The following is a 144,179-nucleotide window of genomic DNA, read 5'->3' on the forward strand; positions in this document are numbered from 1 at the left end:
TAGAGAACAGGCCCTTTCGGCTCTTCAAGCCCTGCCACCCAACAGCCCACCTACTTAACCCTAGCCTAATCATGGGCCAATTTACAATGGCTAATTAACCTACTAACTAGTACATCTTTGGACTGCAGGAGGAAAGCAGAGCACCCATGGGCACACAGGAAGGAACATACAAACTTGCTTACAGAGGATGCCGGATCTGAACTCTGAACTCTTGACACCAAGCTGTTATGGTGTTGTGCTAACCACTACTGTGATGCCCCACACTTACTTACTTTGGCAACTTATCACAATGTACCATATTTGCCATTGCTCACATTATTGCATTGCAAATTCATTTTGAATTTCAGATACGTGGGAGGACATTTCTCTCTGGTTGTTTTGGTTATTGAGACTCTACAAGATGGGATCTCCAGGTACTTTGCCAGTTTAGCCCAATTCTGGCAAAGAAACACAAAGAACGCTGAGCCAAGTGTGACTCAGTCTTCAACTTCAGATTTAGGAGATCATTTTGAAAGTTCTCATGTGCTGGACAAAGGATCCATTAGGATGACCAACCTTTGGAGTTAATCCTTTTAAATTTTCCCTCACAAAAATCACAATTCAAAAGCTCCAAGATTCCATCCTATTATCCAGGAAAAAAATACAAAGAAAACAGTCGCAAATAACCTGCCATTCACCCTGGGCAACAACCATTGTCCAGTCCAATGTTTTAATGTACTGCAAGCCCAGTGACTGAGATTTTGTCTGTCTGAGGTGCCCTCAAGAGCTTGTAGGCTGGGAAATGACCACCTCACACTGCATCAGGCTGATAAGCAACAAGAGATAATGATGGGTTGGCTCTGATGGGAGTAGAAATGCTGCTATTGAATGATACTCATCGAAGCCCTTGGGTTCTTTCATTCTGATTCCCGTGGTGGCATCTCAGGATCCAGCCAAATAATATGCTGGAGTCTGGCACTAGCCACTGATGAGAGCAACACATGAGATACTGCAGAAAGTCAGCAGCTGAGTAATTTGAAACCCATTGAAATCTGTCATCTGGACTGTTTGTCGATGATGCTACAAAACCCTGCAGATCTCAAAGCCATGATGCCTTTTCCCTAATAGTATTTAAATTACTGGAAGCAATGGCCTCGGCTGTTCTGACTTTGGGTTCTACAGGCAAGTGGATTATTTCCTTCATCTATGATCTAGAAACTTTCAAACAACCTGTCTGAACATTTGGTTTGCTAAACAGTGCAGCCTCTTGGATTTGGCCCAGTGGGACTCAATTATAATAAAAGACTTAGCCTTCTCTAAGTCATTGCCAAATACTGTCTGTTCAGTGTCTCTAAAAGGATCCCTCTTTTAGCAGAATTTCTACATTAGATGTGGTACTAGTGGTTGAGTCAATGCCTGGGACCTCCTTGGTCTCTTCTGTTCCCTCCTTACATTCCTCAGGGATGCCAGTGGCTCTTCTCTGCGTGGAGAGCTAGGAAAGATAGCAACCATGAAGGAATAGCCAGATATAAGTGAGGCCACATACTTTAAGATAAGCTTTCCCCTGCTCTTTCTGTGGCCATATTTTCAGCCACTCACTTCCCAATTCCCAGTAGTATTGCCCATCAAGATAAGCAATTTCATTTAGACGTGTTTTCCTTATCCCTGCAAGCTCATGCTACCATTTGTCATATTCTATCTTATTATGGAAAAGGCGTGATGATTGTGTCTAAATAGGTGATTTTGAGTGTGTATGTGTGCTGCTTCAGGAAACTGGGCAGCTGTATGACTAGTGCATCGAAATGGGCTGTACAACATGGTGCAGAGTTTCTGTGGCATGATATTTTAACTTGACCGCACCACGCAAGTTATTTGATTTTTCCAGCGCTGTGCCCAAGTGCTTGGGGACATTCTGCTCAGCAATTTCTTCCATAGCCACCACTTTCACTGCTTCTGTGCACAAAGCACAGCCCCTCCCAAATACCTTGATTATCGCTGAATTCTGTCTTCGTCCACCAGACCCACATCAAAGAACACATGAGCTTTATCTGTCAGTCCCTGAGTTCCCCAGTCAGGCTTCACACCTTCTGTGCAGATGATATACACAGACTCGTGCATTTTACTTTTACATAGCATTTTTGTATCAATGTTCTGGTTGCCAGTTTAGCACCTCAAGGCATGTTTAAATTATAGTAATCAGCAATTAGCCTCAAAATTACAGACTGAAACAGACTTCCAAATAAGAATGTCTCAGTGCCTGCTTTGTCCCTTTCCCCAAAATAACCCTGTGTTTTTTATATATTTGTTCAATTGCTGTTTGTTTTCATAAAATGATAGTTAAGCCATGTGTTTGCATGACACATAGAACCAAAATGTTCTTCAGCATGTAGTCTCCAACTGGGTTGTGGCCAAAGACCAAAAGATGTAGCTGTTTTCACTTCTGGGACTCTCTTGTACCTTTAAGTAATGTACACAGAGGCTTTGTGATGCTGTAGTGGTATTACACTGATTTCCTTCAATCAAAGCAACAGGTTTCTGCTTTAGGGTGGACTCTTCCCTGCCTACTCACTCATAGAACATAGAAAATTTATAAAGCATTACAGGCCCTTCGGCCCACAATTTTGTGCTGACCATGTAACCTACTTTAGAGACTGCCTAGAATTTCCCTAGCACATAACCCTCTAATTTCCTAAGCACCATGTACCTATCTAAGAGTCTCTTAAAAGACCCTATTGTATCAGCCCCTACCACCGTTGCTGGCAGTGCATTCCACACACCCACCACTCTCTGGAAAAAACTTACCTCTGATATCCCCCTTGTACCTACTTCCAAGCACCTTAAAACTTCCATCTGTGATCATGTTCAGGTGGTGTGAGGGAATTGGGAGGAACTCTGCCTCTCTAGATGGAAGACTACCTGGCCTACATGTTTGCAGGTTCAAATAATGAGTTGTGAGGGATATGCAGACTCTTATTAAATGCTGGATCGATATAAATGATATTGAGCTGGTTTTATTAATTTTTAAGGTACCAGCAGTTTGGCAAAAAAAGGACTGTAATTTATTTTCTAGTTGAGTGCAGCATTATCACAAGGCAGCAAATTATATTGTGAAGGAATAGTTCATATGTTAATCTGTTTTGTTCAGTGATTGATAGATAATACTAGCATGTTGAATACATTTAATTTCAAGATTATTGGCATAGATTGAATCACTTCCCAAATCCCTCTGTTTAGCCATCAGTCTATATTTATTCCAGTACAACAGTGTGGAGATATTTCCTGTCAATATTCTTTGTTTTGTTTCTTAAAATAAAGGGCATGGGTTATTTTACAGAAGGAAATCCTTGTTTGGCGGCTCATGTTATGCCACTGTTCGGGAGCCTTTAGGGGGAAGAGCTCTGTAGGCCATTACAAACCCTTAAGAGAATCGGCACAGGTGTCAGACCAGGATTCTTATTATCAGTGATTTTTTTTTTCTTTTGCTGCTTTATCCCCTGAGGAAGTAGCATACTCTTCCTGTAAGCACTTTTTACCAAATAGACTGCATATCAAGATCTGCAGGCTCACAATTTCCCAAGGGATTTTCCCTGTAAGCGGTGATCTCTGCCAAGAATCATGATTCGGAAATAAGCCCTCATGAGACCTTCCTGTTTATTTACCAATTGAGTCATAGCAACAGCTGCTATTTTTTTGTTTTAATTTAAATGGTTTCATCATTTAATAATTTGTTCTTTAAGAATACCGTACCTTGATTTTTCCTGTTGTGTCCAGTTTTCTGTCCTGGACTTGATATTTTACATCTTTCAGGGGTGATGCTGTTGAGATTTGGCATGTCTTCGGAGACCACTCTGACTTGTTGCATCACTGCCTGGTGTTGGGGCTGCATTGCACCCGACTGAAAGAGGTGGCAGAGGGTGGTAGAGAGCTGCATCATGGGTGCAAGCCTTCCCAGCATCAAGGACATCTTTAAAGGTTCAAAGTTCAAAGTTCATCATCAAAATATATACACGTCAACATTTCACTTTCTTGGGGGCATTCCCATTGAATACAAAGAAACATAATAATAATAATAATAATAATGATAGTTAGATAAATAATGATGCACCATCAATAACTCACACTGAGACGTAAGGCGAGATATCGGCTTTTATTGACTGGAAGAAGGAACCAGGAGTGAGTGTCTATCATACAAGGTCCTGGAGACTGAGGCCGAGCGTCAGGCCGCAGATCTCCTTTATACAGGGGCCTGTGGGAGGAGCCACAGGAGCGGTCAGCAGGGGCGTGTCCCGACAGGCACATAGTTCACCACAAATAAATAATAATGAGAACATGAATTGTAGAGCCCTTAAAAGTGAGTCTGTAGGTGGAATCAATTCAGTGTTGGAGTGAGTGACATTATCCACTCTTGTTCAGAAGCTTGGTGGTTGAGGGGTAATAACTGTTCCTGAACCTGGTGGTGGGGCATCTAAGGCTCCTGTACCTCCTTCCTGATGGCAGCAGTGAGAAAAGACCCAGATGGTGGGTGTCCTTGATGATGCATGCTATGCTACTTTCCTGTAACAGCACTCCTTGCCAATGTGCCCAATGGTAGGGAGGGTGTTGCCTCCAGAAAGCAGCGTCTATCATTAAAGGCTCTCCTTATCCAGCACTTGCCTTCTTCGCATTACCACCATCAGGGAGGAGTTACAGGAGCCTGAAGATCCATATTCAATGTTTTATGAACAGCTTCTTCCCCTCTGCTAATAGCTTTCTGTATGGTCAATATAGCCATGAACACTTCCTCATTGATTTTAAATTGTAACCTATGATAACTTTTTATAATTTGCACTGTATCTTTGCCACAAAAGAACATATTTCATGACATATGCCAGTGATGATAAACCTGATTCTAATTCTGATTAAGTTTCACATGCCTATTGTTTAGCACCTGAGAGGTTAGGAGTCCCCCATGATAGAGAAAGGTTACTATTTTGAGATAACGTACGTTCAGAGAGTAAGTTCCAAGTTTTATTATCACTCTGCAATGATGATCTTGCCCTAACAAGTATGTTTGCCTCATTTTATTATTTTCCCCTTGCACCAAGGTGCAATTTGTTTTGTTTGCTTTACTTAAACCACTCTGGTTATCTTCCATTTGTTATTCTAGTGTTAATATTAGAATTATTCCCCTCAGACTGATCATTTCTGGCTGGCGCTTCCTGTAAATACATGCATGTAGGGAATCCCGTTAGGAGAGCCATAATTACTGCTGAATTGCCAGCAGGGACTCTGGGCCACAGGCAGGAAGTCGCTCCTACCGTTGCCAAGCAAGAGTTGAGCTCCTTCTTCTGAGGAGACCGAGCCCTGCATTCGCAGAGTGCACAAGAATTCAAAATAACCTGCTGCTCTGCTTCTTTTTGTTTCCAAGCAGTGGTGTCAAGGGCACAGCAACAGTTATGAAGAAATAGAAACAGGAACCGGTCACATGGTCTCTTGAGTCTGTTCTGTCATTCAACAAAATCATGTTGGATCCTGTATTTCAAGTCAGTTCCCTGAGTCAATATTTATTTTTTTAATTTACTTAGAATCCCAAAATACTCATTGATAAGGCACCTGTACTCTCTAGAATCTAGGAATTCTCTGAGTTAAGGAGTTTCATAAGTCTAAAATACTCCTCGGAATCTCCAGATTAATGCTGTGAATGCAAGGGTTAATTTACGAGGAGCATTTGATGGCCCTGGGCCTGTACTCACTGGAGAATGAGAGAGGATCTCATTGAAACCTATTCAATATTGAGAAGCCTTGATGGAGTAGATGTGGAGAGGGTGTTCCCTTTAGTGGAGGTGTTTAGGGCCAGAGGGCACAGCCTCAGGATAGAAGGATGTAGATTTAGAACAGAGATTAGGAGGAACTTCTTTAGCCAGGAGGTGGAGAATCTGTAGAATTCATTGCCACTGGTGGCTGAAGAAGCTTGGTCACTGGGTGTATTTAAGGCATAGCTTGATAGTTTCTTGATTAGTCAGGGCATCAGAAGTTACAGAGAGGGCAGAAGAATGGCCTAATGCTGCACTTATGTCTTATGGTCTGCTGGTAAATTGATAAATTAGTTTATTACTATCATGTGTACTGAGATACGGTAGGAAAACTTGTCTTGCATACCATTCCTACAGATCAATTCATTACAACAGTGCATTGAGTTAGAACAAGCAGTAACTGTGCAGAATAAAGTGTTACAGTTACAATTACCCTGGTCAGACCACCACCCCATTCTTCTAGCCTCCAGTGAGTATAGGCCAAAAGCTGCCAAACACTCCTCATATGTTAACAACTTCATTCCAGGAATCATCCTTATGACCCTTGTGGGGTGTGTTGTGGATCATGTGGAGGGCTGTCAGTGGTTACAGTGGGACATCGATAGGATGCAGAACTGGGCTGAGAAGTGGCAGATGGAGTTCAACCCAGAGAAGTGTGAGGTGGTTCATTCTGGTAGGTAAATATGATGGCAGAATATAGTATTAATGGTAAGACTCTTGGCAATGTGGACGATCAGAGGGATCTTGGGGTCTGAGTCCATAGGACACTCAAAGCTGCTGTGCAGGTTGTCTCTGTGGTTAAGAAGGCATTCATGAATTATGGATTGAGTTTAGGAGCTGAGTTTTAATGTTGCAGCTATAAAGGACCTTGGTCAGACCCCACTTGGAGTACTGTGCTCAGTTCTGGCCACCTCACTACAAGAAGGATGTGGAAGCTATAGAAAGGGTGCAGAGGAGATTTACAAAAATGTTGCCTGTATTTTGGGAGCATGCCTTATGAGAGTAGGTTGAGTGAGCTTGGCCTTTTCTCCTTGGAGCGACGGAGGATGAGAGGTGACCTGATAGAGGTGTATAAGATGATGAGAGGCATTGATCGTGTGGATAGTCAGAGGCTTTTTCCCAGTGCTGAAGTGGCTAACATGAGAGGCACTGTTTTAAGGTGCTTGGAAGTAGGTACAGAGGAGATGTCAGTTTTTTTACGCAGAGTGGTGAGTGCGTGGAATGGGCTGCTGGCAACGGTAGCGGAGTCGGAATCAACAGGGTCTTTTAAGAGACTCTTGGATAGATACATTGAGCTTAGAAAAATAGAGGCCTATGGGTAACCCTATGTAATTTCTAAATTAAGTACATGTTCAGCACAGCATTGTGGGCAAACCACCTGTATTGTGCTGTAGGTTTTCTATGTTTCTATGTTTCAATTAAGTGCAGTGCAAGTAGAAAGTAAGATGCAAATTCATAAAGAAATAGATTGTAAATTCAAGAGCCTATCTTATTGTATCGGGGAACAATTCAATAGTCTTATAACTGCATGGTAGAAGCTGTCCTTGAACCTGCTGTGTGTGCTTTCAGGTTTCTGTCTGATGGAGGGGGTAGAAAAGAGAATGTCTAGGGATGGAGGGATCGTTGATTATGCCTTTTGCTCACTAAGGCAGTGAGAAGTATAGGCAGAGTCCATGGAGAAAAGACTAGATTCTGTTATGTGCTGATCTGTGTTCGTAACTCCCAGCAGTGTCTTGCAGTGTAGGGAAGGACAGGTGCCATACAAGCTGTGATGCATCTGGATGGAATGCTTTCTATGGGGCTCTGATAAAAACTGGTGAGGGTCAAAGCGGATATGTCACATTTCTGTTGCTGCCTGAGGAAGTCAAGGCAATGGTGAGTTTTCTTTGTCACGGCATCAAAATAGTTGGATCAGGACAAGCTAATGGCATTGTTTACATCTAGGAGCTCATAGTTCTCAACCCTTACAAACTCAGCACTATTCATGAAGACAGGAGGATGTACAACACCCTCCTTCCTGAAATCAATGAGCAGTTCTTTGTTTTTTTCTGACATTGAGGAGAAGTTTGTTCTCCTGACATCATGGCACTAGTTCTCAATCTCTTTCCTGTACTGGACTGATCACTATTTGAGATATGGCCCCACTACACTGCAAACTTGTTATGTGGGGTTAGAGCAGAATCTGGCCAGACAGTTGTGTGTGCATTGGCAGTAAAATACAGGGCTGAGGAGGCAGTCAGGAAGTTGAAGATCCAGTTGAAGAGGGAGTCATTGACTCCCAGAATGAGGAGACTAGAGATGTTTGTTTAGAATTATCCCATTGAAGACTGAGTTGTAGTAAATAAACAATTGTCTTTATTGTACAGATGCTCCAAAGATGAGTATAGGGCCAGGGAAACGGCATCCACCATCAATTGGATGGTACCCCTGTCTAGACCCCAGTTGTCTAGACTCCTGGATTTAATGTGTGCCATAAACAACATCTTGAGACACCTCACGATGGTAAGTGTCAGAGACATTAAGGCATGTTACCTTGGTTTACTTAGGTATTGGAATGAGGGAACCACAGCTTGAAACAGTGAGAGATTAAAAAGATCCCCAAGTCCCCCATCATCTGTTCCATACAGGATCGAATGACGTGGCCAGGAACACTACCCAAGTAGGTACTTTCTGGAAGACTGAGCTTACACCCACAATGGTGACTACGAGTTCAGATGCATGGAGGCCATTGGAGTGAGTGATGATTGTCTAATCCCCTGTTGTTCAAAATGTGCATAGAATGTGTTAACGTCACTAGGAAGGGATACAATGATTTCAGTGAACCTGCCTGACTTTGTTTTGTAACTCCCTGTAACACTGAAGTCCAGACATATCTCACAATGGATATTGTCTCTTGGTGTCCCTGATAGCTTCATGAATGATGGATCTTGATTATTTGAGTGCCACAGTGCTAGATACATCCATAGTTTCTGGTTTGGAAACACAAGTTATCCACTTTGGTACATGTCATCAACACAGTTGCTAACAAAGTCTGTGAGGTGGTGACATGCTCGTCGAGAGTAGCTATGTCATGGTCCGGTCCGTTATATCCATGTTCCGGTTCACAGTCCGGTCCATGGACTCTGTACTCCAGGTCTTCTGGCTGTCCCTTCTTTCAGCTGGGCTTAATCATAGGCACTTGATGCTCATCTTAGGGCTGAGAATATAAGTGGCCCTAGGTTGGCATGTGCTGGTTTGTCTTGTCTGTATCCCATCCTTGCCTTTATGGGTTAAGTCAGGCTGGCTTTGCTGTTACCCTGAGGCTGAACTGTTCCCTTCCCCTCCCTTTCTTTCTGTGGCCCTTGGCTGGAGCCTTGCCTGCTACCTCCTGCCTGGAACCTCGCCTGCTACATGTTCTACTGCTGGAGCAAGAGCGGAGCCTTGCCTGCTACCTCCTGCCTGGAACCTCGCCTGCTACATGTTCTACTGCTGGAGCAAGAGCGGAGCCTTACCTGCTACCTCCTGCCTGGAGCCTCGCCTGCTACATGTTCTACTGCTGGAGCAAGAGCGGAGCCTTGCCTGCTACCTCCTGCCTGGAACCTCGCCTGCTACATGTTCTACTGCTGGAGCAAGAGCGGAGCCTTGCTGTGTCCAGATAAGGAACAGTCTGTTGGTGTTTGGAACTGTCTTTTAGTGTCCTTGCCTTTGCTAGGTAGGTCTAGCCCTTTGCCACTACCTAGTTTTGGGAACTGTCTTATTGTGTTCAGCTTTCTGTGTATGAGTCCTGGCCCTACGTCCTGTTCCCAAGGAGGGGTCCTGGCTCTGTGTTCTGCGTTCCTGTCTCCCAAGACCAAGGCTCTGTGTTCCAGTCTCCCTCATCCAAGTTTGAGCTTCATGTCCTCATCCAGCCCAGGAATCCTGCGTCCTGCCCCCACATCCAGTCCTGTTGCCTTGTCATGTCTTGTCCTCACCTAGATCTGAAGTCCAAGCCTGAGTCAAGACCCAGGTTCTGGGTCCTTGTCCAGGTTCCAACTTCCTTGTCCAGGTCCTGCTTTCTCAGTCTTGTCCTAGGCCAGGTCCTATCTCCTAGTCTTGTCCAGGGCTTGTGTCTTGCCCAGTGTCATTTCTTCCCAATTCCCTTGCTTTCTTGACACACCTAGTCCAGTCCCTAGTACTTCAGTGTCTGTCTTTCTTTTGGGTCTCCTCTGAATGCCCACCTTATGACAGGCAATTCAGTCTTTGAACATGGACCAATCTACCTACTCAAAGCAGTTGCATTGATGCTCATCCATTTCCTCAAACGGTGACTGTACAACTTTCTGGACTGAATTACTCACATTTCAACTTCTGTTTGTATGCAGAGAGAAGGAGCACAGCCGGATGCTCAGATTAACTAAAGTATGGGTAGATATGGCTTGGTAGGCATCTTTGAGGATTGTGTCATCAGGGTGTTTCTCCACTGGTGGTTCAGTAGACCTGTTGGTTTTATTTTGGTAACACATTCAGGAAGTTTGCCTGGTTGAAGCCCACAGCAATGAAGAAGTCCCCTGGGTGTTCTGCATTGGGCAGTTAACTCTGCAGTAAAGTTCCTTGAGTGCAGGCTTCATGGTCTGTCTGGGTTGGGATGTGGACTGCTAGCAGGATGGATGGAATTAACTCCCATGGTGGAGATTATGGCCCTAGTTGTAGAGTCTCCAGCCAAAGGAAGCATCTCCACTTTCCTGCCTAGCACTCAAAATGTTGCTGGTCTCAAGAAGACTATCATTTCATTCTTCTAAATACAGCTGTTATTACACCAAATCCCACTCTCCCTCCTTATTGGACAGGCCATTCATCCCAGGAATCAATACAATGAATCTACATTGGAGTGCCATCTATGCCTTAAGTATTTTCTTGTATTATGGAGACCAGAACTGGTTACTTTAAATCATCATAGATATTATGAATACAGACCTCCCTGGAAAGAGTTCAAGAGCTGGCTTGAACTGCTGGAGGAGCAGGTCAAGTGGCATTTATGGAGGAAAATGGTTGATTGATATTTCAGGTCAAAACCCTGCATTTGGACTTTGACCTGACATCTGGTCTTGGCCTGAAGTATCAGCTCCCTATTTCCCTCCACAGATACTTCCTGACCTGCTGAGATCCTCCCACACTTGGTCTGTTGCTCCAAATTCCAGCATCTGCAGTCTCATGTACCTCCTGGATTGACTTGGGGCTATCCTTCCTCTGCCTGCCTACATCTTGATTTCCCTGCCAGATCAATAACATATGTTCTCTAGGGCCACTGAGAAAGAAGTCAAGGAATATTTTAGCTTTTACTTAAAAAAAAAAAAGTAAATTGCCAAATGTCTGCAATGTTCCTGAGATTGTCCCAATCTCCAGCCCAAGCCTGCTGAGCGGAAGCAGGGCACCAGCATGCCACCAATTAACTTTTTTAAAAAAATAAACAAAATAAAAAATAAAAATGGCCAAAGACAAATTTGTTTTGCATCAAACCAGACATCTGCCTTGACAACACATCAGCTTGTTCAGAAATCAATTTACAGACAAGACTAGGGGACATAGTTCACAGAAAAATTCAATGTTCAGGTCATTGTGTTCTCCTGCAATGTTGGTATCTAGAAAGTCATATTGACATTGTATAATACTTGGGTCACACTTAAAGTATTGTGTGCATTTAATAATCCCATTACAGGATGTGAAAGCTTTGGAAAGCACACAGACACTTACCAAGATGCTGTCTGGATTGAAGAAATGAGCTATGAGAAGAGATTGGATAAAGTTGAGTTGTTTACTCTGGGGCACGTAGATTGAAGGATAAACTGATAGAATTTTATACAATTATGAGAGGCATAGATAGGGTAGACAGGCAACATCTTTCTCCAGGGATGGAAATGTCAATAGGTGGCATGCATTAACGTTGAGATTTGGTAAGTTTACAGGAATGTGTGAGGAAAGTTTTTTTACACAGTGACTGGTAGGTAGCTGGAATAGTCTGCTGGGGTAATGGTGGAAGCAGGTTCACTGGTGTCATTTAAGAGGCTTTTAGATAGACACATGGGCAAGAGAGAATGGAGAGATGGATCATGTATAGCAGAAGAGATTTATTTTTGGCATCATGTTCAACACATACATTGTGGAAATCAAGATTTCCAGTACTTGAAAAATCTCTTGTGTTTGTGAACTCTAGGGCTTGCTTTGTTCTAAGTTCATATTAAGAGCTACAACTGTCTCCAAAAATCCATGCCATCATGTAACCTTGTGCTCAAACTTCAATAAAGCGAGCCTGTCAGTATACACCCGCAGAAGAAAATGAGAAAGTGAATTTCATCAACAGATACCACAGAGCATTTGGAAATAGATGGTTGTTTATTTTGCTTATGGTCAGACATTAATTATCTAGTTTCCCCTAAGCTTGCTCTGCAGTGGGAGCACAGTAGACATGCTCGTTGACAGAATAACAACCTAGGACATTAGTCCCTCAACGCCTCAAATAGATAAATATGGATATGTACAAGTCACATGGTAAACCATCAGATATGAGCAAGTATACTCAAGCATTGTAGAAATGTATTTGATTTCAATTCACTTTGCCATCTTTCATTCTACTATTGTGCCAGGAAACTACACAGGGGAGGGCAGGTGATGGCCAAGCAGAGAAACGATCACTGTCTACACCAACTACCCATTAATTGTGGTGAATCTGTGTAGGCATTTATGGTGGTTGCCAAATTTAAATTGCAACACACATCCCTGAAAGGAGTTACTGTCATTCTGTACTTGCATAGTAGAAATGGTCTGCAGTGGGTGTTTTGGTCCTGCTGTGCTGTAGTGGAAGGTGTGCAACAAGCCCTGATAAGGCGGGGTTTGTTCCTGCTGACGATGGCTATTCCTGCTGAGGCTTCTGCAAACATCCTGCTGATGCTTTGCAAAGTATAAGAAGGCGGCTACAGAGATTATAATCCATGCAAGCTATCTCAACATGTCCAGGATTCGGGAAAATAAACTATTTCCTGACTGGGAAGTTGATCATTATTCCTTTGCTCTTGTTGGATCGGGATCCTGCTTGGAATCCCTATAGAGGTATACAGCTTGGTAACAGTTCCTTTGGCCAACTCATATGTGCTAACCAGATCCCTGAGCAGGATCTGTTTGCCTTTGTTTGGTTCATATCCCTTAAACCATTCCCATTAATGTAATTGTCCAAATGCCCTCTAAATATTGCAATTGTACCTACCAGTACCACTTTCTCTGGCAATTCATTCTGTATACTCACCACACAATATGTTTTAATAGCCCTTTGAAATGGACAATAAATCCCTTCCTTGCCAATGGGATCCACACTTCATAAATGAATAAATTAAAAAATATATATTGCACCAATTACGGAACTAACAGGGAGTCCAACAACAGTAATTCTCCGTGGCATAAAAAGGAGAGCAACGATCAATTTGATGATACTGCACAGCATTAAAAGTATAAAGTTTGAGTTAACTTCTGTTGGATTTGCAATCAAATGTAACAAGCCTAAAGAGCACGAACCAGGCAGAATCATCATGGTTGCTCCAGATCTCTATACATGCTTCTATCAAGGTGGTTAAATTCTGTGAAATGGTGATAAAGGCTACAACATCAATAATGCAAACAGCTGCAATCACAAAATCATAGAGCGGCTCTATGCATAGACCGGTACCCTGCTGCACCCAAGCTTGCTCTTTGAAGGAACCATCCAATTAGTCCTACCCCCTGTGCCTTCACCACAGCCCTGCACATTTTCCAATTTAAGTCCTTGTTCCTTAATCTGCTTTTGCAACTGTTTTAGTGTCAGCTGTAGCTTAGTAAGTAATTATATTTGCTCCTGAATCACTATGTTATGACTTCAGGTTCCACTCAGAGAAAAACAGGGGGATAAATCTAGGTTGGCAGTCCCATAGTACACTTTTAATGAGACATTAATCTGAGGTTCTGCCTGACCCTTAAAGAGTGCATGCAAGATCAAAAATGACTATTTCAAAGAAGTCAATAGTAGTATTTATCCAGACTAATATCTAAACTCAATCAACTTCTCCGAACAAGGTTGTAGCTATTCGTACTGATTATGACATGATCTACATTGCAATAAAAAACAAAGATAAAAATGCTTTTGCTATACCCACATTAACGTATTCTTTTGGCATGATATCTTAGTCCAAAACTGAGCTGAAAAATTTACAAGGGAAAATAAGAACTGAAATGGCTAATTTTAGAAAACACAATATGCACTCGAACACACTTAAATTAACACTATCTAGACATAAGAAGAATATCAGACATTATAAATTTACACAACATTTAGATAAAACTTCTAAGAATATACTGCCATCAATAAAAACAGCATTCAGTACTCCACATGAGCATGTGCAATTCTGGTAAGAAATACACACCAGTAAAGTTAAATGAAGGCACAGCCCAGAAGATGTATCACTACAAAAGAGGAAGTTAACCACTGGAAGAGCATGACCTTCCATGGGCAGACAAGATGTTGACAAGGAAGTGCAAATGTCTGGCTCAGAGTTGGAGAACGCTTCTCAGAAAAAGAGGGGTTCCTTGTGGCAATACAGGGCCATGTGGTTAACACAAAAAAAAATCAAAATACCTAATGAAGAGCAGCAAAATTCAAGATGATAAATGTAAAAGATGCCAAGAGAATCCAGAGATAATCCAACACCTTACAATACCCTGCAGCAGTTTAACTCGATCTGATTACTTGCTGTACACAGGCATACTCAATTGGCAAACATCATTCACCAAAATTTGCTTTAAAATACAAACTCATGAAACTCATACCTTACTATAAATACAAGCCTGATCCAGTTTAAGAGTAAGAGTCCTACAAATTATAGTACAACTGATTCATTATTACATATAGGACAATCCATAACAACCACCCAGATATAATATCACTGGATAAACAAGCAAGAACAGCATACATAATAGATATCACCATTCCAAACGCACAAAACATACAGAAATCAATAAGTAAAAAACACCAGAAATATGCTGAATTAAAAGAGGAAACGGAAAGACTTTGGAACATAAACAGTGTATACATTATCTCAATAGTAATAACTACAACTGGTATCATCCCAAAGGCACTACACAATAGCTTTTAACAATTAAGCCTACACAACAATATTCATGTAAATCTCCAGAAATCCACAATACTAAACACCACTAGAATAGTCCGAAATTTCCTAGTAACTGACAAATGAGCATGTTTGGCTATGTTCGTACCTCAGGTTTTATACCAGCTTGAGCTGAAAAATAATTTGCAACAATAATAGCTTATTTACAGAGCACTTTGCATATAAACAATGTAAATCTAAGTGCTTTACAATGCACTACAAAGTAAACATAAAAATAAAAGGCAAAATTATGTTAGTTAGAAGCAAATCTAAATAAATTGGTTTTGAGCTGATATTTAAATGAGTTTACATCCCTTATAGTTTTAGACATTGAATTCCACCGTTTAGGAACATAACTTAAAACACCTGATCTGCAAATTTTCTTTTGAGGGAAGCTGTTTAAATTTAAGAAACCAGTAGAAGACCTGAGAGCTCCAGCAAGGTTATAGAACAAGAACAATTCAGTAACATACCCTGGTCCCAGAACATCACAAGCTTTAAAAACAACAGAATTCTAGGACATACAGGAAGGCAACGCAGAGTAGTTAGGATGGGAGTGAAATGCTCACTCAACCTGGTTTTAGTTCAATATCTAGCAGCAGCATTCAGAATGAGTTAAAGTTTGTCAATAGATTGCAATATTTCTTCTGCAACCTTTGCAATATTTCTTAGGTGCAGAAATACTGCTTTGGTCCTTTATGTGGGATTTAAAATTCAAATCTGAATCAAGGATAACATCCAGGCTTGTTACTTCCGACTAAACAAGAAAAGCCAAGTTCCCAAGTTTATCAAGAAGTTTATCTCTTTAGGACCGACCAAAAGTATTTCAGCTTTATCTTCATTTAGTTTTAGGAAATTATTGCTCACCCATTTGTTGATGTCAGCGCTGAGCCTGAGGTCACTAACGATTGTTAGCTGTTCTCATTCACAAAGCTGTTGAATTGGTTGACAATCATTTTTTCAGAAGTTTTCCCAGGAAGGGAAGATTTGATATAGGCCTGTAGTTAGCTAGTACCTCACCGTCAAGATTTGATGTAAGACACAAGATCATAGAGATAATACACTAACTCCCTATACATGTTCCTAAGCTCAGGATTGAACCTGGATCTCTCTGAAGGTGAGGCAGCAGTTCTACTCAGCAGAGGGCCAAGATTAGGATGATGGCGCCTGACGGTGACTTCTTTGCTTGCATCTTCAGAAACAGCTCTTCGTCTCTCTTACTTTTTCTTTTTCAAGTTTCTTTTGAAGACCCTGACCTGGAGTTACACAACGACTTTAGTTCTTTGCGGAAATGGGACTCGCTGTTGGCCTCGTGCCAGGCCACTTTTCGATATGCCGAGGACAGCCCTGAAAAGGAGTTCTTTTGGGCACAGAGCTCAGAAAAAGTGATGAAACAGACTTTCAGCATCATAAATCAGTGAGTTGTTTTATGTCCCTCCTCTTGCTGTGAAATGAGAACTCCTCTTTTTCCCTTATTGGGGAGAGAGCGAGCCTATGCTATTTCGAATACTGGGTGAACGAGTAGTCTTTGGGGTACTGCGTCTGTGTCCTTATTGATGCTTTGATGCACAATGAGTGCTTGGTGAGGGGCGCAGATGCTTTCTTTGCTGGTGGGGGAGGACAGGGGTCATTGCATTGCTGTTGCTTGTGCGTGGGAGGGGGAGCTGGGGCGGAACTTTAGGGTTCTAACAATTAACATCATTCAATCTTCGGGGCACTCTTCTGCTTTCATGGATGTTTGCAAAGAAAAAGAATTTCAGGATGCACATTTCTCTGACATTATATGTCCCTATTAAAACCATTCTGCTGTCCAGTGACCATTATTACTTGCGTCTCTGCGGTTGATCTTGTCCCTAGAACCTTTTCACCCAGAAGTACGGGTGTCACATACTGAGCCACAGCAGCCACTTGCACAGATTAACATGTAACAGATCCACTGAGGGCATCCCCTAATATATCCTCATGCCCAGAAATGGTGGCACTCTCACTTGGAAAAGCAATTATTGAGTGCAGAGGCTTCCTTCATAGAAGAAACTGAGAAAAAGAATTCAATGACGCTAATGAGATATGCCAAATAGTTACTTGATAATGATCATCTTGGATTCGTCACTGAAACACGGAAACAAAATGTTAAAATTGTTTCCAAAAGTTAATTACTTGTTAAGTGGGTTATTGTGCATGATTGTATCTTTGAAAAGGTTAATTAATGTCATCTTCTAAAGTTTTCATGAGAAATTTGGATCATTAACCTTATTAATCGTTTTCTAGAAGTCAAATGCATCGCAGAAGAAATCAAACATATTTACCTTAAAATATTTTGTATAGAGAGAAAGCTTAGCCAATTTACATCTGCGTTCTGTGTTTCCTTCACCAAAACTCCACAATCGTGTAGTTTCCGTGCCGAGATTTTAAGAGAGAGATGCACAGATTTAATTCCCACCCACCAATCATTACACATGAATCCACAGCCTCTTCCCCACCATCAGCTACCAACCCCAACACAGGAAGACCACAGCCAACAGAATTCTCTACACTATTGCCTTGACTAAACTAGCAAACTCGGCAGACAAAGGGGATCACATTTGTGGAAAGACCATTCAATATTTAGAAACACAGCAAATAATTAGGCAGGAAAATGTTGGACTTTATGGCGGATGGATGCTGAACAGATATAAGGATGTATTGCAACTGAGTGTTGGTAACACCACACCTAGAATACTGAGAACAATTCTGCACTCCTTATTAAGCAAAGTATAAATTTGTCTTGGACATAGTGTAGGACTTCTCTAACTTGAATCCTTGGAAAGAAGGTGAAGAATTTGGTCGAATTACAGGAGATCTTAGATCTCTGTGATTCTCAGACGTTTTGACAGAGTGGATGGTGTGAAGATGCTTCCCAAATAGGACTATCTATATTTGAGAAGCACACTCTCAAGATGAAGTACATTTATATGTAGATGAAAATGAGGAAGAATTTGTTTTCACAGAGCGTTACAAGTCCTTGAATTTCTTTATCCCATTGAGTTGTGGATGCTGAGTATATTTAAGGATGACGTAGACATATGTACTGAATATGCATGAGTCATGGGCTATAGACCAAAGAACAATAATCAGATCTGGCATAATATTATCAGATCAGAGAGACAGCTCAAAGAGGTCATATGATCTTCTCTGCTCCATTTCTCTTGAATATAGCAATTGTGATTGTCATGGTGAAATAATAGTCCACTTAGCCATTTTTTCCATGACCCTGGCAGCCTCTTAATAGCACCATAATTTTTTTTTCATGATAATATTTGCTTGTGTCCTTATAACTATATTATGTGACACATAAAATTGACTGAAACATACAAAAATATTCAGAAACGTGTGTTACTTCGAAGAAGAGATAATGTATCAAAATATTGCATATATCTAACATTATTTCACTCAAAAACTTCTCTGGAATCCTTCACACATTTCAAGACATTGCCTCTGGTGGTGAAAATTGAGGGTTTTTTTTTGTTGTTTTCCAGTTTACTCATTCGGATTTTACTGAAACATTGACATGCACTGCTCCCTGCTGCCTATTGCTGGTATTGCAGCCCAGCGGAAAGATCTTGCAGTAACAGCTAGACTAAAACTCCAATGGCATTTAGTGCTTTGCAGACCTAGTTGCAAAAGCCTAGATAGAAAGAGTAGAATGAATAAATCCACTCCCAGGTGATGAGATTTCACAGGCTAATAAAATCAGGTTAAATAGATTGACTTGGTTAGGTTTGGAACATTTGAAGCAAAAGTAACTGAGATGTGCAAAAATTATGAAAAGCCAAGATAGAGTGAACAGGCATGAAAAAACTTTATTGGCTTAGATATCAATTAGTGAGAGTCACAGATTTAATTAGAAAAAAGTAGGTCCGTTAGGGTCTAGAACTCATATCTTAAAAGGCATCATCATATTTTAAAAGTAACCACTTTGAAACTTGCACTACGGACAGAGAGCTGAGAAATAAGCCTCCCTAACCAGCTAGTTTTGACTAACATACAGTACAATTATTATGGTTACCATAGAAATGCTAATTTTGTAATGATGTTTTAGTGTGCAGCTCAGGGCCAGTTCATTACTGGAGTCATAGAACATAGAAAACCTACAGCACAATACAAGCCCTTCAGCCCACAAAGCTGTGCCGAGCACATCCCTACCTTAGAAATTACTAGGCTTACCCATATCCCTCTATTTTTCTAAGCTCCGTGTACCTATCCAAGAGTCTCTTAAAAGACCCTATCATACGCCTCCACCACCGTCGCTGGCAGCCCATTCTACACACTTACCACTCTCTGAGTAAAAAACTTACCCCTGACATCTCCTCTGCACCTACCCCCTAGCACCTTAAACCTGTGTCCTCTTGTGGCAACCATTTCAGCCCTGGGAAAAAGCCTCTGGCTATCCAGACGATCAATGCCTCTCATCATCTTATACACCTCTATCAGGTCACCTCTCATCCTCCATCACTCCAAGGTGGAAAGGCCAAGTTCACTCAACCTATTCTCATAAGGCATGCTTCCCAATCCAGGCAACATCCTTGTAAATCTCCTCTGCATCCTTTCTATGGCTTCCACATCCTTCCTGTAGTGAGGTGACCAGAACTGAGCACAGTACTCCAAGTGGGGTCGGACCAGGGTCCCATATAGCAGCAACATTACCTCTCGGCTCCTAAACTCAATTCCACAAATGATGGAGGCCAATACGTCATACGCCTTCTTAACCACAGAGTCAACCTGCGCAGCTGCTTTGAGCGTCCTATGAACTCGAACCCCAAGATCCTTCTGATCCTCCACACTGCCAAGAGTCTTACCATTAATACTATATTCTGACATCACATTTGACCTACCAAAATGAACCACTTCACACTTATCTGGGTTGAACTCCATCTGCCACTTCTCAGCATTCTGTCAATGTCCCGCTGTAACCTCTGACAGCTCTCCACTCTATCCACAACACCTCCAACTTTTGTGTCATCGCAAACTTAGTCACCCATCCATTCGCTTCCTCATTCAGATCATTTATAAAAATCACGAAGAGTAAGGGTCCCAGAACAGATCCCTGAGGCTCTCCACTAGTGACCGACCTCCATGCAGAATATGATCCGTCTACAACCACCCTTTGCCTTCTGTGGGCAAGCCAGTTCTAGATCCACAAAGCAATGTTCCCTTGGATCCCATGCCTCCTTACTTTCTCAATAAGCCTTATATGGGGTACCTTATCAAATGCCTTGCTGAAATCCATATACATTACATCTACTGCTCTTCCTTCATCAATGTGTTTAGTCACATCCTCAAAAAATTCAATCAGGCTCATAAGGCACGACCTGCCCTTTACAAAGCCATGCTGACTACTCCTAATCATATTATACCTCTCCAGATGTTCATAAATCCTGCCTCTCAGGATCTTCTCCATCAACTTACCAACCACTGAGGTAAGACTCACTGGTCTATAATTTCCTGGGCTATCTCTACTCCCTTTCTTGAATAAAGGAACAACATCCGCAACTCTCCAGTCCTCGGGAACCTCTCCCGTCCCCATTGATGATGCAAGGATCATCACCAGAGGCTCAGCAATCTCCTCCCTCACCTCCTACAGTAGCCTGGGGTACATTTCATCCAATCCTGGCGACTTATCCAACTTGATGCTTTCCAAAAGCCCCAGCACATCCTCTTTCTTAACATCTACATGTTCAATCTTTTCAGTCTGCTGCAAGTCATCACTACAATCACTAAGATCCTTTTCCATAGTGAATACTGAAGTAAAATATTCATTAAGTACCTCTGTTATTTCCTCCGGTTCCAGAGGCTAACTTTTATGTCAAAAGGCTTTGCAAACAGTATTCGCATTTTGTTTTTGGTGTAATGACAGTAAAATGGTGTCAGAAATAAACAAAAACCATATGTCTAAAATAATGTACTTGCACTCTCAAATTTTGCATCAACTAAAGCAGGGTGCTGCCTCTGGTCACCATCTAATTAATAATGGTTGAAATGGTAACCTCATGAACCTCTGAAGAACAGTATTATTTGAGGTCAATTGGCTCTCCAAACAGGGATATGTTTTTTTCAAAAAATATGTTAGTTGTTGGAATAGCACCATCAAAGTTTAATTCAGAAGACCATAAGATATAGGAGCAGAATTAAGCCATATGTCCAATTGAGTCTGTTCCACCATTTCATCATGGCTGATCCATTCTTCCTCTTAGCCCCAATCTCCTGTCTTCTCTCCATATCTCTTCATTACTGACCAATCAAGGATCTATCAACCTCTGCATTAAATATACATAAAGTCTTGCCCCCCACCGCTGCCTGTGGCAACGAATTCCACTGATCCACCATTCTTCTTATTTTCATTCCAACTTTACTTTATACTCCACAGTAAATGGATTTTTTTCACATTCTGAGAAGATGATGGGAGAAAGAGATATCCCACCCACAAAGAAATGAATGACTGATTCGTGAACATAGGATTACATATTGCTCGCCTGCTGTCTTTGAACAATGTGGTAAGATTTGAACTCGATGTATCATCTAGAGGATTGAATTGTTTGAATTCTCATCCAGACGATTAGGATGGGAAGTATCCACCGTGACTTGGCTGTGTGGATTCAGAAACGGCTTGCCCATAGAAGATGGAGGATGGTGATCAATGGGACTTACTCTGAGACTAGTGACATTCTGCAAGGGTCTGTACTGGGTCCTCTGCTGCTTGTGACAATATAAATGAGAAGTTCCTGCCTGCATCTTCAGACACGTTGGACAGCAGCCTTGCCATTCCTTTAGCATTTGTATTACGAGGCTGCTGAAAGGTCTCAACCTGAAACATCAATGGTACTCCTTTCCATAGATGCTGCCTGGTCTGTTGAGTTCCTCCAGCATTTTGTGTGCGTTACTTAAGGCCTTGGCCCTGATTGATATATCAGAAAAAAAATAGTTAATCAGGTACTGTAAATAACAAGCATAACTAAATTAATTTTTCTTCTCTTCATAATATGCTCATTTCTGGGATTGGATGGAGGATAAGGAGAGCAGAGAACTTCAAAAGGTATGTTATTATATTTCCTGGGTTGTTCCTTTGCTACCATCTTTATCCTTACAGTGGAGCAAGCTTTAAATATTAGCTTTACATTCTTCTGTCATCGACAAATTTTATCATGATCATACCCACTTTGACCTTTCTATCTTTGACCACTAATAATGGCAAATGTAAGCTCAGGAATAGCATCTCAAACTTCAAAAGTTCAAGGTAAATTTGCATTACGCTGAATGGCCACTTTATTAGGGGCTGTACCTGTTGAGTGTGGTCTCCTTCTGCTGTAGCCCATCCATTTCAAGTTTTAATGCATTATGCATTCGGAGATGCTTTGCTCCCACCACTGTTGTAATGCATAGTTATTTGAGTTAATTTCACCTTCTTGTCAGCTTGAATAAGTCAGGGCATATTCCTTGGACCTCTCTGACTAATGAAGTGCTTGCTACATAACTGCCACTCACTGGATGCTTTAAATATATGTGTGTGTGTGTGTGTGTGTGTGTGTGTGTGTGTGTGTGTGTGTGTGTGTGTGTGTGTGTGTGTGTGTGTGTGTGTGTGTGTGTGTGTGTGTGTGTGTGTTTGTGTGTGTTTGTTTTGGACCATTCTCCTTAAGCTCTAGAGACAACTGTGTGAAAATCACAGGAGATCAGCAGTGTTTGAGGTACTCAGACCACCTCATCAGGCACCAATGATCATTCCATGATCAAAGTCAGTTAAGATCACATTTTCCCTGAACTGATGCATGGTCTGAACAACAACTGGACCTCTAGCCCACGTCTGCCTGCTGTCATGCATTGAGTTGCTGCTACATGATTGTCTGATTAGATATTTACAGCAACAAGCAGCCGTACAGGCATGCCTAATAAAACGGCTACTGAGTGTATGTTACCACGTGCTACCCTGAGGTTCATTTTATTGGGCATTCATGGAAAAATACAACGAAACACTGCACCAAAAAAAACAAAGATTAACAAGCAGCTTATCTGTAAATGCAAAAAAAAATTAATACTGAGAACATGAGTTGTAGATGCACAGTGGAGACTATCCTGATTGGTTGCATCACCATCTGGTATGGAAACACCAATGCCCAAAAACAGAACAGGGATGGATACAGCCCATTCTATCACAGGAAAAGACCTCCCCACCGCTGAGCACATCTACAAGGAGCACTGCCACAAGAAAACAGCATCCATCATCAAGTAACCCCACCATCCAGGCTCATCTTTAATTCGGCTATATTATGGCAATCAGAACCTAATATTGAGCTTAACAAATTCAGACAATGAAGTTTTCTTTCCTTGTCACCAGTTGTTATGTCTGTGGTGCCAGGAAGCTAGTTGGCCGTGAACTCCCATGGAGAGGGGAGGAACAGACATGCAGCTGTTTATTTTGCTTGTAGGTCGTCTACCTAGAATATCCTCACACATTACACTCAGTACGTAACACACAGGGAAGCTGGACAGCAGGACGTAAAGGTCAAAATATACACGAATACATAACTTATTTTCAAGCTCTCTCCCCCTTCCCATACACAGACCAGTTGCTGAACTATTAATATTCAATAGAGGAATTATCAAATTCAACCAACAACAAAAAACATTTTTTCCTAAACTGGCGAAAGAAGGTAGGTAGACTGCGTCTGTTCCCAGACATAACCCTGGGGATTATTCTGCCCCATGCACTGAGGGACAGTCACTAAACTGAAGATTCTATCCGTCTGGAGGCTTCTTGTTCCAGCAATGGAATCAACAATCTGAGGATGAAGCCAAAATCATTTCATTTCTTGGTGGTGCTGTATAGATCATGGCGTGGGTACTGCATTGTCAGGGGGAGGTACTTAAGAGAGCACAGGTGATAGGGTAGCACACTGGCTGTGTCATTTCATCTCAATGCAGGTTTCCCAGTTGGTCTCTCAGAATCTTTTTCTGTTTCTACAACTTGATTTGGATTGGTAATTTGCTGTTGGTTTTCAGTAGCCTCAGAAGTGGGCATGGCTGATCAACATACCTTCTCCAGATGTTGTGCTTACCAGCTTCCTTTGTGTATAACACAGGAACAGTTTGCGCCACCACTGTCACAGGTACCCACTTTGTTCCAGAGATGCAGTTCCGGGCAAGCACATCCTCTCCTGCTGCTAAATTTCTGTACTTTGCTTTAGCACATCTCTCTGCTTGGATTTTCTGTTCATTTAGCACTATCTATTTTGTGTTTAGGTGTCTAAACAGATCTATCCAGGTGTAAAGCTGTTTTTTCATCAATGCAGTGGCTGGAGCCGTTGTGATGGTGGCATGTGAGTGTTGTGGTATGTCACAAGAGAATGCTAAGACACAATCTTCTGGTTGAAGAATCCACTTCCCACAGAAGTCCTGAGTGCTTGTTTCATTGTTCATACAAATCATTCTGCAAGGCCGTTAGTGGTTGGATGATATGCTGCTGTCTTGATGTGCTGAATACCATTTGCTTCCTTAAATGCCTTGAACTCTTTAGACAGGAGATGTGTGCTGTTGAGGAAGCTGAAAATGATTAAAGATGGATTGTAGCTCCTCAATGCATTTTTCAGATGTAGTGCTCTTCATGATGGCAACCTTGGGCTACCTGCTGTATACGTCCACTGCAAACAAGAACAAGAGACTTCTACAGGTCCTGCAAAACCTACATTATGGGAATCCTCTGCCATGGTTCTTCAGGCCATTCCCATGGAGGCAAGGAACATTTTTCACCCACTGACAATCTGGGCATGCTTTGACCTTCTCCTCAATGGTTACATCCCTGTCCTGGCCACTAGTAGTGGCTGCAAGTGATTTCTTTCATGCACACTACACCGCAGTGTCCTGATGCAGCTGGTCAAGCACTTGCTTCTTTAATGGTATAGGAATGATAACACAGTAGCCCCATCCTGCTTGGACTGGGAGCTCCTTCCATCAAGCCTGGTAAGGATTCAATTCATTTTGTAATTGAAGGTGCTGTCACTTGTTTTTCCAAACACTTAGCCTATCTTCCTTGAGTACTTTGTATGTGCGCACACTCACCTTTCCCAGAAATGAGTGAGTCACCCAAATGGCATTGCACCCCTGTCAACCCACTCAGGATCTGGTCCACCACTCACTGAAAAGGTGCAGGAGCCAAGATAATGCCAAACTGAAGCCTTCAGTACCTGAACATTCCTCTCTGCGTCACTATGGTTACCAGTTCCTGTGACTCTGGCTCCACATGCATCTGTAAGTATGCTTGAAACAAGTCAGTTTTGCCAAATGCCTGTCCTCTAGCAAATCCTGTAAAAGGTCCTCAATAAGGAAAAAGGGTGTTGTTCTACCAGAAGAACCGGGTTAATGGTTACCTTGAAGCTTCCACAAAGCCTTAAAGTCTCATCCCTTCTTAGGACAGTAATCACTGGAGCTGTCCATTTACTTACACACACTGGTTCCAATACCTTACTGATGACCAGTCCTTCCAATTCAGCTTATGGAACTGATCTGACCTTCAGGCATTTGGCATTGTGCCAGGTTTAACAGCTATCCTAACAGTGATTCCTTCCATACATCCAAATAGTCAGTTGAATATTTCTGTGTGTTTCTTCAAAATCCCTTATAGACCATGCTCCCACCAATCAAGTGCACTTTGTGCCAGCGGAGTTTGAGCTGCACCAGCCATGACTGGCCCAGAAGCACTGGATAACCATCTTTAGGAATGTGCAGTGGAAGTTTCTTTCTCTGTTCAATAATCTCTACTGTAACATGTATAATCCCCCAAATGGAACATCCTCATCAGTGTAAGTTTTTAAAGTCAACCTTGCCCTTTCAAAGGTGAGATGCTGCAATTTCTCTTCGTAAACTGTCTCTGACACTAGTGATACTGCAGTACCCGTGTCCACCTGCATATATCCCTTTTTGCCACAGCTTCGACAATCTAAATCCCTATACCAGTATTCTTTTGCTGACTGCCCAGTTTTGTTACAATGGTAACATTAATTGCCAATACTGCAGGTGTCTTATTCTTAAAGTCAGCGGAAATTTTATGAACTTGGGAATATGTGCTTAATAGCTATGCTTCTTTAGCTGCCATCTCCATTGATGTACTAATCTCAATTGCCTTCTGTAATGATAACTCTTCTGTAAGCAAACAATTCTTAATAGCCTCACTACCAAGACTATAGATGAGTCTGTCACATAAAATATCATTCAATGACTGCTCAAGATCAGTGTTCAGACAATTGCTTCAACATTGTCACAAACTGTGAAATAGACTTGCTTTCCTGTTGATTCCTTCTGTATTAACTCAGGAGATGGACACAGAATCTATCGGGGTGAGGCAATGCAGTAGTAAAGTCATGGACTTGTACAGATTATATAGGAGGAGGTGTTTGCTGTTAGGTGGAAAATTAGGGTCGATAAATACTCAGAACCTGACAGACTGTGGAGGCAAGTGCAGAAATTGCAAGGGCCCTTGCAGAGATATTTAAAACATCCTTAACCATGAGTGAACTGCCAGAGGATTTGAGGATAGCCAATGTTGTTCTATTGTTTAAGAATGCATTTAAGAAGTAGTCAGGAAATTATCGTAGTAGGAAGGCTATTAGAAGGTATTCTAAGGGACTGGATATATGAATATGAATATATATGAATACTTGGATAGACGGGGACTGATTAGGGATAGTCAACATGGCTTTGTGAAGTTGTGTCTAACCAGTCTTATAGTACTTTTGAGGAAGTTACCAGGAAAGTTGTTGAAGGCACGACAGTTGATGTGGTCTACATGGACTTTAGTAAGACCTTTGACTAGAAGGTTGGTCAAGAAGATTCAGTCACTTGGCATTCAAGCTGAGGTAATTAATTGGATAAGACATTGGTGTAGCAGAAGCCAGAGAGCTGGTTGCCTCTCTGGAGGCCTGAGTCCAGTGGTGTGCCACAGGGATCGGTACTGGATTGATTGTCAGTTATCATCTATACCAACTATCTGGATGATAATGCGGTAAACGGGATCAGTGAATTTGCAGATGACTCCAAGATTGGGGTTTAGTGGAGGGCGAAGAAGCATATCAAAGCTTTCAGCAAGATATGGACCAGCTGTGAAAATGGCTGAAATATGGCAGATGGAGTTTAATGCAGAGAAGTGTGAGGTATTGCACTTTGAGAGGACTAAATCTGGTAGGGCTTACACAGTGAACGGCTGGGCACTAAGTAAGGTGGTAGAACAAATGGATCTGGGAAAACAGGTCCATAATTAATTGAAAGAGGTGTCAATGTTAAATAGGGCTGTAAAGAAAGCTTTTGGTACATTTACCTTCATAAATCATCATGTTGAGTACAGGAGTTGGGATACTATGTTGAAATTGAATAAGACATTGGTGAGGCCTAATTTGGAGTATTGTATCCAGTTTTGGTCGCCTACCTACAGGAAAGATATAAATAAGATTGAAAGAGTACAAAAACAAATGTACAAGGATGTGAAGTGATTAAAGCACTAAATTCTAGAAATATTCAATTGACCAGGCAGCCCTTGTAGAGAGAGAAACACAGGTTGAAAATTTCAAATTGATGATATTTATCAGAGATGTAGCCGCTTGACTGGCTAGCAGCTAGCTTGCTCCAAAATGTGAATTTTTCTGGGGACTTAGCTGATACCATGAACAATATTGTAAGAAACCCCACTTCTTAACATGCTGTTCTACTAGATTCTGTACCAAATCATCAATTAATGCCTAGCACATTGGCTACAGTAAGGAGTATCAACTCTCTTCAGAAAGACATCAGAATCATGTTGTCCTGATGTTTTGATTTGCTAAATGAGAAACCTCAGCAGCTCTTGTGTCCTTCTACTCAATTCAACTGCTTTACAGTGTTTCCATTATCTTCGCTTTAAATTACCAGCTACAGAATAGTGACAGAATAAATGAATCCATGAATATAGCTTTTAAGTTGTTTTATTTATTAGAACATGTAAAAAGGAGTCATTTTGTAAATGAAGGTGCTGATGTGCAAGATTTCCACAGCATTTCAGCCAGGAAGCCTTCCGTGGTTGTATTCATATGTAAATTATAAGCTAGAACAATTTGAGCGTGCATACATCTGACTGAACATGAAGTTACTCAGTTATAGCTGCTATCTTGCAAAATTGTTTTCAGAAAATACATTTAAATCATTACAAATTCTTGCTTAACTGCACCAAAATTGATAAAAGTGTTGTGGTGAAAGACTTCTATATTAAAGAGTAATTACAAAAAAAATTCAAATCAAAATGAAAAGGTTTTATCACAAAGAAATTACAGTTCAAACTACATATATTATCAAAGTATGTATACTATGTACAACCTTGAGATTCATCTCCTTACAAGCAGTTACGTAACAAAGAAACTTAATAGAACTCTTTTTTTTAAAAGACAATTAACACCCAATCTGCAGGGGAAAAAAAACAAATTATGCAAACTACATAAGCAAGCAAACAACTGAAGTTCATGAAAGTGAGCCCACAGCCACAAAGCCAGTCCTCACTGCATTAGTTGCATTAGTTAGTTGCAGACCACAGCCTCAGTTTAGCGGAGAAATGAGTAAAGCTTGCAAAGCAAGGACACAGTTCTTGGGCTGTAAAACTTGCAAATGTCGGAAATCTGATACTTGTTTTATTTGAAGGCAAGCTTTAAAGAAGGAACATTTACAGAGTTATGGGGAAAAAATGGATAACTCTTTTCCTCTTTATGCATAGCCACACTAGTTTGAGTTGTGCTTATATAGTCTGATTACAGAGAAATAATACTTGCTTATTATTGGCTTTCAGGTGCTAGTTTGTCCTGCTATTGCCACATTAATTTTTATTTCACTCTATAGATAAAATGGACCACAATGAGGGGAGCAAATGTTGAACTGATTAAGTCTGAATGAGTTTTCTGCTCACTTACAAAAGGCATTATTTCTTAATGGTCTATTTTCATTTAAGAAGGCTGTACACAGAGCAGTTTAAAAAATTATATTTGCATTTTGGATGGAGTTATTAACACAACTGTGCAGCGCATAATTCTTTAAGAAAAAGCATCATTTCTTTTGAAGGCTGTCAGTTCTACTCATCCAGTTCAGTTATATTAACATCCAATGTAATTATGTTCAGCCAGCATGCCAGAATATGGATTAACATTGAAGCTTGCAGATGGTACAAATGTCCTACTTATAATGTTGTTGTGGTGCTGCGAAGCTGGACGGCCATGATTAACACACACGAGCGGCAGAAATGTGAAGAAAAAACGTGCAGTTGTTTATTTTACTTGTAAATCATCTACTCAGAATGTCTTCACACATTATGTTCAGTACAAAACACAAGGAAGCTTGACAGCAACCCATAAAGATCAAAATATTCATGAATACAGATCCCTCCCCCTTATTTTAAAGGGTTTCCCTTTTTCTCATGCACAGACCAGCTGCAAATTATTAACGTTCAATGGAGTTGAACCAACAATCAACAACAAGAAGTATTTTTTTCTCTAAACTAGGGAAAGAGGGTAGAGTGCATCAATTTCCAGACTTAACCCTGGGGATTATTCTGCCCCATGTTTTGAGGGCTGGTCACTAAACTAGAGATTCAATCTGTCTGGAGGCTACCTGCTCCTGAGAGGGTATCGACAACCTGGGGATGATGCCAAAGGCATTTTATCTCTTGGTGGTGTACGTATAGATCTTGGTTTGGGTGCTGCGTTGTCAGTAGGGGGCATCTCAGAGAGCACAGGTGATGGGGAGCACTGGCTGTGTCTTTTGATCTCAATAGGTTCTGTAGCAGTTGTCTCTGAATCCTGACCCATCTCTACAACTGGATCTGGATTGGTCAGTTTGTTTTGGTTTTCAGTAGCCTTCAAAGTAGACAACTGTTGATCCAGATGTTGTGGTTAACAGTTTCCTCCATGTACAACACAGGACCAGTTGTGCCACCACTGTCACAGGCATCCACCTTGTTCCAGAGGTGCAGTTCTGGGCAAGTACTCTTTCTCCTGCTGTGAAATCTATCTACTTCGCTTTGGCACCATTTTCCAAACCACAGGCCATTTGCTGTGTGCATCCATTACAACCAAGAACACGTGGCCTTCTACAAGTCCTGCAAAATCGAAGTGAATCCTCTGCCATGATTCTTCAGACCATTCCCATGGATGCAAATTCGAAAGCTGTTGATTATTTCTCACTCACTGACAATGCAGACATACCTTGGGCTTCTCTTCAACGGTTATGGCTCATCCTGGCCACCAGAAATAGCAGCGTGTGATCTGTCCACTACCAATGTGTTGATTTACTTAAAAACTCATGAAGTGGTTTCAGCACGCTAGCTAGGTTATGAATAAACTTTACGCAGTATATTAGTTGCCCTAAGAAAGAACTTAATTGATTCAAATTCTGTGGTGATGGTGCCTTGTGAAGCCCTAAGTTGTCGATGAAATTCAATCAAAAATCAAAAGAGCTCACACTTGTCATTCTGGACCCATATTCCTTGATTTCATGTAGTGTAGCCTCCACGTTTTGCAGGTGCTCATGTTCACTTTCCCCAGTAGTAAGTTACGCAAGTAGCATTACACCTCTGGCAACATTCTCAGGGTCTGTTCTCTTGCCCACTGAAAATTTGCAGGAACTGAGGGGATGCCAAATGGAAGCCTTCAGTATCTGAACATTCCTGAGTCACTATGGTCAACAGTTCCTGTGACTCTGTCTCCACATGCATCTGTAAATCATGCTAAAAGTTAATCATACTAAATGTCTGTTCTCCAGCCAATCCTGCAAAAAAGTCTTCTATGAGGGGAAGAGGGTAATTGTTCAGCCGTACAAAGTGAGTTAATGGTTACCTTGAAGTCTCCACAGAATCTTAAAGACCCATTCCTGTTTAGGACAGAAACATCTGGAGTTGCCCATTTTCTTACACGTACTGGTTCCGAAACCTTATTTGAGACCAGTCTTTCCAATTCAGCTTCTGCTTTTGATTTGAGGGTGTATGGAAAAGGGCTTGCCTCCAGGCACTTGGGTGGTGTGTTGGGCTTAACAGCCATCTTAACAATGATAACTTTCATACTGCCCAGATCCCCATTGAATACTCCTGTGTGTTTCTTCAATACCTCTTGTAGACCAATGCTCTCACCAATCAAGTGCACTTTGTGCCAGTTGACCTTGAGATGCTCCAAACACCAGCTATCCAGAAGGCTGGGTAGCTAACTTTAACAATGTACAGTGGAAATTTCTATCTCTGTGTGTTAATCTCCATTGTAACATGTACTACTCCCCTCACTGAAACAAGGTCACCAGTGTAAGTTTTTAAAGCTAAACTTTCCCCTTCTGAGGTGAGATGCTGCAATTTCTCCACATAAACTGCCCCTGACACCAGTGATTCTGCAGCACCCATATCCATCTGCATCCTCAATATGGCCCCATCTAACCACAGGATCACCCAATAACTATCTTTGTGTCCTGAGACAGATAAAGCATGCAAAGCTTCTTCAATTGCAGAGTGAAAGTCACTCAGTATGCTCCATCTTGTTCACATGTTCCTTTTTATTTTTCTTTATTACAGTTCTTTTAGCCGACAGTGTCCTTTTACTTTTACAGGCACATTCAGCATCTCCCTTTATGCCACAGTTTTGGCAATCTAAATCCATATACTGGCATGCTTTTGCAGAATGTCCAGTTTTGCCACAATGGTAACATTGATTACCAACAGGTGTCTTATTGTTAAAGTCAGTAGAAACTTCATGAACTTGGGAAGATGCGCTTACTGGATGTGCTTCTTTATCTGCCATCTCCATGAATGTACTAACCTCAATTGCCTTCTGTAATGTTAGTCTGCCCAAAATCAGCATTCAGACAATTTCTTCAGCACCACCAAAAACTTAGGAATCGACTTGCCTTCCTCTCAATTTATTTTATGAAATCTAAACCTCTCAGCAATAATCAAAGATTGATTTAGGATGGCGAATAGTGGTCTGTCAAATCTTTAACAATGTCCTTATAAGGCTTATCGCCAGGCTTAGCAGTTTGTGCTAGACTGTGTGGTAAATTAAATGCTTTGCATCCATCAAAGGCAGAAAAGTTGGAACATGAATATCATCTGAAATTCAATTTTCCAGTGCAAAATATTCAAATCACTATGAACTTCATTTCTCTGGCTTTTTGTCATCCGGCCCCATTCTTCCAAAGATTGTTGTCATTTTCAAACACAATCATGTTCCCGGAAAATGAATTTGTTTTATCCATCTCTCTCTCCTTTGCTTATTTGTTTTATTGAACTGTCCAACCCTTGGTCCATCCACTTAGATTCTTCACTCACCACATTTACTGTGGCTGTTCTGTTACAGCATGCGGCATCTTCCTTTCACACACCCCCACTACGCAGAGGTACACTGTCAGCATTGCACACGGGCTTCTCTTGCTGAAGGGAACAGCATATCACATGAATAAATATCACATGAGGGCTTGTCACCTAGATGTTAAGTTTGTGATACTGGGAGGCTGGGGGGCCGTGAATAGCACACACAAGAGGCGGGGAGGTGAGGAACAAATATGTAGCTTTTGATGGCAACACAAGTGAATCTGCAGATGTTGGAAATAAATAAAAACACAAAATGCTGGCAGAACTCAGCAAGCCAGGCAGCATCTATGGGAGGAGGTAGTGACGAATTTTCGGGCCAAAATCCTTCATCAGGAGTGTTTCGGCCCGAAACGTAGTCACTACCTCCTCCCATAGATGCTGTCTGGCCTGCTGAGTTCTGCCAGCATTTTGTGTTTTTATGTAGCTTTTGATTTTGCTTCTAAGTTATCTACACAGAATGCCCTCTCACATTATGTTCAGTACACAACACACAGGGAAGCTGGACAGCAACCCATAAGGATCAAAATATACATGCATACATAGCACTATTTACAAGTCTGTATGTTAATGTTAATTTAGTAATTTATTGGGAAATTTAGTTTCTGAAGAATTGTATAGATTTTCCCTCAAACTAGCTGACATTTTAAAATGTTCTGCTGGAGCAGAGGTAGGCTATAGGTTGAAAAATGCTCTGTTTTCTGATATAAATCCATATTTAGGATTATTATGCAGAAATGGAAAATAATGCATCAGAGCAAACATCATTACAATTAAGGAATGGAATTTTACATTTATTCCCAAAGGATGCAGTGAGTTAATCAGTCAAATCCGTGTCAAATCATGGCATGGAATTCACTGTTGGTCACAGGAAAACAAAATTATGAATGGAGGATGCATCTCATTCCAAAATAATTTGCCTTTTTAAAGCCTTTTTGAAGATTGATCCTGTGAGTTCAGATGGATCTGATGTAACTGGATAGAATGTTCAATAAACTGATGATGACCGGTGATGAGGTTCTGCTTAGGGAGTCAGGTGTGAAGTTAAAGGGCAGACCTCCAGGACTCCAGTTCATTGCACAACACCCAGTCTAGGAGGAGTCATGATTCAATGATGCCTACAACTTCGTACACACCAATCTGTAAGTGTGCCACAAGTTCATCTACTTTATGCCATATACTGTGTGCATTTAAATATAACACTTTCAGTCCTGTGTTCACCCTTTTCAATTACGTCCACCTTTTACATTGCAACTAATCCTCTTGACTGCAATTTTAGCCTATCATCACCATCTCCTTGCTAGGACTCTCACTGCACATTGCCTCTGTTTTTAAACCAACTACCTCATCTTCAGCTCTATCACTCCAGTACAGGTCATAACTTCCCCAGAAGAGATCCCGATGATCCATAAATCTAATACCCTGCCCCGTGCATCAGTTCCTCAGTCCCGCATTCACCTGCTAAATCATTCTATTCTTACCCTATTTGGTATGTGGTTCAGGCAGTAATACAAAGATTACTACTCTGGAGGTCTTGCTTCTCAGCTTTCTACCTAGCTCCCTAAAAACTCTCTTCAGGACCTCCTTACCTTGTCTATGTATTCTATTGGTGCCAATATGCACCAAGACCTTCAGCTGCTCACCCTTGCCCTTGAGAATGCCATGGACCTGCTCAGAGACATCTCTGATCCTGGGACCGGGAGGCAGCATACCATTCGTGTGTTTCTATCGCACCCACAGAACCTCGATTCTGTTCATCTGACTAAGGAATCTCCTACCAACACTGCAGTCCCTTTCACCTCTCTACTCTTCTGAGTCGTCTGCACCAGACTCAGTACCAGAGATCCGGTCACTGTGCTGAATAATACTGACCTATTTCCAAAATAAAGAAAATTCAGGACCAGTTCTTTTCATGTTATATGTCATTAATTTGGATGAAGAAATTGATGGCTTTCTCGCAAAGTTTGTAGATGATACGAAGATAGGTGGAGGTACAAGGAATTTTGAGGAAGCAGTGTGTCTATAGAAGGACTGAGACAGGTTTGGGGAATGGGCAAAGACCTGGCAGATGGAACTTAGTGTAAGGAAGTACATGGCCATACAGTTTGTCAGAAGGAATAAAGGCATTGACTACTTTCTAAATGGGGAGAAAATTCAAAAATCAGAGGTACAGAAGGACTTGGGAGTCCTAATGCAGGATTCCCTAAAAGTTAACTGGCAGGTTGAGTCGATGGTAAGGAAGGTAAACGCAATGTTAGCATTCATTTCAAGTGGAGTAGAATATGATTTTACAGGATATTGGTCAAACTGCCCTTGGAGATTTGTGTTCAGTTTTGGCATATTATCTAAGAAATGATATGCTGGCATTGAAGACGATCCAAAGGAGGTTCAACAGAATGATTCCAGGGCTGAAATAAGGAGCATTTGATAGTGCAGAGCCTATTCCTGCTGGAGGTTAGAAGATTGGGGGGGGGGGGGAGGGGATCGCATAGAATCCTATTGAATATTGAAAGGCCTATATAGAGTGGATGTGGAGAGGATGTTTCCTGTAACAGGGGAGCCTCTGACCAGAAGACACAGCTCAGAAATGAGGGACATCTATTTAGAACAGAGATGAGGAAAATTTCTTTGGCCAGAGGGTGGTGAATCTGTGAAAGTCATTGCCACAGATGGCCATGCAGGACAAGTCATGGGGTATATTTAAGGCAAGGATTGATAGGTTCTTGATTAATCAGGTGTCAAAGATTCTGGGGAGAAGGCAGTGGAATTGAGTTGAGAGGAATAGTAAATCTGCCATGATGGAATGGCGGAGTAGATTCAATAGGCTGAATGGGATAATTCTGCTCCTATGTGTTATGGTCTAAATGTTCTCTGAACAACAGTTTGTCAATATATGAAATAAACACTGGATAAGCTGCAATATCACCAAAATTGCAAAGCTGCATCAACATTACTTTGGAGAATCATGAGCAAGCACAAGAGTGAGATCTGTGCTAGAAGGACAAATCATGTTGCATGTGAGTTTCACTTGGACCCATAAAAAGAACAAATACAAGAAATTCTGCAGACGTTGGAGATCTAGAGCAACACTTATGTTCTCATCGTGACCATGTGGATCACCTCTATGTGCTCTGGTTTTCTCCCACAGTCCAGAGAAGTTCCAGTTGGTTGGTTAATTGGTCATTGTTGATTGTCCCAAAATTAGGCTAGGATTAAATCAAGGTTTTGCTGGGTGGTATGGCTTGAAGGGCTGGAAGGACTATTCCATACTGTATCTCAATCAATCAATCAATCAATCAATAAAAGTCATGTTTATCCACTGCAACCAAGTTGTGAAGACTACTCATATCACTGGACTTGGATTTACAAGGTCGAGATAGCGGATTTGCCCGAATGCAATGGCTTTTGATCTTTAAGATCTCTATTATCCAGGTTTCAGTGTCATCATCAGATATGACAGATAACCAATCAAATTATCACTGGCTTGATGGAAGTTAATGTGTGATTTTTTTTGAAATGCCACCATCGGCTCCAAAGGCGTATGTGACTCACTCTTTAAGATTGAGGGAGGATCTCACTGAAATCTATTGAATACCGAATGGCCTGGGTAGAGTGGACGAGGAGAGGATGTTTTCAATTGTGGGACAGTCTAGGACCAGAGGGCACACCCTCAGAATGCAAGGACATCCCTTTAGAACAGAGTCAAGGAGGAATTTCTTTAGTCAAAGCATGGTGAATCTATGGAATTTATTGGCACAGGTGGCTGTGGAGGTCAAATCACCGAGCATGTTTAAAGCGGAGAGTGATAGGTTCTTGATTAGAAAATGTGTCAGAGGTTACAGGGGAAAGGCAGGAGAAAGGAAGTGAGAGGGAAAATAAATCAACCATGTTCGAATAGAGGAGCAGCCTCAGTGTGCCAAAAGGCCTGACTCGGCTTCTATGTGTTATGGTATTGTGCTCTAAGTTCAGAGTGACTTCTCAACCCCTTCAGCATGATCATGACTAGATTCTTCTGAAAGAAATACATCAACCCATGTTATTTCCTCTCAGGGGATTCCTGTCTTCTTTGGAATTTCGTGCTGATACTTAGATTCTCAACATATGCCAAAGTTGTCCTTATGTGTATCATCATGGTGAATAGTTTCAGTATTTCTTACAATTTCACTTCCAATGACCAGATTGATGAATATATTGTTACAGCATTAGTATTTCAACCATTCTGATGATGCACTAATTATTTACAAAAACATTGACCTATCAAAATCCATCTTTATTTAAGTTAGATTAATGCTTTGTTAGAAAAATACATCAACAATAAAGCATTAATATTATAAGAAAGAAGCAGAAACTCTCTCACTAGGGCTTCAACACCTCTATCATTTAAATTCTGTTGAGGGGTGCTGTATACTTGTAATCTGCGATACTGGTTATGATGTTGATCAGGAGCAAAGCTGAGGGAATGATGGTTACAGATGAGAGCGGGGAGGAAAAGGTGATAGGCTTGGTAGAGATAACATAGTGATTGGGGAGAGATGAGCAACAAATTGCTACTGAGGGTGTTAGGGAGCTACAGGGAATAAGGCAGTGACTGGGGATCAGCTGATGATAGGGGTTGCAATGGCCATAGGGTTCCTTAACAAGCTTGTTCCATCCTGTAATAGGATCATTGAAGGAGGTACTTGGGGAGCTGATAGTTCTTGGACCAGCAGTTAAGAACCCTTTAATTTTCTATTAATTTTAAGTCACAGTGCCAAAGATATCACTAATTGTTATGTTAATTATGCCCTCCATGTTTTTTGACAAACCATCATCTGTGTCCCAATCCCTTTAACTTTGACATGTTAAATAACTGAAATTGTCCAATGCTGTAATTTTAATGCCTGGCCTTAGCCCCACTCCTGGTAGGAGAGTACGGAAGTGTGGTTAATAGCGAGGTTAACACCATTGTCACAGTTTTGTAATTGCAACTTTGCTTGTCACAACACAGGGCTGAAGGGCACTGAACCCCAATTAATTGAAAGAAATCTCAATGCACTAATTCTTTTCTTATGACTCACATTATTCAGATCATTTAAGTGAAGTAGTTAACACATTGAAATGGATCGCAGTTTTATTTGCTGTAACTCAGCTGGGCCATCTACTGGTATATATTTCAGTTCAACCACGATGTGCTTCCTGGACCTCAAAAGGCATAGATTACAGACAGGGAAGAGACAGTAACAGATTAGCTGTGTTTTGTCACTGGACACAATTCTTAGTTTTCATTGGAGATGTCCACAGGTGACTTTATAGAAGCAAAGATGCATCAACACAAAAAGAAGTCCTTTCTATTTCATAGAGTATTTTTCCCACTATCCTGTTCACTAAATATTTCTTCTTTCAAGTACATATCAATTTCCTTTGGAAAGTTGAATCTCCTTTCATTGCATTTTCAGGTGCTATACTCCTGAATCTAACAACCTATTGTGCCACAGAGCTTTGCCTCACATTCTCCGGTCTATTTTAAAAGCTTCTGCCTGGTGCAAGAATGCTAAAATCAAAGGCAGTGCTTAGATCCCAAAATCTATTGCTGGAGATTGTCGGAAGTACAGAGAATTCCGAGGGAACTTTGCGGTGTCAGTAGACGAGTACGTCCTGCATACTCTCCACACATGGTTGTTGAAACTGCTCCTATTACCACCCCATCACTGTACACATGCCACCCACTATCATCCAATTCCTTTTTAGTGAATTCCTCCCGGGACTTAGGCCAGCAAGTTCTGGTTTATAGAAACTAAGCCACAGCCAAGTTGACAGGAGAAACAGTGCAGACATGTTTCTCAGCCTACATTCTGTACACTTAATACAATTATATTTTTCTTTTTGAATTTTCTAGTGAAAGGGATTTTCATGACATTTTGAATTAGATCAAAAATACTACACCTAAATATTCGATTAAAATCACAGTCTTATATTGATCCCATCTGCCAAACTGGAAAGCCTGTAAGAAAATGTTCGCGACTTGTCCACATCAGGTAAATTATCAGTAATATCAGTCACGAAATTTGTAAGTCTTGTAGCAGCAGTTTAGTGCATGTAAAGCAATTACAAAAAGTTACAATAAAAAGGTGGTGTTCATGAGTTCAATGCCCATTCAGAAATCTGATGGCAGAGAGGAAGAAGCCGTTCCTAAAACATTGAATGTGGGTCTTCTTGCTCCTGTATCTCTTTCCTGATGGTAGTAACAAGAAGAGGACACGTTCCAGGTGGTGAGGGTCCTTAATGATGAATATTGCCTTCTTGAGGCACCTGTCCTCAGTTGTACAGACCTTGGTGAACAAACTCCTACTCTCCGTCTAAATACACCACTGTGCAACTGGGAGCTGGACTTCCTAACCCAAAAGATGCCAGATAATCAGGATACACAAAGACACATGCATATCTGTGCACTTGTAGTACTACTGTGACACTAATTTCCTTTGGGATCAACGAAGTATCTATCTATCCCATTTGGCCCCAGCAATTTAGAGGACCATAAGACCTAGGAGCAGAAATGGGCCATTCAGTACATTAAGTTGGCTCCGCTGTTACATCATGGCTGATTTAATTCCCTGCTCAACCCTATTTGATGCTCTAATTAATGAAGAACCTCAGTGATAAAATGTTCTAACATAAACCCGCACCAAATTTGTCTATTCGGAACAAGCATAACAGGGATCAGAGGTGGAGAGAGTGGGCAACTTTAAACTGCTTTTTGTTATCATTTGAGAGGACCTGTCCTTGGGCCAGCATGTAAGTGCAATTATGAGGAATGCATAGCAGCACCTCATCTTAGGAATTTTCGAAGATTAAGCATGATATCTAAAACAGACAAAACTCTATAGATGTTTGCTGGAGAGTATATTAACTGGCTGTGTCACAGCCTGGTATGGAAGCACCAATACCCTTGAACAGAAAATGCTACAAAAAGTGGTGGATATGACCCAGTCCATCCTCCTGACCATTGAGCGCATCTACACGAAGCATTGTTGCAGGAAAGCAGCATCCATCATCAGGGATTCCCACCATCCAAGTGAAGCTCTCCTCTCGCTGCTGCCCTCAGAAAGAAGGTACTCACACCACCAGGTTCAGGAGCAATTAATACCCCTCAACCATCAGGCTCTTGAAGGGAATAACATCATTTCATTCAACTTCATTTATCCCATCACTGAACTGTTCCCACAAACTATGGACTCACTTTCAAGAACTTTTCATCTCATGTTCTCAATCTTCATTGCTTTATTTATTTATTTGTTTGTTTGTTTATTTATTATTGCTGTTTTTTTCTTTCTTTTGTATTTGCATAGTTTGCTGTTATTTGCAAACTGGGTATAAGCCCACTTGGTGCAGTCTTTCATTGCTTCTATTATGGTTATTTGTTTTATTGACTATTCCCACAAGAAAATGAACCTCAGTGTTGAATATGGTGACATGTATGCACTTCAATAAAATAAATACTTTGAACTTTGAACTACTGCTCTCCTTTCTCCTTCTTCCTGTTCTGAACCATAGATCCAGTCTCAGTGCCAGAGACCTGGTGACTTCAACTTCCACCTGGTAGTTTCGACCCCCTCCCCCCCAGCAGCATCAAAAGTGGTATACTGTACATATTAAAAGGAATGGCCACATGGTTGTCTGCACTGGCTGCCTATTCTCTTCCCCTCTCCTGACTGTCACCCAGGGGCCTACCTCCTGCAACTTAGGGCTGATTACCTTGCTGTAGCTCCTATCTAACATGTCCTCATTCTGCCATATGAGCCAAAGGTCATTGAGCTGCAGTTCCAAGTCCTTAACACGGTCTCTAGGGAGCTGTAGTTTGATGTATTTTGTGCAGATCTAGTTATGGAGACTAGAGGTCTCCCAAATTTCCCACATCTCACACAAGGAACATCGGACTATCTCCAGTTCTATTTTCAGCTCACTAACTATGTAGTAATAGAGAAAAGACTTACTAGAAACTTTCTTACTTGCTTACTTAGAACCACTGCCCAAGCCTGTTCTCAGCTAAACCTGTTGACCCAAAGCTGGACCACTCCAATGCCACACTCCAACAATGGCTGCTCCATTTGCATCCCCTTCCTTTTTATTGGCCCTACACTGATTGCCTCCAATTGAGAAAAAAAAACAAAAAGTACCCGAACTCCTTTGAAACCTCACACTGCATCACCAGCAAATGACCTCTCGTGTTGATTGGCACCTGCTGAGAAAATATCTATGCTACTGATTTTCAAAATTTACATTACATCTTCTTCTTAACGTTGACATGTTCAGTCTATTTTACATTTTCCTCACAAATGTCAAGGGCCCTCTCACTGGTGAATACCGAAGCAAAGTATTCATTAAGGACCTATCCTACCTCCTCCCTCTGCAGAAGCATGTTTAGATAGATAGATAGATAGATACTTTATTCAACATTTTCCCAGTGTCCCATACACTTATTGTAGCAAAACTAATTACATACAGTATTTAACTCAGTATAAATATGATATGCATCTAAAATCACCCTCCCAAAAAGCATTAATAAATAGCTTTTAAAAAGTTCTTAAATAGTTTACTAAAGTGCATTGAGTGGTAACTTAAGCTCAGTCCTAACCCCAGCACTTTAACATGTCTTGCCCTTGGTGGTTGAATTGTAGAGCCGAATGGCGTTGGGGAGTAATGATCTCTTCATCCTGTCTGAGGAGCATTGCATTGACAGCAACCTGCCGCTGAAGCTGCTTCTCTGTCTCTGGATGGTGCTGTGCAGAGGATGTTCAGGGTTTTCCATGATTGACCATAGCCTACTCAGCGCCCTCCGCTCTGCCACCGATGTCATACTCTCCAGTTCTGTGCCCACAACAGAGCCCGCCTTCCTTACCAGCTTATTAAAATGTGAGGTGTCCCTCTTCTTAATGCTGCCTCCCCAGCATGCCACCACAAAGAAGAGGGCGCTCTCCACAACTGACCAATAGAACATCTTCAGCATCTCACTACAAACATTGAATGACGCCAGCCTTCTGAGGAAGTACAGCCGACTCTGTGCTTTCCTGCACAGGGCATCTGTGTTGGCAGTCCAGTCTAGCTTCTCATCTAACTGCACTCCCAGATACATGTAGGTCTTAACCTGCTCCACACATTCTCCATTAATGATCACTAGCTCCATATGAGGCCTAGGTCTCCTAAAGTCCACCACCATCTCCTTGGTCTTGGTGATATTGAGACGCAGGTAGTTTGAGTTGCACCATATCACAAAGTCCTGTATCAGTTTCCTATACTCTTCCTCCTGACCATTCCTGACACACCCCACTATGGCCGTGTCATCAGCGAGCTTCTGCACATGGCAGGACTCCGAGTTATATTGGAAGTCTGATGTGTACAGGGTGAACAGGACTGGAGAGAGCACGGTCCCCTGCGGCGCTCCTGTGCTGCTGACCACCGTGTCAGACCTACAGTCTCCCGACCGCACATACTGAGGTCTGTCTGTCAAGTAGTCCGTTATCCAAGCCACCATGTGTGAGTCTACTCCCATCTCAGTTAGTTTGTGCCTTAAGAGGCCAGATCGTTGGGTGTATTTAAGGCAGAGATGATAGGTTCTTGTTTGGACATGGCATCAAAGGTTACCGGGAGAAAACCGGGAACTGGGGTTGAGGAGGAGATAGATAAAAAGGATCAGCCATGATTGAATGGTGGAGCAGACTCAATGGGCCAGATGGCCTAGTTATGCTACTATGCCTTATGGCCTTATGGTCTTATTCAAGTAAGGCTGAATCCTGATACATTGGGGATAAAACTCTGCTGTGTTTCTCCAATGAATTTATTAGCACTTTGGTGAAAGGGGCATGGCACCCCCAGCAAAAACACATTAATGCAAATTTTTGGCATTTTTCTAGCTTCCTATAGCAGTTTCACCAAAATTATTCTGATAGGAATTGGTTCCTTTTGTAGGAGAATGAATAGTTCTGAAATTCTTTTGCATTCTTTCAATAAACCTAACTAAGCATCAAACTGATTGTCTAATTTCAACCAAGAGGAGATTATTCAGAATGAGGCAGAATTCATTTCACATCACAGCTCTATAGTACTTATTTCTCTACACTAATACTGAAGGCTTCACTCTCCTTGTCAAAGAGTGTTTAGCTTATTCACTTTTAATGATGCAGTCATTCAACTTTAATTGCAATAACACATTTATGATTTTTTTATGTGAGAAATATCAATTTTTCCCTCTCTGCTTTTGTTAGAATCTTAGATGTTTCCCTCATTGGTGGAAATAGCTATTTACCATTTACTTTCTCAACCCTTTGTAAAAGTGAGTTCACTGTTACCATCACCCATTATCTTTGTTACCTTAGCGAATACTGCCTAGTTTTACAAAGGTTGCAATTAAACTATATTCTTTCTTCATTACAATGACCATAATGAATTTATATTCTGCTTTTTCAATTACTTCAACTTCCTTTCATATTAAGGGCCTTGTCTTCAAACAATGAGTTAGGATTAAGTGATTTTTGGAAGTGCAAATACATAATATTTCTAAATAAAAGGGAAAAACTGTATAAACAACATGTTAGTGGCTATGAGTCTAACAGTGTGTGATCATTTTAATCGCTTTATCTTGTGATTGCAAGACCCTGTTTGACACCGTTAATGTGGAATGCTGCAAGTCCGATTCATTGATTTATTCTTGGGCATAGGGGTGCGGCCTCAGTTGTAGCAAGGATTAGGCCTCAAGCCATGGTGTTGCCTGCTTACAGCCACCCAGGAGAGAGGCAGTGCACTCCACTGGAGGCAAAGTGACGTGGCATCCAGTCTGGAGCCGGTGCTATCCACACACTACCCCCATCTAATATTCACTCAAAATAATTCAAGCTGCAGATTTCTGGAATATTCATGAACCCAGGGCCTTGGACTATATATTTTTTTGTGTGACTATTTTACTGACATGTTGTATATACTTGCTATCTTATATGTGCTGTATGTGACATTGTTGCTGCATTTTGCACCTTGCCCTGGAGTAACATTTCACTTCGCTGTATTCATGAGTATTCATGTATGGTTGAATGACAATTTAACTTAAACTTGAAAGAAAGCAATGGGAAGAGCAATTAAAGTAAAAGAGAGTTCAGAAGCCTCTGTACACATTGGAAAGTGTAAATCCGTGGTCAAAGGATTTGTTGTTTTAATAAACAGAAAGTGACCTGCTGGTTTCTTGTGCACCCATTGTCTTTCTCCAGCCTAGAATTGTCACATGTTTATGAAACCAGAGAGGTTTATGCACGTGGAACCAATAAGCATTCTGTAGTACATATCCTGATGGAGGGTGATATCAGTTGTTCAGTACTGTGAAGAGTACACCTCATTCCCATGACACACAGATGAAGTACAGTGGTTTGCACAAACTACTTTAACGTAATCTTTGAGGTTTTTTTTTACTGCTTTTCACTAAATCTGATGATTGTAGGTGTTACATTGCATGCAACCTGTATTTGTTCTGCAGGGTAGCTTTTAATGTGTAAGTGTAATGTGATAGCCAAAACACTGGCCAGATGGTTGGTTAGTCCCAACCTTCAGTGTATCTCTGATCCTGCAAGGGAAAGTTGTAATCCATTTGGAGAACTTGAAATAAAGTGAAACAGTTGATGCACCATCAATAACTCACACTGAGGCGTAGGCGAGATATCGGCTTTTATTGACTGGAAGAAGGAACCAGGAGTAAGTGTCTATCATACAAGGTCCTGGAGACTGAGGCCGATCTTCAGGCCGCAGGTCTCCTTTATACAGGGGCCTGTGGGAGGAGCCACAAGAGCAGTCAGCAGGGGCGTGTCCCGACAGGCACATAGTTCACCACATTCACCCCCCCTTTGTTTGAAAAAGTCCTCATGTAGCGAAGGTTCTTACAAGTCAAGCCGATCAGGCGGTCGAATCTGTCGCTGCGATCTACGTAGCACCGGCTGTGACCGCATAGGTGCCGGCAACATTGGCGATTGCACAGGGGACGGGGGTTGCGCGTGTTCTTGCCCACTAGGCGCCGGTGATCCCTCATGCATGTGCGAGGCGCCTGGTATAAATGCGTACGAAACGCCCGGTATACAAGTGTCGTGAGGAGTCTGTGTAGGGCCTGGTGAGTACGGTGTCACCTCTGGTGCAGGGTTCACAGTTACCGGAGAGCCTTCAGGGTAGTGGTCTGCTGCACCTGCGGGTGCCAGGTCGCGGATGGAGACCGTGTCCTCCCGCCCATCAGGTAAGACCACGTAAGCATACTGGGGGTTCGCATGGAGAAGGTGAACCCTCTCCACCAGCGGGGAGTATTTATTGCTCCTCACATGTTTCCGGAGCAGCACTGGCCCCGGGGACGTCAGCCAAACTGGTAGGGTGGTCCCAGTGACAGACTTCCTGGGAAAAGAGAATAGGCGTTCGTGAGGGGTGGCATTGGTGGACGTACATAACAGAGAGCGGATAGAGTGCAGTGCCTCAGGGAGGACCTCCTGCCATCGAGAGACCGGCAACCCTTTGGACTTGAGGGCTAAAAGTGTGGCCTTCCACACTGTGGCATTCTCCCGCTCTACCTGGCCATTACCCCGGGGATTATAACTCGTGGTCCGACTGGTAGCAATGCCCCTAGCTAGCAAGTACTGGCGCAGCTCCTCACTCATAAAGGAGGACCCTCTATCACTGTGGATATAGCAGGGATACCCGAACAGAGTGAAGAGCTGGCGCAGGGCTTTTATGACGGACGTGGCAGTGGTGTCGGGGCAGGGGATGGCAAAGGGGAACCGTGAGAACTCGTCAATAACACTGAGAAAATAGACATTGCGGTCAGTGGAGGGAAGGGGGCCCTTAAAGTCAACACTCAGGCGTTCAAAAGGGCGGGTGGCCTTGACAAGTTGTGCCGTGTCAGGACAGTAGAAGTGCGGTTTGCACTCGGCACAAATTTGGCAGTCCCTGGTCATCGTCCTGATGTCCTCCAGGGAGTACGGCAGGTTCCGAGCTTTCACAAAATGGTAAAATCGGGTGACCCCCGGATGGCAAAGTTGTGCATGAAGGGCGTACAGCTGGTCGAGCTGTGTGCTAGCACATGTTCCCCGGGATAGGGCATCAGGGGGCTCATTGAGTCTGCCAGGCCGGTACAGGATATCATAGGTGTAGGTGGAGAGTTCTATCCTCCACCGCAAAAGCTTATCATTTTTGATCTTGCCCCGCTGTTGGTTGCTGAACAGGAACGCAACCGAGCGCTGGTCGGTCAGCACAGTGAATCTTTTGCCAGCAAGATAGTGCCTCCAGTGCCTAACAGCCTCCACTATGGCCTGGGCTTCTTTCTCCACCGCGGAGTGCCGAATTTCAGAGCCTTGGAGGGTGCGAGAAAAGAATGCTACTGGTCTGCCTTCCTGATTAAGGGTAGCAGCCAGAGCGAAATCGGAGGCATCACACTCCACTTGGAAGGGAGCGGTCTCGTCCACTGCATGCATCGTAGCTTTGGCAATGTCCGCTTTAATGCAGTTGAAGGCCGCGCAGGCCTCAGCAGAGAGGGGAAACGAGGTAGACTTGACCAGGGGGCGAGCCTTGTCTGCGTAATGGGGGACCCATTGGGCGTAATAGGAAAAAAAACCCCAGGCACCGTCTGAGGGCCTTGAGAGTGGTGGGAAGAGGGAGCTCTAACAGGGGGCGCATACGTTCGGGATCAGGCCCAATAACCCCGTTTTCCACGACATACCCAAGTATAGCAAGGCGGGTGGTACCAAAAACACACTTGTCCCTGTTATAAGTAAGGTTCAGAGCTGCGGCCACTTGGAGAAACCGTTGGAGGTTGGCGTCGTGATCTGGCCTGTCATGACCACAGATGGTGATGTTATCCAGATAGGGAAATGTGGCCTGCAGTTGGTACTGGTCCACCATCCGGTCCATTTCCCTCTGGAAGACAGAGACACCATTCGTGACACCGAAAGGGACGCGCAGGAAGTGATAGAGCCGGCCGCCCGCCTCGAAGGCGGTGTAGGGGCGGTCCTCTGGGCAGATGGGGAGCTGGTGATAAGCGGATTTCAGATCTATTGTCGAGTACACCTTATACTGAGCAATCTGGTTGACCATATCCGCGATGCGGGGTAGGGGGTATGCGTCAAGCTGCGTAAACCTATTGATGGTTTGACTATAGTCCACCACCATCCTATTTTTCTGCCCAGTCCGAACAACAACCACCTGGGCCCTCCAAGGGCTTGTGCTCGGCTCAATGATCCCCTCCCTGAGCAGCCGCTGCACCTCCGACTGAATGAAGGCCCGGTCCCCCGCGCTGTACCTCCTGCTTTTGGTTGCCACAGGTTTACAGTCGGGGGTCAGGTTGGCGAACAGCGGTGGGGGAGGGATCTTGAGAGTGGAGAGGCTGCAAGTGTCGGTAGCGCAGCTGTTGGCCTGGTTCTGGATGGGATGTGTGTGTCCGTGTGTGTGTGTGGTCAGTAGCGGGGTATGTGAAGAAGTCCCACAAAACTGAGGATTCTTGACAGTGAGTGGTGGGAGGGGCCCGTCGTATACCATAGTCACACTTTCGAGATGGCTCTGGAAGTCCAGCCCCAATAGCACAGGTGCACACAGATTAGGCATGACCAGCAGTTCAAAGTCCCGATATACTGTGCCTTGCACCACCAAAGTCGCTACACAACCCGCCCGGATGTCTGCGGACTGCGACCCAGAGGCCAAATGGAACCTCCGACTGACCGGCCGCGTTGCAAGTCCGCAGCGTTGCACTGTGTCCGGGTGAATAAAACTCCCAGTGCTGCCCGTGTCAAACAGGCATCCAGTCCAATGCCCCTCCACCTGGATGTCCATCATGGATCTTGCAAGCTGGTGTGGGGCGCTTTGGTCGAGAGTCACAGTGGCCAGAGTTGGATCGCCGTCGGGGTACCCGGTCAGCATCGGAGGGTCGGGGGCGGGGCATGCTGACGCCGACAAAGATGGCCGCTCACATCCGGGGTACCCGGTCAGCATCCGAGGATCGGGGGCGGGGCGTGCTGACGTCGACAAAGATGGCCGCCCACATCCCGGCATGCAAGATGGCGGCCCCCACGTTTCACCCGCAGCACTGCACTCCACTCGAGGTTGAGACTTACAGACCTTGGCGAAGTGGCCCCGCTTTCCGCAGCTGGAGCAGGTCGCTTCTCGCGCTGGACAGCGTTGTCGAGGATGTTTCTTTTGGCCACAGAAATAACAAAGCACGAGTTGCTTACGGGCCACAGCCGTGGTCTGGGTCGGGGAGCTCGTGGAATGGCGACTGGCGGCGGCGTTGGCGAATTCGCTCCCGGGAGCCGGCGGTGGCGGGGTCTGAGGCGTCCACGAAACCGGCGGGGAATCGCGTGACTGGACAGCGTTGGCGTTATGCCGCGCAGCTTCTAGAGCGTTGGCCTTCTCTATCGCCGAGCTTAAGGTAAGATCCGAGTTCTCCAGCAGCCGCTGGCGCATGTACACTGACCTCAGTCCCGTCACAAAGGCGTCTCGCACCAGCAGCTCCGCATGCTGTTCTGCCGTGAGCGTCTTGCAGTCGCAAGCTCGGACGAGTGTCTGTAGTGCTCGGAGAAACTCAGCGCACGATTCGCCAGGCCGCTGTTGCCGGGTAGCTAAGCGATGTCTTGCGTAGACGGTGTTCACCGGCCGCAGGTACTGTCGTTTGAGGGCGTCCAGTGCCCCTTCGTAGGTCGGCAGGTCCCGGATAAAGGAGTAAACTTTGGAGGAGACCCTCGAGAGTAGGATTCTGTGCATAACGGCGGGTTCAGTCGCACGAAGCTCCGCCAAGTACGATTGGAAGCATGCAAGCCAGTGTTCAAAAGCGAGAGCTGCGTCAGGGTCTTGAGGGTCCAAATCCAACCGGTCCGGACGCAAAACGGGTTCCATGTTTTAAAACTTCCAGTCAATAAAATTGATGCACCATCAATAACTCACACTGAGACGTAGGCGAGATATCGGCTTTTATTGACTGGAAGAAGGAACCAGGAGTGAGTGTCTATCATACAAGGTCCTGGAGACTGAGGCCGATCTTCAGGCCGCAGGTCTCCTTTATACAGGGGCCTGTGGGAGGAGCCACAGGAGCAGTCAGCAGGGGCGTGTCCCGACAGGCACATAGTTCACCACAACAGTAAAGAAGGACAATATGGTAAACCTTAACTAGATCCACATTTGGCCTCGGCTGAACAATTGTGTTCAGTTCTGAGTTTCACACTTTTAAAAAGAATATCAATGCTTTATAGAGAACGCAAAGGAGATTGTTCTCAATAGTACCAAAATCAGAATCAAGTTTATAATCGTTGGCATATATTGTGAAATTTGTTATTTTGTGGCAGCAGTACAGCATAAAATATTGAAAAAAAATTACCATATGTTACAATAAAAATAAGTAATCGTACGAAAAGGGGATCATGAGTTCACGGGCTGTTCAGAAATCTGATGGTGGAGGGAAGAAGCTGTTCCTAAAACATTTAGTGTATATCTTCAGGCTCCTGTACCTCCTTCCTGAGTGTAGAAATAACAAGAATACATGTCTTGGATGGTGAAAATCCTTAATGAAGGATGCCATATTGATGCACTGTCTTTTGAAGCTGTCTTTGATGGTCAGGAGGCTTGTGCCCACAATGGAGTTGGCTGACTCTACAGAATGGTCATCAGATACAAATATTCAAGCATTCAGGAGATGTAGTAGTAGTATCCGTACAAGCACAACAAAGTAACTTAAACCTAATTTATTAACATAAAATAATTAGCACAAATAAACCACACAGAAAGCTAGATAAATAAGAGAAAATCTGCAGAAGCTGGAAATCCAAGCAACACACAGAAAATGCTGGAGGAACTCAGCAGGCCAGGCAGCATCTATGGAAAATACAACAGTCAACATTTTGGGATGAGACCCTTCAGGACCAGAGAAAAAAGATGAGGACTCAGAGTAAAGGGTGGGGGAGGGGAGGGAGAAACAAGGTGTTAGGTGAAACCGGGAGTGGGGTAGGGTTAGAGTTGGGAAGTTGATTGGAGAAAGAGATACAGGGCTGGAGAAGGGGGAATCTGATAGGACAGGACAGAAGACCATGGAAGAAAGCAAAATGGGGAGGAGCACCAGAGGGAGGTGATGGGTAGGTTAGATAATAAGGTGAGAGAAAGAAATGGAAATAGGAAAAGGTGAAGGGGAGGCGTTACCAGGAGTCTGGGAAATCAATGTTTATTTCATCAGGAAGGAGGCTACCCTGACAGAATATAAGGTGTTGTTCCTCCAACCTGAGTGTGGCTGTACTGTAACAGTAGAGAAGGCCATGAATGGACATGTTAGAATGGGAATGGGAAGTGGAATTAAAATGGGTGGCTACTGAGAGATCCCTCTTTTTCTGGCAGACAGAGCGTAGGACCGAGAATAGCAAGTCACAAAGATTACTGGGCTCACGATTCCTTCACCACTCAGTTGTTGTTGGGGAAAATCCAAACTCCAATTCGTGAAACCACCCCTTGGTTCCTAAGCACCTACCGTGGTCCTGCTCCCAGTTGAAGTCTACAAAAAATTCAAAAAGCAGCCCAATATATCCACAAGCTTCAGTAGCACAGAGCAGACACCAGGCAGACAAACTCTTTGTTCTCATTCATTAACACAGTCTGGTTTATTTCATTCAAATAACACATGTATCCATTAGCACAGTGTTCAACATCCCGTCATAAATCAATTAGACATTTTAATAGTTATTCCTCATAGCACACAACATTCCTTGGGTTACAAAGTACATTAATGTTTACACATAAGCAGTAAGCTGGAATCTAACTATAAAACTACTTGACTAACCTACTCAGGGCTTACTCACAAACAGACATTCTACAGACATTAACAGACCCCACATGCTGCAAGATCAGAAAGAGTTAAGAATCATTCAACCTAACATGTTCATCCAATGTTTTACAAAATCTAATATGCTACAAACTCTCTGCAGCCTCTTCTGATCTTTTGCATTGGAGCTTCCATCCCGGGCTGTGATGTAACCATCAGAGTGCTCTCCACCCTACGTCTGTAGAAATTTGCCAGAGTTTTTGGTGACAGACCAAATGTCCGGATGAAGTGTAGCCGCTGGTGTACTTCCTTCACGATTGGACCAATATGTTGGGCCCAGGATAGATCCTCTATCAGGAACTTAAAACTGCTCACCTTTTTCACGGCTCAATGAAGACTGGAGTTCTGCCAAATTCCCCTTCCCGAAGTCCACAATCAATTCTTTGGTCTTGCTGATGTTGAGTTCAAAGGTTGCAACATCCACTCAACCAACCACCACTCAATCTATCTCATCGTTGTATGCTTCCTTGTTGCCATTTGAGATTCTGCCAATAAGAACAATAAGAACTTATAGATGGCACTTGAGCTGTGCCTGGCTACCCAGTCATGAAGGTAGACAGAGTAGGTGCCAATGACTTCAGATATGGTGACATAGAGTTTTAAAGAATGTAAATATGTTCTTCATCCCATCAAGGCTATGGCAATCAACAAGCAGCCATCTATATTAATCCCATTTTATTCTCCCCATATCTCTGCCCAGATTCTACTACTCACTTAAACACTTGGAACAATTAACCATGGATACTAAATGTACCAATCTACAAATTATTGGGCTGTAGGAGGAAGCTAAAACACACTGAGGAAACCCTTGGTCACAGAGAGACTACAACAGTTGGAGCTGTTTTCCTTATACTGAAGATGATGAAGATATTTGCTACATTTTCAAAAAAGGAGTGATTTAATATAATAAATTTAAAAAATATTTCCAGAGGCAATAGTATCAGTAACCAAGGTCCACAAATTTAATCTGACTGGTTAATGAATCAAACATAATGCAAGACCGTTTTCCCTAACTCAACAGATAGTTGTGATCTGGAAAAGTCCCCTCGAATGGTTGGTAGAATTAGATTTTATGAAGAGATTAAAAAAACAAATTAGATAATATTTAAAAGAATGAAAACATAAAACAGCAGTTGAGTACACTTTACTGGGTAGTAAAAGAAAAAAATTATAAAGAGATGCCTGACTTCAGTGCTAAATTATTCCATGCTAAAATGAGGCTGAGCCAAGCAGAAATACAAAGCTTTGTTTCCCAGGTCATTTTAATGGATGGATCAACACAGGACTTATTTCACTGCTCAGTGTTCTATCAATAAACATAGCAATGGAATTGATTCATTAATTTTTTTTCTTCAAACTAATTAAACATTTATGGTGTGTTCACCCCATATAGCATATTGCTGTATGATGACCTTACAACCAGAAATTAAATTAACCATGGTGTTATATTGGTTACTTCATATAAAATAAAAATGCATTTTTTGCAAGAAAAGTGCACTTCAGGGTTTTCAATGCTGAAAGAACATCAAATTATCCAACAATTTTCGTTAAGCAGAGTTAAGCCACTGCATTCCTATTGGACAGTGTGGTAATTAGATTGCTTACAAGCAGTGTACAGACTGGTTGAATTCTTAATTTCAATGCCTTAAACCCATTCATTGTGTTAATGCTGTTTCCAATTAAATTTACAGCCTTCTTTCTGACACTGTGCTATCTTCCCTGATAGGCTTTTAAGAAGGTTTTCATTTATATTAAGATTCAACAACCATTGAAAACATGTGTATATTAGATAATATTTTTATCCAACCTATAGACTCACTTTCAAGGACTCCTTATCTCATGTTCTCAATATTTATTGTTTATTTATTTATTATTATTGTTGGTGATCCAAGATGGCGGCGCGACGCAGCTTGCAGCGGCCACTCCGGAACTGATTATCTGTTATTTGTGAAGTGGAGTGCCGTGCGCAATCATAATCGATTGAAAACGGACGTGGGAGCAAGGAGGAACACCGGGAAATTCCAGGAAGACCTTCTTCATTGCTGCTGCTGCTGTGAGATCCGGGACTCTGCTGGGAAGAACAGGCCCCGAGTCCTCGGGGTCGCGTTGCCGATGGCCGTTGGCCAGGCCGTCTTAATACATTCAGCAGTGGATGGTGCTCGGAGAAGCTGTGCCGGAGGGGATGGTCGTCAGCTCGGATGTTCGACGGACTCAGAGTCCACTGCGGTCAGGTAGCTTTCGATGTGTGCTGCGTCTGTGAGGCTGGTTTCGACAGAGCTTTTGTTGTGTGCTGTGTCTACAAGGCTGAGTCAGGCGGCGCCATGGAAGTCCATAGCGGGGGTATTCCCTTCTGCCACCGGCGAGGGATGACGAGTCTGTCGGGACCCTGGGGACTTGTCGAAACTGTGTGGTGATTTCTTTTGAACTTATAGTCCTTTAACATCTTTGGACTATTTTTACTATGCCCATGGTCTGTTTTTTTTAATGAATTATGCTATTGTTTGCACTGTTGTAACTATGTGGTTTTGTGCAGGTCTTGTAGCTTTAGTTTTTGGTCTTGTTTGGTGGATTTGGAGCTCCTTTCTGGGGAACGTGCTAAGATGGTAGCGCAATATTAATACACAGCAGCCTCTCCGGACTCTGGATTGGGGATTGCCAAATGTTACATTGATTTTCTAGTATAGTCTGTTTTGTCATATGCTTTTGTGATGTCATTCTGGGGGAACGTTGTCTCATTCTTTAACTACATTGCATTTGTGGTTTCTAAATGACAATAAACTGAATCTGAATCGGAATTATAATTTATCAGTCTCTCACATCTGTTTGATTGCATCAAGATGTTTTTCTTGTATCAAACTGTACACTTAATGACAACATATAATCCAGGGCAACCTTAGTGCTGAATTTAAAAGGGTGACTACTGGAAAGAAAAAGTCAGGACTGCAGGCAGTTAGAAGATTTTGCAATAGCTGAAAATAATGAATTAGAGTAATTAGTGAGGAATCAGAGATGATGTAACATCTGCTGAAGTATTATTCCATGTTTACACAGGGCAAGAAGGAACCATTGATAAAATGCTATAGAAATTAAGAAGACTGCAGTAAAGGGAGAGAAATTAAGAATAACAGATGGAACTCATGTAAAGAGAAGGAGAAAGAGGGAGACATCAAAGAGCAATTTGTAATCTAGAAATTACTATTTGAAGTCATAATTTTCCACAAAATATTTTCAGAGAAATCCTACAAGAAATAGTGGATACAGCCCAGTCTATCACAGGTAAAGCCCTCCCCACATTGGGCACATCTACACAGAGCGTTGTCACAGGAAACCATCATCCATCAAGAAACAATGAGAAACAGCACCCAACAGGGCAGACAGACAACCAATGTGAAAAAGACAACAAACTGAGCAAATACAAAAGACAAAAAAAAATAAACAATAAATATCAAGAACAGAAGATAAAGCGTCTCTGAAAACAAGTCCATAGGTTGTGGGAACAGTTCAGAGATGGAGTGAGTGAAGATGAATGAAGTTATCCCCAGTAGTTCAAGAACTTGATGGTTGAGACATAATAACTGCTCCTGAACCTGGTAGTGTGAGTCCCAAGACTTCTGTACCTTCTTCCTGATGGCAACAGTGAGAGGAGAGCATGACCTGGGTGATGGAGGGTGTCCCAGATGATGGAGGCTGCTTTCCTGCAACAGCACTCCATGTAGATGGGCCTAGGACAGACCCTCTGAAAAGACAACACTGAGGAATTCCTTAATAATAATCGTTAATGCAAAGGGAATCTCTGCTTTAACAAATTCTCAAGCCTGTCTTGCCTTTGAATTTTTAATACACATCAGGTTAAAACTAAGCACAAAGGCTCGCAGAAAAGTCAATCTCCATTGCCTACATTAAATTAACATTCATCCCCTCCCACCCCCATATTTGGCAAGTGATACCACTGCAATGCTCATGTTGTCATGTACAATAGTGCCTCACTGCAATCTCTTGAAGTACGTGCCTGCACAAGTGATTGGAATTAACTACAGCCAAGAAGGCAGTAGATGCTGGATATCTATAATCAGAATCAGAATCAGGTTTAATATCACCGGTGTACATCATGAAATATGTTGTTTTGCGACAACAGTACATTGTAATACATAATAGAAATAACTAGAAATGACAGTATGATATATAGATAGATAGATAGATAGATAGATAAGGATATATACAGTGCTGTGTAAAAGTCTTCGATACTCAAGATTTTTTATATGGTTTCAGATGGTATAACCTCCACAGGGCCCTGATCTCAGCATCATCGAGGCTGTCTGGGATTACCTGGAGAGACAGGAGGAAGTGAGACAGCCAAAGTCTGCAGATCCATAACAAGTTCTCCAAGATTCTTGGAACAACCTACTAGCAGATTTTCTAGTGGAAATGCAAAACAGTTTACCTAAGAGAATTGAAGCTGTTTTAAAGACAAAAAGTGGTCACACCAAATATTGATTTGAAATTTTTTTACTGTTTACTGCTCTTTATAGTAAATTTTCTGGTGTTTAGAAACTTTTCCATTCATTATTTTTGAAAGCTTCTTCACTTTACAGGTTATTTTTTACATGTACCTAAGACTTTTTGCACAGTGAAGTATATAATTAAATAAGTTGTATAAGAAGAGAGCAAACAGGGCAAGCAATAGTGTGCATTATACATGGGTCCAATGTCCATACAGAAATCTGATAACAAAGGGAAGAGGCTGTTCTTAAACCAAATTATTCCTTTGGTTGAAGTCATAATGCTCATTTACTAACATTAGGCTACTGGAGACAAACTTGCATGGTTTTTAGACAATGAATCCTGCAAATTATAAATTTAATAGAAACTCATAAAACTGATGACATTTTAAGATTTGGTACGAAATGCCCTATAATGTTATATTCTTGCTGTAATAAAGCATTGTATATGTTTAATATAGTGGAAAGTACTGACCAGTTTGTTTGGATCCGGATTTGCTGTTATTTTGCAGTTAATTAAATAATAGAGAAAGTTTTTGACCAGAAACAGCCCTTTACAAATAAAATGTCCCCTACCTTCATTCATATGCTTCAAGCAACTACAGTAAGGTTGTGTAGAGATTTGTAAGTACGAGATCCTACTGACGTCAGTTTGTTTATATTTGTACAATTATTTCATTATTTGGCCAAAAGAAGCATTAATCTTATACCTTCATGTAATTAATTCTCTCCTTCACTAGACCTTCTCATTTTAGTAAACCATGGCAACAGTGGTCACATTACTGACCTAAACTGTGGACTGATGACGATCAGTGCCACATTTATCAAGTTAGGGTAATTGAATTGGTGACACAATTCCTATTTCTTCAGTTTAATAATAGACTGGGACAGCAACCCTATTTTAACATTTCCTGTGGAGTTAGCAAATTATCTTCAGCTCTTATCTGCCTGTTTATTTGAACTTGGCAGTTAAACTAAAACTTTTCTTGTCCTTGGAGCTTCTTCCATGCCTCATTACCATTTTATGTCTTTGCTTTCTCAAGGCACAGTTTTATAATTTGTGGTACTCTACGTGACCAGAATATTGCTTTACTGAAATGTTTTCTTCCTCAAAATACTCAATTCTTTTTTGCCTGAGTTTACCTTTTCACATTTCTGCACTATCTCAATTAATGCCAGGCTTGAAAGAAATATTTTAACTATAATGCTTTCTCCCAATGCCTTGAAATACTTCTCTATAAATTTCTAAGCACATTTGCCAGTTAAACACAGTTGATTACTGACACACATTCATTCCAGTTGTATGAAATTATTTTTCTACACCAAATTCTTGCTTGTTTTTGTTATATACCCCTTATTTACACATTCACAATATAATACTTCTCCAATAAAATGTGTATTAAGGTTATGCGGGGCTCAGTTTACCTGTCAGTCGAAAGCCGCTTCCATTGATTGGGCCATTTGAAGTATGCAGCAGCTCTTTCCCATTGGTTGCATTGTATGCCATGGCACCGGTGTCCAGTTTCAAGCACATCTAGGATATAACAATAGCATGTGTGTGAGGCCTGGCCTCTTTCCTTTTGTCTACAGGTGCTCTTCAGACTGAAGACCAGTGCTGAAGAACAATCATGAAAGTATGCCCCAGACTCACAGACTTAGCTAAGTATCTACTTATTGACTCTTTAATTTTGTAGATTGTGTAACTTGGGACAACTTAGATGCTTAGTTGAATCTTTTACTGTTTGAAACTAAATGATTTATATGCTTTTTCATAATCATTGTCTTCTGTCTCACTCACCAAACCCGTGAACCTGCTTCCAGGTTACAATTAGTGATAGTGATGGACTTCGCAGGCAAGTATGAGTGTCAATTGGTTTTCATTTATTGATTGAACCTGCTGATCTCTGTGATATACTTGTTGTTCATGGATCGTATTTAGGAAGCCTGTGAAAATATAAGCAAAGAACCTTTCCACTGGGCAAGGAAGACAAATGCAATGAGACAGTTAGAATATTATGAAACATGGAGTGTTGCAATGAACGAGGCGAACCCAAGTGCAGGACACAGGCACGGAGATTTAGTTAGGATGCAGACGTGAATGGCAAACAGGCGGGAGAACAGGAAGGCAGGAGACAGGCAGTATCTTGACACGGAACGTAGAAAGGGAAACGGCAGACAAAACTCTTCTCAGCATGGAGGGACAGAGTTACGCAGGCAAACCTCGGTGCTGAAGTAAAACTTCAGAAGACTTAACTTGACACTGTGAGTCTGGGTTTCACAGGTAAACCTCGGAACTGCAGTAGAACTTAAAAAACTGATCTTGACACGAAGAGACTGAGTTTCACAGATAATACTTGGTACTGGAACAAAACTTAGAATGCACAGTCCTAAGCCGCTGGGAACATTAATTACCACACAGGCAAAAGCAACAATCTGGCAGCTAGTGGTTGTAACGCCGGATTCTTGTGCTGCCGGTCTTGATGGAAACCAGGTCTGCTGTATTCAAAGAGAATTATGAGCAAATGGGAAATTAACGGTCGGAACCATGGCACAATCAAAGGAAATTAGGAGAAAATTGGGAGTTAATGATTGTGACCATGACATGGAGAAGATCATTTAGGATTTCGTGCCTATCCCTGCTATTTGAAACATCTGTCTAGTTAGTTCCACTAACCTGTTCATTCCTCAAGACCCTATATATACTTTAATCTCTTTTCTTCACTCTTCTGTTCTGAGACAACACATCCAGCAGCATATATCTGCTTCCACATTCCAACAAAGCTACATGTCAATCTATAGCACCCCAGAAGGGACACAATACATCAACCGGGGCTTACTGCATTACTTTTAAAAGTTTAGCATTATTTCCATGCTTCCAATCAACATTGGAATTGATTTGTTAGTGTCACATGCATGGTGATACAATGAAAAGTTCGTCTTGCATACTGTTCATGCAGATCAGATCATAAAATCTTCATGTTGCACCTGTCACTCTTTACAAGCAATAAGGAAGGGAAATGTGGGAGGATATTGCCCAAACACTGCATACATGATTGCTTTGTATATATGTACGTACAGTCAGATATTCAATCTGATCAATGATTATGTATTGATAAATCTGGTGGCCTGGGGAAAGAAACTGTCCCTGAGCATGTTGGTCCTGTCCTTAATGCTGCGGTACCTTTTGCCAGATGGAAGTAGCTGAAACAGTTTGTGGATGTGCTGGCTGGAGTCCCTGATGATCCTCTGGGCCCTTGTTATGCACCTACAGCTGTAAATGTCCCAAATAGAGGAAAGTTCACATTCATAGATGCACTGGGCTTTCCGAACCGCTCTCTGTAGTGCCCTGCGATTGAGGGTAGTGCAGTTCCTGTACCAGGCTGTGACACAGCCAGTCAGGATGCTCTCGATGGTGCCCCCTGTAGAAAGTCCCGAGGATTTGGGGACTCATGCTAAACTTCTTCAGCCGTCTAAGGTGAAAGAGGAGCTGTTGTGCTTTTCTACCATGTAGCCAGTATGTACAGTCCAGGTAACAGTCCTGATAATGTGTACTCCAAGGAACTTGAAACTACTCACCCTGTCAACTACAGACCCATTGATGTCAATAGGGGCTAGCCAGTCTCCATTCCTTCTGTAATCCATGATCAGCTCCTTTATTTTTTCAGCAGTAAGGGAGAGGTTGTTTTCTTGTGTCAGGGTGTGGACTTCTTCTCTGTAGACTGTCTCATCATTGTTGGAAATAAAGCCTATCAATGTTGCATTATCTGCAAATTTGATCAATACCATGCAAGATCATAATCAGGTACACTGTGAAGTCAAGACTCCAACTTACTATACTAGGGAGATATTTAATAGCCTTATTACAGAGAGATTAAATCTATCCTTGAGCCTGGTGGTACTGTACGTGCTTCCAGGCTTTAGTACTCACTAATTGATGGAATAAAGGAGAAGAGAGAATGCCTGTAGTTGGAGGGGTCTTTGATTGTGCTGGATGCTTTACTGAGGCAGCAAGAAGACTGGACAGAGTGCATGGAGGGGAGGCTGGTTTCCATGATGTGCTAAGCTGACTGCACCTTTGGATGGAAGCTTATCATTGACGAGGACACAGTTACATCAGTCCCATAAAACTAAGTAGGCTCTGCCACCACAGGATAGCAGTTGTAGAATTTCCAATTGGCGTAAGATAGTGTAGTGGAAAATAACAATGAGTGAGCTGGTGTTGACCCAGACAGCGAATTCCCAATGCGAATTCACCAAGACCAAGGAGATGGTGGTGGACTTTAGGAGACCTAGGCCTCATATGGAGCTAGTGATCATTAATGGAGAATGTGTGGAGCAGGTTAAGACCTACATGTATCTGGGAGTGCAGTTAGATGAGAAGCTAGACTGGACTGCCAACACAGATGCCCTGTGCAGGAAAGCACAGAGTCGGCTGTACTTCCTCAGAAGGCTGGCGTCATTCAATGTTTGTAGTGAGATGCTGAAGATGTTCTATTGGTCAGTTGTGGAGAGCGCCCTCTTCTTTGTGTTGGCGTGCAGGGGAGGCAGCATTAAGAAGAGGGACACCTCACATTTTAATAAGCTGGTAAGGAAGGCGGGCTCTGTTGTGGGCACAGAACTGGAGAGTATGACATCGGTGGCAGAGCGGAGGGCGCTGAGTAGGCTATGGTCAATCATGGAAAACCCTGAACATCCTCTGCACAGCACCATCCAGAGACAGAGAAGCAGCTTCAACGGCAGGTTGCTGTCAATGCAATGCTCCTCAGACAGCATGAAGAGATCATTACTCCCTAACGCCATTCGGCTCTACAATTCAACCACCAGGGGCAAGACATGTTAAAGTGCCGGGGTTAGGACTGAGCTTAAGTTACCACTCAATGCACTTTAGTAAACTATTTAAGAACTTTTTAAAAGCTATTTATTAATGCTTTTTGGGAGGGTGATTTTAGATGCATATCATATTTATACTGAGTTAAATACTGTATGTAATTAGTTTTGCTACAATAAGTGTATGGGACACTGGAAAAATGTTGAATTTCCCCTTGGGGATGAATAAAGTATCTATCTATCTATCTATCTAGCTGTCTTACACTGGTTGGTGCAGTGGTGCAGCTGGTAGAGCTGCTATCAGATAGCTCCGACAACCTGTGTTCAATCCTGACCTCTGATGCTTTCTGTGTGGAGTTTTCATGACTGCATGGGTTTTCTCCATTTTAGTTTCTGCCCGTAACCCGAAGGAGTATGAATAGTAGGTGAATTAGCCACTGCAAATTGTCCATGGTGAGTTTTTGAGTGGTAGAATCTGGCAGAGATGATGATAAAATGGGGAGAATAGAATGGATTTGTGCAGGTTTAGTGAAAATAACTGGTCAGCTTGGACTTGATGGGTAGAAGGTTCCGTTTCAATGCTGTATGACTCTGACACTCTACAGATCTTGCCTGAAACCCTTGATCTTCGCTGAGTGTGTTCACTAGACAAGCTGCCAGTAACATCACTACAATGATACCCTCAGCCAAGTGGAGATTCTTGGACAAGTTCATAGTCCCAGATCATCTGGCAGAATAGACATGATTCTTCAGTGCTATGCAACACCTTGATGCTCACCATGTGAGCTACATGTAAAGAGTAGTCACTTGTATAAAGTAGTGGACAGGCAGAGCACACTGGCGAACCACTACACAGCACTGAATTGATCCATCCATTTGGAACCATATATGAAATAGTAAAAGAGACAAATTTAAAGCAAAAAGGAGAAATTCAATTTCAAAAACTGCCCAGTAGTCTATATTACATGAATAATGTGAGTGTAAACCTTAAATGTGTCAAGCACCTTTTCACTACATCTTATAACAAACAACAATTAACTCAGAGTGGATCAATCATAGGTGCGTTTATTTTACATGTTTCAAGGGAAGAGGAGCATTGCACAACTGCCAGTGATAGCTTCAGAAAAACAGATAGCATTGTCACTCCTTTTAATGCAAGTGCGGCTGCTCATGCTTCAGTTCAAAATCAGGGTGCATTACGTTCATCTCCTAGTCAGTGTGTTTGGAATTCTTCAAGTAATACATCTTCGGGTCTGTATTTTGTCAAGAACTTGGGTTCCATCAGCATAATGTTGCACAAACACTATTAACAAAGCATTCTGGTACAGTATAGGTTCCATTTTGTTACAGACAAAAGATGCCATTTTGTTACAATAATTAAGTACATTTCCACAAATGTTTGAGTAGAAAATTAATAATAATCTAGTTTATACTTCTAGTTGCCAAATGGACAAAGTGTTGTTAACGGCTGAACATAGATGCCTGCTGAAGCTGGAACAACACTACCACAATTAACACAAACAAAACGATTTAATTACACTCTGTCACACAAAATGCTGGTGGAACACAGCAGGCCAGGCAGCATCTATAAGGAGAAGCGCTTTTGAGGTTTCGGGCCGAGACCCTTCATCAGGACTAAACGAAAGGAAAGATAGTAAGAGATTTGAAAGTAATGGGGGGAGGGGGAAATGCGAAATGATAGGAGAAGACCGGAGGGGGTGGGATGAAGCTAAGAGCTGGAAAGGTGTTTGGCAAAAGTGATACAGTGCTGGAGAAGGGAAAGGATCATGGGACGGGAGGCCTCAGGAGAAAGAAAGGAGGGGGGAGCACCAGAGGGAGATGGAGAACAGGCAAACAACTAAATATGTCAGGGATGGGGTAAGAAGGGGAGGAGAGGCATTAATGGAAGTTAGAGAAGTCAATGTTCATGCCATCAGGTTGGAGGCTACCCAGCCGGTATATAAGGTGTTGTTCCTCCAACCTGAGTTTGGATTCATTTTGACAATAGAGGAGGCCATAGATAGATATATCAGAATGGGAATGGGACGTGGAATTAAAATGTGTGGCCACTGGGAGATCCTGCTTTTTCTGGCAGACCGAGCATAGGTGTTCAGTGAAATGGTCTCCCAGTCTGTGTCTGGTCTCACCAATATATAAAAGGCCACACCAGGAGCCTCACCAATATTCCAACCTGATGGCATGAACAGTGACTTCTCTAACTTCCGTTAATGCCCCTCCTCCCCTTCTTACCCCATCCCTGACATATTTAGTTGTTTGCCTGTTCTCCATCTCCCTCTGGTGCTCCCTCCCCCCCCCCATTTCTTTCTCCTGAGGCCTCCCGCCCCATGATCCTTTCACTTCTCCAGCTCTGTATCACTTTCGCCAATCACCTTTCCAGCTCTTAGCTTCATCCCACCCCATCCGGTCTTCTCCTATCATTTCGCATTTCCCCCTCCCCCCACTACTTTCAAATCTCTTACTATCTTTCCTTTCAGTTAGTCCTGACGAAGGGTCTCAGCCCGAAATGTCGACAGCACTTCTCCCTATAGATGCGGCCTGGCCTGCTGTGTTCCACCAGCATTTTGTGTGTGTTGTTTGAATTTCCAGCATCTGCAGATTTCCTTGTAGTTACACTCAGTGACCACTTTATTAGGTACTTCCTCTCCCTAAAAGAGTGGCCACTGAGTAGACTGTATGCTTGTGGTCTTTTGCTGCTGTAGTCTATCCATTTCAAGGTTTGGCATGTTGTGTGTTCAAGGATGCTCTTTTGCATACCACTGTGTAGCGTGTGGTTAATTGAAGTACCGTGACCTTCCTGTCAGATTGAACCAGTCTGGCTATTCTCTTCTGTCTTCTCTCATCAACAAGGTGTTTTTGCCCACTGAAGTGACACTTTTTAGACATTTTTTGTTTTTCACACAACTTTGTAAGCTCTGGAGACTGCTGTCTGTGAAAATCCCAGGAGATCAGCATTTTCTGAGATACTCAAACCACCCTGTCTGGCACCAACAATCGTTCTATTGTCAAAGTTATTTAGATCACATTTCTTTCCCATTCAGATGGTTGGTCTGAATAACAAATGAACCTCCTGACCACACCTATGTGCTTTTCTACAGTATATTGAATTGCTGCCACCTGATTGGCTGATTAAAGATTTCCAATATGAGCAGGTGTTCAAATGTAGCTAAGAAAGTGGCCACTGAGTGTGTGTCAGCAAGACATTCATTAAAGGCTGTTTTCATAATGAGAAAATAATTATTTTGTAGTTCATTGAAAATCCAGTTGTGTTATGTTGATCTGAAGTTGTTGCATTGACAACCCAGGAACAGCAAACAGCAGGACGTAAAGGAAGACAGTTATAACTTTGCAGGGATTGCTTAATTTGTGTGAAGAGTAGCCTTTATAACAAATTAAAGCACAGCATGACAGCCTGCAGGTAATGAGTAATATCGGCTTTCTGGAAGATGGTATAGCAATCAAAGCGGAGATAGAAACTCTGAATCATAGTTATTCCACTTTAGGAGATTGATTTCCCTCAATAAAATGAGCAAGATAAGAAAGTAGATTCCCAGTGCATCAGAAGCCAGCTTCTCAGTGCTAACAAACACTAATTTCGTGCCTCGTTGTAGCACTTCACATGACACAGTTGATCTCAAAGATGCCATTCAAGTATAGAATCTAGAAATTATACAAAAGCATTCCTACCCTCCAATGTATTTCTGAATTGTTCATGAACCCATCAACGCTATTACATTGCTAGTTGTGCTTTATTTATTTATTTTTGTAACTTTTCGTGATGTTTATGTGTCGCACTGTGCTGCTACTGCAAAAGTCACAACATATGTCAGAAATTATGGACCTGATTCTGATGCAGATTACTATCCACTGTCTAATGAGATGTCTCATTTATTCTGTTTATCCATGCTAACTGATGAGCTAGACCCATTGTTTCAGCTTGTTCCTGCGCCACTGAGCTCATATAGGCATACCTTGACTCTGTTTTATTCCCTCTAGTTCGGTCCCTTCCTACCTACATCTGTGACACCTCACATGCTCTTGAAATTTTCAAGGAGATCAAGTTTCCTGCAGGCAATGAGTATTATCATCAACTTATTTCTACTATGGGTGCCCTGTCCCTATACACCTCCATCCCCCACCAGGTAGCCCTAAAAGCATTCTGTTTTTACTGGACACCAGACCTAACCAGTTCCTGTCCACCACCACTCTCCTCCATCTAGCGGAACTTGTCCTCACTCTCAGTAATTTCCCCTCCCACTTCCTTCAAATAAATGGGGTAGCCATGGGCAGTCACATGGGTCCCAGCTATGCCTGCCTGTTTGTGGGCTACGTGGAACAATATAGGTTCCAGGCCACACTAGTGATTGTGCTGCAGTTTTCCTGCACTACATTGACAACTGTATCGATGCTGCTTCCTGCGCGCGAGCTGAACTCATCGACTTCATCCACTTTGCCTCCAACTTCCACCCTGCCGTCAAATTTACCTGGTCCATTTCCGACACCTCCCCTCCCTTTCTCAATTTCACTGTCTCTGTCTCTGGAGACAGCTTATCGACCGATGTCTATTACAAACCCACGGACCCTCACAGCTACCTCATCCCAGTCTACCACTTATAAAAACACCATCCCCTTTTCTCAATTCCTCCTTCTCTGCCACATCTGCTCTCAGGTTGAGGCTTTTCATTCTAGAATGAAGGAGATGTCCTCCTTTTCCAAAGAAAGGGGCTTACCTTCCTCCACAATCAAAAGTGCCCTTAAATGCATCTCTTCCATTTTACGCACTTCTGTTCTTACCCCACCCTCCCGCTACCCTACCAGGGATAGGGTTCCTCTTGTCCTCACCTACCACCCCACCAGCCTCCGCGTCCAGCACATAATTCTCTGAAACTTCTGCCACCTCCAACGTATCCCACCACCAAACACATCATTCCCTCCCCCCCCCCAAACTTTCTGCTTTCCGCAGGGATCATCCCCATGCAACTCCCTTGTCTACATGTCCCTCCCCACTGATCTCCTTCCTGGCACTTATCCTTGCAAGCATAACAAGTGCTACACCCACCCCTTCATCTCCTCCCTCACTCCCGTCCAGGGCCCTGAACAGTACTTCCAGGTCAGGTGACACTTTACTTGTGAGTCTGTTGTGGGTCATTTACTGTGTTCGGTGCACCCAGTGTGGCCTCTTGTATATCAGTGAGACCTGACGTAGATTGGAAGACCACTTCACCAAGTATCTATGCTCCATCCCCCAGAATAAGTGGGATATCCCAGTGACCACCCATTTTAGTTTGTTACGAATTCCCGTAACTGGATTACTTACCAGCAAAGATAGAGAGGTCTGTTGAAGTCTGATGGTACTATTTTTAAAAGTCCTTATTTATAAGGGGCACAAAAATAAGATTAACACAAACATTCAGATAACATACGTCGTCAATATTCAATCTAAAAGCGCGGGTATAATAATAATCATCAAGAAGAAATAACTCGATCGTTTGTCTAGGGGATAATATATTGTCCGATGGAAATATAAAAGTCACTCAGTTCCGGCAGGCTTCAGCCTTTAGGGACCGCTGGGTTTTCACTTGTTGGAGAGAGAGAGATTTGTGAGAAAAGAAACTTGCCCAGGTCTTTTATGAAGCAAATCCGTTGAATCGGGGAAGTTGGTTCCCCGTTGTTAGTTCAAGAACATCGGTTCTGTGGTACCCGCCACCGGCTCCCAGGCAAGGGAACTGAATGCACGTGGCTTCCTTCAAATGGCTTCCCGCTACTACGGGATCGTTAGCGTTTCTTCTGGTGCGTCTGAAGGGGTTGTTCCCCCAGACCCTCTTTTATACTTCCTCACAGGGTCTCAGATGTCAATCAAGTTGGGATGATGCAATCTCTCTCTCAACCAGCCCACTTTGCCCGACAGCTTGCACGTAGCATAGTCCCCAATCCACAAACGTGGTCTCCAGGAGACAATGGCCAGGTCTCTCTCATTTCCTGGGTCCTCTGAGTCAACCCAATAATGCTCTTGCGATTCTCACAAAGGAGGGGGCTCCCCTGCCCCTTCGGCCCCTCAGAGCTGTGGTGCATTCATAACAAGTTCCACTTCCCATTCCCATTCTGGCATGTCCATCTTTGGCCTCTTCCACTGTCGTAAAGAGGCCATGCTTAGTTTGGAGGAATAATACCTTATATTCCATTTGTGTTGCCTTTAACCTGATGGCATGAACATCGATTTCTCAACTTCCAATAATGCCCACAACCCCCCACTCTCCACTTCTCCGTTTCCCATTCCCTTTTCCCTCTATCATCTCATCTCCATGCCCGCCCATCACCTCCCTCTGGTGCCCCTTCCCCCTTTTTCCTTCTTCCATTCTTTTTTCTTTCTTTCACCAATCAATTTCTCAACTCTTTACTTCATCTCCCCCCTCCAAGCTTCACCTATCATCTGGTGGTTCTCTCCCCCCGCCCCCCACCACCCCACCCACTTTTTAAACCTACTCAGCTTTTTTTCTCCAGTCCTGCTGAAGGGTTTTAGCCTGAAACGTCGACTGTACTGTTTTCCATAGATGTTGCCTGGCCTGCTGAGTTCCTCCAACATTTTGTGTGTGTTGCTAGTGATGGTGACGAGAGATTCAGAGCAGACTTTGCCACTAAGGCCAGTGCTGGTGAAGAAAATGTCAGTGGCACAGTCTGGCATTAGGACCAGAGATCATGAAGAGAGTGTCTGGAGCCAGTAATCATGAGGAGAGTATTGAGATCAGGGTCTAATACTAGAGCCAACAAAATAAATTGTTTCTGTGTTTGCTGGACAGAGCTGACAGCGACAAGACTCAAAACGCTTCTTGCGGTGTAGGCAAGGCCACCACTTAATGTCGCTTTGTCGTACTCTGCCTCCTTCACTATGGAGAAGAGTTCTGTCCTGCCAATCACCTCTGAAAAAACATCCAAAACATTAGTATCCTCTCCCTTAATATTTTCTGACACAATTTCAAAGTGCATAGTTTGTTAGGGATTTCCCATCTGAAGAGAAGCTTATATTCCTGCTATTCCAGATCTCGCATTGGCTAGCTGTCAACCAACAGCCGCAATGGTGGTTGCAGCCTGACTATGTCACTGATCAATTTTGGATCCACAGAGCGTCCCCACATTGAACTTGCTCAGCACCCACATTGAAAGAGCTCAGACTGCCACTAATCACTTTGGAGGAAACTCCAGAAATAACGGGAACCTTGTTTCAATGAGATCTATATGCATTTTATGCATCTTTAAAAATACATAAAATAGTAGTGTTTATAAAAACAGTGGAACTCATGTTAATTTTTCTTTTAATTCAAAGTTTCCAACATGTCTGGGTGGAGGAACAAATTAAGCAGAGTATTACCCACTGCACCACCTTACATTTAAACCACCTTATTGATTCCATGGTGTGGAACATGTGTCTCAAACAGATTGTTCTGAATTTCCAGCAACACACACAAAATGTTGGTGGAAAACAGCAGGCCAGGCAGCATCTATAGGAAGAAGCACTGTCAACATTTTAGGCCGAGACCAAGGGCTAAAACATCAACAGTGCGTCTCCCTATAGATGCTGCCTGGCCTGCTGCGTTCCACCAGCATTTTGTGTGTGTTGCTTGAATTTCCAGCATCTGCAGATTTCCTCGTGTTTGTGTTCTGAATTTCCCTTCAGGTTTCACAAGAATCGTCTCTGGTATTTCTGCAATTTGTAACAACACTTTTTTTCTTTATTCAGCTTCTCTTTATACAAACAAACCAGTTTAGTTTGAAGAATAAGCACTTACTCAAAAATCCTTCAGGCTCCATCAGCACAGTGCAGTAATCCAGGTCCTCTCATATGCCTCTCTCACATCAATATTCGGTGTGATTCTAGTGCCATTCTTAGGTCCAAATCAATAATGTATCCTTTCCACTGTCAGTATCTCAATGACTTGCTTGACATCAATTAAGTACTTGATTTTGCTATAGGCTTAAATGGTAATAATTGTTTTATAATCAATTAATGCAATTTTACAATGACTTTACATTGCAGAAACAAGGAGTTTTTTTTCTCTATAAAGCAATGAATAATGTCTCTGGACCTATTGTGAAATTGGAATCTTGGCAAATTGAGTGGAACTTTTTAATTACAGTGTGACCTAGGTCCTTTATCTTTCAACTCTTGTGTGGTAATTGAAAATATTCAACTATTTCGTCTCAGGAAAGCTTAATTTAATTGCATGCACTTTATTTGTAGAAACAGAGCTGCTGGATTATGCCACCATCTTTTGCATATTGCTTTAATTTATCTGATTTGCTCTGTTGTTGTGAAGTTTCTTAAAAATTGTTTCACGTATTCTCATTTACCCAGTAAATGGCTTTCAGTCTTGGTATAGTATACAATTGGAGCATATGAACCAACCTGTAGTCCTTTAGAGGAGTGGACTGGAGTGAAGAATAAGTAACTGGGACCTGTATAGTCATGCTTGCAGCTGCCCAGTTATTAGATCTCAGATCCCACTGAAATGGACTGGGGATCAGCACTGGAAGATGACCATGTAATTGGTATTGGGTTGAGGTCATGAGTTTAAAGTTCTGTTAGTTTGAGATTATGATACTAAACCAGAGGTCGGAATGTTGTCTTTAGGCTGCACCAGGTTAAATTGCCATAAGTATGCTGACTGAAATTCTGATGCATACATCTCAATGCTTTTCCAGAGTTCAGACAGAACAATACACCATGGAAACAAGCCCTTTGCCCCATCATATCTATGTTGATACTGTTGACCTCCAAGCTAGTCTAGTTTGCCCATGTTTTTCCCATATACTAGACATTAATTATTATGTAGACAAATATATGTACTGTATGCACTAGTGCAATGAAAACTTATTTGCAGTAGCATCATGGGCACGTGACTTGAGAGATGACTCATAGCAAAACATGAATTATACAGAAACTGCACACAAAATTATATAATTAGAACAAAAGATAAAGTCCATTGTAATGCCAAGTATTAAAAGTGTTACTATACTGAGATAGGGGTTGCGGTTGTACAGGTTTGTTCAAGAACTGTGTGATTCAAGTTCAAGGTTAATTATCATTCAGCCATATGTAAATGTAGCCAAATGAAACTGTGTTCCTCTGGTGCCAAGATGCAAAATACATTACCAACACAGAACACTACACATACAGTAGCACATAGCACAATTAGCATATATGTTTATGATTTCACAAAAACGCACAGTCTCAAGTAAGAAAAACAATATATAGCCCAAGTCCCTGAGTGGCATGACTGTAGAACTGATGGTAAGTTGTCCTTGTCAAGCTTGTTCTTGAACCTTGCAAACACCAGAGGGCAGCACTGAGCAAACACCAGTGGTCAGCACTGAGCGAACACCAGAGAGCAGCACCAAGCGAGCATTGGAGAGCAGGGCCAATGGGAGGAGCCATCTCCCAACCCAAGTCCAGATTCCAGCATGCCTCACAGGGGCCCTCCCACACCGCCTCAGTGTCTCCTTTCCTGGTCGATCCTGCAGCCTCAGCCAAACCTGCACCACAACTGCAGTCTTGCAGTCTTGCCAATGAGCCAGTGAACCAGACTTGCAGTATTTTGCATTACCAATGTCCAGAAGGGTTTTGCGATCACAAGAAAAAGGCCCAAGACCATCACTCGCACCACGCACTGTCGAGTGGTAAATGACAAGTCCAGGCGACAACACAGCAGTATGCAATAAATCCAGTTCCATCGTTATCGAACAGCTGATGGAACAGTCCGGCAGAACTTGATGTTCTTAGTTTCCAGCAGTGACTTGCAATCATAAAAAAGACATACAAGATGAACAAATAAAGCTTTACTTGGACTCAGAGTGGCCACTGAATCCAAGCAAGCTGCCATGTTACCAGAAGAGGAAAGGAAGTTGTCTGTTTGTGAACTTGGTGGTGTGTGACTTCAACTTTCTGTTCCACCTGCCCGTAAGAAGGTGGCATGCCCAGATGGTGGGGATCTGTGTTGATAAGTATTGCCTTCTTGAGGAATCTCCTCATGCAGATACACAAAAATATTCTGGAGGAACTCAGCAGGCCAGGCAGCATCTATGGAAGAGAGTAAACAGACAACATTTCGGGTCAAGACCCTACATCAGGACTTCCCCACGTAGATACTTCTGATGGTAGAGAGAGGTGTACCAGTGATGCCTTGGGTTAAGTCCACTACTCTCTGCTGGTTCTTATGTTCCTGTGCATTTGAATGGTTATACATACCAGCCAGGATACTTTCAACTATACATCTGTAGAAGCTTGTTTGAGTACTTGGTGACATGTTGAACTTCCTTTCTCTTCTAAGAAAGTAAAGGCACTGGTATGCTTTCATTGCAATTGCATCTATGTGCTGGGACCGGGACCTACTAACACCTAGGAATTTAATCTACCTGCCCCAGCAATTTTTTCTGACAGCTCATTCCATATATATACCATCCTCTGTGTGAAGACGTTAACCCTCACATTCCTTTTAAATCTTTCATCTTTCACCTTGTGATGCATATTCATTTCCTGGGCCAGGGCTTCATGTTTTTCTGGGCTCACTTTCTAAATACAGTAAGAACAAACAGATGTAAGGAAATAGTGAAGTACAGCACAGAAACAGGCCCTAGTCTGTGCTGAACTATTTAAACTGCCTCCTCCCATTGACCTGCTTCAGGACCATTGTCCTCAATATCCCTACCATCCATGTCCCTACCCAAACTCTGCTTAAACATTGAAATTGATCTCACATGCACTACTTGTGCTGGAAGCTTGTTCCACATTCTCATGACCCTCTGAGTTTCCCCTCATGTTCCTCTTAAATTTTTTACCTTTCACCCTTAACCCATGACCTCTGATTGTAGTCCCACACAGCCTCAGTGGAAAAAGCCTGCTTGGACTCACCCTATGTATACCCCTCATAATTTTGTATACCCCTATCAAATCTCCTCTTAAGCTTCTACATTCCAAGGAGTAAAGTCCTAATCTATTCAATCTTTCCTTATAACTCAGGTACTGCAAACCTAGCAATCAGCTTTAAGTTAAAAACACAATGTTGCAAGCAATCTCCGTATAAGGCCTCAGACTTACTGGCCCATAGCACAACATTAACTGCTCAAGAATTACAGTATAAGATAGCGGGTGATTAAATTTGACTTGCTTCAAAACAGACAACCTGACTCTAAGTTGCTTAGTTCAAGGAAGCTTGTAGACCAGATGGATAATATAATTTAGCAGATCAATAAATAATTGGCTAATGTTGGAAGTTTTATATACTCAAGGAATTACCTTTACAGCATTAATGGTTGAAAGCTGAGAACAGAGTCTCCAAGAAGCTTTTAGGCAGTTTATGTAAAAAGGGTATCTGAGGCAACATCATATGCATATGATGTCACCCAAGTGGCGAACAAACTATATAAATGTAGAGAGCAGTTCAGGCTTATTAGGAATGGAGTAAGAAAGATCAAGAGGCATGAAAGAAACACAGTATGAACCAGAATCCATTCCTTTGGCTTTGATTTCTGTGATGGATAGTTTGTTCAACTTCATCGTTGAATGAATTTTTAGTTCATAGGAATTTTACCTGTATTTTGGAAATCCTTTGTGTTTTAGGAGTGGTTTGTGTTTCAGAAGTAGTTTGTAAACTGGAAATGTTTAAGATAGAAATCTTCTGTGGGTTTTAAATGTGACTTTAAAATGTTGTTTGCACTTAAATGTTTCTCACTGAAAATAAATGAACTGCGTTTTAAACAAACTTGTTAGCTGGAAGTACCTTCTTCTTGGTAGGGAGAGGGGACTCACTGCTCAATATTGGGTATTGGCAATCAAACTCGCCACCAAGAATGAACAGGGAAATCTACTTGTCTTTGAAGATTGGGTAGTTACACATTAATCTCCATTTAGTGAAAGTATCAATGGTATCTGATAGGGCTTAAAGATATTGAGTTTAGGACCTCGTGGTCAGTAAACCCAGTATCATCATAACTCTGCACTGGTGCCCTCCAGTTTTCAGTTCCCCTCTTCTGGGAAATGCCTTGTGTATTCAACCCATCAATGCACATCATTACTTTATGGATCTATAAGTTCTCCCCTTAGCCTCCTATATCACAAGGGATATGCTCAGGTCCTTGAGTCCTGGCAATTTCCTCATAAATCTTTCTGAATCTTTTCCTGTTTAATAACGTATTTCCTTCAGCAGGATAATTACAATTGTACACAGCAGAAACTGTGTACTATGTCCAAGTACACAGACCTTTTGTCAAAAGAGATTTCTTTCACACCCAGTGTCTACTTCAGTCAAGGGTACAAAAGACTTTTAGCTCTACTCCTATCAGGTGAAAAGCACGCTGCCAGATGAAAAATCTGACAGTCTTTTTTTTACCCAGTTTTTAGCTGAATGTATTAAATTCTATTTCTAGAACAACTACAACCTTCTATGGAAAATCGTACAAAGTTATAGATATGGCCTAGTCCATCATGGGTAAAGCCCTCCCACCATTAAGCACATCTTACACAGTGTGCTGTTGCGGGAAAGCAGCATCCATCATCAAGGACCACCACTACCACCACCTGGATCGTGCTCTTTTCTCACTGCTGCCATCAGGAAGAAAGTAGAGGAGCCTCAGGACGCACACCACCAGCTTCAGGAACAGTTATTACCACTCAACCATCAGGCTTTTGAATCAGAGGAGATAACTTCAAGCAATTTCACTTGCCCAATCACTGAAATGTACCCAAAAAAGATAGACTCACTTTCAAAGACCATCTTCTCACGTTCTCGAAATTTATTGCTTATTAATTTATTATTTTTTTCTTTTGTATATGCACAGCTTGTGGTCTTTTGAACACTGGTTGTCTGCCCTGTTGGTGTAGTCTTTCATTAATTTTATCATGGTTATTGGATTTATTGAGTTTGCCTGCCAGAAAACGAATCTCGAGATTGTATGTGTAGTTTGATAATCAATTTTGGACTTTGAACATCTATGGTGTTCTACTAATTTTGTTTAACAAGTTCATTCCTTCTAGGTATATTAAAATGGAAGGAACGGTCAAAGGGATGAACTATACACTAAGCCTTTCCAAATCCCAAATGTTTGCCTTCCCACTCTACCATTCTCCATTGAACTGGCCGCAGCTCTAGGACTTAGCAACACACATTTCATTTTCATTCCTGTTGCCAGGGAGCTGTGAATGATTATGCATGGGTGCTTAATCAAAAGAATTATGTGCTACCAGCACATCATCATTCTGGAAAGATGTCCTTTACATTGGAACTGCCTTAATCAGGTACAGTACATGAAAACTGGCACTGTCACATCCTTAACTGCATCTCGTTATTTGCTATGACACTGGCTTAAAATTCTGTTTAACTTTTTCGTGCCTTGAAAATGAATGCGATTAATCAGTGATGTACTGCAAGTGTTTTGTATATGCTCTACCCAATTGGAAAAACTCTAGACACTAATTCATCCCCAGACGTTAACTTCCTGTCTCCACTGAATGAAGCTACAGAGACTCATATCAACTCTCTAGCAATATCTTTACTATTGAGTTAAATTATTCATGACTACTGATATTCTCCCATAGCAAAACAACTAGCTTATTATTTATACCAAGTTAATACTTTTGCCTCTATAGGTGTAATATGCAGTGAGATGGGAATACATCTCAGGGAGTCAAATATTGGATGAAATCAACAAGTGTTCCACATGCCAAGTGCTGAGTAACATTGGAAACATTTTCCAGAACTGATTGCTGCATGAAGTGCACTGACACAATCAGTACTACCTCCATATTAGGTAATGGCAGCTGCTATATCGTACACTACACTGGGAATTTTACAATGCCGAGATATATTTTATTTAATGGAGTTATATGCCTTAATTTGGCATCGTGAGTGGGGAATCATTGTTTTCCTTTCCTAACATTACTTGTCAAGCAAACTGCGCCTACGTTTAATGCAGCATCCCCTTATCCTCTCTTTACCATTATAGATTTATAGTTCCTGTGAATTACTGCAAAGAAAAGTCAAATATGCAATTAGATTAAAATATTCCCCACTTCAGCAAAGAGTGAGGTGTTGATTTTAAGAAATAATGACCTAATTTGGTCGAGGATACCCAAAACTCATGGGTAAGGGAACAGGTGAACAAACACTGATAAATAAAAAACAGGGTAACAAAAAATAATTCCGTCTTCATACTACAAAGCACAAACTTCTATAGTAGATATTTTTCAAAAAACAAACTGTCGGATAACATCTGTTTATTCCAATAAATTTGATTAATAAAAGATGTTAACTTGACTGCTCAGCTCAGAAATATGAAAGTAGGTTTCCTGCATTTTCAGGATTTCTTCAAATCGCTCTGTGAGCCCACGTAATAAAATGAATAGCCTGAAATGCATTCACAAACAAGAGAAAATCTACAGATGCTGGACATCCAATCTACTGAAAAGGTACAGTCGATGTTTTTCAGCCCAAATATGCCGACCATACTCTTTTCCATAGATGCTGTCTGGCCTACTGAGTTCCTCCAGCATTTTGTGGGTGTGGATTGAGTTGCATTATATCCATGATCAGCCCTGTCCTATAGTAGTCAGCATAGAGCTCTGTGAAGCTGGTTCTGATTAATGATCTCTGTCAAGTATTAAGAAGTTTGACTTATTTTACTATCTTCTTGACTTTCACGAATTGACCATTCTCTTCCAGATCAGATTTCAAAGTGAAATTGCTTCTCTGTGCACTGTTTTTTTATTACATATGAGCAAACAAAGGTACAGAATAAAATCAAAATAAATTGATTTGAAGAATCATAACATAAACATCCTGTGAAATTATTGTTATTCACTAATTCTGGGAAAGCTTCACCTTTCATTTTTCATTGCCCAGAGTGCAACAAACTAAAATAATTCATATAAAATTATTTTAACAGATTTGTAACCCACAAATTGATAAAATGTTATAAAACCCAATCTTTCTGCAACATGTTACGGTAAGCTAAGAGGTTCAGTAATTTTATTTTCAATTTCTGTCAAATGCAAAAACTAGCATCAGTGGAATAGAAAAGATAGCTTTCTCTCTGCAGATCCCATGGAGATATTGTAACTGATCAACCAGCTGAGAACCAAAAGATACAACTGGTAATGCAGAGAAATTTACAGTTACCAAAAATATACAAGCTCAAAAGTAATATAAAGCTACTCATATGCCAGCTAAGATTGTACTCAATTTCCTTACAGTTATAAAACCCCAACGATTGATGTAAGCTTTTGTTAACAAATATAGTTTAATTTTCTAGGCATTATTAAAATTTTAAGGGCTAAATTTATCCAGAATTGCTTGCGCTAAAATAAAATTATCAGCAGTTGCTGAGACACAACAGATTCTGCAGATAATAGAAATCTCAAGCAACACACAGAGTTGATAGAAGGAAGCCTACCCCTTCCTTTCTAGTCAAGGAGGGTCTCAACCCAAAATGTCAAATGTTCATTTCCCTCTAGAGGTGCTACTGAATTCTGAGTTCCTCCAACACATTTTGTGTAATCAGAAAAACGCATGTGCAATCCTCTCTTCCATTGACTTCGATGGCAGAGCATTTCAGAGGATGAGAACAATACCCAGTCATGTCTTAACCTTGAATACTTCATTACCCACATTTCTGCTCTTCATGAGTTCCTTCCACAAAGATAGTGTTCCGCTTGTCCTCACCTTCCACCTCACCAACATTCCCGTTCAAAGTTCAATGTCCAAAGTAAACTTATTATCAATCTACATACATTTATTGCATCATATACAACCCCAAGACTCATTTTCTTGCAGGCAATCAAAGAAAATACAAGAAACACAAAAGAATCAATGAAAGATCACACGCAACAGGACAGACAAACAACGTGCAAAAACAAACTGTGCAAATACAAAAAGAAAGACAAAAATGATAATAGTAAATAAAGAAGTAATAAATACCAAGAACATGAGATGAAGAGTCCTTAAAAGTGAGTCCATAAGTTGTTGTGGTGTTCAGTGAAGTTATTCCTTCTGGTTCAAGAGCCTGATGGTTGAATGGCAAAACCGTTCCTGAAGCTGGTGGTGCAGGTCCTGAGGCTCCCGTACCTTTTTCCTGATAGCAGCAGCGAGACCAGAGCATGATCCGGATGGTGGGGATCCCTGGCGATGGATGCTGTTTTCTTGTGGCAGTGCTTCATGTATATAGCGCTCAATGGTGGGATGGTTTTACTTGTGATGGACTGGACTGTATTCATTACTTTTTGTGGGCTTTTCTATACAAGCTTCTAAGAACGTAGAGGCAATGCCGTGCTTTCTTTGTAATTGAACTTACGTCCCAGGACAGATCCTCTGAAATGATAACTCTAAGGAATTTAGAACATAGAACATAGAATAGTGCAGCACAGTACAGGCCCTTTGGCCCACATGTTGTGCTGACCCTTAAACCCTGCCTCCTATTTAACCCCCACCTTAAATTCCTCCATATACCTGTCTAGTAGTCTCTTAGATTTCACTGTTAAATTGCATTGTACTGCTGTCATAAAGTTAACAAATTTCACAACATATACCGGCAATATTAAACTTGCTTCTGATCGTGCCCTTAGATTCTTAGTCTTGTTCAACAGTGATTGGACATTTGCTATCAAGATGCTGGGTGGAGAAAATTGCATTCCCCAGTGTTTCAGGCTGGCTTAGAGTCCTCCCCTCTTCCCTCTCTTTTGGCTGTGGCAACGTACTTCGTCTGCTTAAAGGTGCCGTACAAGCATACTTGAGAGTTAAGTCTGCTGAGTCCTTCAGAAGACTGTGAAATTCCTGGTTCGTTACAATGGTTCAAAAGTACATTGCTTAATTGGAAATTACAGGCTGCAGGTGCAATTCAAAAGTATATGTCGGTGTTTTGTAAGTCTCCTGCATCATATCACTGTGGTTCACCAGCGCTATCTTGGAGACAATCAGCTTCACATTCAAGACAGAGTAATTCCCAACCATCTTCAACAAGATGCCACCAACAGACACATTTTCTCTTACCTTAGCAGGGTTTATATGGACTGTGATATCCAACTCTGCTCATCCATCAGTTCTCATGACATGACATATTTCTTCTATTGGCACTTACTCTTGATGCAACACCTTCCCTTTTGCCCCTTCCCTTTCCACCCTTTAGGGAAGCAAACAGTCCTCTCAGGAGAAGCAGTGATTCTCTCCAACTTCTTCCAATTCGGTATAGTTCATCCAGATTCAGGATCATATTCAGTCTCAGATTCAGATCCAGACTCAAGTTCACAATCAGATTTACAGTAGGTTTATTTATCACAGGTACATTGAAACATACAGTGAAAGGTGTCATTTGCGTAAACAGCCAACACAACTTAAGGATGTGCTGGGGGAGCATCATATGAGCGGCCACTTATTCTGACACCAACTTAACTTGCTCACAATACTCGACAGAACATAACAATGCGTCAGAGTTGCCTAGGAGGCTGGAGTTACTGCATGCCATCACCAGCTTCTTGAAACACTTCATAATAGTGGTGTCAGATATGCACAGGATCTAAGGACGTGACCAAGGACTCCCTCCAGACCACGTGCTTTCTGCGGATTCATGCTCTGGAAGACTGGAAGATCTTATGTCTGTAACAGTGACTATGGGATCAAGGTGCATTGGAGGCTGTCAGGGTGGGTGCTGATGTTCAGATCCTCTTTCATTCAAATAAGCATAGAATGTGTTAAGCTCATCAGGAAGGGACGCACTGTTGCTGCTGATGCATCGAGAATCTCTATGTAAGGAAAATGAACTGGACTTCTGAAAGTCTAGCCTATAATAAAAAGCTGGGTCCCAAAAGTTTTTACAGTTACATAAAGAGTAAAACAGAGATGAGAGTTGACATTGGACCACAGGAAAATGATGCTAGTGAGGTGGTAATGATGGACAAAGAAATGGCAGATAACCTTAATGAGTACTCTGCACCTGTCTTCACTGTGGAAGACACTAGCATTGTGCCAGAGGTCTGTGAGTGTCAGGGAGCAGGAGTGCCATTGCTATTACAAAAGGAAAAAGTGCTAGGAAAATGTATGATAATGCATTTTGGTAAGAGCAACATTAGTGTGAACTATTATCTAAATGGGGAGAAGGTTCAGAGTTCAAAGGTTCAGAGTTCAGAGGTTCAGAGGGACTTAGGAGTGCAAGACTCCTAGAAGGTTAATTTACAGGTTGAATCTGTGATAAAGAAGGCAAATCCTATGTTGGCATTAATTTCAAGGGGAATAGAATATAAAAGCAAAAAAATAATGCTGATCCTTTATAAGACACTAGCCAGGCTGCGCTTAGAGTATTGTTAAATGGTTTTAGCCCCATATCTCAGAAAAGATGTGTTGTTATTGGAGAGAGTCTGGAAGAGGGTCACTGGGATGACTCCAGGAATGAAAGATTTATTGTGTACAGTTCTGGTCACCGAGTTATAGGAAAGATGTCAACAAAATAGAGAAAGTACGGAGGAGATTTACTAGAACATTACCTGGGTTTCAGCACCTAAGTTACAGAGAAAGGTTGAACAAGTTAGGTCTTTACTCTTTGGAGTGTAGAAGGTTGAGGGGGGACTTGATAGAGGTATTTAAAATAATAAAGGAGATCGATAGAGTTGACATGGATAGGCATTTTCCATTGGAAGTAGGGGAGATTCAAACAAGAGGACATGAGTTGAGAGTTAGAGGGCAAAAGTTTAGGGGTAACACGAGGGGGAACTTCTTTACTCAGAGAGTGGTAGCTGTGTGGAACGAGCTTCCAGTAGAAGTGGCAGAGGCTGATTCGATATTGTCATTTTAAAAAAATTGGATAGGTATGTGGACAAGAAAGGAATGGAGGGTTATGGGCTGAGTGCAGGTCAATGGGACTAGGTGAAAGTAAATGTTCGGCATAGACTAGAAGGGCCGAGATGGCCTGTTTCCGTGCTGTAATTGGTATATGGTTATATGGAAAGGGTTAACATATGAGGAGTGCTTCGCAGCTTTGGGCCTGTACTCACTGGAATTTAGAGGAATGTGTGGTGGGGTGGGGGGGGGGGGTCTCATTAAAACCTACCAATGTTGAAAGGACTAGACTGGGTGGATGTAGAGAGGAGGTTTCCTATGGTGGGTGTATCCAGAACTAGAGGGCACAACCTCAAAATTGAGGGGCAACCTTTTAGAACAGAGGAATAATTTTAGACAGAGAGTGGTGAATCTGTGGAATACTCTGCCACAGACACGATGGTTAACCATTCTGACATGGCTATCCATGGCCTCCTCTACCACTACCACCCAGGCTGGAGGATCAACACTTCATATTCATTGGGCTAGCCTCAAACCTAATGGATTTAATCTGCTAATTTCTCACCCTTCCCCTTCTCTTTTTTTCCATTCCCCATTATGGTTATCCTCTTACTCGTTCTCTTCTCCGCACTTGTCCAACATCTTCTGGTTGCCCTCTTCATTCCCTTTCCTCCACGGTTCACTGTCCTCTCCTATAAGATTCCTTCTTCTTCAGCCCTTTATCTCTGCCACCTATCACCGCCAAGCTGCTTACTTTATTCCCATCCTCCATCCACCAAGCCTCTGCCTCACCTGGTCTCACATCACCTGTCACCTTGTACTCCTTCCCCTCTCCCCACCTTATCCCGGCTTCTGCTCCCTTCCTTTCCAGTCCTCGTGTAGAGTTTTGGCCTGAACCGTTGACTTTTTATTCCCCCAGAGATGCTGCCTGACTTGATGTGTTCCACCAGCATTTTACTTGTGTTGCTGGAAGACATTCAATAAAGTTTCATGTTAGTGGCTTCATTTTAAGTTTCATAGAATTGAAGACAATTATTTTAAATTGGTTGAAAGAATGGAAACTGGGTCTGTACAGTAGTGCAGCGATTAGTATAACACTATAACAGTGTCAGTGACCCGGATTCAGTTCTCCCACTGTTTGTAAGTATTTGTATATTCTTTCCATGAAGCTCATCAGTTTCCTCTCACATTCTAAAGACAGATGGATTAATAGACTAATTAGGCAGCACGGGCTCATTGAGCAGAAAGGGCCATTTACCCTGCTGATCTCTAAATAAATAAAATCATTAAGAAAATACCTTCATTAATATTTGTCTTCTGCCTGTAATTTTGCATTTGAACATGTAAAGCATAATGCAACTTTGGGCTGGGTTAGTTGGACAATATATTAGTGTGATCACTGGCATGTGTATTGTGAACATCTGCTGGTGTAGGCAGAGTGCACAGACCTTGACCATAATCTGCCACTTTGGTACTGAATGTTACAGTCAATGACCTTGTTTAACCTTATAAACATGTATTGTCAAACAGTTTTAGGCCCAAGAAACTTTTCAAACCAGAATTTTTCTTCTTCGCCAGTCCCTCGAGATCTGTGTTGACTTGCTTCCATTTTAATTCTGAGTTGTGCAAGTCTCTTCTGCAGGAGTTTGGTTAATGTGACGTGGCCATAGGGTATATGAGTTAAAATCTATTTCTTACCAATTAGTTGTTGGTGATTTCTTCAAGCTGTTGCCATACTGTAAATCTACAAATGTTTTTTCTGGTTTTCTGATTCTGCTTTGTACTGATAAGCTCAGCAGGCACTGGTATCACAGGCATTAAAGAACTTTTTACTGACCTCCAGGCAAACCAGAGTGTGCGTGTCTGTTAGTAGTCTCCTTGAATGGGCAGACTGATATAAAACGGAACTGCCGTTGAAATGAAGGATTACAGAAAGTGAGGAGGACTCAGTGCAAATAGTATACTTACCCAGACTGTGCAGGAAGAAATTCACTTACCTAAAGGTCAATGAGAAATTGTAGCAACCAAAGTTTAATAAAGAAGGCCTGAGTGAAACCGAATACTTCTTGCAGCCTCAATGCACATCAAAGACCAAAATGCCAGTAATTATCATAATAACCATCAAACTGAACCTTAAGTGCATCTATGTTCTTCGATTATGGGCCTGTTTACATCACACTGCTTGCTGCAAGAGCTGATTTAAGGAGATCATTAAGGTTTTCTGCATGTGCATGCTACTTCTCAAGTTCAAGTTCAAATGTACTTGTTATTCAACTCTACACGTGAATACAGCTAAACAGAACAGCATTCCTCTGAGGTATAAAACACAGTACCAACAGTCACTCACAGTGCATATAGCACATATTATGATAGCAGAAAAACATGCAACTTCAAAAAATATTTTAAAACAATAATAATGTTGTATCCCAAGTCCCTGAGTGTCATGAGCTGTAGATTGATGTTGTGCTAGAGCCATGTTTTTGCAAGAATAAGCCAGCAGCATTCCTCATCTCATACAAGTGCAGCTGCAGACAAATGCAGTCCAGCTTGTCTTCTACCGAGCGAACGCTGGAGAGCAGCACTGATGGGAGGGGCCTGTCCCCAAGCCATTACAAAACCCTGTGTCACACAGCCAGCTCCATCACCTTCCCTGATGGAACCCCACGGCATGAGGGCCTTGTGCATGCCACATTCAAGGCCACATAGCTACCTTGCCAATGAACCGGTAAATTGAACTCATTGCATTTTACATTGCCAATGTCCAACAGGGTCTTGCGATGACAATAAGAATATTCAAAACAACCATTTCCATCATATGTTGGGTTACACACCGCCTTTGTGTGATGAATCTGATGCCATCTTTCCATGGTGCCTGAAGGAGACTGCAACACAGCGCACAACCAGTCTAGCTTGATTGTTATCAAGCATCTTGCTGGTGGGGTAGACCTGCTGTACTTGATAACCAACAGTGTATTGCGATCATAATAAAGGATGAACAATTTCACCACTGTTTGGACCTAAAGAGGCCATTGTGTCCAAGTGTGGCACCATCTTACTGTAACTATCTCCATCAGAAGGGATGACCTCTAACAAGCTATGCAGCGAAGTAGCTGAGCAGCAGAACAGAAGGATGAGCAGGAGAAGGAGGAGGCAATGGACACTTCCATTTCCTGCCTGCCAAGATCATCTGTGTGACACAGAGACCACAACTCCTCTCCTCCCCTCAGCCCTACTTCTTACCCTTCATCTGCAGGTGACCACCACAGTAACACCATAAAGCAAAGATAAACACCAAGTGAACAATTAAAGCTAAATGTATAAATGAAAGTACACAATGGTCACTTTTATCATGCTTTCTATATGGTTTCACCTGTTTATGTGTTGCTACCTAGTGTTTTCCTCAGGAGCTGCAGCAAACATTGTTGCCTTCTATAAAGCTGACACTAGAAATGTTGGCTTTGGACCAAGAAGGCAGCCTGTCAGCAACCTGGGTAATCTGCTGGAGGACATATTACCTGGTTGCTGTGACTCCTGCACATTGCCGTGCTAAGGAAAACCCTCTGAGATTACTAGGTGGCCCTCGGCTCAGAGCCTGGCCATAACCAGGCTCAACTACAGCTTCTATCCCTCTGTTACCTTGAATGGACCTCTTGTATAACAAGATGGACTCTCAGCCTCATGATCTACTTCATTATGACCTTGTACTTTACCTGCACTGCACTTTTTTGAAAACTTTTACACTTTATTCTGCATTGTTATTGTTTTACCTTATTCTCTGTCAATGCATTGTGTAATGATTTCATCTGTATAAACAATATACAAGACAAGTCCTTCTCTGTATCTTGGTTCATGTGAAAATAATAACTAGTACCAATACCTCTCCTTTCAGGAGCTGCTGCCTTCACCTGCATACGGTTTTGTTCAGCAGTACAATAAACCTGGCAGTGAGCACTACAAGTGGGTAATGTCTCTGCCATGGCTGAATGGTGTGCCCTGAGATGTGGGCAGGAGGCTTAGAGAGGGCCCTGGTACCTGAGGAGCAGAGAGGTACAGGCATGCTGAGCCCTCAGTGAGAGAGATTATTCATCAGTGAGTAACGAAACCGTCAACTATTGATCAATGCCAAAGGACAATGGTGCAGATGGCATGATACAATATCAACTTATCTCTGCCTATGGATTCAGTGAACTTCTCTGGTTGTGAATACGCTTTCTTGAGACGTAACATCTCTTGTTGGCCGAGATAATCAGTCCCCTTTCCATTCTGGCCACATGTCTAGATGACCCTGAAAACCCCTGCAGATACAGGATGTCTCTCCTCCATCAGAGTCCCCAGTGCAATTCCCTGCCTTCTCTCACATTGTACCTATCTTTACTGGTTCGGATGTCAAATTCAAGACTCCCCTGACCTCCAGCACATGGTGCACCACTTTAAAAGGGAGTACTAACTTTAAGAAACACATTTTGGCTTCACCAGCAGCCATCCATTCACAGTGCTGCCCTTACGGATGGGACCAAACAGTCAAAAGTTTTTTAGCATCAGTTAGACATTCTTGTCTCTGAAATAAGCAGGCTGTGTGAATCTGGCTTACTCACAGATTGATGACCTATCCCACCCAGGGCTCACAGATAACAGTGGTATGCTTCAGAGAATATGTACACAACGCTGGAAGAACTCAGCAAGTCAGGCAGCATCCATGAGAAAAGAGTAGCCAACGTTTCGGGCCGAGACACTTCATCAGGAATTCTTTGATCCACAGCATCTGCAGTTGTATTTTTGTGTTTTGAGTGGTATGCTTCACTTCCCTCTCATTTATTTGACATTGCTGTCATCACCAGTTTTAGGTTAATTTTCCATTAATGTTACATATACACCCAGTGGCCACTTTATTAGATATACCTGGATAGCTGCTCATTAACGCAGATATCTAATCAGCCAGTCATATTGCAGCAACTCAACGCAAAAAGAAAGCATACAGTCATGGTCAAAAGGGTCACTTGTTCTTCAGACCAAGCATCAGAATAGGGAAGAAATTACTTTGAATGCCGAATAATTGTTGGTGCCAGGTGAGGTGGTTTGAGTATTTCAGAAACTTCCGATCTCCTGGGATTTTCATGCACAACAATCTCTAGAGTTTACAGAGCAAGGTGGGAAATACAAAAAAAACACGAGCAGCAGGTCTGCGAATGAAAGTGCCTTGTTAATGAGAGAGATCAGACGAGAATAGCCAGACTGTTGGAAGGTGACAGTAACTCAAACAACCACATGTTACAACAGAGGGGCACCTCTGAATGCACAAGTCAAACCTTAAAGTGGAAGTTTCAGCAGCAGACATTCACAAACATAGGTACAGGAGGTACCTCATAAACTGGCCACTGACTGTATCTATTTTGCGGGTCATCGAAGAAAATCCCCAAAAGATAGATTGACAGATATTGGAAATGATTAATGATGCCTCTCAATGATCTCTACCAGGCCCTCAAGTCCTCCTTATAACAATGGAAGGACATATATTCAATTTCCCAAATAACCTCAAAGATTGGTAGCACAATAAGCAACAAACAGATTTATAAAGGTTTAACAGAAGCCTAAAGGCTCACCAGGTTCAGAAACAGCTACTTTCTTATGACCATCAACACCAGAATTCAAATTAGAAGTGGAAGACTGTGGCCCACCTCTTACACTACCATGGATTTGTCACTAATTGTGTGTACTTTTGCACTAATGTCTTGTTTTGCAGAGCTTTTTCTTCACTGTCTAATATATGATTATCTATAATTTATGTACAGCTAATATTCTGCTTGTTGCTGCAGGATTCTATACACCTGTGATACAGTGGCAAGAGAGAGTTTCTTTATATATGTACCACACAGCATTTGTCTGTATGATAAGAAAGATGACTTGACCTGATATGACTTAATAGCTTCTTATTTATTTATTGAAATACAGTGTGGAATAGGCCCTTCTGGCCCCTCAAGACATGCCACCTAGCAATTCCCCCAATTTAATCCTAACCTAATCATGGGACAGTTTACAATGACCAATTAACCTACCAACCGGTATGTCTTTGTGCTGTGGGAAGAAACCAGAGCAGCCGAAGAAAACCCATGCGGTCACGGGGAGAACAGATAAGCTCCTTGTGGTGAACTGCATATACCTGTCTGGACATGTCCCCTGCTGACTGCTCCTGTGGCTCCTCCCACAGACCCCGGTATAAAGGCGATCAAGGCCTGAGCCTGGCCTCTCAGTCTCCAGGATGTAGTATGGTGGTCACTCACTGCTTGTTCCTTCTTCCAGTCAATAAAAGCTGATATCTCGCCTTTACATCTCAGAGTGAGTTATTGATGGTGCATCACTCCTTATAGGCTGTGGTGGGAATTCAATCCAGGTCACTGGTACTGTAAATTGTTGTGCTAACTGCTATGCTACCATGCTTTATAATTTAACTAAATTTATTATTTTATTCTATTTGTATTTTTATGCAATTTATCAAAGCAATTTTATATGTTTGTAACAGCCTCTGATGAGCAGTTGCTACACAGGGATTGTTCTTTATTCTGATATGACCACAGCAGCTGGGTTCAGAGGACGTTAGGAGCTGTGCAGGCATAGCAGGTAAGCACATCCATGGGACTCATATGGGCCACGTACCAGAAGGCTGGGAGTCCAAGTGCAACTGGGGCAATAATTTTAGCTGTGGCAGTGGTAGATTCATGAAAACTAAGGGTAACAAAGAGCATGGAGCAAAAAAGACCGAGTGAAAATAGTTTATGGGTTGACCTCAATCTCATTGAAAGTCAGAGCAATTTCAAGGAGCTATAATAGTTTTTTTAACTGGGAATACTGGACAGATCAGTCTTTGTTTCTTTTTCCATGAATGCTGCCTAACTTGCTAAGGGTTTCCAGCATTTTGTTTTTACTTCTGATTTCCATCATCTGCAATCTGTTGATTTTCAGTTTCAGTGTGTTGCCTGGCTAACTTCTCTTCCTATGGTCTTCAGAAGTATCCACGAGTGCCGAAGAATAACGAAACAGTCTTTACATTTACTGGATCAGGTGGATCTGTGTTGGTGCAGGTACTCGCTGATATTAATGAAACCGGACTAGTGGATAAGCCTCTGGTCAATGTAACCTGAACGGTGTAACTAGCTCAATGATTTGGCAAATCGTTTTATTATTGCCGCATGTACCAAGATCTAGTGAAAATCTTTATTTTGCATGCCATACATACAGACTATTCCATTACAACAATGCATTGATTTAGTACAAGGGAAAACAATAATAAAATGACAAAGTATATGATGAGTCCATCATATCATCAGAATCAGAATCAGTTGTGTCCTTGGCAAATTTATAGATGGCACATGAGCTGTGCCTCGCCACATGTTTGTGGCCTGGAGAGAGTAGGGTAATGGGCTAAATATGAATCCCTGAGCTGCGCCATTGATGAATGTCAGCGAGGAAGAGAAGCTATTACCAATCTGCACTGACTGTAATCTCCAGATGAGGAAGTGAAGTTCAGAAGCCCAGCTTTTGGAGCTTGTTGATTAGTACTGAGTGCATGATGGTGTTTAACTCTGTTATAATCAATAAACAGCAGCTAGTCATAGGTAATGCTATTGTCCACGTGGTCCATGGCTGAGTGAAGAGCCAGTGAGATTGCATCCCTTTTAGAGTTATCGTGGCAATGGGCTAATTGCAGTGAGTCCCAGTCCTACTGTTCAATAGTCTTATAACAGTGGGGTAGATGTTGTCCTTGAGCCTAATGGTATATACATTATTCAGTAGAACTCATTCAGCCAGCAGTCAGCCTATAACATGGTGGTCCATTATAGGAGACCCAATCCATTGCAAATAAAATGTTCCTTATTAGAAAGCTATGCAGAGTGGGATAATCTTAATATGGGATTAATTTAATATGAGACTATTTTAATATAGGATTAATTGGTAATATTGTATTTCCAGTTAAATTTGAGGGAGAGCCCATTATACAACAGTTTAAAATTCCTCTTTGGTCAGATATCATGGTCATTGCTTTTAAATCACTTGGTCAGTATATATTATCCATTCACAATGTCTTTGTACATACACTCTGATTACTAATTTTATTTAAATGTATTTAATCACATGAAACTAACTATTTTTAGTTCTGATGAAAGGTCATCGGCCTCAAAAGTTAACAGCTTTTTTATTTCACAGATGATGCCTGACTGCTACGTGCTTCCTGCATTTTCTGCTTTTATTTCAGATTTTCAGGCTCTCCATTTATACATTTTTAAGAGTGACTGTATTTGGAAAACAGTGTACTAAGCTTGTTTGACCAGACAACAAGGGCAATGACCTAATTTTCCTCGACATACAGACAGACAGACAGACATACATACTTTATTGATCCCGAGGGAAATTGGGTTTCGTTACAGCCACACCAACCAAGAATAGTGAAGAAATATAGCAATATAGCAATATACTGTACATGGCAACAATTTTCAGCCTGATATTAAAGTTGTTTGGAAACCTGCTTCAGTCAGAAGCGAACAATCCCAGCTCTACTGACAGTAACCTACCCCCAACATATCACTATCACTTATAAAAGATTCACCAATTTCTGCAGGTGGAAAAGTTTCCGGAGACTTATATGCAGGGACTTTTGATTGCTCATTATAATTCTCTACTGCTGCTGGCAACTAGCCAAGCACATATTCTGCAGTACCTCAACAAAATAAGAGGTTCTGCTGAGATTCAAAATTAACTTAATTATTACCTGTCCCCTGCTTGTTGAAGGCTGCCGCAGTTATTATAATAATGCTGCACAGAGCTACAGCACATAAGTAAGCCATTTGGCCAAATTAGCCTGTCCCTGGTGTTTATATTCTGCATCTTCATCGCCTCACGTTCCTTGTCACACATTCTCATCATCGTCGCTGTGTTAGTCTGTGTTGTTTACTCAAGTGCTTCTCGACAACTGCCACAATGTGCAATTAGATAGCTTCCATAAGGTCAAAGGTAGCACTTCCCACTTCCTCACACTCTACCCTGACAGCCTCCACATTCAATGGACCATCCTCCATAATTTCTATCACTTCAAACATGCGACTACCAGATCGATCATCTCCCAACCATCCCTGTTCTTCATTGCAATGTGACACTTGAAACTTTAGGGCTTGATGTGTGACCATTTGTACCTCAGGAACAGCTCAGCCTTTTACCTCAGGACTCAGTGAGGGTCCTCTTGGCAGCTCAAACCACGAGTACAGCTGAGATCAGTTAATAACAATGCAGGGAATCACATACAAAAACCTACGTCAAACACCAGAATGAAAACAGCAGTTTGCTAGCACTGCTGTTAAAAGATCATTGGCACGGGTGCTATAAAAAACCCTGTAATTTTCTTCAGTGCCAAGTTTGAAATTGCTTTTTTGCTGTTGCATGGATTATTATCCTATAGTAGGAAAGAAAAACAAATTCATTCATTCTGAATTGATTAAGTGGAAGTAGCATTTTCATGATGGGCATGTGTGTTATGAGATCACAAAATTTGTGAAAAGATTCATCAAACAAATTACCCTTTACTTTCAAGTATACAAGGTAGATACATAAATAACATCAAATGTAGTTTTGCAAAAATCATAATTTTCATGTGGATAAAAAAGATCTGACCACGATTCCCTGAAGGCGCTCTGCCTTTTTCAGAGCATAGGGAAAACATTTTCACAGAAGAATTAAATAAGCTGTTTGAGAATGAAATGTTAAGCTTCAGAAGCATGCCACCTATTGCACACAAAAGCAAGCCGCCAATGAGAAAGCATTCATCCCAGTCAAAATGTATGTTACTAAATTTAGTGCTGTATTAATCATAGACAAAGGATCTAACTACAAGAGACTTAAATTAATTCAATTTATTTACTACCCTTTATGCTGCTAGAATTTAGAGCAGCAATGAAGATCCTCCACCTCTGCTTGTCCATGCAGTCACACACAGATATAGATGGTTCTTCATTGCTTTTTCCATTACAATTGCTTTTAACAGTCAGGTAAACCCTGAAATTGGAGGATTGGAGGACCACTCTTAGTCTGGCCCTTTGACCTGTCTGGTATGGGTGACTCTATCAAGACCCAAAGCACAAGGCCCTGACTCCAGCTAACATAGTTCTCCAGGTTATTGAGGAACACAAGCATCCAAAGTTCAAAGTTCAGAAGTTCAAAGTAAAACTTACTGTCAGAGTACATAGATGTCACCGCATACAATCCTGAATTTCCTTTTCTGCAGGAATACCTAGCAAATCTATAGAACAATAACTGCAAAATGTAAACAAACCTGTGCACATCTGGTGCACACCTAAACAAAGCTGTGTGCTCAGTCCACTGCTGTTCACTCTGCTGACCCACGACTGTGCTGCAACACACAGCTCGAACCACATCATCAAGTTCATTGATGACACGACCGTGGTGGGTCTCATCAGCAAAGAACAACAAGTCAGCTTACAGAGAGGAGGTGCAGCAGCTAACGGACTGGTGCAGAGCCAACAACCTGTCTCTGATTGTGAACAAAACAAAAGAGATGGTTGTTGACTTCAGGAGGGCATGGAGCGACCACTCCCCACTGAACATCAACGGCTCCTAGGTAGAGATCATTAAGAGCACCAAATTTCTTGGTGTTCACCTGGTGGAAAATCTCACCTCATCCCTCAACACCAGCTCCATAGCAAAGAAAGCCCAGTAGCATCTTTACTTTCAGCGAAGGTTGATGAAAGTCCATCTCCCAATCCCCCCCAACCTCACCATATTCTACAGAGGTTGTATTGAGAGCATCCTGAGCAGATGCATCACTACCTGGTTCAGAAGTTGCACCATCTCCGATCACAAGACCCTGCAGTGGATAGTGAGGTCAGCTGAGAAGGTCATCGGGGTCTCTCTTCCCGCCATCACGGACATTTACACTACACACTGCATCCGCAAAGCAAACAGCATTATGAAGGACCCCACGTACCCCTAATACAAACTCTTCTCCTTCCTGCCGAAGAGAAAAGGCACCAAAGCATTCGGGCTGTCACAACCAGACTATGTAACAGTTTCTTCCCCCAAGCCATCAGACTCCGCAATACCCAGAGCCTAGACTGACACCTTACTGCCCTATTGTCCTGTTTATTATTTATTGTAATGCCTGCACTGTTTTGTGTACTTTATGCAGTCCTGGGTAGGTCTGTAGTCTAGTGTATTTGTTTCTTTTGCTCTGTGTTTTTTTACATAGTTCAGTCTAGCTTTTGCACTGTGTCATGTAACACCATGGTCCTGAAAAATGCTGTCTCATTTTACTATGTACTGTACTTCAGCTATGGTCGAAATGACAATAAAAGTGACTTGACTTGACTTGAAATGCAGATATAAGTAAATAGCAATAAATAATGTGCATGAAATAACAATATAAGGGTCCTTAAATGAGTGTAGCTATCTCCTTTTGTTCAAGAGCCTGATGGCTGAGGGGAAGAAACTTTTCTTGAAGCTGGTGATGTGAGTCCTGTGGCACCTGTACCTTCTACCTGATGGCAGCAGTGAGAAAAGAGCATGGCCTGGGTGGTGAGGATCTATGATGACGGATGCTGCTTTTCTATGGCAACATTTCATGCAAATGTATACTGTATGTGGTGTTGGAGCTGTACTTAGCCTCACAGACACAGGTGTAAAGAGAGTAGAGCAGGGGGCTAAGCACACATCACTGTGGTGCTCCTGTGCTGATAGAGATTGTGGAGGAGATGTTTTTGCCAATCCAAACTGACTGGGGTCTAAAAGTGAGGAACATCAAGATCCAATTGCACAAGGGGGTACTGAGGCCCGGGTCTTGGAGTTTACTGATTAGTTTTGAGGGGATGATGGTGTTAAAGGCCAGGTTGTAATCAATAAAGAGCATCCTGATGTATGCACCTTTGCTGCCAGATGTTCCAGGGTTGTGTGAAGAGCCAACGAGATAGCATCTGCTGTAGACCTGTTGCTTCAGTAGGTGAATTTGAGGGGATTCAAGTCACCATTCAGATAGGAGCTGATATGATAGAACATAGAACATAGAAATTTGCAATGTTGTGCCGACCATGTACCCTACTCTAGAAACTGCCTAGAGTTTTCCTAGTGCATAGCCCTTTATGTTTCTAAGCTCCATGTGCCTAGGTAAGGGGGTCTTAGAAGACCCTACTGTATCTGCTTCCACCACTGCAGCCGTCAGTGCATTCCACACACCCACCACTTTCTGTATGAAAAACTTACCCCTGACATCCCCTCAGTATCGGTTTCCAAGCACCTTAAAACTATGCCCCCTCATGTTAGCCACTTCAGCCCTGGGAAAAAGCCTCTGAATATCCACAAGATCAATGCCCCTCATCATGTTATATATCTCTATCAGGTCACTTCTCACCCTCCATTGCTCCAAGGAGAAAAGGCCAAGGGGTCTGACCAGGGTCCTATAGAGCTGTAACATTACCTCTCTGCTCTTAAACTCAATCCAACAGATGATGAATGGTAACACACCATACACCTTCTTAACAACACTGTCAACCTGCACAGCAGCTTTGAGTGTCCTATCGACACAGACCCCAAGATCTCTCAGATCCTCCACATTGCCAAAAATCTTACATTTATATTATATTCTTTCTTCAAACTGGACCTACCAAAATAAACCACTTCACACTTATTTGGGTTGAAGTCCATCTGCCACTTCTCAGCCCAGTTTTGCATCCTATCGATATCCCACTGTAACATCTGACAGCCCTCCAGACCATCCACAACGCCCCCAAACTTCAACACCAGCATCTCGAAACACTTCATCACTGCAGATGTAAGTGCCACTGAGCGACAGTCTTTGAGACAGGTTGCCGCGTTCTTCTTGGGCACCGATACTATTGAAGCCTGCTTGACCACACACTGTCAAACCCTACAAGGCTGTGTCCTCTTGGAGGAAATTAATGTACTAAAAGATAGAATTACATTGTTGCTTCTATACCCCTGTTTTAAAATTATGCGGAAAAAAGTAATGTTTCTTCGATCTCAAAAAAGATATTTGCCATGAGAACAAATGCAATGAATATTTTCTTTGTATCAGAATGATTTATATTTGGAACCTCATTACATGATTTTAAATCTGAATGCATTATATATAACACATTAATAACTGTGTGTACAAAATTCAAACAACAAAACTTAAATTGCTGTCCACACATTAAAAAGGTAATCATAGATTTCACCTGCATTATTAGATTCCTTGATATGCTTTATGAAGCATGAAAGTAAAAACCCCACTAAATCACTTGCACAAAGCTCACTATCCAAAATGTATGTATAAGCAGTACTTATTAAGCATTTTGAAAAAGCTGAGAGACTACATTGGCCACATGATTAGATACTGTGGCGACCCATTTCCTGGCACATCCGAACCGGCTCACAATTAGATAGCCTACGGGGGTTTGCGAGCACAGAGCTTTGGAGCCTCTGCGCCACGGGGGGCAGGTTGAGGGAGGCTTAAAAGTGAGGCTGAGGATTTCAAATAAAGTTTTTTCCTTCGACTGCAGTTACCGACTCCGTGTCGTAATTTTAGCGCTGCATGTAGCACACCGCTACAATACCTCCTTTATCTAATAAAATGGCTACTGAGTGTAAGTTCCTGCTCTTCTGCTGCTGTAGAATATTCACTTCAAGTTTGGACAGGTAGTACATTCAGAAGCGCTCTACTGCACACCACTGTTATAAACCATGGTTGCTTGGGTTATTATCACCTTCCTGTTAGCATGAAACCGTCTGGCCATTCTCCTCTGACCTCCATCATTAACAAGACATTTTCATTCACAGAGCTGCCACTCACTGAATATTTTTTGTTTTTTGCCACATTCTCTGTAAACTCTAGAGACAGTTGTGTGTGCAAAGCCCAGGAGATCAGCACTTTCTGAGAGACTTAAACCACGGTCATTCCATGGTCAAGGTCACTTGTCACATTTCTTCACCATTCTCATGTTTGATCTGAACAAACACTGAACTCCATGACAGCATCTGCTTGTTTTAATGCTTTAAGTTGTTACCATGTGATTGGCTAATTAGATATTTCCATTATCGAGCATGTGTACAAGTGTACGTAATATAGTGGCCTCCAAGTGTATATTACAACAATTTATTTCTCATCCAACAGATTTGGGATCTTTTCAATTGTCACACTTGATACAGCTTCGTTTACTTTATCATCAATATTGATGCAGAAAAATTGAATGAAACGGACATTTCCAAATTTTAGACATAGTCTTACACAGTAATAGTCACAAAAATGCAAAACTGTTTTTAACCATGCTGCTGTAAACCTGTGGCGTTAATACTGTCCAGTTCACTTTATTGATTAATGATTATTAATTATTAAGTATGCATGCCTGCATGTTTTTACATATATGGAGTTGCTGCCACATGAATGGCTAATTGGATATTTGCATTAACGAGCAGGTGTGCAGTTGTACTAATAAAGTGACTACTGAATGTATTGTATATCAAAGGACCATCAGACTTGTGACTGGATCACGCATGAAGCTGCACTGCCATTCAGGAACTTCGATGTCTATAAATTAGGTGCAATAAAATCTAATTGCCAGATTATTTGAAAAATATCTGGCAATACAATCTGAAAGTTATTCTATACTATTCTCATAAGGTTCAATTGGTTCTGCAGTTTTAGAGAAAACACAGGTTATAACACTATTATGTTTTACCTTATATTTCCAGTATGCTTAATACAACATGATTTATGGTGAACAGGTTGTACAAAAGTAAATTCCACACTCACTTGGGCCCCTGCTCCACTCACTTTACACTTATGTCTGTGTGGCTAAGCACAGCTCCAATGCCATATTCAAGTTTGATGAAGACACCACTGTCATAGGCCAAATCAATAGTGTTGACAAATCAGCATATTGAAATCTGGCTGAGTGGTGCCATAACAGCAACCTATGTCAGCAAGACCAAGGAGATAATTATTGACTTCAGGGGGAGGAAACCAAAGGTCCATGAGCCAGTTGCAGCATTTGTGTAGTGCAATCAACAACCAACATTATGGGTCAAGATACCTCAACTTAGTATGAAGGGTCTTGGCCCATAATTTTGATTATTTATTTCCTTCCACAGGTGTTCAATGAGCCTGTAGAACTTGCAGGGACTTGCCTTTAGATTAACTATGTAGCCTGATTGACATCTAAAGAGGAATTTCTCTGTCACTGCATGTGAAGGCATTGAATAAAGGTCTATGATTCAGTTTGTTACAAAGGCACAACCTTCAAAATGAACATACTTGGCAGAGTGGCACCAGTAGGAGATCTGTTGTCCCACAGCTTCAGAGGCCCGGACTCAACCCTGACCTCTAACATTGTCTGTGTTGAGTTTATGCATTCTCCCTGTGATCACATTGATTTCCTTCATGTGTTCCAGATTCCTTGAAAACATGCATGTTGGTCAGTTAACTGGCCACTGTAAATTGCTCCTAGTGTGTAGCTGAGGGAGATGATGTATGAATAATACAATTTGACAAAAGTTAAAGAGTTTAATGTGTGCTATACGGTTCCATGCATTGTTACAATTCAGGCACGAATAAAATCATGTCAGCATGCTTGTCATTTCAGAAATACTTGTAAGCTTGTAGCAGCTGCTTGTTATTTCCTCATTTCCAAGTGGGATGGATATAAATATAACACATATCTCTAGGGTGTCTCCCTCAGCTTCGGTAGCTTTGCTTCCTCCCTCTCCTTTAATTTTATGATGCCTTCTCCTATGTGGATCAGTGAGTGAGAGTATATGACAGATTCATGTGTCAGAGGCAATGACACATATGCACAGGGCATGGAATGAGTGTCAATAGTGGATGGATAAATAGTGATGTGTAGTGGGGAAAGATAGGAGTTAATCGGGTCTAAGGCCTGAGTGGGTAGAAGGAGAGATGTGATAGAGAAGAGGTTAGTAAAAATAAAAGTGGGCATTCAGCAATTTACATCCGACTCTATTACTAAATCATCATTTTTCTTGATCAGCATGACACCATTTCAATGTTTCATCAAAAACCTGTAAGTTTCTATACGTCTAAGCATGCCTGCTTAACTTCCAGCTCCAATAGCCATAGAGAAAAAATGTCCATTCTGATGAGTAATAATCCCAGTGATCAAGTCAAGTCACTTTTATTGTCATTTCAACCATAACTGCGGGTACGGTACATAGTAAAAATGAGACATTGTTTCAGGACCACAGTGTTACATGACACAGTACAAAAACTAGTCTGAACTACGTAAAAAAAACATAGAAAAAAATACTACACTAGACTACAGACCTACCTAGCACTGCATAAAGTGCACAAAACATGCATTAGTGTATCTGGAGAATACCCTTCATCTCTCTCCATTTCCTTTTCTGCACTGACCCTTTAAGTAATTGAGATTGGGCCATTTTTATGGACATCATATTCTCTCACTCAGTGCGGTGACCCCAAACCATGAAGATAAAATTATTTGGTACAATGAATTAATTTGGCTTCAGTTCTGTATGTCTTTTTCACATCACAAATCTTGATTGTTAGCTTCTGTTTTACTCGTGAAGCTATCTTCATTAGACTTTCAGCCCCTGGAGTATGACAGCAGAGAAAAAGGTTATTTGACCCTCCTTGACAAAAAATATCTAGCTTCATGTTTTTTTCCCCACAAACCACAGTAAAATTTCTAATTACACTGCACTAAAATAAATTGCAAAAATCAGATTATCATGACATCATAAATAAATTGCAAGTCCTCCAAGCCCAGAAAATAACATTTTATTCTCTCATACTGAATGAATTTGCTGTTCCAACACTGCAGATTGCTTGGTGTAATGAAAGGAGCATTTCAATCCATGATTTTGGCAGACATGATCACGAACTCAACTGGTAGTGAGTGCCATCTGCTGGTCACTTGCCATTTGCTCGGCAGCACTAAGTGTAACATTTCAGAATTAAAAGCTGTGATTTCCAGCTCTCCATCATCAATTGTCTTAGGTAAAGCAGTCTTTTCTAGGATCACTTTCTTCAGAAATTCTTCTATTTCAGCATAAGTATTTTAAAAATGCTGAGTTTTGCTGAAACTTTTGAAGCATACATAACTATGAAATGTGTGGTTCTAACTGAAGCAAAGATATTTGTAGACTAAATTTTCAGTTGAACACTGCTTCAAGGTGCCTTAGTTTAATTATCTATTAGCTCAGTATCCTGTATATGGAATTTGATTTATGTTTTGAAACTTGTTTGTAACAATCATATGATTTATTCTTTAACATTAATGTGGCAAGTAATTTTTGGTGCTTTTGGTGTATTATTTATTGGGTGACTGGTTAAACTTCCCTAATAGACTCAAGCAGCTGCAAAGAATCTTATGCCCACCTACAGTACGTCAAAGTTTATATGAGTTCCAGAGTATAGCCTTTTCCTGACCCTGAAGAATTAATCCTCACAATGTGGACAACGTAAAGAACACCAGAGTTCACAAAACATCTGAATCGGATGCAGCATCACTAACATTGCAAACATTTGTTCACACAACTTCTGCTGAGGTAGTGACAGGGAACTGACACTGCTCTGTAAAATTAAATTTCAGAAGGTGATTCATCCACGTCCATCCAGAGTAATCTTTCCAACTGAAGGTTCACTGTAAAGTTCACATGTTTTGGAAACTTGTCTCCTAGGGAATGACAGGTACAAGATCTGCTGCCTCTATTCATGACTGGGCAGACTAACTCAATCTATTGCCTGCTTGGAATTTTATTTGTGTGCTGCAGAATGCCTGCTTCAACAACCAAAGCTCGGGAGTGGAGAAGGGAAGGAGTACAAGCTGGCAGGTGATTGGGGAGAACAGTTGAGGGGGAAGGTGGGTCGGTTGGGGAGGTGGGGGAATGAAGGAAGAAGATGGAAGGGGATAAATTCCAGTCAGTACAGGCCCTAGGTTGCCAAAGGCTCCTCGTATGTTAACGCCTTCATTCCCAGAATCATGCCTGTGAACCTCCAATGCACACATCCTTTCTGACATATGGGGCCCAAAACTTTTGACAATATTGCAAGTTCAGCCTGACTAGTGTCTTATAAAGGCTCAGCATTATCTCCTTGCTTTTATATTCTATTCCCCTTGAACTAAATGCCAGCATTGTACTTTTTCCTTTGTAATAGCAATGGCACTCACTCCTGCTCCCTGACACTCCCCGCCCTCTGTGACACTGCTAGTGTCTTCCACAGTGAAGACAGATGCAAAATAACCATTTTCATCTGCCATTTTTTTCTCCCCCATTACGACCTTACCAGTGTCATTTTCCAATTATCCAATATCAACTCTTACCTCCCTTTTACTCTTGATATAACTAAAAAAAAAGTCTTTTGGTATCCTCCTTTATGTTATTGGCTATTCTGCCCTCATATTTTGTCTGTTCCCTTCTTATAGCTTTTTTAGTTATATTTTGTTGGATTTTAAAAGCTTCCCAACCATCTATCTTCCCATTCACTTTTGCTACCCTTTCCTTGGCTTTTTTGCAATCCTTAACTTCCTTTGTCAGCCACAGTTGTCTATCCTGCCATTTGAGAACTTATTCCTCTATGGGGCATATCTAACCTGCACCTTGTGAACAATTCCCAGAAACTTCAGCCACCTAAGATCTTGCATAATCCCTGCCAGTATCCTTCTCCAATCCACCTGGGCAAGCTCCTCTCTCATGCTTCTGTAATTCCCTTTATTCCATTGCCATACTGATATATGTGTTTGAGTTAGGAAACTGCTAGGGTAAAAGGACATTGATAGCAGTTATATACAGGCCTCCCAACAGTGGCTGGGAGGTGGACCATAGATTACAACAGGAAATAGAAAAGGCTTGCCAAAAATAGACAGGAATAGATAGAGTGGACAGCCAGCACCTCTTCCCCAGGGCATCACAGCTCAGTACAAGAGGACATGGCTTTAAGGTAAGGGGAGGGAAGTTCAAGGGGGATATTAGAGGAAGGTTTTTCACTCAGAGAGTGGTTGGTGCATGGAATGCACTGTCTGAGTCCGTGGTGGAGGCAGATACACTAGTTAAGTGTAAGAGACCACTAGACAGGTATATGGAGGAATTTAAGGTGGGGGGTTATATGGGAGGCAGGGTTTGAGGGTTGGCACAACATTGCGGACCAAAGGGCCTGTAATGTGCTGTACTATTCTATGTTCTAAAAGGGCAATGTTATGGTAGTCATGGGAGATTTTGAATTTATTGGAAAAATCAGGTTGGTAATGGATCTCAGAGTGAGTTTGTTGAATACCTAAGAGATGGCTCTTGAGAGCACATTGACTTTGAGCCTACTAGGAGATCAGCTCTACTGGATTGGGGGTTATGTAATGAAGCAAGTTATATAAGGAGCAACTAGAGAGCTGGAGGTAAAAGAACACTTAGGAAACAGTGATCGCAATATGATTGAGTTCAACTAAAGTCTGATGTAGCAGAATCAGTGCTCCAGTATCAGGAGTAAAGGAAATGACAGTTGTATGAGAGAGAAGTTGGAGTAGGAACTGCTGGCAGGGATGTTGGCAGAGCAGCAATGGCTGAGTTTCTGGGGAACATGAGGAAGGTGTAGGACATGTGCATTCCGAAGATGAAGAAATACTCAAATGGTAAAATGGTACAAGCGTGGCTGACAAGGGAAGTCAAACCTATTGTAAAAGCAAAAAAAAACAGCATACAACAAAGCAAAAATTAGTGGGAGACAGAGGATAGGGAAGTTTTTAAAAACCCTACAGACAGCAACTAAAAAAATCATTAGAAAGAAAAAGATAAAATATGAAAGCAAGCTGGCAAATAATATCAAAGTGGATAGTAAAAGTTTTTTTGCGTACTTTTTTGAGGGAAAATGAGAGTGGATATGGGACCACTGGAAAGTGAGGCAGGGGAATTGGTGGCGGTGGACGAGGAGAGGGCAGATGGACTGGATGGGTGTTTTGCATCGGTCTTTGCTGTAGGGGGCACTGGCAGTGTGTCTGGTGTGGTGTGTGAGGGAGGAGAGATGGCTGCAGTGGCTGGAGAGAGGGTGCTCAAAAAGCCGAGAGACCCAGGGGTATGTGGGTCAGTCGGACCAGATGAGCTGCACCCTAGGGTTTAGTGAGGTGGGGGGGGGAGCATTAGAGATTGTGGTAGTATTACAAATAATCTTTTGATAATCATTGGACTCTGGCCTACTACTGCTCGTTATTTGAGAGAATTCAAAATGCAGAGATGCAAAGGGGCTTGGGAGTCCTTATGCAGGATACCCTAAAGTTAACCTCCAGGTTGAGTTGGTGGTGAAGAAGACAAATATATTGTTGGTGTTCATTTCTAGAGGTATAGAATATAAGAGCAGGGAGGTGATGTTTCAGTTCTATAAGGCACTCGTGAAACCACACTTGGAGTATTGTGTGCAGTTTTGGGCTCCTTATTTTAGAAAGGATATACTGACATTGGAGAGGGTTCAGAGAAGATTCACGAGAATAATTCCAGGAATGAAAGGGTTACTGTATGACAAACGTCTGGCAGCTCTTGGGCTGTATTCCCTGGAGTTCAGGAGAATGAGGAGGGATCTCATTGAAACATTCTGTACATTAAAAGGCCTGAACAAATTAGATTTTGCAAAGTTATTTCCCATGGTAGGGGAGTCTTTGACAAGAAGGCACGACTTCAGGATGGAAGAACGTCCATTTAGAACAGAGATGCAAAGAAATTACTTTAGTCAAAGGATGGAAAATCTGTAGAATTTGTTGCCATGAGTGGCTGTGGAGGCCAAGTCATTGGGTGCACTTAAGACGGAGATAGATAGGTTCTTGATTAACCAGGGCATCAAAGAGTATGGGGAGAGGGCAGGGGAGTGGGGATGACTGGAAAATTGGATCAGCCCATGATTGAATGTCGGAGCAGACTCAATGGGACGAATGGCCTGCTTCTCCTCCTATATCTTATGGTCTTATGTGAGTTATGCTTCTCCCTCTCATATTGCAGTATGAATTCAATCATATTTTGATCACTGTCTCCTGAGTTCCTTTACGTTAAGCTCCCCAATAAGATCTGGATTATTATGCAGCGCCCAATCTAAGATAGCCTTATTACAAATTACAATTGTGTCATTACCCTTATTACATGCCTTTTCCAACTCCCTTCACAATCTCAACCCCACCTCTTGGCTACTATTTGGAGGCCTATATATGATTCCCATAATGATTTTTTACCCTTGCAATTTCTTAACTCTACCCACAAAGATTCGACATTCTCTAACCCTATGTCATCTCTTTCTAAGATGCAATTCCATCTCTTCTCAATAGAGCCACACTACTGCCTATGCCTTCCTGCCTGTCCTTTCAACACAAAATATGTCCTTTGATGTTAAGCTCCCAACTATGGCCTTCTTTCAGTCACGACTCAGTGATACCTCCAATATTATACCAAGCAATCTCTGATTGTGCCACAAGTTCATCAACCTTATTCTGAATGCTGCACACATTTAAATGCAGCATGTTCAGTCCTACATTCTTCACCCTTTTGAATTTTGCTTCTGCCCTACAATTTAACTCTTTGAACTATCTGCATTTGTACCCGATCATTCATGTCACACCCATCATCTACTTCTAAACCTGTGGCTCAGCCTCAGCTGTATCATCCTGGTTCCCATCCACATGCCATATTAGTTTAAACCACTCCCAACAACTCTAGTAAATCTGCCTGAAAACAATTTTGGTGATGAGAAGATGAGGTAAAGAAAAGGGGTAACCAGAATGAAGATAGGAAGAAGGGAGAAGGAGGTTGTGAAGGCAAAAGAAGCTAGTAGAAGTTGGGGAAATTGAATGTCCCCAACATGTCCAGGAATTTAAGGCTGCTGATGTTTTCCAGCACCAATCCACCAATGATGACTGGAATGTTTGCCCCTCTTCCCATTTCTGAAATCAACAATCAACTCTTTAGTAAAGCACCCAAAATAATGGATAAACTCAGCAGGTTGGGCAGCATCTATGGAGAGGAATAAAAAGTTGACTTTTCTGGCCACAAGACTATAAGATAAAGGAGCAGAATTAGGCTATTTGGCTCATTGAGGCTGCTGTACCATTCCATCATGGCAGATTTATTATCCCTCTCAAACCCATCTTCTACCTTCTCCCCATAACCTTTAACACCCTGAGTAATCAAGAGCTTATTAACCTCTGCTTTAAATATACCCAATGACTTGGCTTACACAGCCATCTGTGGCAATAAATTCTATGGATTTATGACCCTCTGGCTAAAGAAATCTCTCCTCATCTCTGTTCTAGATGGACAACTCTCTAAACTAAGGCTGTGTCCTCTGATTCTAGACATCCCCACTATAGGAAACATCCTCTCAACATCTGCTCTATCTAGGCCATTCAGTATTTGACTGATTTCAATGAGATCCCTCCTCCTCATTCTTCTAAATTCAAGCAAGTACAGGCCCAAAACCATCAAGTGCTTCTCACACGTTAACACATTCATTCCAAGAATCATTTTTGTGAACCTCCTCTGGATCCTCTCCAATGCCACCACATCCTTTCTTAGCTAAGGGGCCCATAACTGCTCATCATACTCCATGTGCAGTCTGACCAATGCCTAATAAAATCCGCAACATTACATCCTTGCTTTTATATTCTAGTCCACTCAAAATGAATGCTAATATTGGCTTTACCTTCCTTGCCATCGATTCAATCTGTAAGTTAACTTACATTCCTCCAGCATTTTGTGTAAATTACTCTGGATTTCCTGTATCTTGAGAATCTCTCATGCTTATGATCAGCTCTTTAGTTTTGCTGACAATGAGCAAGAGGGTGTTTTCACAGCACCACTCAAGCAGGTGACCTGCCTTGCTCCAGTAAGATGACTCATCTCCACCTATGATTCACCCAACAACTGTAATGTCAGCAGCGAATTGGGCGATGACATTGGATCTGTATTTAGCCACACAGTCATGTCTATAGCAAGAGTAGAGCAGGGGTTAAGCAGATTGCTTTCAGGTGCATCTGAGTTCATGGTTAATAAGCAGGAGATTCGGTCACCAAACCTCACTCATGTGGTTTCCTGATCAAGTCAAGCATCCAGTTGCAGAGAGATTCACAGAGGCCTAGATCTTGAAGATTGATTTTACATTTGGATAAGAGGATTGTGATGAACAGCTCCAATGCATAGAATCACAAGAGGCTATAATTGATGAACAGCAGCTTGACATACAAGTTCCTGTTGTACAAATGATCAGCAGATGACCAATCTCCTAGATCAACCAGTGTTTCCGGTTGGAGAAGTTTGGTTGTTTCTGTTGGTATACACTCATCCACACATGAAGCTTTTAATGACTGTGGCGAGTGCATATGGGTCCACAGATGAACCCTTGAACATTTTCCACTCCACTGACTCGAACCATTCCCAAATTCACTCCTCTGCTACTGGCATCAAGCTCTTCATAGTCGTCTCCACCAACGCCGTGCCCTTCAGTCTCTGCTTGTACGCTATCAGAATCAGAATCAGAATCAGGTTTATTATCGCTGATTATACAATACGAATGTGGTTGTTTTCCAGCGGCCTGTGCAAAGACCGAAAATTGCTATGAATTACAGAATAAATAAATAGTCCAAATAATGAGCTAGTGTTCATGGATTTGTGGACTGTTCAAAAATCTGATGATATCGAGGAGAAAGCTGTTTCTGAATTGTTCTGTGTATCTTCAGGCTCCTGTATCTCCTCCCTGGTGAAAATAATGGGATAAGAGGATGTCCAGGATAGTGAGGATCCTTAATGATGGATACCATTTTCTTAAGGCACTGCCTCTTGAAGATGCCTTTGATGGTAAAGAGGATTAGGTCCCTGACAGAGCTAGCTGTGTTTACAAATCTCTCAGTCTCTTGTGATACCATGCACTGGAGCCTCCATCCCAGGCTGTGTTGCAACCATTCACAATGTCCTCCACTGTACATCTACAAAGTTGTAGAAGTCCTTGGTAACATATACCAAATCTGCTCAAACTCCTAATGAAACATAGCCTCTGTCATAACTTCTTCATGATTGTTTCAATGTGTTGTACCTGGATAGATACTCCAAGTTATTGACACCCTGGAACTTATCTCTGCTCACCCTTTCCACCCATCAATGAGAACTGGTGTGTGTTCTCCCAACTCCCTTTCCTAAAGTCCACAAACAAATCCTTGGTGGTGTTAGCAATGAGAGCGAGAGAAAGCACATCTGGGTGCTTCTTGGCATGCGTCATAGTCAAAGCTTTGCCTGCAAAGGGTCACAAGTATCTGTCCTTGAGCTTCAAAATGTAGCCCTGAACACATTTCTACTTGAAGGGCTGAAGATACAAAGTCATTGATGCATACAAAGTCGCCAGACTAGTGGGAAACTGGAAGATTGGGAAAACTTTTAAAAAACAACAAAAAAATCACTAAGCTAGCAATAGAGAAAGGGAAGATAAATTCTGAAAATAATCTAGCAAAAAATATATAAACAGATATAAACAGTTTCTATAATTATATAAAGTGAAAAAGGATGGCCAAAGTAAATCTAGGTCCTTACATGGATGAGAAAAGGGAACTGATGTTGGGTAATGAGGAAATGGCCGAGGCTTTGAATTACTATTTTACTTCAGTCTTCATGGTGGAGGACATGTCTAGCATGCCAAAGAGAAATGATATGGATGAGATGGGAGCTGAGGACCTCGACACAATAGCATCACTAAAGAGGTAGAGCTGAGCAAACATGAGGGCCTAAAGACAGAAAAATCCCCTGGTCCTAATGGAATGCAACCCAGGGTACTGAAAGAAATGGTAGAGGTTGTAGTTAAGGCTTTGTTGATAATTTACCAAAATTCTCTGGACTCTGGGTAGGTCCCAATGGATTAGAAGACAGTGAATGTCATACGACTGTTCAAAACAGGATGCAGCAAAAGGCAGGTAACATTAGGCCAGTTCGTTTAACATCTGTAGTTGGGAAAATGCTTGAAGCTATCATTAAAGAAGAAATAGTGAGGCACCTGGAAAGAAATGGATCCATCAGTCAGACGCAGCATGGATTCAGCAAAGGTAGGTCCTGTTTGACAAACTTACTGGAGTTCTTTGAGGATATAGTGAGCTCAAAGGATAGAGGGGAAGAGATGGACTTTAATTACTTAGATTTCCAGAAAGTGTTCAATAAGGTGCCACATAAAAGACTTATCCATAAGATAAGGATGCATAGGGTTGGGGGTGAAAGTTGGGATACATGGGTGTTTCTCTGGTTGACAATCAGTTATGAGCAATGTGCCTTAGGGGTCAGTGCTGGGCCCACAACTGTTCACGATATACATCAGCAATCTGGAAGAGGGGACCGAGTGTAGTGTATCTAAGTTTGCTGATGACTCTAAATTGAGTGGGAAAGTCAATTGTGCAAAGGATACAGAGAGATATAGATAGGTTAAGTAATGGCAAGGGTTTGGCAAATGGAGTACAATGTTAGTAAATGTGAGGTCATCCGCTTTGGAAGGAAAAATGGAAGATCAGATTATTATCTTCGGAGGGGCAAGCAAAGTTATGATGGTGCTAAACAACTACTCTTTGCTTACATCTTCGGAAATACCTTCATTTCTGTCTTTGAAATCTCTTTTTTCCTTTTCAACGTGCTTTTGAAGAGCCTGACCTCAAGTTACACTCTGACTTTGATTCTTTGTGGGAATGGGACCCGCTCTCAGGGCCTCACAACTGGCCGCATTTTGATATCCCAAGGTTGCAGCCTGGAAGACCACGATTTTGCCAGGATTTTCGTGGCTCTGGAGACAGGTTGATTCTAGGCTGAGGCCCCTGACTGGGGCCTCACGGGAGAGTACAGAACATCGGGAGCAGCGGGGTAGCTGCCGGGGGCCGTGTGTCCAGAGACCTGAGCCTTTCTGAAGCCAACACTCTGGGCTTAGAACTCAGAGCTCAGAAAAAGCAACATAACAGACTTTTAAAATCATAAATCAGCAAATCACTTGGTATGTCTCACTTGGTATGTCTTGGTATGTCTTGGTATGTCTCTTGGTATGTCACACTTGCATGTGACACAGGCCACCTCTTTTTTCCCTTAGAGAGAGAGAGAGAGAGAGAGAGAGAGAGAGAGCACCTGCGGTATGTCGAATTACTGGGTGAACTAGTAGTCTTTGAGGTACTGCAAGTCTTTATTGATGTTTTGCTGGATGCTTGAGTGCTCGGTGGGGGGCACCAATGCTTTTTTGCTGATGGGGCAGGGGGGTCGTTACCTTGCTGCTGCTTGTGCATGGGGGGGAGCTGGGGGTGCTTTGGGGCTTTTATGTTTATCTGTCATTCATCCTTTGGGGCACTTCTCTGGTTTTGTGGATGTTCGTGAAGAGAAAGAATTTCAGAATGTATATTGTATACATTTCTCTGGCATTAAATGTACCTATTGAAACCTTTTTAAAAGGTAAGAGGTTGCAGCATGCTACTGTGCAGAAGGCCTTGGGGGTACTTGTGCATGAATCACAAAAGGTTGGTTTGCAGATGCATCAGGTTATCAAAAAGGCAAATGGGATGTTGGCCTTCGTTGCTAGAGGGATTGAATTTAAGAGCAGGGAGGTTATGCTGCAACTGTACAGGGTACTGGTGAGGCCACATCTAGGGTACTGAGTGCAGTTCTGGTCTCCTAACTTGAGGAAGGATATACTGGCTTTGGAGGTGGTGCAGAAGAGATTCACCAGGTTGACTCCAGAGATTAGGGGGTTAGACTATGAGGAGAGATTGAGTCACCTAAGACTTTACTCACTGGTACAGAAGGGTCAAGTTGAGAGGCCATTGTTGGCAGTAGATCAGTGAGGAGAATGGGATGTCAGGCTTTGGCTCAAAGAAGACTTGGGCTCGAAAGAGGCATTGGCTCTGGGTGAGTTGTCTGGATCAATTTCTGTTAAGTTCCCCTTTTTTCTTACCATGTCAGGGATACTCAGTAATGGCCATTGTGTGTTCTTCATGCCAGATGTTGGAATCCTGGGAGGCCAAGAGTCTCCCAGGGAACTACATTTGCATGAAATGCATCGAGCTACAGCTCCTTGAAGACCAGATCTGGATGACCTTCAGCTTGTGTGGGAGAGAGAACAGATCATCGATTGGAGTTACAGGGAAGTTGTCACACTTAAGTAGCAGAAGGTGGGTAGCTGGGTGACTGTCAGGAGAAGGAATGAGAAGGTGAATAGGCAGTTAGTGCGGAACACCCCTGTGGATGTTCCCCTAAATAATAAGTACGCCATTTTGGATACTGTTGTGGGGGATGATGTCCCAGGGGAATGCCACTAAGACCAGGTTACTGGCACTAAGCATGGATTTGTGTGCAGAAGGGAAAGAGGGAGAAGAGGAAGAAGACGGGAGCAGTAGTGATAGAGCACTCAGCTGTCAGAGAACAGACAGGGGACTCTGTGGACATGCGTGGGATGTCTGAATGATATGTTGCCTCCCAGGTGCATTCTAGAGGGGAAGGGAGAGCAGCAGATGTCTTGATGCATATTGGTTCCAATGACTTTGGAAGGAAAAGCAAAGAGGGCCTGAAGTGAGAATTTAGAGAGCTAGGCAGAAAGCCAAGAAGCAGGACTTCCAGGGTAGTAATTTCTGGATTGCTACCTGTGGCATGTGCCAGTGAAGTAGAAACAGGATGATTTGGCGCCTTGTTTATAATTGAATTCCAGTGGAGGGAGACCTTCATCTTTGTTAAAATTCTTATCCTCTAGATTTATTTCAACGGTTACCACTGATTTCTCCAGGTAACCCAAATGGATATATCTCCTTTGCTCCTTGATGCAGGTTTCCACCATGTGCCCTGTCTGGCCTATATACGAGGGGTGATTGATAAGTTTGTGGCCTAAGGTTGAAGGTCTCTATTTTAGAAAACCTAGCACATTTATTTTTCAACGTAGTCCCTTCTTACATTTACACACTTAGTTCAGCAGTTGTGGGGCATACGGATCCCTTCTTTGTAGAAGTGGTCTAGAGCAGGGCTGATTGATATGTTCATGGCCTAAGGTGGAAGGAGATGAGTTACTAATTTCAAACTTGCTGCATGATCACTGAAAGTGTTGAACTGCAGGTGCATGTAATGAGAGCTGTATAACTCATCTCCTTCTGCCTTAGGCCGCAAACTTATCAATCACCCCTGCTGTGGACCACCTGGAGGTCCAAGATGCCAACTTCCACAAAGAAGGGATCCATATGCTCCATGACCGTTGCACTAAGTGTGTAAATATAGGAGGGGGCTATGTTGAAACATAAATGTGCTAGGTTTACTGAAATGGACTCCTTCTTCCTTAGGCCACGAACCTGTCAATCACCCCTAGTACACTGCTCCAAAACCGGATTGAATAAGGACTAACCGATCAGGAGGGATGGATGACGGGGGTATAAATACCACAGAACTAGACATCCCAGGCATCATCCCTGATGAAGATGGCAGAGTTTCTCATTAAAAGTTCGGTTAAAATCAATTACCCAGCTGGAAGCCCAAGAAGAGTTTATTCGTCAATTATGCTGAGAAAGCACTAGATCCTTTTTCAAAAGGATTTTAAATATATTTTTCATGTTTTTGATTTGTCATGGCTTTTCTGTACTTTGATTAGTATGAAAACTTCTTTTTAATTTTTTGTTGTCTTGTCATTCACAAACGTTCAAAATCTTATTACAGTTATTAAGCCTGAAAGCACAGTTTTACTGATTGCCTGAGCAAATTTGGAATAAGAGTAACACTACAGTGGTCAGACCCTGATCTCCACGGGTCCTGATTGATGGGGAGCCAGATTTGGGAACCAAACTGCTTCTGCAATTGAATGTAAGAAAGAGAAGTGTGATTTACTGTGGCTCACCAATTACCGAATCAGGATGAACTAAAAACATCCTTCAGGCTCAAAGTGAGCCTTGGGCTGAACACTGTACACTATGTTTTAACTGGAACTTATTGGGAACATGAAAGGGAAATTAATTTAATGGAGAAAGCCTGGAGATGTCACAAATGGAAAGAGGAACCTACTTGTCAATAAACTTTGTCCATGGGAGCATGAGGAGCGAGATCAAAGGCGCAGTACTGGAACAGTTATGATTTTTTTTATTGTAAGTTTGTTCATTATTAGAAAATTTATGTACGGTATAATTTATGCTTAATATTTTTCTTGTGAATGTTGCTTATCTAAAGCATCTGTCCATTTGTGCATACAACAATAAACTTGGCTTTGATTTTGACTTTGCCAAGGGCAGGAGGGTGCCCCTCCATATGTCAGTGCTTGAGATTTATGCTTTCTTTTCAATTATGCTGATTTTCGCCAGGTGCATTGAGTAAAGATGTCTTTTACATTTCAGATGACAGAATCAGAGTGAAGGATACAGCTGGACCAGGGAAAGGAGCAAGGAATTCACCACACAACTTAACTTGTAAGATGCACAGAAAAACAGCAGACTTTCTGGTCACCGAATTATAGGAAAGATGTCAAGAGAATAGAGAGTACAGAGAGGATTTACTAGAATGTTATCTAGGTTTTAGTACCTAAGTTACAGGGAAAGATTGAACAAGTTAGGTCTTTATTCTTTGGAGCATAGAAGGTTGAGGGGGGACTTGATAGAGGTATTTAAAATAATGAGGAGGATAGATAGAGTCGACATGGATAGACTTTTTCCATTGAGAGTAGGGGAGATTCAAACAAGAGGACATGAGTTGAGACAGGAGGCAAAAGTTTAGGGGTAACACTAGGGGGAATTTCTTTACTCAGAGAGTGGTAGCTGTGTGGAATGAGCTTCCAGTAGAAGTGGTAGAGGCAGGTTCATTATTGTCATTTAAAGCAAAATTGGATAGATATATGGACAGGAAAGGAATGGAGGGTTATGGGCTGAGTGCAGGTCAGTGGGATTAGATGAGATTAAGCGTTAGGCACGGACATAGAAGGGCCGAGATGGCCTGTCTCTGTGCTGTAATTGTTATATGGTTATATTGGATACTGCTGGAAAATAGCGTCTGCAAGTGTGATGTGTGATTAACCCAAGCCAAATTGATTCATAGCACACAAAATTGTTGGTAGAATCTGATTATAGTGGCCAGTTAACTTTGCCAAGGCTGGGCTCCTCACTAACTGTGGGGCTCCATTTCAGCTGTGGAAAGTGGTGCTTCAAAATAGCTAGCAACAACTAAAGACTGGATTTTACCTCTTACAGGGAATGGTACTGGATATTATACCACACCTTCCCTTCCCTTTTTCCCATAACCCCCCCCCCCCCCATATTCAAACACCACTTTGGCAACATAAGGTTAAGAGAAGAAATGAAGTGCTCTCCTTACGTGAAGGCAAGGAAGCCCTTCGACATAGGGCTTACCTTTCACTATTACCATCACAATCCACCGAGAGATTACAGCCTTCTTTCTACTCATCCATATCAGTATTTTCAGTCTAATTCAGGAAATTTAAATAAGAGACAAAATACTGCAAACGTTTGATATCAGAAATAAAAATGGAAAATGCTGTATAAAATCAATAGATCGGGTAACAGCTGTGGAGGGAGAATTGCGGTTAACATCTCAGAAATGATGTTATTGGCCTGACAAAATGCAGTTGTTCTGATGTATTGATTTTCAGCTGTTCCACACTCCACAAATCCTGCCTGAACAGAGCTGCATTCTTTTTTTTCCATTTTTTTTATTTCAGGGAGCAGTCTAATTTTAACTTACTCTTAACTTTCATAACAAGCTGCTCTTGTCAAATCAGCCTGGGAAGAGATATGCACAGATATTCATCCTGCTCAGTATTAGTTTGAGTCATATGTACACAACCGGAAGAAATATATATTTGCCTGTGTTATGCATGAGATGAATATTGGAGTCAGACTACAACATGCTGATTCCACCATGAAGACACCAACCAGGAATGAGTTCGAAGGCAATTTTCTTCACAAATGGTACTGTGGAACCGTGGAAATGCAACTGTGCTCTAAAGTTGACTGAATGTATTCACATCACTCTCTGCAACAGGATGAATCAAATCCAAAGAATGAGGAGAATCTCACAAGATGAGGAAAGCAGTTTATCCATTGCTATTACCATTACCATTGAGATGATAAAGGGAAAAGCAACAATAACTCTAGGAATGAGAGTCACGGGGTTACCCCCAGCTGTAATGTTCGTAAGAACAAACATTAGAGCGTAATATTCCGGCTGCTGAAAATCCAAAACATAAACTGTTGGAAATGATCAATGGAGGCTGGCTGTCATCTTCAGAAAGGAAAACAAAACTAACATTTCAGGTTGATGGCCTTTCATCTGTGTCAATAGAAGTCAGTGATGTAGCCGGTTTGAAGCAAGTGCAGAGGCAGACAGAAGAAACTGAAGGGGGGGCTTCAAAAAGAAGCTGAAAGAAATGATGAGCACTTGAGGCAAAGAGAGTAGTAAATGGAACAGGTAAAAAAAACAAAGTATTGAGATGAATGGAAAAAAGACGAAGGCTCTGGAAATCTGAAATAAAGCAGAAAATATTGGAAATGCTTGGGAGATCAGCCAGCATCCATAGAGAGGGAGACACTGAACTAACTTTTCAGGTCAATAACCTTGCACAAGAAGATCTGTACTGATGAAAGGTCATGATCTCTGAAACAAAATCAAAATAGAGGTAGTTTTTTAATCAGTAAATTAGTTTATTTTTGTCTCAAGTACTGAGATACAATGAAAAATTGTTTTGTGTGCCATCCACACAAATCAATTTATTACCACAGTGCCGAGGTGAAAACAATAACGAGTGAAAACACCAACAAAATGCAGAATAAAGTGTTACAGAGAGAGAGAGTGCAGTGCAGACAGACAATCAGGTACAAGGCTGTGATGAGGTAAATTGTGAGGTCAAGTTACCATACTAGGGTCTTGTAACCGCAGGATAGAAACTGCCCTTGATCCAGGTGGCACATGCTTTTAGTCCATGGTGGGAGGGATCTTTGATTATGTTGGCCGCTTTACTGTGGCAGAGAGAAGTGTAGTCAGAATATTAACCCTTGGGTAACAATCATGACCAAAAGGTTACCAAAGCCAGGAGTAAAAAGGGTATTACCATTATCTTGCAAAATCTCACAGCAATTGTTAGGAGAAACTGCAATATATAGTTAATGTGGATATACTTTTAAGAACTGTGTACAATATATTATAACATTTGATATGAAGTTGTATTAGCCACTGTTGTAAGTTGAAAAATGATTGTCTTTTATAAAAGATGATTGGTTAGAAACTCCAAAATTGTTACTTATCTTACAAGAAGTCTACAATTAGCATTGAAAATTGTTCCAAGGACTGGGACAACTGTGCATTGAGGAAGATGAAAATCTAGGACCGTCTTCTGAATCTTCGTGCGGATCTGGAGCTGCAGAGAACAGTTATATTGTTTTACTGATCGCCCATGGATAGTTTGGAAATTGTAGTTAACCTATGAGTAATGTCCAAAATGGCCCACCATTATACAGTATATCACCAGTGTATGCAAAGATCTCTGCAGTACACATATGGTATAGTCTATTGCTTCAGATATCTAGGCTCATATAGCCCATTATCACAATCGTGGATTTTACAACACCAACACTTGCTAATCAAGCCTGACCCTGCTTCCACCACCTGGACTTTTTGCCCTCACGCCCACGTGAGTGAGCTCTGGTTGTAGGTGCCAACTTCAATGGCCTGAACCATCCAGGCCTCTAGCAGCATTCTCTGGGAGAGTGGCAGCTCTTCTAGTGGCACCTGAAACTGCCCTGGAGGTCTGGGAAATTGGAAAGGTGACTCATTCACCCTCAACCTCCCTGCTCCCACCACTCTGGACTGGACAGAATACGGGTAGTAGGAGGGGAAAGAGTACAAGCTAGCACAGGTGAGTGTAAAGGTGTGTGGTGGAGGGGAAATGATGTGAGAAGCTGGGAGGTCTCAATTGCCATGATGACCCAAATACAAACTGGAGGAACAACACAATATTTTGTCTAGGTAGTCTCCAAGCTGATGGCGTAAGCATAACTTTTTCTGACATTCACTAAGTATTCCTCCACCCCTCCCTTTTCACTTTCCCCCAGTTCAAGTGGCCTGCACACTTCTTCACTTCTCCTCCTCCACCCTCGTGAACTGTCCATCACCTCCATCTGCTTCTCCACCTCCTTCATGATCTACTGTCTTCTCCTTTCTTCTTCTTCAGCCATTCACCTCTTCCATCAGAATCAGAATCACCTTTACTGTCACTGGCAATTTGTTGTCATGCAGCAGCAGTATATTGCAATACATAATATTTAAAAATTCAAATAAGCAATATATATAAAACATTAAATTACTGTAAGTGAGTGGTGCAAAAGAGCAAACAAGACTGAGTTAGTGTTCATGGGTTCATTGGCCATTCAGAAATCTATTATCTCCCAGCTTCTCACATCAACCACATCTTCCCCCTCACTTGGTCTCACTATTCTGGATAGTTCTTACCCTGTTCTTATTCTGGATTCGGTCCCCTTCCTTCACAGCCCTAGAAGTTCTTGGCCTGAAAAAATCCATCCTCTGGTCATCAGATGACCTGTTGTGGGCCCATTATATGAGCAAAGAAGTTGCACCTGTACCTCTACGTTCTTGTAGAGGATGCTTAAGGATATATAGCAATGATCAAACACTCTCACTTCTACAGCTAAACTGTTAAAAGTATCCCGACTGGCTGCATTCTGGTGCCATGGTCGTTAGCGTTTAGCATGATGGTAAACAACTCAGAGCGATGGAGCATGGAGTTGAATTCCGTGGTCTCCTGTAAGAGAATTTGTATGTTTTTCCCGTGTGAGTGCGGATTTCCTCTGGGTGCTCCGGTTTCCTTCCTCAGTCCAAGGCATACTGGTTAGTGGGTAAGCTGACCATTGTAAGTTATCCTGTCACTAGGCTGGATGCTGTGTTGCTCACTGGGCCAGAAGGGCCTGTTCTATGCTGAATCTCTACAGAAATAAATAAATGGCCTGGACAACAATTCCAACACACCGGATCTCAAAAGGCCGCAGGGAATAATGGATGCAGCCGTGTCTGCCATGGATACAGTCCTCTCCTCTATTGACACCATCTACAGGTGGCCCTGCCTCAAGGCAGCAATGTCTATTATCCCCACCATCTGGGCCATGTCCTCTTCATACTGCTCTTCATTGGTCAGTAGAAGCCACCACCACCAGCTACTTTCCGACAATGATCAGGTATTTGAAGTGACCCATACAACCCTAATCCTAGCTCAGCAATAGGGCTCAGTTGAGCTTTTCCTGCACTGCTATGCACTTGTCTCTGTGGGTTTCTTTGAGCCAATGTCTTGTTCTGGTCATTCTACGTCACTGTCTGTTATAATTTATGGGTAGAACTGAACACGGTATCAAGTGCTCATCAAAATAGCCTCAGTGTGCTAAAGCCTGTGCATCACACTGACTCACTAAAGGGCTTCAGGCAGGATCCTGGCTGTGATTATGGACAGAAATCAGTGGGCCTTGGCTGAGCAGAAGACAGAGAACGTTCTTTTGAATTTTCTCTCTGCCTGATTTGCATTCGTTACAAGACAGATGAAAACTGCTCCTGGCCCAGAGAGGAGGCTCTCTCAACCCTTGCAGCTGTTCCAGAGTTTCTGAGTGACAGCTGTGGTTCTACTGGATGGATTCCTTGTGGAAATTGGCATGTGCACCCAATTCATCTAATTCCACTCAGCTTTAGCTGCTTCAATTTTATACATCAACCCAGCCTGACTCATACAATCTGATGGGTTATCTGTTGGAAATAAGAAGTACAGAGTGAATAAAATATGAATTATGAAGACTCTTTCTCTAAAAAAAAGTTCTTGGGCATAGAAATCTTATTATTGAAATTAATGTTTAAATTCTCAGATTAATACAAAATTAATCTTGGTATCCAAAAGTTATTCAGAAAGACTTATTCAGAAAGTCAGAAGGCATGGGATCCAGGGAAGTTTGGTCAGGTGGATTCAGAATTGGCTTGCCTGCAGAAGGCAGAGGGTCGTGGTGGAGGGAGTACATTCAGATTGGAGGGCTGTGACTAGTGGTGTCCCACAAGGATCAGTTCTGGGACCTCTACTTTTTGTGATTTTTATTAACAACCTGGATGTGGGGGTAAAAGGGTGGGTTGGCAAGTTTGCAGACGACACGAAGGTTGGTGGTGTTGTGGATAGTGTTGAGGATTGTCAAAGATGGCAGAGAGACATTGATAGGATGCAGAAGTGGGCTGAGAAGTGGCAGATGGAGTTCAACCCGGAGAAGTGTGAGGTGGTACACCTTGGAAGGACAAACTCCAAGGCAGAGTACAAAGTAAATGGCAGGATACTTGGGAGTGTGGAAGAGCAGATGGATCTGGGGGTACATGTCCACAGATCCCTGAAAGTTGCCTCACAGGTAGATAGGGTAGTTAAAAAAGCTTATGGAGTGTTAGCTTTCATAAGTCAAGGGATAGAGTTTAAGAGTTGCGGGGTGATGATGCAGCTCTATAAAACTCTGGTTAGGCCACACTTGGAGTACTGTGCCCAATTTTGGTCGCCTCACTATAGGAAGGATATGGAAGCATTGGAAAGGGTACAGAGGAGATTTACCAGGATGCTGCCTGGTTAAGAGAGTATGCAATATGGTACAGAGATTAAGGGAGCTAGGGCTTTACTCTCTGGAGAGAAGGAGGATGAAAGGAGACATGATAGAGGTATACAAGATATTAAGAGGAATAGATAGAGTGGATAGCCAGCACCTCTTCCCCAGGGCACCACTGCTCAATACAAGAGGACGTTGCTTTAAGGTAAGGGGAGGGAAGTCCAAGGGGGATATTAGAGGAAGGTTTTTTACTCAGAGAGTGGTCGGTGCGTGGAATGCACTGCCTGAGTCAGTGGTGGAGGCGGATACACTAGTGAAATTTAAGAGACTACTAGACAGGTATATGGAGGAATTTAAGGTGAAGGTTTATATGGGAGGCAGGGTTTAAGGGTCGGCACAACATTGTGTACTGTACTGCGCTGTATTGTTCTATGTTCTATGTTCTTAAGATCAACAGTAATCTCCACACATATTCAAATGGTTTACTGGCAAATCCCATGTTACCAGTTTTTAACCCAAACAAGTAGCTGACCATCAAGTAGCCATTAATACCTAATCCTTTCACTATATTCAGTGCACGTGCATACCATGTCACACCTTCATATTTCCATTTAAAAAGAAGTGTAATTAATTTGGAGTGTTTACCAGATAGTTTCTCTCTGTCGATGTGTACCTGGAAAATAAGTTAGGGTGATAATAGGTGATGCACCATCAATAACTCACACTGAGACGTAGGCGAGATATCGGCTTTTATTGACTGGAAGAAGGAACCAGGAGTGAGTGTCTATCATACAAGGTCCTGGAGACTGAGGCCGATCTTCAGGCCGCAGGTCTCCTTTATACAGGGGCCTGTGGGAGGAGCCACAGGAGCAGTCAGCAGGGGCGTGTCCCGACAGGCACATAGTTCACCACATTCACCCCCCCTTCGTTTGAAAAAGTCCTCATGTAGCGAAGGTTCTTACAAGTCAAGCCGATCAGGCGGTCGAATCTGTCGCTGCGATCTACGTAGCACCGGCTGTGACCGCATAGGTGCCGGCAACATTGGCGATTGCACATGGGACGGGGGTTGCGCGTGTTCTTGCCCACTAGGCACCGGTGATCCCTCATGCATGTGCGAGGCGCCTGGTATAAATGCGTACGAAACGCCCGGTATACAAGTGTCGTGAGGAGTCTGTGTAGGGCCTGGTGAGTACGGTGTCACCTCTGGTGCAGGGTTCACAGTTACCGGAGAGCCTTCAGGGTAGTGGTCTGCTGCACCTGCGGGTGCCAGGTCGCGGATGGAGACCGTGTCCTCCCGCCCATCAGGTAAGACCACGTAAGCATACTGGGGGTTCGCATGGAGAAGGTGAACCCTCTCCACCAGCGGGGAGTATTTATTGCTCCTCACATGTTTCCGGAGCAGCACTGGCCCCGGGGACGTCAGCCAAACTGGTAGGGTGGTCCCAGTGACAGACTTCCTGGGAAAAGAGAATAGGCGTTCGTGAGGGGTGGCATTGGTGGACGTACATAACAGAGAGCGGATAGAGTGCAGTGCCTCAGGGAGGACCTCCTGCCATCGAGAGACCGGCAACCCTTTGGACTTAAGGGCTAAAAGTGTGGCCTTCCACACTGTGGCATTCTCCCGCTCCACCTGGCCATTACCCCGGGGATTATAACTCGTGGTCCGACTGGTAGCAATGCCCCTAGCTAGCAAGTACTGGCGCAGCTCCTCACTCATAAAGGAGGACCCTCTATCATTGTGGATATAGCAGGGATACCCGAACAGAGTGAAGAGCTGGCGCAGGGCTTTTATGACGGACGTGGCAGTGGTGTCGGGGCAGGGGATGGCAAAGGGGAACCGTGAGAACTCGTCAATAACACTGAGAAAATAGACATTGCGGTCAGTGGAGGGAAGTGGGCCCTTAAAGTCAACACTCAGGCGTTCAAAAGGGCGGGTGGCCTTGACAAGTTGTGCCGTGTCAGGACAGTAGAAGTGCGGTTTGCACTCGGCACAAATTTGGCAGTCCCTGGTCATCGTCCTGATGTCCTCCAGGGAGTACGGCAGGTTCCGAGCTTTCACAAAATGGTAAAATCGGGTGACCCCCGGATGGCAAAGTTGTGCATGAAGGGCGTACAGCTGGTCGAGCTGTGTGCTAGCACATGTTCCCCGGGATAGGGCATCAGGGGGCTCATTGAGTCTGCCAGGCCGGTACAGGATATCATAGGTGTAGGTGGAGAGTTCTATCCTCCACCGCAAAATCTTATCATTTTTGATCTTGCCCCGCTGTTGGTTGCTGAACAGGAACGCAACCGAGCGCTGGTCGGTCAGCACAGTGAATCTTTTGCCAGCAAGATAGTGCCTCCAGTGCCTAACAGCCTCCACTATGGCCTGGGCTTCTTTCTCCACCACGGAGTGCCGAATTTCAGAGCCTTGGAGGGTGCGAGAAAAGAATGCTACTGGTCTGCCTTCCTGATTAAGGGTAGCAGCCAGAGCGAAATCGGAGGCATCACACTCCACTTGGAAGGGAGCGGTCTCGTCCACTGCATGCATCGTAGCTTTGGCAATGTCCGCTTTAATGCAGTTGAAGGCCGCGCAGGCCTCAGCAGAGAGGGGAAACGAGGTAGACTTGACCAGGGGGCGAGCCTTGTCTGCGTAATGGGGGACCCATTGGGCGTAATAGGAAAAAAACCCCAGGCACCGTCTGAGGGCCTTGAGAGTGGTGGGAAGAGGGAGCTCTAACAGGGGGCGCATACGTTCGGGATCAGGCCCAATAACCCCGTTTTCCACGACATACCCAAGTATAGCAAGGCGGGTGGTACCAAAAACACACTTGTCCCTGTTATAAGTAAGGTTCAGAGCTGCGGCCACTTGGAGAAACCGTTGGAGGTTGGCGTCGTGATCTGGCCTGTCATGACCACAGATGGTGATGTTATCCAGATAGGGAAATGTGGCCTGCAGTTGGTACTGGTCCACCATCCGGTCCATTTCCCTCTGGAAGACAGAGACACCATTCGTGACACCGAAAGGGACGCGCAGGAAGTGATAGAGCCGGCCGCCCGCCTCGAAGGCGGTGTAGGGGCGGTCCTCTGGGCAGATGGGGAGCTGGTGATAAGCGGATTTCAGATCTATTGTTGAGTACACCTTATACTGAGCAATCTGGTTGACCATATCCGCGATGCGGGGTAGGGGGTATGCGTCAAGCTGCGTAAACCTATTGATGGTTTGACTATAGTCCACCACCATCCTATTTTTCTGCCCAGTCCGAACAACAACCACCTGGGCCCTCCAAGGGCTTGTGCTCGGCTCAATGATCCCCTCCCTGAGCAGCCGCTGCACCTCCGACTGAATGAAGGCCCGGTCCCCCGCGCTGTACCTCCTGCTTTTGGTTGCCACAGGTTTACAGTCGGGGGTCAGGTTGGCGAACAGCGGTGGGGGAGGGATCTTGAGAGTGGAGAGGCTGCAAGTGTCGGTAGCGCAGCTGTTGGTCTGGTTCTGGATGGGATGTGTGTGTCCGTGTGTGTGTGTGGTCAGTAGCGGGGTATGTGAAGAAGTCCCACAAAACTGAGGATTCTTGACAGTGAGTGGTGGGAGGGGCCCGTCGTATACCATAGTCACACTTTCGAGATGGCTCTGGAAGTCCAGCCCCAATAGCACAGGTGCACACAGATTAGGCATGACCAGCAGTTCAAAGTCCCGATATTCTGTGCCTTGCACCACCAAAGTCGCTACACAACCCGCCCGGATGTCTGCGGACTGCGACCCAGAGGCCAAATGGAACCTCCGACTGACCGGCCGCGTTGCAAGTCCGCAGCGTTGCACTGTGTCCGGGTGAATAAAACTCCCAGTGCTGCCCGTGTCAAACAGGCATCCAGTCCAGTGCCCCTCCACCTGGATGTCCATCATGGATCTTGCAAGCTGGTGTGGGGCGCTTTGGTCGAGAGTCACAGTGGCCAGAGTTGGATCGTCGGGGAACCCGGTCAGCATAGGAGGGTCGGGGGCGGGGCATGCTGACACCGACAAAGATGGCCGCTCACATCCGGGGTACCCGGTCAGCATCCGAGGATCGGGGGCGGGGCGTGCTGACGTCGACAAAGATGGCCGCCCACATCCCGGCATGCAAGATGGCGGCCCCCACGTTTCACCCGCAGCGCTGCACTCCGCTCAAGGTTGAGACTTACAGACCTTGGCGAAGTGGCCCCGCTTTCCGCAGCTGGAGCAGGTCGCTTCTCGCGCTGGACAGCGTCGTCGAGGATGTTTCTTTTGGCCACAGAAATAACAAAGCACGAGTTTCTTACGGGCCACAGCCGTGGTCTGGGTCGGGGAGCTCGTGGAATGGCGACTGGCGGCGGCGTTGGCGAATTCGCTCCCGGGAGCCGGCGGTGGCGGGGTCTGAGGCGTCCACGAAACCGGCGGGGAATCGCGCGACTGGACAGCGTCGGCGTTATGCAAAGCAGCTTCTAGAGCGTTGGCCTTCTCTATCGCCGAGCTTAAGGTAAGATCCGAGTTCTCCAGCAGCCGCTGGCGCATGTACACTGACCTCAGTCCCGTCACAAAGGCGTCTCGCACCAGCAGCTCCGCATGCTGTTCTGCCGTGAGCGTCTTGCAGTCGCAAGGTCGGACGAGTGTCTGTAGTGCTCGGAGAAACTCAGCGCACGATTCGCCAGGCCGCTGTTGCCGGGTAGCTAAGCGATGTCTTGCGTAGACGGTGTTCACCGGCCGCAGGTACTGTCGTTTGAGGGCGTCCAGTGCCCCTTCGTAGGTCGGCAGGTCCCGGATAAAGGAGTAAACTTTGGAGGAGACCCTCGAGAGTAGGATTCTGTGCATAACGGCGGGTTCAGTCGCACGAAGCTCCGCCAAGTACGATTGGAAGCATGCAAGCCAGTGTTCAAAAGCGAGAGCTGCGTCAGGGTCTTGAGGGTCCAAATCCAACCGGTCCGGACGCAAAACGGGTTCCATGTTTTAAAACTGCCAGTCAATAAAATTGATGCACCATCAATAACTCACACTGAGACGTAGGCGAGATATCGGCTTTTATTGACTGGAAGAAGGAACCAGGAGTGAGTGTCTATCATACAAGGTCCTGGAGACTGAGGCCGATCTTCAGGCCGCAGGTCTCCTTTATACAGGGGCCTGTGGGAGGAGCCACAGGAGCAGTCAGCAGGGGCGTGTCCCGACAGGCACATAGTTCACCACAATAGGTACACAATTTCTGCACAAAGGGTGTGTGGAGATTTGGTTGACTTTGTCAATGCCTGATTTTACAAAGTGCTACTGAAGTTGGCTTAAACAGTTTACTGGCTTGTGAAATTTAAAGTGATCCCTAAAGACTTGTTTGCAATTTGCAGTAGTGTTAAAAGTTTCTAAAGTTTTCAATGAATGTTATGGATGAGCTCTGCATCTTGCAATTAAGCATCAACTTTACCCATGTGATCCTGCTGGTTGATATGATGGCATTGAGGGTCATTCTCTCTAACACTTCGGCATGATAGAAGCCACAAAAAAGGACAGCAAGCCCCCAGAAAAAGGGGAGGAAGATTGAGTAAAGTACTTCATCAGAAGGCCCTGCCAACAAAGTGCATTCACGGTGTAGTTCCACGATGTTTCTGTCAGTGAAGAGTAATATTTGGGGAAATTGCGCTTCAGTAAGCAGGGGTGATTGGGATCTGCCAGATGTTGCACACACCATTGCGGCAGGGCCAGAATAACATTACCAGAAACAATTAAGATAATTGTGAGCTTCTTTGCCTCTGGCTCCTTCCAGACTGCTACAGAGGAGACAAGTAATATTTCTCAATTTACAGCTGAATAGAAATCAGAAAGTGAAAACAAAGCATCCTGCACAATGTCAGGGAGCGCCTTTTATAAAAATAGCGGAAGAAATAGACTAGGCGGTGCTAAATGCATATTCATGAAATGAATTTCGGAGTCAAAGCACAATATGCTGATTCCACCACCTAGCAACCAACCAGAAATGGATTTCAAGGCAGTTTTCTTAAGAGAAATCATAAATAGTGAAAGAAATCTTAAATGGATGTTTTGTATTCGTATTTACTTGGGAAACAGATGCAGACTCTATAGAAGGGAGATAAAACAGCGGTAGGTGATAGACTGTACACAGAATACACAGGAGGAGGTTCTTGCTGTCTTGAGGCAAATTTGGGTGGATAAATCCCTAGGGCCTGAAAGGTGTTCCCTCGGACTTTATCGGAGGCTAGTGCAGAAAGTTCAGGGACCCTAGCAGAATAATTTAAAACATCATTGGCCTTGGTTGAGGTGCCAGGGGATTAGAGGATAGCTAATGATGTTCCTTTGTTTAAGAAAGATTCTAAGAATAAACCATGAAAATATAGACTGGTGAGCCTGACATCAATAGTGGGTAAATTATTGGAAGGTATTCTACGGGACAAGATATTTGGATAGACAGTGACTGATTTGGAATGGTCAAAAGGTGTTATGTGTGGTAGGTCATGTCTAACCGATCTTATAAAGGGTGGTTGCCAGGAAAGTTGATGAGGGACAGGCAGTCGATTTCATCTACCAAGTCCTTTGACATGGTTCCAAATGGAAGGTTGATCAAAAAGATTCAGTCACTTGGCATTCGGGATGAAGTAGTGAACTGGATTCGATATTGACTTTATAGAAGAAGCCACAGAGAGGTAGTTGATGGTTGCCTCTCTGACTGGATGTTTGCAATTAATGGTGTGCGGTGGGGATTGTTATTGGGTTCATTATTGCTTGTCATCTATATCAACAATTTAAATTACAATGTGGAGAACTTCAAAACATTGGTGAGGCCTAATTTGGTGTTCAATTCCAGTCGAAGTTCAAAGTACATTTATTATCAAAGTATGTGTACTTTATGTAATCTGAGATTTGTCTCTGAACAGTCAAGTCAAGTCAAGTCACTTTTATTGTCATTTCAACCATAACTGCTGGTACAGTACATAGTAAAAATGAGACAATGTTTTTCAGGACCATGGTGTTACATGACACAGTACAAAAATTAGACTGAACTACGCAAAAAAACAACACAGAGAAAGCTACACTAGACTACAGACTTACACAGGACTACATAAAGTGCACAAAAGCAGTGCAGGCATTACAATAAATAATAAACAGGACAATAGGGCAAGGTGTCACTCCAGGGTTCAGGTATTGAGGAGTCTGATAGCTTGGGGGAAGAAACTGTTACATAGTCTAGCCGTGAGAGCCCAAATGCTTTGGAGCCTTTTCCCAGACAGCAGGAGGGAGAAGAGATTGTATGAGGGGTGCATGGGGTCCTTCATAATGCTGTTACCTTTGCGGATGCAATTTCCGAGCCAGGCAGTGATGCAGCTGCTCAGGATGCTCAGGATGCTCTCAATACAACCCCTGTAGAATGTGATGAGGATGGGGTGGTGGGAGGTGGACTTTCCTCAGCCTTCGCAGAAAGTAGAGATGCTGCTGGGCTTTCTTTACTACGGAGCTGGTGTTGAGGGACCAGGTGAGATTCTCCGTCAGGTGAACAACAAGAAATTTGGTGCTTTTTACGAACTCTACCAAGGAGCCGTCGATGTTCAGCAGGGAGTGGTCGCTCCGTGCCCTCCTGAAGTCAACAACCATCTCTTTTGTTTTGTTCACATTCAGAGACAGGTTGTTGGCTCTGCACCAGTCCATTAGCCACTGCACCTCCTCTCTGTATGCTGACTTGTCGCTCTTGCTGATGAGACCCACCACGGTTGTATCATCGGCAAACTTGATGATGCGGTTCGAGCTGTGTGTTGCAGCACAAACGTGGGTCAGCAGAGTGAACAGCAGTGGACTGAGCACGCAGCCCTGGAGAGCCCCCGTGCTCAGTGTGATGGTGTTGGAGATGCTGCTCCCGATCTGGACTGACTGAGGCCTCCCAGTCAGGAAGTCTAGGATCCAGTTGCAGAGGGAGGTGTTCTGGCCCAGTAGGTTCAGCTTTCCAATCAGTTTCTGAGGAATGATTGTGTTGAATGCTGAACTGAAGTCTATGAACAGCATCCAAACGTATGTGTCTTTTTTGTCACAAAACAAAGAAACCTGAAAGAACCCATACATGAAAAGACTGTTGAACACCCAGTGTGCAGAGAGAAAAGAAACACGTCATGCCATAAAAAAAGAACCCATGAAAATAAAGAAGACCGTCGAACACACAATGAGCAAAGAAACAGAACAAATCATGCGAACACTAGCAACAAGCAAATAGCATTCTGAGCTGAAATCCACAAGGTGAATCCCATAGTTAGTGCAGAGCCGAGTTGTGGAGCAGCAATCTGAACTGGCCCATCCCTTGCCTTGGATCCCAACACCCTGAACTTTTCAATATGGCCTGGCATCTCCTACCTACAGGAAAAATATGAATAAAATTAAAAGACCACAGAGAAAATTTACAAGGATATCACTGGAACTGGAGCTCCTGAGTTATAGGAAAAGGTTGAATAGGTTAGGACTTTATTTCTTGGAATGTAGAAGAATGAGAGGAGATTTGATAGTTATATAAAATTATGAGTGGTATAGATAGGGTAAATGCGAGCAGACATGTTTCACTGAGGCTAGGTAAGACTACAACTTGACGTCATTGGTTAAGGGTGAAATGTGAAATGCTCAAGAAGAAGACGAGGGGAACTTCTTCTCTCAGGCAGTGGTGAGAGTGTGGAACAAGCTGCCATTGCAAGGGGTGGATACAGGGTCAATTTCAAAATTTAATAGAAATTTGGATAGGTACATGGATGTGAGAGGTACGGGGGGCAATGGTCTGGCTGCAGGTCGCTGGGACTAGGCAGAATAATAGTTTGACACAGACTAGATGGGCCGAAGAATCAGTTTCTGTGCTGTCATGCTCTGTGATCTGAGCTATGATCTGAAGTTGGGTTGGAATGCTCCCCTCCACATGAAACAAATCCCAACAAGGGATGATAATCTGAAAAGGTGATGAAAGTAGTTGGCAACTGGGTCAGTAGAAGAGATGGTAAAGGATGGGAGGCAGCAGAAAGGAAACTATAGATCTGTTAGCCTGACATTAGTGGCTGAGAAGTTGTTGGAATCGATTGTTAGGGATGAGGTTACGGAGTACCTGGAGGCACATGACAAGACAGGCCAAAGCCAGCATGGTTTCCTGAAAGGAAGATCCTGCCTGACAAACCTACTGCAATCTTTTGAGGAAGTTACAAGCAGAGTAGACAAAGGTGATGCAGTAGACGTGGTATGCTTGGATTTTCAGACGGCCTTTGACAAGGTTCCGCATATGAGGCTGCTTAGCAAGATAAGAGCCTGTGGAATTACAGGGAGGTTACTAGCATGAGTGGAGCATTGGCTGAACAGCAGAAAAAAGAGAGTAGGAATAAAGGGATCCTATTCTGGTTGGCTGCCGGTTACCAGCGAAGTTCCACAGGAGTCAGTGTTGGAACCGTTACTTTTTACGATGTATGTCAATAATTTGGACCATGGTATTAATGGATTTGTGACTAAATTTGCTGATGATACAAAGATGGGAGGAGGAGCGAGTAGTGTTGAGGAAACAGAGAGACTGCAGAGAGACGGATAGTTCAGAGGAATGGACAAAGAAGTGGCAAAATACAATGTTGGAAAGTGTATGGTCATGTACTTTGGTGGAACAAATAAACGGGCAGATTATCATTTAGTTGAGGACAGAATTCAAAATGCAGAGATGCAGAGGGACCTGGGAGTCCTTGTGCAGGATGCCCTAAAGGTTAACCTCCAGGCTGAATCGGTGGTGCAGAAGTTGAATGCAATGTTGGCATTCATTTCTAGAGGTATAGAATATAAGAGCAGGGATGCGATGTTGAGGCTCTATAAGTCACTCGTGAGATCACACTTGGAGTATTGTGTGCAGTTTTGGGCTCCTTATTTTAGAAAGGATATACTGACATTAGAGAGGTTTCAGAGAAGATTCACAAGAATGATTCCAGGAATGAGAGGGTTACTGTATGAGGACCGTCTGGCAGCTCTTGGGCTGTATTCTCTGGAGTTCAGGAGAATGAGGGAAGATCAGCTAGAAACATTCTGAATGTTAGATGGCCTGAACAGATTAGATATAGCAGTTATTTCCCATGGTAGGGGATTCTAGGACAAGAGGGCACGACTTCAGGATTAAAGGACGTCCTTTTAGAACTGAGATGCGGAGAAGTTACTTTTGAAAAGAGGATGCTGTCTAAGTTGCATGCCATCTTGGACAATGACTCCCATCCACTCCATAATGTACTGGTTAGGCAGAGGAGTACATTCAGCCAGAGACTCATTCCACCGAGATGCAACACTGAGCGTCATAGGAAGTCATTCTTGCCCGTGGCCATCAAACTTTACAACTCCTCCCTCGGAGTGTCAGACACCCTGAGCCAATAGGCTGGTCCTGGACTTATTTCCACTTGGCATAATTTACTTATTATTATTTAATTATTTATTGCTTTATATTGCTATATTTTTTCACTATTCTTGGTTGGTGCAGCTGTAACAAAACCTAATTTCCCTCGGGATCAATAAAGTATGTCTGACTGTCTGCTTAGTTAGAGGGTGGTAAATCTGTGGAAATTGTTGCCACAAGCCGCTGTGGAGGCCAAGTTATTGGGTGTATTTAAGGCGAGGTAGATAGGTTCTTGTTTAGCCAGGGCATCAAAGGGTATGGAGTGAAAGCAGGGGAGTGTGGATGACTGGATAAAGTGGATCAGCCCATGATTGAATGGTGGAGTAGACTCGATGGGCTGAATAGCCTACTTCTGCTCCTAAATCTTATAGTTTTATGGTCTTAAGGAGGAAAAGTAACAATGTCTGTAGGAATGGGAGCTACGGGATTGCCTCCTGCTATAAAGTCAGACTTCTCAGCAACAAAATTAAAAACAAAAGAGCAAAATATTCCAGCTGCTGAAGCCGAACATGCTGGAAATGATTAATGGATCTGGCTGTCATCTGCAGAGTGAAAAACAAAGCCAATGTTTTAGGCTGACGGTCTTTTATCAGAACTGGTAAAAGTTAATAAAGTGACAGATTCTAAGGAAGTACAGTGGTAAGGGAAAGAGTTTTTAACCACAAGTAGGAACCAAGAAGCATTATCCACACTATAATATTGTGTCAAGCTACATGTATTAAGACTGGTGGATTTAAACATCTTTGTCAGTCAGTCCAGATCTTATGTCAAGGATTCAAAGTACAGTGCATTTATTATTTAAGTATGTATACAGAATATAACTCTGAGATTTATCTGATAATATGTATGTGGACTTCCCAAGAAAACTGCTGGATGAACAGGAAGATGGCAGTCGTTACACTCTGGATCTCTTGGAGTAGCTGGCAACTTCGAGTCCAATGCAAACAGTTTGCAAACAGTGCGTCTTCTAAAACTACTGAGAACAATCAATTACACATTATTGAATCTATCGGCTGTTCACTAAGGCAAGTAACAAGACCAGGGCTACTGATAAACTGATAAACCACCACTGCTTTAAACTAGTCTAAAGCAGGGACAGGTACAACAATGTATTAAAAGTCATACCCCAAAGCATATGCAGTTGATGGAGGTAGATTTAGATCACTATCTTCTACAGACAAGCGTAGTTTTTAGAATGACTACGCACCACAAGACCATTGAGAATAGGATACTCTTTATTTATTCCCAGGCACGCAATCAGTCTTTGACACCCAAGTACGAATTTGAATCTGGTTGCTCATGTCGATGTGTTAGCTTGTGAGTCATACACATATGGAATCACCCACGCAAAATTACAAGAGGTGATTGTCAATTAAATTCCACTTCTTCTACCAAACTACTGAGGGGGCAGTGCAGGTACAGATAGGATTGTTTGAGTGAAATATATTCTGTTTCTTCTCAATCAGCCAAACGATGCAGTTTTACAGATCTCCTCGTACCAGAATATTCTGCACACTATTTCAATCACATTCAGATATCACAATCACATTTTTTTAAGGATTATATGGGTCGGCACAACATGGAGGGCTGAAGGGCCTGTACTGTGCTGTAGTGTTCTATGGTTCAGGAAAAGTCTGCAATTTTAATTACATTTGGTTTGACGTACATGTAAGCTGGAACATATTTGCCTTTAACAGCAAGCTCCAGGTTCCCATTACTATACAGATGCCTGTGTGTACAGAAGACACTTAAATTTGATGACAAAATGTCACTTTAATTACACGCTGAGATCAATTATAGGAAAGGAAACCATTTAACATCAAATTAAATTCAATCTACTTCTTAGATCTCAGTGTGTCAAGCAGTATCTGTGGAAGGAAAAGGAATTATGAATGTTTTGAGGTGAGATCCTGCACTAGGACTGAGAATGGAGAGAGAAGATAGCTGGTATAAAGCGGATTGGCGGGAGGAATGAGACAGGGGCTAAAAGATAATAGGTACACCAAGAATAGGTGAAGGATGAAGGCAGAGAAGCCCGGTGGGGGAGAGGGAGGGGAGGGGCTGGGAGACAAAGGCAGGAAAGAGCAGACCTGTTTAGAAATAAACATGCAGATTAAACCAGGTGGTGGAAAGGAGGGCAAATGTGGAAAGAGAGGTTGGAGGGTGATAAGAAGGGTTACAGAGGCTACAAGTGCCTTAATTGGCTGTAAAACACGAGGTAATGGACATTAATGAAGAGATGAAGGGTAGATGGAACCTGATAGAAGAGGAGAAATGATGTATAAGGTAAATGATTCAGTAAATGATGTGGAAGGATAATAGGTGAATAGAATCAGGGTGGTGAGACAGGGTTGGTGGCAGATTGAAAGTATGGAAAAGGAGACAAAAATGAGAACTGAAGGAGGATTGGAGAGAGAGAGAGAGAGAGAGAGAGAGAGAGAGGAACACAGGAGATAAGGGTTAACTGAAATTGGAAAATTCAATATTCCTACGACTGGGTTATTGACTATTCAGACAGAATATGAGGTGTTGTTCTCCTAGTTGGGCCTCACCCTGACAGTGGAAAAAGCCAAGTTCAGACAGGAACATGTGGAAGTAGGAAGGGGAAATGAAATTACATGAAATAGGGAGGTAAAGATGGAGATTACACATAGATTCGCCCTGCAGTTTGAGAGGGTAAAGCTCAAATCAGATGAACAGTGAAGTAAGGGGAATTACAGAGGCAAGAGAGAGGAGCTGGCCAAAGTTGATTGGAAAGGGACACTAGCAGTGATAACGTCAGAACAGCAGCAGATGTAGTCTCATGGAGCAATTTGGAAGATGCATTACAAAGAAGTATTCTCATAGGAGGATGAAACTTTTGTGGCTGACAAGGAAGGTATAAGAGCAAATGAAAGGGCATACAGTGGTGCTATAAAGTTTGTGAACCTTGTAGAATATTCTCTATTTCGGCATAAATATTACCTAAAATGTGATCAGATCTTTACACAATTCCTAAAACTATTTAAAGTGAACCCGACTGAATAAATACAGTAACACAAAAAACAATATCCTTGTTCATTTATTTATTGAGAAAATGATCCAATATTATGTCTTTGTTAGAAAAATTATGTGAACCTCTGGGGTAATGCCTTCTAGAAAAGCTATTTGGAGTCAGGTGAGATGAAATTTGAGGTGTGGTTTGTAGAGGTGCCCCTGCCCTATAAAAAAGACACGCAAATTTAGGTTACTGACAGAGCCTGCTCTTCTCAAGAAAAATATGATTATGCGCACTATGCCTCAATCAAAACGACTTTCAGAGGACCTTAGAAGAAGAATTGTAGAGATGCGTGAAGCTGGAAAAGGCTACAAAAGCATTTCTAAAGACCTGAGTGTTCATCAGTCCACAGTGAGAGAAATTGTCTACAAATGGAGGAAACTCAGTACTGTTGCTACTCTCTCCAGGAGCGGACATCCTGCAAAGATCACACCAAGAGCATTTCGTGCAATGCAGAAGAAGGTGAAAATAAACCCAAGGGGTACAACAAAAGGATTACAATGTGCAGAGATCTCTGGAACTGATAAATGCTCTATTCGTGTGTCCACTATAAGAAAAACACTGAAAACAAAAGGACTCCACAGAAGAAACCACTGCTGTCCAAGAAAACATTGCTGCACATCTCAAGTTAGCAAGAGACCACCTGGATGTGCTACAATGCTTCCGGACAATGTTCTAGAAAATAGAACATACAACATAGAAATCTACAGCACATTACAGGCCCTTCTGTCCACAATGTTGTGCCGTTCATGTATCCTACTCTAGAATCTGCCTAGAATTTTGCTAGTGCATAGCTCTCTATTTTTCTAAGCTCTGTGTACCTATCTAAGAGTCTCTTAAAAGATCCTGTTGTATCCGCCTCCACCACCATCACTGGCAGTGCATTCCATGCATCCACCACTCTGTGTGAAAAACATACCCCTCTGTACCCACTTCCAAGCATCTTAAAACTGTGCCCCTCATGTTAGCCATTTCAGCCCTGGGGAAAAGCCTCTGGCAATCAACATGATCAATGCCTCTCATCATCTTATGCACCTGTATCAGGTCATCTCTCATCCTCCATCACTACAAGGAGGAAAGGCTGAGTTCACTCAACCTATTCTCATAAAGCACATCCTCCAATCCAGGCAAAGTCCTTATAAAGCTCCTCTGCACTCTCTCTATAGTTTCCACATCCTTCCTGTAGGGGGTGTGGAGAACTGAACTCACTCCAAGTAGGGTCTGACCAGGGTCTTGGATAGCTGTAACATTACCTTATGGCTCTTGAACTCAGTCCTACAGGTGATGAATGCCAACACACCCGTATGTCTTCTTAACAGTGTTGCTAACCTGGGCAGCAGCTTTGGGTGTCTGATGGCATGGACCACAAGATCTTTCTGATCCTCCACACTGCCAAGAATCTTATCTATACTATATTCCGCCTTTAGATTTGACCTACCAAAATGAACCACTTCACACTTATCTGGATTGAAGTTCATCTGCCACTTTTCAGGCCAGTTCTGCATCCTATCGATGTGCCGCTGTAACTTCTGACAACCCTGCAGTCTATTCACAACACCCTCAACTTTTGTGATCTGTGGATAGATGAGACAAAAGTTGAACTTTTTGGCAGAAATGCACATTGCTATCTTTGGAGGGTAAAGGGCACTACGTACCAACACCAGAACCTCATTCCAACTGTGAAGCATGATGGAAGTAGCATCATGGTTTGGGGCTGCTTTCCTGCCTGGACAACCTGCAATCATTGAAAGAACAATGAATTCAAAATTGTATCAAGAATTTTACAGGAGAATGTCAGGTTAATAGTCCGTCACCTGAAGCTTAATAGGAGTTGGATGATGCAACAAGACAATGATCCAAAAGACAACAAATGGTAAGTCAACAACCAAATGGTTTAAAAAAAAAAGAAAATTTGTGTTTTGCAATAGCCGAATCAAAGTCCTGACCTTAATCCTATAGAAATATTGTGGAGGGACCTGAAGTAAACAGTTCATGCAAGGAAGCACACCAACATCCAAGAGTTGAAGCAGTTTGTAAGGAGGAATGACCTAAAATTTCTCCAAACTGATGTGCAGGACTGATCAACAGTTACTGGAAATGTTTGATTGAAATTATTGCTGTACAAGGGGTTACACCAGTTACTGAAAGCAAAGTTCCACATACTTTTTCCAGCAAATTATTTAATAATTTTTCTCAATAAATAAATGAACAAGAATAATGTTTTATGTTATTTATTTAATTGGGTTCTCTTTATCTAGTTTTAAGACTTACAAGAAGATCTGATCACATTTTAGGTCATATTTATAGAAAAATAGAGAAAATCCTACAGGGTTCATAAACTTTCTAGCACCAGTGTATAATATCAGAAAAATTAATGGGAAGCTAGGGATTGGTAGCTTTTAAAAACCAACAAAATGCATCTAAAATGGCAATAAAGAGAGAAAAAATTAAATGTGAAGATAAGCTAGCCAATGATACATAAAAGATATCAATTCTTTTCAGATATAATAAAAGAGAGGCAAGACTGGATATCAGACCATTGGAAAATAACGTTAGAGAGGCAGCAATGGGGAACAAAGAAATGGTGGATGAATGCAATAGGTATTTTATGTCAGCATTCACTGTGGAAGACACCAGCAATATGCCAGAAATTGGTAAATTTCAGGGATCAGTCAAAGTTGTGTTGTGCTAGTAATAAGGAGAAGATGTTTGGGATGCTGAAAGATCTAAAGATACATAGGTAAGTCATCTGTACTAGATGGACAACATCTCAGGGTTCATCATGAGGTAGCTAAAGAAACTTTGGAGGCCAGAATCAGTATATTCTGGAATGATTCCGGAAGAGTGGAAGATGGTAAATGTCATTCCACTCTTTGGGAAGGGTGGAAGGCAAAAGACTGGGAATTATAGGCCAGTTAGCCTGACTTCAGTGGTTGAGAAGATGCTGAAGTCTACTTAGGATGTGACATTTAGAGGCAGATGATGGATCAGGCTGAAATCAGTATGGGTTGCTTAAGAAGAAGACTTGCCTGACAAATCTATTGGACTTCTTTGAGGGAATAACAGGCAGGATAGACAAAGAAGAGTCAGTAGATTGTGTTTTCAGAAGACCTTTGAAAAGGTGCTACACATGAGGCTGCAAAACAAGAGCCCATGGCATTACAGGAAAGATACTAGCATGGATAGAAGATTTGCAGGCAGGAGGCGAAGAGTGGGAATAAAGGAGCCCTTTGCCAGTGGCATATCTAAGGTATGGCAGGTATGGCACGTGCCCTGGGCACCATTTGACGGGGGCGCCACTGAGCAGTTTCTATTAAAGTCTGACAAGCCATCCTAAAATAGTGAAAAAAGTATTTTCTTCAGATGTATGATCTGTCTTTGATTATCATGAGTAAGAAGCACTGGGATGGCCTTATTTTGCAGCATTGTGTAAGCAGACCATGAAACATTTCTTCACGAAGAAGAAGGAAAGTGGAGCTGCAGAATGGAAGAGACGGAAGTTGGAGGCGGAGGAACCCAAGAAGTCGAGCAAATTCTTCATGCCCTTCTTTGAAAAGCCCGGAACAAGTAGGTTGACACATTCCATCGAGTTGCCTGCAGCTGCTACAAGTTCGTTAGAATCCGAAGGTGGATCAAGTATAAATGCGTCATAAGCCGAGGAGGAAGTCAAGTCAGATGAATCCGAGAATGACGAGATTAAGAGTGAGGCTGCCACAGAGAATGTGGACATCAAAGGAGGTGAAAATGATGGTGGTGGTGGTAATGTTGAGCTTATTGATGAGATTTTACCTTTTCTTTCTTTTCAAATCTTTTTATTACATTATTCAAAAATAGCACAAGTACATCGAAGTTATTTCACTTACAATGCCTCAAGGAAAAAAATTAACATAAAGATTGAAAATTTTGTGAATAAAAAAAATCCTACTAAGCAAAAAAATGGGGGGAAAAACCCATTAGGGGTACAACCCCGAAGCCATGCTTAATACAAAAAGCTTCTAAAAATAAACATCAAACCACCAGCAAGAAAGAAAAATATATCAAAAAAAACTTAGAATTAGATTGTGAAGATCTATCAATTAGCTCAAATGATAATAGCGGGCAAATGAGCCCCATGAGATTTTACCTGACAACACTGAACCTAGTGAACTGGATGGTGTCATAGAGCCTCAAACTGTCATACCAGAAGTGATTAACCAGCATGACATTGGACTTCTGAAGTTTGACAAGGATATTGGAAAAACAATTCTGCCTGACGTGTTGAGAACAGAAATAATAAAGCTGGGTTCAAAGTATTTCCAGAACAGTGAGGGACCTTTCCTACCAACAAATAACCCCTCAATGAACAAAACTTGGTTCAAGAGGAAATTGGGAAATGCTCATGGTGAGGTAGTGACTCGCTCATGGTTGGTCTATTCCCCTTCTAAAAAGTCTGCATTTTGTACCCGTTGTCTTCTCTATTCCTGGTCAGACCATCAATCCTCATTTGAACGGGAAAGTGGATTCAACCAGTGGTAAGCACCTGAAAGAATTAGTGTTCATGAAAATGTCAAGAATCATTGAGAATGGTTCACACAGTGAAAAGAAATGGAAAGAAATTTAGCTGGAACAGAGGAGTATTGCAGTATTTCAGTCACAGATTGAGAAGGAAAAGCAGAAATGGCGTGATACCTCGACGAGAATCCTTCACTGCATAAAATTCCTTGAGACTCAGAACCTGACTTTGCGAGGACTCAGGGAGTCACTTCAGCTAGACAATGACTCCAATGTGGGAAATTTCCTTGGCTTACTGAAACTACTGTCCATTTTTGACCCTGTCATAAAAGAACACATTACTCATTTGGAAAGTCATCCTGGATCCACGTCTTATCTTTCACTGGGTGTCCAGAATGAATTCATCCACATGATGGCATCCACTGTCCGCCAGAGTTTACTCAGAAGCATTCGTAAAGCCAAGTACTATGGTTTGATGTTCGACACGACTCCTGATCAGGCACACTGTGAGAAGATGTCAGAAGTAGTGAGTTATGTGGAAGTTGATTTTGAGAGGAAAACAAACTTGGTTTTATCCTGATAAGCCAGAAGGATGGTGAGAGGTTGGTTGAAGACATCTTGAAACAGCTGGACAAGGACAAAATGGAGCTACAAGATTGTTGGTCACAGTTCTATGGCAATGCTGCTGTGTTGACTGGACACAGAAGTGGTGTTAATCAAAGAATAAGTGAGAAAAACAACCTGGTAGTGTTTGTGAATTGTGATAATCACTCACTCAACTTGGTGGGTGTACATGCAGCCAAGCAGGATACAATGATGGTCATATTTTTTGGAACCATCAAAGCTCTCTACCTGTTTTCCTCTCATTCAACACAGCACCAGGAAAAACTCAAAAACGCCATGCCTGTGGTTGTTAAGTCGGAGTCCAAAACCAGGTGGAGTGCAAGGACAGAAGCAGTGAAGACCGTCAACAAGTACCTTGAGGAGATACTTCAAGTTCTCCAGAACGTGATAGACAATGAAAACGAGACCAGTGAAACAAGAAGTGATGCAAGGCAGCTGTACAACAGCATGCTGAGTTACAATTTTCTGATTTTGCTAGGATTTTGGAACAAAGTTCTCATTCACATTGACCATATTCAAAAGAAGCTGCAGGATCCCAGCATGAACTTCCATGATGCTCCCCTGGATTTGAAAGCCCTCCGAGATCATTTTTATGATGAAAGAGAAGTGTTGGTCAGTGAGTCACTCGAAGAAGAGGTCAGTCTCTGGCAAGAATGGAATATTGAAGTTAAAAGATGTCAGAGACAAAAGAAACAAATGGCTGATGAGAACTCGAGAGATGCTGGGTTAACAGCTAAGGAGGAAATGGAAAGAGTCATGAAGGGAACACCCATCCATCTTCACAGAGAAATGGACGAAAGGTTCGCTTGTTTGCATGACACTGATGCCAAGTTTGAGTTCCTTCTTGATGTCGAGGGACTGTGTTACAGTGCCAACAGTAATGGCCTAAAGAAGTAGTGAGAAAATTTGGGTGAATTGTCCAACTCTGATGTTGATGGACAGCAGCTATATGAAGAAATTTTGGATTACAGAATGTTGCTTTCAAGGGGGGGTCAACATGAAAATATCAAGACCTGAGGAGCTTCTTGAATTTATTGTTCAGTATGGAGATGAGAGCATCTTCCCCAATCTTCGCATTGCTATTCAGATAATGTTAACCATCGCGGTTTCCTTCGCCAGCTGTGAGAAGTCATTCAGCAAGTTAAAACTAACACTTCCATATTTGAGAGCCTCCATGGTCAAGGCAGACTCTGTGATCTTGCTCTGCTGAGTGTAGAAAGAGAAGAAACTGAAAAAACTGACTTTGATCACATCATAGGCCAATTTGCATCAGTGAAAGCAAGGAAGGTGCAGTTATAATTTTCATGTAGTGCCATAATTTGTTAATTAAAAGATTAACAAGCTTGATTTGTATTTTTGAGCTGATATTATGGTAAAGTTATCTAAAAGATGGGTGTCAGATGTTTGTACAGGGGTGCAATTTCAGCGCTTGTTGTAGGAACTATTTTCCATAGATACACCCCTGCCCTTTGCTAGTTGGCTGCCAGTGATTAGTGGTGTTCTGCATGGGTCAATATTAGGATTGTTACTCTTCACATTATATATCAATGATCAAGCAGGATTCCCTGAAGGTTAAGTTGCAAGTTGAGTCAATGGTAAGAAAGGAAAATGCAATATTAGGATTAATTTTGAAAGGATGTGGAGAGGATGTTTCCTTGAGTGGGGAGTCTAGGACCAGAGGGCACTGGTGCTTTCATTATTGAGGGAGAGTGCAGATTACACACCAGGACACCAGCATGCAGAATCTTCCGATGAACTTTACTGATAACCCAGTGTGTACAGTATGTGAACTCCTGCCATGTGGGAGTGGCTAGCTGAATGACATAAGAATAAAATTATTAACTACCACTATATCTCTCCTTCTTGAAAAAAAATGAAAAACTAAATATGTATTTCTTGTCTACAGAACTGCATTGAAATTATAGCCCTGAAAACAAGTGATTCAGTTCACTTTACCCAGAACATGTAACTTATGCTACTTGCATAAGCATAAAAAAAAATTGCCAGCATTATAACTGTCATTCGCTTTATGATCTCTCTCTCTCTCTCCCCCTCCTTTTTTTTCACCATTTCTTTTTTTAAGAACAGTCTCATTTTCTGAAATGTTTTCAATATTGGAACTCTTTTCAAAAAACACTAAATCTAATGGAGCTCAAAGTGAGAGGATTATCTGCCACTTTAGTCATTGCCCTAAGCTATTAGGCTATGGAGTAAACACAAAGTACATTGCAGATGCTGTGGTCAAATCAAGACATACAATAAAGCTGGATGAACTCAGCAGGTCGGGCAGCATCCGTTGACTGCTCCTTTCAATGGATGCTGCCCGACCTGCTGAGTTCATCCAGCTTTTTTGTACGTCAGACTATGGAGTATATCTCTGTGGTGGGACAGATCTATGACCTGATCTGGTATAGGTTCCTGGAAGTGTTGGAGTAGAAAGATATTCTTAAGTATATGCATCCAGCTGAGGTAAGTTCAAAGTTCAAAGACTCCTAAGGAAGTAGAGGTGCTGCTGTGCTTTCTTTGCAATTACATTTGTACGATAGGTCCAGGAAGGTCCTCTGAGATAGTGACACCAGGAATTAAAATTTACTGACCCTCTCCACATCTTATCCTCTAATGAGGACTGACTCATGGACTCTGAGGCTCCCCCTCCAGAAGTCCACAATCAGTTCCTTGGTCTTGCTGACATTGAGTGAGAAATTGTTATGTTGTTATAACAGTGGTCCCTCGTCATAAGGATCAGGCACTGTATTTATTTCTCTACCTTTCATTGACTTTGAAAATTCACGGGCGCGCCCCTGTTCTGCTTGATTTCACCTCGTAATGTTCTGATCATAAATGATCATGGTGTGTGCTGCCGGACTATTGTTCCTTTGGTGGAGCAGTCTGATAGTCAAACAGCTTCATCACTGCTGGGCGGCGACAAAGATTTTGCTCTGTGTCTGAGCTCATGCATTCTCTTTGTTTTCTCACACTGTGTTGTCTCAAACTGTCTCAGTTTGTCTAAGTCCGGTACGGGAGGCTGGAGAAAGGAAGGAAGAATGGACAGGCGTGTTCTCAGTCTCCGGCCATTGACAGCTCTATTAGTAGAATTTTCCATTCAAGGGCAAGGGTGTTTCCATACCAGGCTGTGATGCAACCTGTCAATATACTCTCTACCACACATCTATAGAAGTTTGTCAAATTTTTAGTTATCATGCCAAATCTTCACAAGCTCAAGGAAGTAGAGGAACAGTTGTGCTTACTTTGTAATTGAACTTCTGTGCTGGGCCTAGCAGAGGTCCTCCAAAGTGATAACATGGAGGAATTTAGAGTTGCAGATACTATTCAGCTCTGATCCTTCAATGAGGACTGGCTCATGGATCTCTGGTTTCCTCCGCCTGAAATCAGTAATCAGCTCCTTTGTCTTGCTGATATTGAGTAAGAGGTTGTTGCTATGGCTCCAGTCAGCCAAATTTTCAATCTCTCTCCTATATGCTGATCTATCATCACTTTTGATTTGATCTGTGACAGTGGTGTTGTCAACAAACATTAAAAATGGCATTGGAGCAGTGTTTCACCACACAGTCATAAGTGTAAAACAAGTAGAGCAGGGGTTGTTGTGCAGAGTATATTGACCGGGTGCAACACAGCCTGGTATGGAAACACCTCTGCCCTTGATTGGAAAATCTGTGCTGTGGGAGATTGAGGAATTAAGTGTTTTAATTACCCTTCTGCTATTTCACAAAGTTTTCTCATTGAAAACCCTGATGAAAGCTTCTAGTTCAAATCATTTTTGAGGAGGTGTTTAACTCCCTGACTAGCTTTGCACACAATACACTGCGAGGACAATAAGGGACAGTTGCATTGTTACTACCAGGCTCAGCAGGTGTCTGGGAGTAAAAATGTGACTTCAAGGGCTAAATAAAAGAAATAAATTCACTACTTTGCTCGTGTCATTGTCAAACTGTTAAATTAGTGATCTTAAATAAGGTTATTTGAGGTGGTTGGTTTGCATCACAATTATTACAGTGATTCTGTGATTTATAAATCTTTTTCAATTTCTCCTCTACTGCAAAATAATCCTATGGTTTACTTGAAGTGTATGTTCTGATGAATCCATTACAGACATTTGTGATGTGGAGTCCAATGTGTGTTTTGCCTCATCAAGAGTCTAGCTGTGGAAACTGCTACTAACTGTCACGGTCTGGTCCGTTGACTCCATATTTCAGTTCATTTCCTTTTCCCTGTGTTCCACCGGGCTCCCTGATTAGGGCACCTGATCCTCGTTCGAACCAGCAGCATAAAAGCTCCAGCTTACATCTAGTCGCTGCTGGTTCATCACTGGAAACCAGTCCGGCAATACACATTCCGGGCTGTTGAGAAGTCTGAACCGTCACCTGAGCGAGTACAATAATGCACGTTCTGGGCCGCCAAGAATCGTGGACTCTAAGTTGCCTTGGTGCCTGGTGCCGCTTTGAGAATTCTGTCGTTTTCGGGTCCTGCTGAGAATGCTGGCCGTTTGCTACTACTCCGAGTCAAGATGCGAATTCTCTCGTTTTCCTGTCCAGCTAAGCATTTCTGGCCGGTTGCCGCTGCTTCGAGTCAAGATGCTGGTTGCCTGTCGTTGTTTGGTTTAGCCGTTTGCCACTTTATGAGCTACTCTGTGTCAAAATTCGAACTGTCTGTTGTTGTTTGGTTTGGTCGCCTCGTTTCCAGCTGAGTAGCTCCGGCCATTTGCCGCTACTCTGAGTTGGGTATTCTGTCTCTCCATGTCCAAGTTCTGAGTCCCGGCTCTGTGTCCAAGTCAAGTCCAAGTCCAGTCTCCGAGTCCAAGTCAAGTCCAAGTCCAGGCTCCGAGTCCAAGTCCGTCTCAGTGTCAAGTCTCGGTGCCTGTGTCCTGCACTTGGGTCTGTTCCAGTCACACATTGCAACACTAACTGTTGTCACCAGCTAGAGTGCATTTGGTGACATGATACTCTCCCTAAGGTGGTAGCAACCATAAAATAACAATTGTTCATCAAAACTATTTATATGTTCTTCCAGGAGTATTGTCAACATTTTGGGCTGAGACTCTTCATCAAGACTGGAGAAAAAGAGATGAGGATCAGAGTTAGAAGGTGGGGAAAGGGGAGGAAGAAAAACAAGGTGATAGGTGAAACCGGGAGTAGGGAGGAAGGGTGAAGTACAAAGCTGGGAAGTTGATCGGGGGAGGAGCACCACTGGGATGCAATGGGCAGGTGAGGACATAATTGAATTGAATTGACTTTAATTCTTACATCCTTTACATACATGAGGATTAAAATCTTTACTTTACGTCCCCGTCTAAATGTGCAATCATATTAATTTATAATAAATACAACAGTCAATGAAACATAGAAAAACTACACTCAAATCAGCGAGAGTTAATCAGTCTGATGGCCTGGTGGAAGAAGCTGGAGCCTGTTGGTCCTGGCTTTTATGCTGCTGTATCGTTTCCCAATCTGGAATAGATTGTGGTTGGGGTGACTCAGGTCCCCAATGATCCTCTGGACCCTTCTTACAAACCTGTCTTTGTAAATGTCCTGGATCATGGGAAGTTTACAACTACAGATGCGCTGGGCTGTCTGCACCACTCTCTGCAGAGTCCTGCGATTAAAAGAGGTACAGCTCCTATACCAGGCAGTGATGCAGACAGGCAATGCTCTCAATTGCGCCCCTATAGAAAGTTCTTTGGATTTGGGGCCCCATACCAAACTTCCTCAACTGTCTGAGGTGAAAGAGGCGCTGTTGTGCCTTTTTCGTCACACAGCGGGTATGTACAGACCACGTGAGGTCCTTGGTGATGTGAATGCTGAGGAACTTAAAGCTGTTCACCCTCTCAGCCCCAGATCCATTGATGTCAGTAGGGGTTAGTCTGTCTCCATTCCTCCTGTAGTCCACAACCAGCTCCTTTGTGTTTGCAACATTGAGGGAGAGGTTGTTTTCTTGACACCACTGTGTCAAAGAGATGACTTCTTCCCTGTAGGCCACCTCGTTATTGTTTGAGATGAGACCAATCAATGTAATTAGCAGATCAAAGCTGTGGGTGGTGACACAGTCATGGGTATGCAGGGAGTAAAGGAGAGGACTTAACAAAACAGCCCTGAGGGGCTCCTGTGTTGAGGGTCAGAGGGGTGGAGGTGAGGGACCCTACTCTTACCACCTGCCGGCGATCTGACAGGAAGTCCAGGATCCAGCTGCAGAAGTCAGGGTCAAGGCCGAGGTCTCTGAGTTTCTTGTCAAGCCTGGATGGAATGATGGTTTTGAATGCTGAACTGTAGTCCAAGAACAACATTCTCACATAAGCATCCTTCTTCTCCAGATGTGTAAGGACGGTATGTAGAGCAGTGGCTATTGCGTCATCTGTCGATCAGTTGTGCAGATAGGCGAATTGTACAGGTCCATTTTGGGTGGTAGCAAGCTGCAGGTGTAATCCTTGACCAGCCTCTCAAAGCATTTGCTATTATTGAAGTGAGTGCAACAGGACGTCAGTCATTCAGGCATAGTACCTTGTTCTTTTTTGGTACAGGGACAATAGTGGATAATTTGAAGCAGGAGGGCACTCTACACTGGGAGAGGGAGAGATTAAAAATGTCAGTTGACGCACCTGCCAGTTGTGCTGAGTACATCCTAAGCATTTGTCGTGGAGTGTCATCCAGTCCCACGGCCTTGCAACTATCCACTTGTTGGAAACATCTCTGTACCTCCACCTCAGGGATGACCAGGTGGCAGGTTGTAGTGGTGACTTTCCTCAGAGTTAGCCACATCGAACTGAGCATAAAAGCAATTGAGCTCATCTGGGCGAAGGAGAGCTTTGTAAGTGTTGTGGACGGGAATGTAACAGTGTAACAGTGGTCAAATGTTTTACCTCCACAAGTGCTCACCTGGATGTGTGACAAAACTTCAGAGAGACCTTCGTCAGCGACACTCGATTAAAGTCGAGGTCAGAAAGGGAAAAGGGAATGGGGAATGGTGAATGGGGGTGGGGAGCGCATTATCCCAAGTTCAAGAAATTCTCCAACCTAAGTGAGGCTTCAATGTGATAATTGCAAGGGGACAGGGAGAGGAAGGAAGGGATGAAGGGAAGACATTACTGTTGGTGGTATCACATTAGAGCTGTTGGATGTGGTGAAGAATGATAGACTATAATGGACTGGTGAATGGTAAAGTGAAAGTTGAGAACAAGGAATTCTATTGCTGTTTAGTTAGAGATGGGTGAGGTGTGATAGGCTTCTCGTGGTTGCTGTCCATGATGTGCTTAATTACCACTCCAACTCCAGAAATAGAAGTACTGATTGCATCACTGGCTACATCAGCTTCGGTGTGGACACTAATACCATCAGGGACTGATGGCTGCTTCCCTAGCAACAAACCATGGGCCACCAGTGATCTAAAGGATCTTCTCAATCACAAAAAGAGAGCTAGGGATGAATTGAAACATGTGCAGAAGGAGCTGAAAGAGAAGATGAAGGTGGCTAAAGAGGAATACAGGAGAGAGCTGGAGAACAAGCTTGGAGAGACATGGAAAACGTCACTGGCTTCAATCAGCCTGCCTGTAGAGCTTCAGAATGCAGCCGTGAATGGACTAATGAGTTAAACCAATTCTTCAATACATTTGATAATTACCCACCTGTTTACACCCCCCTCAGCACAGCAATCCTGGTGCCGAGGCATCCAATGCTCCCTCAGCACCAACACCTCCATTCCTCTCTCCTACCCCCTCCAGTTCAACGCATGGATGAATGACACAGGCTGCCACTGTCTACATCCCCTCCTTCCCTTGCACACCTAGCATCCACACCTCCACATACCAACTGCTATTGTCCTGATCTTCACCTCCCCCAGCTCCCACCTTCCACCAACTCCCCAATCATCATGGACTCCCCTTCACTACTGAGCAGGTGAGAAGGGCTCTGGGAAAATTCAGACATGGCAAAACATTGGGGCGGGATGGTGTGAACCCCAAGATCCTGATGGAATGTGCTGAGAAGCTGTGTGGAGTTCTCCAGTGTATTTTCAATCTGAGTTAAAGACTGGAAAGGGTTCCGACTATGTGGAAAACATCATGCGTGGTCCCATTACCCAAGGAGGGCCAACCGAAAGCCTTGAATGATGCCCATCCAGTGGCACTGACCTCACACATCATGGACCTTGGAAAGGCAGGTTCTGGCTCACCTCCGACCCCTGCTCAGATTAGCTCTCAATCCACTGCAGTTTGCCTACTGGGAGCACATTATAGTCGACGATGCTGTTATCTACCTGCTGAACAGAGCCTACTCCCATTTGGTAAACAGGACAGCACTGTGAGGATCATGTTTTTTTGATTTCTCAAGTGCCTTCAACACCATACAGCCCTCATTGTTGGGGGAAAAGCTCCATTCAATGCAGATTGGCACTTCCACTGTATTCTGGATAATGGACTACCTAACTGGCAGATTACAGTTTGTGTGGCTTCAGAGCTGTGTGTTAGACATGGCTATAAGCAGCATTAGCACCCTGTATTGGCTCCCTTCCTATTTACCCTGTATACCTTGGACTTTAGTTACAACACTGAGTCATGTCATCTGCAGAAATTCTCTGATGACTCAGCAACAGAGGGAGGATGAGAGGATGAATACAGGGGCCCTGGTGGAGGACTTTGTCAAATGGTGCAAGCTGAATCATCTGTAGCTCAACATCAGTAAGACAAAAGAGATGGTGATGGCCTTTAGGAAGACTAAGCCTGCAGTGCTCCCAGTTACTACTGATGGTGAGGACGTGCATGTGGTGAGGATTTACAAGTACCTGGGGGTGCTCCTGGATGACAGACTTGAGTGGAGCACCAACACAGAGACTGTGTACAAGAAGGACTGCAGCAGCCTCTAGTTCCTGAAGAGACTGAAGTCCTTTGCTGTAAGCGGGCCTCTCCTACAAATGTTCTACCAGTCTGTTATCACCAGTACAATCTCCTATGTGGTGTTGTGCTGGGGCAATGGCATCAACATGGGTGATGCCAACAGGCTTAATAAACTGATTAGAAAGGCTGGCTCTGCTATAGGAATCAAACTGGACACACTGGAGGCTGTGATAGAACAAAGGATCGTATGGAAAATCCTGACAATTCTGGACAATGTTTCTTACCCTCTGCATGCCACTTTAGCTGAACAGAGGAGAACTTTTAGTAATAGACTAAGAGAACTGCGCTGATCCAAAGAGCACTATAAGAGGTCATTCTTACCCTTGGCCATTAGGCTCTATAATGAGTCAATCTGCAGCTGGGGGAGTGATGAATCCCTCCTGTAAGACTGTTAGAAGTAACTTATTTTTTATTTTTATTTACTTCTCTTCTAATATTTGTATATTTGTATAAGTTTGTATATCTGTGCACTTTTAGTGCCACTGTGACACTGTAATTTCCTTTGGGGTGTGTGCTTAGCTTACTGCTCTACTCTCTCTATATAGCCATGACTATGTGGCTAGGCATAACTCAAATACTATCTATAAGTTTGCTGATGATACAACCATTGTTGATAGAATCTCAGATGGTGACGAGAGGATGTACAGGAGTGAGATATACCAACTAGTAGAGTGGTGTCGCAGTAACCTTGCGCTCAATGTCAGTAAGACAAAAGAGCTGATTGTGGACTTCAGGAAGGGTAAGACGAAGGAACACATACCAATCCTCATTGAGGGATCAGAGGTGGAGAAAGTGAGCAGTTTTAAGTTTCTAGGTGCCAAGACCTCTGAGAACCTAACCCAGTCCCAACATATCGATGCAGCTATAAAGAAAGAAAGACAGCAACTTAGGAGTTTGAAGAGATTTGTTATGTCAATTAAAACCATTAAAATTTCTATAGATGTACCAAGGAGAGCATTCTGATAGGCTGCATCACTGTCTGGTATGGAGGGGCTACTGCACGGGACCGAAAGAAGCTGCAGAATGTTATAAATCTAGTCAGCTCCATCTTGGGTACTAGCCTACAAAGTACCCAGGACATCTTCAGGGAGCGGAGTGTCAGAAAGGCAACGTCCATTATTAAGGACCAGGGCTGCCCTTTCCTCACTGTTACCATCAGGCAGGAGGTACAGAAGCCTGAAGGCACACACTCTGCGATTCAGGAACAGCTTCTTCCCCTTTGCCATCCAGTTCCTGAATGGTCATTGAACCCCTGAACACTACCTCATTTTTCAATATATATTATTTCTGCTTTGCATGATTTTTAATCTCCAATATACTGTAATTACATATTACAGTATAATAAATTACATATACTGTGATTTATTTAGTTATTTCTTACATATTATGTATTGCATTGAACTGGTGCTGCTAAATTAACAAATTTCACAATACATGTCAGTAATAATAAACCTGATTCTGATTCTGGGATCAATAAATATCTATCTATCTATCTATCAATTCAGTTGCTATCTTGATGCACTAACATTGAATCGCTGCTGAGAATTTTCTAGTACCAATTACACATTTTTATTGGCACACCTTAGCTTCTATAGTAATGCAAATGTTGTAGCAGCTAGGTTGAAATTTAGCATAATATTGCATCATACCTAGAAAGAATCTCAGCTCATTAATATTTAGAAGTTTCCAAACACTTTCTCAGGTATATACAGTTCATCTTTCTTCATGGCTATTATAAACAAAATGTTCCAAACAACTTTAAATCCTTTGCATTATCTTATTCAAAGTTGCCTGGAAATTTTTCATCATTTAAATGAAGAATTTTCAAATTTCAGCATTTCCCACATTTTCATATTTGTCACAACATTGGAGGAGGCCATTTGTCCCACCAGGTTAATATTGGCTCTTGGAGTAAGCATATCAAGCCCATACCTGACAATTGTCTTTCCTCAGTGTCCAAAGTGTTGTGAATTGCCTCCCATTTCGACAATTACCATCCTGACTCTCTATAAAATGGGGCTTCTTGGAAATGTTGTTATAGCATTATAACAGAACTACTTATATTGCTTACATTATAACCTCCAACTCTCCAAACCATGGTGGAACTCCACCATAGACTTACGATGGTATCCATAATACAAGAGATTCTGCAGATATTGGAAATCCAGAAGAACACACACAAAATGCTGGAGGAACTCAGTGGGTCAGGCAGTATCCATGGAAATCAATAAACGTTTTGGACCAAGACCCTTGTTCAGGACTGTAGAGGAAGGGGGAAGACGACAGAATTAAAAGGTGAGGGGACAGGAGGGAGGACCAGCTAGAAAGTGATAGGTGAAGCCAGGTGGGAAAGTTAAAGGGCTGGAGAAGAAGGAATCTGATAGAACACGAGAGTTGACCATGGGAGAAAGGGAAGAAGGACGAGCACCAGAGTGGAGGTAATAGGCCGGTGAGGAGAAGTGATAAGAAACAAGTGAGGAATAGAATGAGATGGCTTGGGGAGGGGGAAAAATTCCTAGAAGGGGTAATTAATGTTACAGCCATCCAGGAGAGAGGTTTTGGAGTCAGTGCGCTCCACGAGAGGTGGTGTGCTGAGACATCCAAGCTGGAGTCAGTACTGCCCACCACCAGCATTTGCTCAACAGAAGACAAGCCCTGTTGTGTTTGACTGCAGACTGCTACAATATTCACGGTCTCAGGACTTTTATGTATGACCGTATTTTATTGATATTTTATATTTGCCTCGTGCTGTGTGTGACTGTTGGTACTGTACTTCACACCTCAGCCCTGGGGTCACACTGTTTTGTATGGCTGTATTCACAGGTGTTCATGTAGGGTTGGGTGGCAATTAAACTCGAACTTGATGAGTTTGGAGACAGTA

Source organism: Hypanus sabinus, chromosome 10 (genome assembly GCF_030144855.1).
Source record: "Hypanus sabinus isolate sHypSab1 chromosome 10, sHypSab1.hap1, whole genome shotgun sequence".
NCBI classification, from domain to species: domain Eukaryota; kingdom Metazoa; phylum Chordata; class Chondrichthyes; order Myliobatiformes; family Dasyatidae; genus Hypanus; species Hypanus sabinus.